At 48.0% G+C, this 137113-nt stretch overlaps 27 protein-coding genes across 27 annotated transcripts; 11 read left to right on the top strand and 16 right to left on the bottom strand.

Annotated features, from left to right (window-relative positions):
- Positions 1-9693: 9693 nt before the first annotated feature.
- BDP81DRAFT_170303 (uncharacterized protein) lies at positions 9694-10478 on the top strand. The gene has a single exon (XM_060582158.1). The coding sequence runs from the start codon at positions 9874-9876 to the stop codon at positions 10330-10332; it is 459 nt and encodes a 152-aa protein (XP_060437883.1). The 5' UTR covers positions 9694-9873; the 3' UTR covers positions 10333-10478.
- Positions 10479-10984: 506 nt separating this feature from the next.
- On the bottom strand, positions 10985-12618 carry BDP81DRAFT_442710 (nucleoside phosphorylase domain-containing protein; the record flags this gene model as incomplete). Its single annotated transcript, XM_060591689.1, has 3 exons — positions 10985-11166; positions 11212-12037; positions 12475-12618. 3 exons carry the CDS (start codon positions 12616-12618, stop codon positions 11057-11059), a joined length of 1080 nt encoding a protein of 359 aa, XP_060437882.1. The 3' UTR covers positions 10985-11056.
- A 902-nt stretch (positions 12619-13520) lies between these two features.
- Positions 13521-14308, top strand: BDP81DRAFT_170251 (uncharacterized protein). The gene has a single exon (XM_060582157.1). The coding sequence runs from the start codon at positions 13735-13737 to the stop codon at positions 14293-14295; it is 561 nt and encodes a 186-aa protein (XP_060437881.1). The 5' UTR covers positions 13521-13734; the 3' UTR covers positions 14296-14308.
- A 454-nt stretch (positions 14309-14762) lies between these two features.
- Positions 14763-15924, bottom strand: BDP81DRAFT_170249 (uncharacterized protein). Its single transcript, XM_060582156.1, has one exon. It carries the CDS (start codon positions 15634-15636, stop codon positions 14959-14961), a length of 678 nt encoding a protein of 225 aa, XP_060437880.1. The 5' UTR covers positions 15637-15924; the 3' UTR covers positions 14763-14958.
- A 1524-nt stretch (positions 15925-17448) lies between these two features.
- On the bottom strand, positions 17449-19720 carry BDP81DRAFT_442708 (uncharacterized protein). Its single transcript, XM_060591688.1, has one exon. The coding sequence runs from the start codon at positions 19652-19654 to the stop codon at positions 17684-17686; it is 1971 nt and encodes a 656-aa protein (XP_060437879.1). The 5' UTR covers positions 19655-19720; the 3' UTR covers positions 17449-17683.
- A 3297-nt stretch (positions 19721-23017) lies between these two features.
- BDP81DRAFT_455838 (uncharacterized protein) lies at positions 23018-23547 on the top strand (the record flags this gene model as incomplete). The annotated part of the gene is made up of 2 exons (XM_060593103.1): positions 23018-23411; positions 23492-23547. The coding sequence occupies 2 exons, from the start codon at positions 23018-23020 to the stop codon at positions 23545-23547; spliced, it is 450 nt and encodes a 149-aa protein (XP_060437878.1).
- A 497-nt stretch (positions 23548-24044) lies between these two features.
- Positions 24045-24849, bottom strand: BDP81DRAFT_400784 (uncharacterized protein; the record flags this gene model as incomplete). Its single annotated transcript, XM_060588737.1, has 2 exons — positions 24045-24764; positions 24799-24849. 2 exons carry the CDS (start codon positions 24847-24849, stop codon positions 24045-24047), a joined length of 771 nt encoding a protein of 256 aa, XP_060437877.1.
- A 953-nt stretch (positions 24850-25802) lies between these two features.
- BDP81DRAFT_170203 (uncharacterized protein) lies at positions 25803-26719 on the bottom strand. The gene is made up of 2 exons (XM_060582155.1): positions 26307-26719; positions 25803-26242 (listed from the first exon to the last, which is right to left on the bottom strand). Exons 1-2 carry the CDS (start codon positions 26544-26546, stop codon positions 25967-25969), a joined length of 516 nt encoding a protein of 171 aa, XP_060437876.1. The 5' UTR covers positions 26547-26719; the 3' UTR covers positions 25803-25966.
- Positions 26720-28228: 1509 nt separating this feature from the next.
- On the top strand, positions 28229-28553 carry BDP81DRAFT_400783 (uncharacterized protein; the record flags this gene model as incomplete). Its single annotated transcript, XM_060588736.1, has 2 exons — positions 28229-28345; positions 28410-28553. The coding sequence occupies 2 exons, from the start codon at positions 28229-28231 to the stop codon at positions 28551-28553; spliced, it is 261 nt and encodes an 86-aa protein (XP_060437875.1).
- Positions 28554-35271: 6718 nt separating this feature from the next.
- BDP81DRAFT_411736 (uncharacterized protein) lies at positions 35272-36684 on the bottom strand (the record flags this gene model as incomplete). Its single annotated transcript, XM_060589173.1, has 7 exons — positions 36643-36684; positions 36436-36576; positions 36161-36379; positions 35923-36094; positions 35807-35868; positions 35653-35748; positions 35272-35592 (listed from the first exon to the last, which is right to left on the bottom strand). The coding sequence occupies exons 2-7, from the start codon at positions 36442-36444 to the stop codon at positions 35272-35274; spliced, it is 879 nt and encodes a 292-aa protein (XP_060437874.1). The 5' UTR covers positions 36445-36576; positions 36643-36684.
- A 1134-nt stretch (positions 36685-37818) lies between these two features.
- BDP81DRAFT_476753 (dihydroxy-acid dehydratase) lies at positions 37819-39910 on the top strand. Its single transcript, XM_060594791.1, has 2 exons — positions 37819-38114; positions 38173-39910. The coding sequence occupies exons 1-2, from the start codon at positions 37938-37940 to the stop codon at positions 39832-39834; spliced, it is 1839 nt and encodes a 612-aa protein (XP_060437873.1). The 5' UTR covers positions 37819-37937; the 3' UTR covers positions 39835-39910.
- A 407-nt stretch (positions 39911-40317) lies between these two features.
- Positions 40318-41829, bottom strand: BDP81DRAFT_335659 (permease for cytosine/purines, uracil, thiamine, allantoin-domain-containing protein; the record flags this gene model as incomplete). The annotated part of the gene is made up of 1 exon (XM_060585866.1): positions 40318-41829. The coding sequence occupies one exon, from the start codon at positions 41827-41829 to the stop codon at positions 40318-40320; it is 1512 nt and encodes a 503-aa protein (XP_060437872.1).
- Positions 41830-42057: 228 nt separating this feature from the next.
- On the top strand, positions 42058-42670 carry BDP81DRAFT_442697 (uncharacterized protein). The gene is made up of 2 exons (XM_060591687.1): positions 42058-42446; positions 42524-42670. Exon 1 carries the CDS (start codon positions 42109-42111, stop codon positions 42325-42327), a length of 219 nt encoding a protein of 72 aa, XP_060437871.1. The 5' UTR covers positions 42058-42108; the 3' UTR covers positions 42328-42446; positions 42524-42670.
- Positions 42671-46858: 4188 nt separating this feature from the next.
- Positions 46859-50001, bottom strand: BDP81DRAFT_476751 (uncharacterized protein; the record flags this gene model as incomplete). The annotated part of the gene is made up of 4 exons (XM_060594790.1): positions 46859-48142; positions 48192-48899; positions 48962-49040; positions 49102-50001. 4 exons carry the CDS (start codon positions 49999-50001, stop codon positions 46887-46889), a joined length of 2943 nt encoding a protein of 980 aa, XP_060437870.1. The 3' UTR covers positions 46859-46886.
- Positions 50002-55364: 5363 nt separating this feature from the next.
- On the top strand, positions 55365-56699 carry BDP81DRAFT_400777 (uncharacterized protein; the record flags this gene model as incomplete). Its single annotated transcript, XM_060588735.1, has 6 exons — positions 55365-55439; positions 55531-55626; positions 55712-55748; positions 55806-55873; positions 55922-56325; positions 56399-56699. 6 exons carry the CDS (start codon positions 55365-55367, stop codon positions 56697-56699), a joined length of 981 nt encoding a protein of 326 aa, XP_060437869.1.
- Positions 56700-61201: 4502 nt separating this feature from the next.
- Positions 61202-61749, bottom strand: BDP81DRAFT_442683 (uncharacterized protein). The gene is made up of 2 exons (XM_060591686.1): positions 61363-61749; positions 61202-61266 (listed from the first exon to the last, which is right to left on the bottom strand). The coding sequence occupies exon 1, from the start codon at positions 61720-61722 to the stop codon at positions 61555-61557; it is 168 nt and encodes a 55-aa protein (XP_060437868.1). The 5' UTR covers positions 61723-61749; the 3' UTR covers positions 61202-61266; positions 61363-61554.
- Positions 61750-61925: 176 nt separating this feature from the next.
- Positions 61926-63372, top strand: BDP81DRAFT_387238 (putative short-chain dehydrogenase; the record flags this gene model as incomplete). Its single annotated transcript, XM_060587026.1, has 4 exons — positions 61926-62456; positions 62551-62749; positions 62847-62975; positions 63041-63372. 4 exons carry the CDS (start codon positions 61926-61928, stop codon positions 63181-63183), a joined length of 1002 nt encoding a protein of 333 aa, XP_060437867.1. The 3' UTR covers positions 63184-63372.
- A 508-nt stretch (positions 63373-63880) lies between these two features.
- Positions 63881-67508, bottom strand: BDP81DRAFT_411731 (uncharacterized protein; the record flags this gene model as incomplete). The annotated part of the gene is made up of 6 exons (XM_060589172.1): positions 63881-64403; positions 64493-64727; positions 64802-65126; positions 65216-65299; positions 65364-65489; positions 66473-67508. The coding sequence occupies 6 exons, from the start codon at positions 67506-67508 to the stop codon at positions 64056-64058; spliced, it is 2154 nt and encodes a 717-aa protein (XP_060437866.1). The 3' UTR covers positions 63881-64055.
- A 472-nt stretch (positions 67509-67980) lies between these two features.
- On the bottom strand, positions 67981-70023 carry BDP81DRAFT_510787 (uncharacterized protein; the record flags this gene model as incomplete). Its single annotated transcript, XM_060595750.1, has 5 exons — positions 67981-68145; positions 68238-68919; positions 68981-69699; positions 69833-69924; positions 69975-70023. The coding sequence occupies 5 exons, from the start codon at positions 70021-70023 to the stop codon at positions 67981-67983; spliced, it is 1707 nt and encodes a 568-aa protein (XP_060437865.1).
- Positions 70024-70546: 523 nt separating this feature from the next.
- Positions 70547-71967, bottom strand: BDP81DRAFT_466467 (uncharacterized protein; the record flags this gene model as incomplete). Its single annotated transcript, XM_060594396.1, has 3 exons — positions 70547-70574; positions 70838-71461; positions 71621-71967. 3 exons carry the CDS (start codon positions 71965-71967, stop codon positions 70547-70549), a joined length of 999 nt encoding a protein of 332 aa, XP_060437864.1.
- A 528-nt stretch (positions 71968-72495) lies between these two features.
- Positions 72496-74049, top strand: BDP81DRAFT_400773 (thiolase-like protein; the record flags this gene model as incomplete). Its single annotated transcript, XM_060588734.1, has 6 exons — positions 72496-72892; positions 72967-73078; positions 73165-73473; positions 73564-73726; positions 73795-73854; positions 73918-74049. The coding sequence occupies 6 exons, from the start codon at positions 72496-72498 to the stop codon at positions 74047-74049; spliced, it is 1173 nt and encodes a 390-aa protein (XP_060437863.1).
- A 4872-nt stretch (positions 74050-78921) lies between these two features.
- On the top strand, positions 78922-80977 carry BDP81DRAFT_170012 (acyl transferase domain-containing protein; the record flags this gene model as incomplete). The annotated part of the gene is made up of 2 exons (XM_060582154.1): positions 78922-79362; positions 79434-80977. Coding segments are annotated over 2 exons (1965 nt in total), but the record flags the coding sequence as incomplete, so codon positions are not given.
- Positions 80978-82853: 1876 nt separating this feature from the next.
- Positions 82854-83901, bottom strand: BDP81DRAFT_411728 (uncharacterized protein). Its single transcript, XM_060589171.1, has 3 exons — positions 83735-83901; positions 83138-83676; positions 82854-83080 (listed from the first exon to the last, which is right to left on the bottom strand). Exons 1-3 carry the CDS (start codon positions 83895-83897, stop codon positions 82970-82972), a joined length of 813 nt encoding a protein of 270 aa, XP_060437861.1. The 5' UTR covers positions 83898-83901; the 3' UTR covers positions 82854-82969.
- An 886-nt stretch (positions 83902-84787) lies between these two features.
- On the top strand, positions 84788-85258 carry BDP81DRAFT_466464 (uncharacterized protein; the record flags this gene model as incomplete). The annotated part of the gene is made up of 3 exons (XM_060594395.1): positions 84788-84831; positions 84894-85146; positions 85205-85258. 3 exons carry the CDS (start codon positions 84788-84790, stop codon positions 85256-85258), a joined length of 351 nt encoding a protein of 116 aa, XP_060437860.1.
- Positions 85259-88093: 2835 nt separating this feature from the next.
- Positions 88094-90049, bottom strand: BDP81DRAFT_361849 (uncharacterized protein; the record flags this gene model as incomplete). Its single annotated transcript, XM_060586430.1, has 2 exons — positions 88094-89741; positions 90000-90049. The coding sequence occupies 2 exons, from the start codon at positions 90047-90049 to the stop codon at positions 88157-88159; spliced, it is 1635 nt and encodes a 544-aa protein (XP_060437859.1). The 3' UTR covers positions 88094-88156.
- Positions 90050-90440: 391 nt separating this feature from the next.
- Positions 90441-90826, bottom strand: BDP81DRAFT_442671 (uncharacterized protein). Its single transcript, XM_060591685.1, has one exon. It carries the CDS (start codon positions 90760-90762, stop codon positions 90517-90519), a length of 246 nt encoding a protein of 81 aa, XP_060437858.1. The 5' UTR covers positions 90763-90826; the 3' UTR covers positions 90441-90516.
- Positions 90827-96834: 6008 nt separating this feature from the next.
- On the bottom strand, positions 96835-98153 carry BDP81DRAFT_169986 (uncharacterized protein). Its single transcript, XM_060582153.1, has 2 exons — positions 97765-98153; positions 96835-97692 (listed from the first exon to the last, which is right to left on the bottom strand). Exons 1-2 carry the CDS (start codon positions 97815-97817, stop codon positions 97266-97268), a joined length of 480 nt encoding a protein of 159 aa, XP_060437857.1. The 5' UTR covers positions 97818-98153; the 3' UTR covers positions 96835-97265.
- Between the last annotated feature and the right edge of the window lie 38960 nt (positions 98154-137113).

Here is a 137113-nt window from a genome sequence, read left to right as displayed (position 1 = left end):
GGCCAGCGTTTTTGTAAACCTGCAGTTCCCGAAGGAGAAGAGGTCTCCTCAATGTCTCCGCTGCGGCGGTTTTCACAACGAACGAACGTGCACCAGAAGGAAGAGATGCCTCAAGTGCAGCTCTCCTTCCCACACAACTGATCAACACCGGGCACCCTGCGGCGGCACTGAGGGTCACGATGGCTGCGACTGCCCCTTTAAATGCCCGTCGTGTAACGGGCCTCATGCCGCCTTCGATGCGACTTGCCCTATCCAACCCAAAGTGGTGAAGGGGGTAGTCCAGAGGAGGGATAAGGCTCAGCTACGGGCCATCCGAGCTGAGGGAGAAAGATTATGGAGAAATGCGACCCAGCAGTCGCATCGACATTCCCGTGAAGAAGAACAAGCGATGGACTGTACCCCGACGAATGAGACACAAAAGAAGAATACAGCCCTCTAAAACCCTGCAAATCATGCAAGCGAATGTGGGCAGGCGGGCATCCGCCCACGAAACAGCACTGAACCTGGCTTACGCAGCCCAGATCGATATACTCCTAATACAAGAGCCGTCTATCCGTTCGGAAGAGAGGAGGCTCACAAGACACCACCCAGGTTTTGAGACTTTCACCCCAGTAGATAACTGGACCGAAGACCGTCCCAGGGTACTTACCTACCTCCGCAGAGGAACTGGGGTACGAGGCGTACAAACACGGCCTCTACCCGATCCATCCACAGACCTGCTCTTCTTACGACTCCTCTCAGGAACGAAGGAGGTCCTCATAGTCATTAACGTATATAACGCCCCTCGTGGCTCTCTGCGATCTGGCCAGGCTCTCAGGAACATCCTAGCGGCCTGGCAACCCAAACCTGAGGATCGAGTACTGATTGCGGGGGATTTTAACTTACACCATTGGACGTGGCAGCCCGAGGCCACGAGTTCCCCGGACGCTGAAAACCTAGTAGAATGGGCAGAAGCCGCTAGCCTTGTCCTAATGTCACCTATAGGTGAACCCACGCACAAAGGCGGCAACACCCTAGATTTATGCTGGGCGTCCAGCAACCTCCATGGGGCTTCCACCAGCATAGAAACGTCACTACACACGACATCAGACCACGAATCTCTGCTTACCCGGGTCCCCTTGGCCCTGATCGATTCACCCAGCCAGACCCCGGGAAGGTTTCGGCTCGACACGATGGACGAGGAGCTTTTCCTCGGCATCATTAAACGTAACTTACAACCCATACGCCGCACTGCAAGCAACATCCAAGACCACAGTCTTTAGATCTCCTAGCATAATAGCTTACGGACTGTCTTATTAAAGCACTCACGGCTTCCACAAAGCGTACGCTCGGGAAAGGTACAGGGAGACTATACTGGAGCGAGAGCTGCACACGTAAAACCGAGCCTATGCGAGTAAGCGAGCGATGTTAGTAAGACTCCGCGCAGCCGGAGTGAACTGCCAATGGGAAGAAGAGGAGGTCGAAGCTCTAAAACAGGACTTCCTCTACGAGTTTAAACGCTCCAAGGATGCCTTTTGGAAAGATAAGATCTCCTCAGCCTCCTCAAGCAAAGACATATTTGAAATGGTGGTTGGCACAAAGCCACAGGATCCTTTCAGACCCCGCCACTCCGAGATGTAGACAACCAAGACACGCTTGTCTCATAACCAAAAGAGAAGCGCGACTTATTTACCCGCGTCCTCCTTAGAAACGCTGCAATCTCCGAGGACATACCAATAGAAAGCCCAGTCCTACAAAGGCAAGCTACGCTTCCTTTCCCGTAGGTTACGAAGGACGAGGTACGGTCTTCGGTTCTCACCGCGGGAAACACGACTCCTGGGACCGACGGAATCACTACGACTGCTTTGAAAATAGCATGGCCAGTTATTGAGGATATTGTCCTCTCACTTTATAGCGGGTGTATACGCGAGGGTTGGCATCCTACTTGTTTTAAAGAAGCAACTCTCGTGATCCTAGCAAAACCGGGAAAAAGAGACAAGACACTCCCGCGCTCCTATAGGCCAATTGCGCTCTTGGCCGTCCTCGGAAAAGGCTTGGAGAGACTCATCGCCAGACGACTTGCCTGGATCGCAGTTAAACATCGTGTTCTGCACGATCAACAGTTTGGAGCACTCCCTCTTCGCTCTTGCAGCGACCTCATCGCAGCGGCCATCCACGACATCGAGTGCGCCTGGCAAAGAGGCCTGGTTACCTCCATGCTTACGCTCGATATAAAAGGGGCTTTCGACGCCGTGCTCCCAGGACGACTGGTCCGACGCCTCTGCGAACAAGGATGGCCGGAGAACCTCGTACGCTGGGTCTTAAGTTTTGTTACCGGAAGGAGAGCAAGAATAAGGCTTGATGGGGAGGTAGGAGACGTCTTCGGTCTCGAATGCGGACTACCACAAGGCTCACCCGTGTCTCCCATTCTATTTATGCTCTATATTGAACCTCTTTTTAAGCTAGGCATAGCTCGCCTAGGAAGGAAGCGATCTCGTTTCGGCTACGCCGATGACGTTGCTATCTTGGCAAGCTTAATATTATTAGAGAACAACTGTGACATCCTAACCAAGGAATGGAAAGAAACCTTAGGATGGGGCGCGACGGAAGGAATCACTTTTGACCTCGATAAGTCCGAACTGATCCACTTCACTAAGAGACGAAAAGACGGAAACCCATCAATCACAGTAGGTTTGCCGGATGGGAGGTATCATACAGTTCAGGCTATCAAAGAAGGCTCTTCTCTACGCTGGCTCGGCGTTTACTTCGACCGTAAACTCACATTCAAGAGTCACGTAAGAAACCTCTCTGCAAAAGCATGCCAAGTAGTCAATGGACTACGGGGACTAGGGAACACTGTCTGGGGCGCGCCTGCGTACTTACTTCGTCGAGCGATCACCTCTTGTGTATTACCTACTCAATACTATGCATCTGAAGCATAGTGGCCCGGCAAGAGCCGGATAAAGAATGGACGTACTATCTCAAACGGGGTTGGTAGTCTGCTACACCAACTGGACGCGACGCAAACCAAAGCCATCAGAGCGATGGTCCCCGTATACAGAACTACGCCTGTACCGATCCTACAGCGCGAGGCGGCTCTACCCCCAGCAGAGGTGATACTGGACGCGAAGCTCCACACAGCGTCCACCAGAATCCATCGTCTGGACGAGCGACACCCTCTCCGAACGAGACTCAGGGACAAATCAGGACCAGACTCACGGCTACGACGAATGGCAAGCCTCGTAAGCAAAAATACCGAATACATCGATCCGTTAGAACTCCCCCCTTGGGAGCAACTAGCGGACTGGCAGACAGCCCTCGCCAGGGTCGGCTACGAATCTAATAAGACCAAAGAAGAACAGGCCCTCTCCTTTGCAGGCAGGATGGCAACTTTCTCCAAGCGGGACATTGTTGTCTACACTGACGGGTCCCAGATGTCGGACGGCAGCAGCACCTCCGCCGGAGCAGGCTGGGTAGGGTACCAAGCTACACGGCAGATCTTCCGCGGATCCGAACCACTCGGCTCCCAAACTGAGGTGTATGACGCGGAGGCACATGCTGCGTATCACGGCCTGATGGAAGCCACCCGGGCTCCTACGGCTCGTATGGCAGATAACGTCCACATCTGCCTCGACAACCTCGCAGTCGCGGCTAGACTATACTCCCAAAGCACAGGAAGCAGCCAGGCTAGATTTAGGGCCTTCAATAGGCTCTCTTCCTCCTGGACTCGGAGACAAAGAGAGAGCTGGACAACCCCCGGCAGGGTTTATGTTTGGTGGTGCCCTGGGCACACGGGAGTACCAGGAAATGAAGAAGCGGATGCTCTAGCCAAGGAAGCCTGCAAACTAATCCCAAAATCACAACCACAGCCCTCATTAGCGCACCTAGAAAGGCAAGCTAAAGCAGCTGCCTTCCAAGCCTTTGCCAGAAAATGGCTGTCCCAATGCCCTCGGCAATATGCCGACCTCGAGATAATTCTTCACCCCAAGCCGCCCGAACTCCGCCTCCCTCGGCACTTACTAGGAAGGCTATACGCAGCAAGATCCCATCATGGAGACTTTGCAGCATACCACGAGAGATTCGCTCATCAAGATGCGTTGCTCAACTGCAGCTGTGGGAAACCCAAGACACCAGTCCATTTCTACTTCTGCAAGCGTGGACGCAAGGCTACACCGCGCTACCTCCGCCAACGTATGGCCAAAGCAAGTATTGATTTCTTGTTAGGTTCTGCTAAGGGAGCCTCTCTTCTATGCGAATGGATAGGGGAGACCAATTTCTTTTCCGAAATTTGCCCGAGTCATTGAACAGGAACGTTAGGTGAAGACGGTAGCCTGTAATATAGTTTAGATTAGTATAGACCATGTCGGCATAGCGCCCGGCACGTCCTTCTGTTACCAGACGTTAAATACATCATCATCATCATCATCATGAGGCTATGGTCCGATCTGAAGGTCGATCTCCAGAGACAACAACGAGTCCAACGAAACCTATCCCAACTGGCTATAAGATCTGGATCCTTGCCCAGTCTGGCTACTGTATACGGTGGCTATGGCACGTACATGGAAAGGGCCCATACGCATTAGTCCCCCAGGCGCAGCCCGCCCAGCCCAGCCTAACCCGGTCGGCTAGGCCAGCTGCTAGAAAGCTAGCTCTGTTGACACCAACGCAACAAGTAGTAATTACGCTTGTTTCCCTACTTCCAGCTTCAACCTACCACGTATTTCTTGACAACCTCTTCGCCTCTATACGTCTCTTCCGTACCCTACGGAATCAACAGGTTGGAGCTTCTGGTACCTGCCGGAAGGATAGTGGGATAGACGAGATCCTAGTCGCTGAGAAAGAGACTGAAGGACGGGGTATCCCCTGGGGTAAAGTACACTGTATCCCTACTTTAGATGGGGAGGTAAGCTGCCAGCCTGCTCTTCTCAGCCTGCCCACCCCAGCTGACTAGTAAGCAGGTCAACCAATTCACCTGGAAGGATAATGCCCTCGTACTCTTCCTATCAACTGTCTTCCAGAATGGCCAGGAAGTTATTCGCAGCCGCCGCCGCCCAGCTGGGGATTCCGCTGCCAAGAGAGCTTCCCGGCAAGTCTTTGGCCCGGATGTACGTAAGGACCTACCAGTTCCTAGGGCAATCGATGAATACAACCACAAGATGAATGGGGTTGATGTGAGTGACCAGATGAGGTCATATTATCAATACGGCCACCCTATTCGCCGAGGGGGCTGGCAGTCAATTGCCTGGAATTTCCTACTGGAAGTGGTAGTTGTGAATAGCTTCCTGCTACAGCTCTGGGGTAGCCCTAGGTGGCAGAAGATCAAAACCCACTACCAATGGCGGCAGCTGCTTGCAGCCCAGCTTATCCAGCAGTTTGGCCCATTAGCAGGCGGGCGGAGACTATCACGGCCTAGACGGGCTACAGACAAAAGGAATACCTCTATTCTATGGAAACAGCATCGCAAGGGATCACGAAAGGTATCTTCACCTTGTAGCTATTGTGGTAGTAGGAAGGTTCTAAACCAGATATCTGGGAATACCCTCACTCAGCGACGACGGCAGACAACTCGAAAGGGTTGCTTAGACTGTAATGTACCATTATGTATTAGTAAAGATTGCTGGTACCTCTGGCACACCCAAAATCTATAGGAAATATAGGTACTACAACCCTACTGGTTAGTTTAATGAATTTGCAAGCCCTTATTGGCTCTACCCCGCCCTTGGCGAAAGTGCTGTCCATTGGCACCCGATGGGATATAGCGCAGGGAGTACACGTCGAGGGAGGAGCAGATTTCAGTAATTCATCATTTTACCCCTAACTGCATTTGGCCTCTGAGAGCTTCCACCCTGCGTCAGCACCCCAACTTGACAGGGGGCTGGCCAGTGCGAACTTCTGCCGTTAATGCCCTAGGCAAGCAGTCGATGTTATCAGACACAACCATGGCCGCCCTTGTGAGACTCCTCAAGAACGAGGACAGCGATGTACGAAGATCCGCCGCTAAAGCCCTAGGCAAGCAGTCGAAGTTATCAGACAAGATATTGGATACGTTAGGAATATATGTTCAGCCGGAGGAACAAACTCCCTCTTGCTCTGAAGATTTAGAGTATTTTTATGAAAGCTTTCTACAGCGCAGCTTCCTAGAGCATTTTAGTTTTTCTGTTGATGAAGATATTTGCGTAATCAATCAAGCGTCTGGACTTAGAAAAGCGAAATTGAAAGATGAAAGTCGATTTCAAGTAGAAATCAGGAGGGCGCAATGCCAGTTAGAGGAGACCTATACCTGAGGTCTCTGGTCTGCTCTTGGCAGGCAGAATGAAGATACGATGTACCATGGATAATCTCCTAATGAGATAATTATGCGGCCGGCCATCAGGGCGACACGTATCAAACTATAGAAACAAGACATTAAAACAGGCGTTCACTAATTTCTCGACCTAGCAGTAATTTGCTAGAGATTGCTGTTCGTTACTAGTAAAGCATCTACTCCTTATAATCAACCAATCTTCAAACTTCTAGAGCTCTTCTTGGGCCGAGGGTAATCGCATTGGCTAGGAGTGGAAGTTGATATGCTGATAATGACACCGGTGTAAAAGCCTTGGACGGGGATCGTCGGAGAGGCGGCAGACGGGATGACCAACATAGAGCCAATTGAAAGCCAGGGCAACTAAAAGACCAACGAGCCAATCACCAAGCGACTGACCTACTGGACAACAAAACGACCATACCAAATTTGATAACAATGCGGTCAGTATATGTGACGACCAACGAGGAGGCAAGCAAGTTGGCAGATGTGACGGCTAAATAGGCGGCAGACGGGATGACTAACATGGAGCCATGCAACGGACAGGGCTACCATAAGGCCAACAACCAGTCAACAAGGCGACTGGCCGACAAAACGACCACACCAAATTTGTCAATAATGCGGTTGGCAGATGTGACGACCAACATGAAGGCTAAGGGACGACCAACACGAAGGCCAACTAGAAGTGGAAAAATGTGACGACCAATGAGGAGGTGAGCAAGATGGCAGATGTGACGGCTAAAAAGGCGGCTGTCGTGACGACCAACAAGATGACCAACAAGGTGATCAACAAGGTGGCAAGTAGGACGGCCACTACAATCAGCAAGAAGGCGGCAGACATGACACAAGATAGAGCAGTTAGGCCCCAGGACTAGTCAACCATCACTGGATAGGCCAACAACACAGGCCACCCAAGCGAGAGATAACCAACACATCTACTCAGCATACTGTTGGATCTCTGAGCAGTCGGCAGAAAAGGTGGATCTGGAAGGCGGTATGGGCACTTACAAACGGCCCTTTCACTTACATACCACTTCTGAGAGATCATGGGCTCTGCCCACAACCTCCTCCTTCCACCTCCATACGCAGCAATAATAGACCATTATTGACCCTTCGTTCCAACCGTACGGTTGCCCTGCTGACGTGTATACCAACAATACCTTATTCAAGCGACCAGCTAGCTAGCTTGCTTGCCATAGCTACGAAGAATAAATAAGTCACAAATCAAAGCTCTCTGAACAATTAACCAGAAGTCAAAACTAGCAAATGACTATAGCTTCTAACCACTTATTACAGCCCGACATACATGAACAAGCCAGTGCCCACCCCGTAGGTCTATATCGGCTACTTAATCAGATATATGCAGGACGGACGGGAACTCAGATGATCTCTTGCGGGACGGAAAACTATACACAAGTCACGTATAAACAAGATAAGACAATATGTCGTAGGGTATATATGGCGTTAATTGCTGCCCGTAATTAACGGCGTCGTTTTTGCGACACTATAAGCATACCGAGTATAGCTATAAGCGCTTACTAGTCCATTTATAGTAGTCACTAATGTTACGCCCGCTGCAATTAGTCACTATGAGCGCGTACCTATATAGTGCAGAACAGGGGACAATAACGCCGGAGTCATCTTTATCGAAGCTTTTCTTTGTGCCACAGTTGGTTGCCCTGAACTGCTCGATAAGGCTTCGGCGATCAATCGTGGTCTTGTCAGAGGGTTGTAAGTCAAGATAGCCGAAAGTGATCGTGAGATCGAATACAGAGTTCATTGCTGAAGAGGCTATGGAAGGTCTGTCCTTGAGTCCAGCTCAAGTCTATACTATATGCGAGTCCTGGCCGTGAACATGTCCTTTGTCTGTGATCATCGTGAGTGATCAGCGAGCGCTAATATTTCCACCTGGCCTGCTTATTCTTTATCTTATGAGCACGTAACTTACTCTATAGTTCTTCCGTCCCGTGGAATGACTCCTATATGTCCTACTCCTATATATATGATCCGCTAGATATATTATCAAAGGCGCGAAGCAGGCTGAGAAGGAACATCAACGATGTCTGGAAAAGAACACCGACGTAGTAGACATCTACACGGAGGGCAGCCAACACGTTTTTTCCACAGATATAGGGGAACCCTAGCTGGCCCCGAGTTGAGACCCTGTTCGAATGGCGTAGACTGCTCTCTACCCAGCTAATTCAGAGGTTTGGACCATTCGCTACTGTTCGTCGTCGAGCACGCCCGGGGAGGGCGACAGACCGAAGGAACGAAGAGATTCCATGGCAACTACACATATGAGGCAGCAGAAATGTTTGCTCGCCCTGCGTGGCTTGCAGCCGGCAGTCGCAAATGAAAGATAGGGGTGTGTTGGGGCCTAAGTGGGAATAGTCGCACCCAACGTACGCAGCGGTAGTATTCGAGGAAGGGCTGCCTTGAATCTAACGTGGCAATATTTACTAGTGAAGGTTACTAGTACCAATTCTATACGCAGAATCTATAACTAGTTAAAATAAGTAGTTACCAATTATCGATTAATATCGTTGGTTGGCAAAGCGGGCCCGAATGGCCCCGATTGGCTACCTCACCGTATCTCTATGTACCGACGTCATGCCGCGACAGATAGGATAGCCAGAGAACAGGTCTTATCACCAAGGAGCCCAGGTATGCCAGTCTCACCCAGAAGGGTCGCTTACATCTCACCCTCTTTGGAGGGCTGGACTAGTAGTTGGGTCGGTGACGACTAGCGAATACCTGGTGTTGTATGTTTTGGGTTTTTGTTTTAAATGTCCTCAAGTCCATAGAGGATTAAGATCACATGTGGTGTATTAAGACTTGATGTCTGCTCTCTTGTCAAGGAGTATCTGGACAACCTCCATATTTCCTTTTAATGAAGCAGCTTGAAGCGCGTTGCCAAACTGGCCGCCCTGGGCGTTGACATCTGCTCCCTTGTCGAGGAGTATCTGGATGACCTCCTTATGTCCATGGAATGAAGCAGCTTGAAGAGCGTTTCCGTACCTGCCTCCCTGGGCTTGGATGTCTGCCCCATGTTTCAATAATTCCTCCACCGCACACACAATCCCTCCACGTGCTATATGGTACAATACAGGAGTCTTCTCAATTTCAAATCTTTCTGGTTCCACTTCCTCTGGCCTATCTACGTTATAGAGTCCGTAACACACCTTAGGAGAATCTTTATGCAGGCAAAACTCTTTGATGAGCTTACGGGCCATGCTGGTCTCAAATCCGACAGCATAGTCTATCTAATAACGTGTAGAATACTACGCAAGCGGGTACGACTATCTAACCTCTAAAAGAGAAAGGTTGTGGTCTAAATCTAATAGGTACGCAAGGCATACTTCCACAATAGAAGCTCTGGCCAGTGGCTCTGCGAAGGCTTCAAATATGTTCTGTTCTAGTCGGTCGGATACCAGGTATTCCTTTACCGAGAAATGCGCGAGCTATAGCTCTCTCACCTCGTGTTGTTCATCGTTACCGCCCCGAGTAACAACAACTACTAAACTAGAACAGTAGATGATATCTCGTCTGGTTGTGGCATTCGGTTCTTGGCATCAAACCTGGGCTTGTTTTTAATGACCACAGTAATTACATCAACAGCTTCTTCGATGCGTAAAGGTCGTTCAGAAAAGGTTAGAAATTGCAGTATCCGCTTGGCGTTCTGTTCAAACTCAGGCGGAATTCTACGTAGGACTTGGGCGTATGTCTCGTCTAGCGTCCTTGGCAAAGATTATAGCGTTTGGCGAAGACTGTTAGGATCAGGGCATTTTTCAAGAGCATCAAGTTGGCATGAGACCCAGCGAAACCTATTTCCTGACTTAGCAGCAGTATTCAAGAGGGTTAATCTTTTCTCACATTCCGTTAGCTTTCTCCATCAGATGGCCTTCGATCTCATCCAGAATTTCTTCTCGTGTTCGCTACCTCTTAAATCCCTCGTGTTGTCTTACTGTTTCATGAACATACGCACGTATGTCTTCAGTGACAAGCTCGCTCTGGAGAGGGATCTGGTTGTCGATATGTCTTTCCAATGCTGACTTGATGTCGTGTTCAGGGCGACTCGTGACAAGAAGGTGGATATTTACTTGCGGTAAGTTTAGAATACCCTCAATCCAGTCTAGCAACCCCTCGTTGCTTAGACCTGTTCTCTTCTGGCATTCGTCGAGTGCATCCAAGACGATCCATACTTCGCCGATCTGCTGAGCCATAGCCTCGAACGTTGAGATTAGCAAGTCAATACTCGGCTGGCGTGAAGCATTTTTGCAAGAGTAGTAGAGTGAATCTAGATGCGTATGGACGTCCTGGCTTTTGGAGTACAGCTGAGTAATTAGCGACCGAATGGCTTTCTCGAGCGATTGTTTATTAGTATCGGTGAAGTCGAAGTAAAAATAGAGGAGACTTTTGGCATAAGATTCGGTGTTCCTGAGGTCCTTAATAACCGTTGAACTCAGGATTGTCTTTCCGCAGCCCTGGATGCCGTGGAGCCATAACGAGGACTTTGGCGATTTTTTCTACTTGGAGTATTCCTTGCTTTCGAGAAACCACTGCTCTGTACGTTTATGACGTTGCCGGGAGGCCTTGTTGTAATTTGTTGATGGATCCGGCGGAGAGAGCCACTTCATGAGTTCCTGAAAATGCTGGCTCTGTTGCAGGCTTTTCGTGGCCCAGCGGATTTGAGACACGCCTTCATGTACTGCAAAGTTTTTAATTAGTATAATTTTGTAGTCGCAAAGCTATAAAATAATTGAAATAAATAAAACACTAACTAGATCCCAGGACTTCTACGACCCTCCTTTTAGCCTCGATCTTGTTAGGTGGAATCTGGCGAAGAACGTCTTTAGCGTACGCTATAGCTACCATAGCTGCAAAACCTTGCTAGTCCTTGTTCTTGTGTGAGTCGGAATAGTCGTATATACCCCGGATGACCAGATACGGGAAGTGGTTTATTAGGCCGGCCGCCTCTATCTTAAAGCATAATACGTCCTTCTCGGCCGCTAGTCGATCCCGGATGAGTGCGTCTTTTATTAGCTGATTTGCGGAGGCGATTAGTCCGTAGTGAATAGTAGGGCTGTCTTCGTCTTCGTCTCGTTCGCGGCGCGGTACGAGGTGGGTTGAGTCGTATCTGCATGGTTCGATGCAGCCTTCCTCCGAGTCCGGCGTAAGTACGATGTCTGATTTGTATAGCCTGTTGCTGCTCGGATGTGGCCGCGAGTACTTTTTTCGGAGTCGAGGCTTCTTCTCGATAACCATCTTAACATAGTCGTCAAGCTGGTGGCCATCCGCCTCGTACATAGCCTTGAGTCCACTTACGGCCGCTCGCAGTACTTTCGGCGATTGGTTCAGAAACCCCGTTTCCAGAAACGTCTGATTCTGTATCGTCTTGCCAAAGTTATACTGGAAAACCCCGCCTTTGCCGTTACGGGGACTGCTTACCACGATGTCGCCGAGGCGGATGTCGTGCTTCTGACTCGGCGCGCCGCCCCCGATGCCGACCATTAATCCGAGCCGGATGTTGGGAAAGCTGTGTAGCATGTCCCCGGCGACGACCGCGGCCGAGGCTATGCCGTACTCTCCATTGGGTAAGACGGCGATAACGACGTTGTGATCGCCAAGCTTGCCTAATGCGTAGTTGTTGCTATCATTCTGCGAAACTTCCCTAGGTCTTTCGTGTCTCTCGTTAAGAAAGGCCTGTGTAGCGACAAATTCGGTGGTGATGGCGCAAATCCAGCTAATAGTATAGTTCTGAGGGTCCGATATGCTTGTGAGGTGAATAAGGTGGCTGCTAGTGGGAGCCTTGTTGCGTAGAAAGTGCACTGCTCGAGGGATTGTTGCAAAGGATGTGTATCGCGCGGAAGAGGCAACCGTTTGACATATGCGGTAGTTCGGAATAGATGCCGCCGCAAAAGCCGCCCTGCGGATAGCTACTGGTCGCAGAGGCGTCGAGGCAGCAAGGCAGATTCGCTCTGGGCTTGCATGACTTGCCGGGCGATATAGATGGGTCTTTTCGTCCTTCGGTGAGCGAGCTACCAATGAGCGTATATCAAGTTGTGGAGTACCCTCTGCACAAGCATTATAAAGCGAATAATTCAACTACTGCTTATTGGTTATTCTTGGTCTTAATTGGCTTGGCCGGGATGCGCGATTTGACGATGCTTCGAGTGGTGTGGAGGTAATACTACTGTATTGGATCTGATGATGAAGATGGGAAAAGCTGACGGCTGGCTGGGCTGGATATCTGGGCAAGGTGTAGGTGGGGCAGCTCTGAGATGTGAAGGAACTGCCTCACGTTTTCCACTCGCACCTGCCACAAATGGTGCCTGCATCTTGTCAAATGGGTTGTATAGGCACTATTGGCCTTGTTGTATTGCGCTGCTATGCTGCTCTAGGAGAGGGAGCCCCTAACAGTTCCCTAACAGGCTGATATGGCAGGTGCCTCCTGATAGTGCCTAGAGCATTTTAGTAGTTGGGGGGACCTGGAATTGTTTACGACAATTTACCGAGAGCCTAGAAACACACATCTTGTTGGTAAACGCCGCCGGGCATCGGAATCTTCAGGATAAGTTGAGTCCGAAAACTTAGCCAATCATGCTTGTATTACAGAGGGTTGGCGGCTCGCTTAGGGTGTCTAGGTGTTCAATTAGTGCTGACCGTCGGACGACGGAGCTGCTCAGGCTAAAACGGTGCCTGACCGTTTAGGAACGCACAATCCTTGTTCCGTATTCTGGGCTATTCTTCGTCACCCTGTGACGGAAACCTACACCAACTTCATGATGCCGAGTGCCCATAGATAAGCCCTATGAGGGCCGGATTAGTAGCTGGGTCGGTGACGACCAGCGAATACCTGGTGTTATTTGTTTTTGCCCAGTGTGAGCTTTTGCTTTGCGTTATTCATCACCCAGGAACATATTCTAAATTCCTTCTTTCCCAGCCTGACCACCGATTTCGACCTTGGCGCGAGCCGCAGGCCCACTCTGAAATCCTGTTCACTTCAGTGCTCACTGCCGAGCAATGAATGTGATGTAGTCCCCTGGTCGCGTTCCAATTCAATCACACAGTCGAGTCGACACAACGTCAAGTCTCTGCTCATCGCATTTCCTATGGAGGGTTTAGCAGGCAACCACAAGCATTCGTCGCACGCCTCTGCATTTCGTTCCCGAATATCATTTCAGACGCGGAAACACCATACGCCTGAAGTGATGTCGCAAAACGAAATTGTTTCTGCCGGATGACTGACTGTGCCGCTGCATGTCTCGGCCGCGTCCAATTGCACCGGAGAAGAAATGTTTGCTTGGAACCCTTGGCTTCCGAAGCTGATGTGATGAGGTCTAGAGCCCCCTTATCTGGTGCACTCTCTGTGCCATGTGTGCTGTCTGCTAAGGTCAATCTTGTTGACATTTCTTCGAACGCATCAATCGAGAGTTGCTGAGTGCACCACTGCAATGCCTCTTCAGACGAGGCAGATGTCTCAAATCAAGCCATCCGCGCCCGCGCCCGGCGATCATCAACGCTACCGAAACCGATCCGACGGCGCCCGTGGCGCGCCCAGGTCCTCCGTACGATCGCCGTCTCTCGATACTTCCCTTGACTCGCCGCGCTTCGACCTTTCCAAACTCCCAGAATACATCCATGAGCAAGATGTTGACGAGCTCGACTGCTCCATATGCTCCCTCGAAGAACACATGGACGAACCTTTCAGCCGACACAGCCCCGGTGCCCCAGATTTTGGTGCCCAGTCAATGATTGGCTTGGTCCTAAAGTGTCTTTCCGAACGACAGCGCGATTCATACGACTGGCCTGATATTGATCGAAGGATATGCAAGCTCGTCAGGGAATGGTGCAGGCAGCGTGATACACCGCGAAACATCCAGACCGTGACGCCTTGTCGTTTCTGCTACAGGATGCACGTTGAGGGTGACCGGTATACTGTGGTTCAGGTCGACTATGCCGTCGGAGTTCACCCTACCTCAGAAGCGCGTACGCGCGTAGCCGGCGACGAATGATAATGATAAAGCGGCCAACCCATTGTTTATGAAAGTCGAAGACCGTGGGATCCCGCGCGAATTCGAGGAGTCGTCTCGGGTATTACGTGCCCGATTGACTGGTGTCGAGATTCCTTCTCCGCTTGTCCTTTGTTTTTAGAGGTGGATGCGTGTCTGCAAAGCTTGCGAGATCCTCGAGCTTCGTGGACCAGACATACACAAAAAGGAATACGAGAAAGTACCTTATTCAAAGCTTCTATACGTGCCTGGATGTTAGTAAACTCTGAGAGCATATCATCACTTTTGGAGTTGACGAGAGAATGCTCTTTTGATTGTTTCAAGACTGCTCCAAGACTGGAAGATCGATCGAAACTGAGAAATGGCGTTGGGCGTCTCTCACTCACGGCCACTAGTTGGAGTGAGTCTTCGCTCCGACGAGGAGGACATGGATCCTTGTATCATTTTCTTATTTCCTGGCAGCTACTAGCACTGCTCACTTTAGACTAGAGTTCGACTGAGTCTTTTCAGATATAAGGGAGGATACTCGTGCATATTGGAACGCCACATCGACATGGAGAGTTTTTGGGGGTGACTGCTGGATCACCGCAGTACTACGCCGCCGGATAGGTCTGCCCGCTCTCAAGCCATATCTAGAATCAACGAAGCTACAGACCGAACGGTCTACTAATAGGGTTCACTCCCAAGCTTGCCGTCGCGGTCACCGCCGTGAACACTCCCACTCGCACTATCGCGTTCATTGCTGTTGTTTTGCTCGAGATTGTCAGAGTCTCCTTCTTCTTCACCCTCACCTGGATGTCGATCCCCGCTCAGCTTTTCTCCTTCTCCTGACTGCCCGAGCTCGCCTAGCTGCTCAATTCCGCTTAGCTGCTGAAATTCACCTGGCGACTCAAGCCCGTCTAGGTGAACTTCCCCTCCCAGTTGTTCTTCAACTCTCAATTGCTCTTCACCTGCCAATTGCTCTTCTGGCCTCGCCTCTTCTTTGCGAGGCGATGCTTCGCGGCTTGTGGGCACCACTCTATCAGTAGAAGAAGCAGGCTCCTGCACATCAAGACTGGTTGGCTCGGCAGGCCCGGTAGAGAACCTTGCCCGGCGCGGTGGTCGACGCGGAGGTGTCGCCAATGGTCGAACAGAACCTGGCACACCCTCTTCTAAATCCTCTCCAGCGTTATCCTCAGGCTCTACGGCATTGATTGAGCGCTTTAGATGCCGCGAAAATCTTCGTGGTGGGGTCTGCAGCAGGCCAAGACGGGTAGGTGTGCTCGAGACAATATCAACCGCGTCGTCGAGGGCGAGAGACGATGGCCGCTGGGGAGTAGACGGACCAATAGCGACACCGCTCATCTTGTAAAGATGGAATCTTCGTGCGCAATTGTACTCCGTAGGGTCTACACAGCTTAGTTTCTCCGTCGTTGGCAGTGCGTGATCAACTTCGTTGGGAGCCGCACCAACTTTCTTTTTTCCGTCTCCGCAAGTCCAACGTCAGTGGTGGCCCATATATCATGGTGACGTAAGACGGTGCACGGTCTCGGCTCCTCAACTTGGGGCTGTCGTGACGTGACTAAGCAGCTGGATTGACTTTGGTCCATTTCACAGATAGAAAAATCGACCGGACAATTGGAAAAGTTGGTATGCCGGCTGAATCGGATACAAATGATCTGTCTTCATTCGCGACTGACAACTAGACTCCGGGCTGGAATGCGCAGCAGCTACCGGGAGGATGGCCATTGGGGTAAATTGTAATTGGCCCTGTGTGTCCACTTATCCTAATAAGCTCCGTCTCCAAGCGTCGGGCCGTGCTCATGCTCAGTGTACTCCGTAGACGGCGACACCTGTTTGTTCACACAGGCACACAGGGAACAGCAGCAAAAGGGGGAAAGAGGAATCTTGGCAGCTGCTTTGGAAGCGGAGGAGCAACAAATCTAGATCTTAACCCACGAATCACGGGCCGCCCCGCTTGCAGAAGCGCCGATGCCAGGCCGCCCAGACGCTCACACCGGTCTCGTTTACGTGTAGGCGACTTTTATTCAAACGACATCTATTGGCTAAACATGCACGTTGCCGGCTTCTCTGAACCCCCTACCATGGCCAAACATTCAATAGAACTGTCTCTCCCCGGTAGATAGCAGATTATCACTTGTATTAATCTTCAAATTCAACTTGTGTGAACACGAGTGGGCTGCCGTGTGCGCACACCATGTGCATGCAGCGTCAATGTCACACCGGGAGCTGTAGTAAGAATGTCATGTTCTTCCGGTGAGAAAACAAAGTCCCTTTTCGCTTGCTCTCTTTACGTAGGCGGTCGCTAGGCACCGCTGGGGTGCTACTTGAGGGTTTGGGGGCGTTCTGATACATTCTGATTTAGTGACCCTTCGTCGTTTTTTCTTCGATTGGAGGGGATCTGACAGAATCCATGCATGCCTATATGCGAGTCATGGACATAACCCATTCGGAATGGTCTGACCATCACGAAACAGGCCAGACTGTCATTTCCACCTGGTCCTAGCTCTGCAAGACTTATTAGGATAGCATTAGGCCCACAAGCCTGTGGTGATCCTTTTCTCTCCTTAGTACGAATAAGACACTCTTTTCTGCTCACCCATACATGCATATTCCGCTGGCCATACTGCCAAACCGTCAGGATCCTTGCGTCCATTTTAGCACCTTGTAAGAATTAGGGATCCCCTCGCTTAGGTGAAACTCACCGGTTACAGTCATTACTCAGTCAACTACATATTCAGGCCAGGATTGCCTTACAAGGGATAAACGCCAATCGTTTATATAGATCTACTGCAGGACCAGCAGATTACGCTAACCAAGACAACCAACTTTTGTTAGATTGACGCCTGTGTCCATATAAAAGGCAGCTGAAACTTGGTTATCCGCATAACTATAATATGCAAGAACCGGTGAGAACGGGTAGATACAAGACAGAACCCCGCTTCGACCGGGATGGGAAGAATCCCTCAATCAAGCACAACAATCACTCTTTGATCAATGAACCCCAGGTGTATTGCATCTAATAGACATCGATTATCTAACAACTTTATCCCACATTCGTTATGCTGCTAGTAGCCATACTGATGATCTGTCACACCTCGTCTCACGAAGGAATACGGGTCTTCGAAATTGTGCAATCCGATTGGTACGGAGTGGGCTTTACATTTTTCCGAAAGAGTCCAAATATCTTCAGATAAACTCGATATTTTTCTGGCAATAACTGATTGACGGTGTAGCTAAATAGGGCGTATCTGACTGTTTGACCAAGATATTTGGGGCAGATATCTGATTGGGTTGCAGCGCTGCAGATCGCATAACCTTCGTCTTCCGTCAAAGCTGCTCAGTTCCCGCTCCTCCCGGCCTTTCCTCTCCTTCACCCGCGACTCACATATCAATCTTCTTCATGGCCCATGCCAAACGTGTGACGTAAATACGACCAGCACGAATCCCGTGTCTTAGCCAGTGGCCACGCAACCTTACGCCTCGTCTGCCGGTCCCACAACCCATCCTCATAGAGCGGCCCACCAACGAACTTCATCGGCCATTCGCCGCAGTAGACCCATTCCAGCGTCGGAATCACCTCGGCGTACTTCTCGGCTTGCTTGAACATTCTGTAGCGGTGTGCGTACTCCCAAATTTCATCCGCCTTATCCACGGTCTCGCTGTCAGAATCCTCAATCGGCTCAAGCTCATTTATCCAGTTTCGCTTCTTGGCAAGCTTGCGGTCCTCCGGATCGGCGACTTTGATCTCGTAGTAGTACTCCGGCTCTTCCAGGTCGAATGGAACCGGGTACGTATCCCGGGATATGGCGAGTCTTTTCAATCGCGTGAGGCCTTTGAGAGACTCTCGAACAGCATCGTGGTCAATCAGCCATTGGCGACGCCAGCCACAAATTACTCCTGCGGTCAAACTGAGCTGCTCGAGGCTATCCAAGGACCCAATTGCGGCTAGTGCAGATTCGGACACCCGGGCAATGTGCGGCCGAGTTGATTCCTCCATGCCTGGCCCCTCCCATGTCAACGATAGTGAGTTCAAATTGGCCCAATTACCGTTGGACAAGCAGGGCAGGAGGTGATCGTCAATGAGGGCGTCTGTGCCTAGGTCCAGACACAATTTCTTGATGTGCGGGTGGCGATTGAGGAACTTCATCAACGGGCTAACAGTAGAGGGCTTCCCCGGGGTTTCCCTTAGGAATGGAATAACTAAGGTGTCGAGGTTTCGAAGTGTATCGCAAGACAAGAAGGACTCATCCCATTTCCATGGTATGGAGAGATGGCGAAGCGATGGGCAGAGCATGACACGCGAAGCTGTCAGGTCCACCTCGCAGTACGACAAGTTGAGAGTTCGTAGACTGCGGAGGTTGGTATCTTGGCTTGACAATGATAGTCTCTCTTCAGTCTTGTCCATCGGGAACATTCTGTACACAACTAGTGTCTCAAGACTCTGCTCGCAACGCTTGATAAGCGCTGCGATGACATCGCAATCGCTTTGAGGCTTCCGCTTTGCGAATGAATCTCCGTTGTCGGGTGCTTTGGCGGTGTCTATATCGCAATCTGTAATTGTGACCTCCTCAACCTTGTGTTGACTATCTCGACAAAGGTTAAATTTGAGGTCCAAACACCGAACTTGTTGAAATGAATGTGCAGGAAGCTGGTCTAGTATCCCTAGAAGTCCCTCGCTTACTGTGCCATGAAATTTGATATGTTGAACGGAAGATCCAGCGAGAGTCGTAAATAAATAGGGACTCTGGCACAGTCCGTCGAGCCAGGAAATGGCCTCCAAATTTGGCATCGCTCCGATGCCAAGAAGAATGGGCATCTGGTGATAGGCCATGTACTCCAACTCTGCCTTTCTTTCCAGTGAACCAATGTACTCTCTTATAGCATCGGTTGTTTCGCCTCTGTCGGCTCCCCAAATCGAGTCATAGAGCTCTTCATGGAAAGCCATGAGCCAGCCAGGGTCTGACGCCACTTTCACACGTCGGATACATGGTCCAATTCGACCGCGCGACTGAGGACCTCTAGAGACGACCTCTGTTGAGAGGAGTTGGGCAAGTTGACGAGATGCTGGGCTGTAGTCGAAGGTGACCACCGCGAATTGGCTGGATCGAGCGAGCTGCCTGCAGTCACTATTGACAAGAGCGAGAGACGCCAGAGAGGGCTTTTCATCTGCAATCAAGTCCATTATGTCGCCGAGGATCTCTGGTGGAAGACGGAAGAGCAAACTCTGTGACGCAGCTGGCCGAGCCTCCATCACCTTGGTAAAGAGGAGGGGGAGGCGCGCTCCAGTCTCCTTGCCAAAGAGGTCCGGGCCGCCGCTCAACTTCCCCAGCATCATAGACGAGATATCATGGGACAACATGTTGCCAACAGCAAAAATGGATGGCGAAGTGTCCTGGTAGACTAAGGGTAAAGTTGGGTGTTTTGCCTGGGAGTCTGTGGTGTCATAATCCCGCACAGCCCCGACCGCCCGAATTACTGCTGACTATGAGGACCAGTAAGGACCAGGTAGGGGCGTGCGCATGTGGGGCTGACTCAGATTGGGCCGGAAGGATGAAGTTACGCGATCCTATGGGCTATTTGCATGAGGATGGCTTACAACATACCCGGCTTACTGAGCAACAGCAATATTCCTATGTAAACTAGTCTAGTGTTACGACCCATTAGGCATACCATAGGGCACCAGGCGGTAGCAGGATATTTGTATTGATTGATTGATTGATTCCTACTCGGTTTCCGCCGCTCTTTAGTCAGCAGCTAAGCCCGGAAAGCAAGGTTTGGCCAATAGCCGACGCGTCCACGACAAGTCGCGACGCCCCACTTCGCCCTACGACTAGCTGGCCATAACAATTACGTTAACTATTTATAAACTAAATAATAATTATAAAGACGTCCTTTTAGGCTTTATAGTACTTATCCTCTTTATTAAGAGCTATAAGGATAGCTCTAGTAGCTATCTGACGGTTAGTCAGGGTGGCCAGCGGAATATGCATATGTGAGTGAGCAGAAAAGAGCGTCTATTCGTACTAAAGAGTGGATGGAATCACCACAGGCTTGTGGGCCTAATGCTATCCTAATAAGTCTTGCAGAGCTAGGACCAGGTGGAAATGACAGTCTGGCCTGTTTTGTGATGGTCAGACCATTCCGAATGGGTTATGTCCATGACTCGCGTAGAAGCATGCATGGATTCTGTCACTATCCTAATCATAGTTGAGGGCCACTTAGCTGTTAAGGGGGTTATTATTAGGGCGTCGGGCTAGCTTCTTACGAGGCTAGGCCGGAGTAGCTAGGCCTCGGTTTCGCGGCGGCGTTTAGCCCTTAAGGATAAGGGCGGCTCTAAAGAGGGTTGTTACGGCCAGCTAGTCGTAGGGGTAGTTTGCAGAAGTTGAGGCTGCGGAACTGGTAACAGTAATCGTAGTCGGGGATAGCTTCAGGGAAGCTATGTCTGTCAATCGTAAGGGTAGGTAAGGCTTCGGTGATCAATCGTAGTCTTGTCAAGGTAGTAGCTGAAAGCGGATGTTAATCCTGATACGAAGTTAATTGCTGAAGAGCTATGGAAAGTCTGTCCTAGAGTCCAGCTCAAGTCCATCCTTATATACAAGTCCTGATCCTGAACATGTCCCTTGTCCCTTGGGTCGTCTTAGGTCATTCTGATTCAGAATGATCGTTTAGCCCCCAAGTCGTGTTGGATCATATTGATCCCAAATGATCCTTATCTTATCATCACGTGACTTGTACCATAGTTCTTCCGTTCCGTGAGAGGGTGCCTTGTGTCCCCTTGTCCTGTGCATGTATGGCGTATCGTAACCGTCGTAAGCCTGCGGGGCAGGCCCTGTTCTTGGTCGTGCATGTTGGGTCGTAACAAGGGTCTAGAGCCCGCCGGAGGCTACGAGGCCATCGCGGGAGGGCGCCGGAGGAAAGGTAAAGGGTTTTCGGCTATTAAGGATTTTGGTGGTAACCTACTTATTATACTAACAGTAGATGCCAAGAAAAATTAGGCGAGAGGGAAGTTGCGGGGCTAACACAAATTTAGAACTATGTCTTTGTTCGTTTGTGAGTAGTCAGTGTGATGGTGTGTGGTCATAGGTCATTGGATCCTGGATGTTTGTTCGTCGACTGTCCATCTGTTTGTAACTGACCTCTTCACGGCGGCTCAGTGCACCTGTCACCAAGGTAAGGAGGATGCCCACCCTGCCGCCGGTACCCGGGCACAGTCATGCTACAAGCACTGGTCCAGATACGCTGCACGCATCCATCGCTGGAAGTCTCTCAACGCCAACCCAGTAACATCAGGCCGTGATCCTCAGACATTCAATTTACGAGAGCACACCCAGAACTGGAACCGGGTAGTTACCCTTAGAGACGTAAGTCCGGGCGTGGTTAACGCGATCTAAAACATGTCTATGACTGGGAAGCATTTCTTGTTCCCGCAATCTGCACCATCTGGCCTAGACTATCCCTAGGTGCCATGCAAAGTCATGCATATTGTTCCTCGCTTAGAAGAGAAAATGTACATATGAGTACTCATTGCTAGTGATCATTGCGCGCCGATATCCAGCTGAGGTGTCTCTGCCGAGAACTTATCTATGGTGATTGAAACGGTGATTGAATCAAGAACCGGGGCATCTTATTTCAATCACATACCAGCTGCAATGTGAACTACCTTACCTAGGCGAGGCAGGTCTGCTCTCCAAGCTTTATTGTCCTAATGTTCCATCAATGCGGTACGGATAAGGTCTTCAGGTATCTGCCGGAGCGTACGGGGGTCTTAGGCTCTTAGCAAAGCACGGCAAGAATGGGCATCATATGAATTCTGACTGGGACCAGCAGTAGGAAGGTCACTTATCTGGTCAGTAAGAACAGCTTTAAAGCCACGGCAGGGCAGTAATTCCTTCAAAAGTCTACAGGAAGTCCAGTTATAAGATCACAAATTCTTGATCTGGGGCGAAATGTGACACTATAGAGGTCATGGTAGCCTGAGAAAGGGACAGTCCAGACTGATGAAAAGACTAAATGAAGGGAGGGGCCAATGAAGAGGCATTTCTGTTCTTGACTGAGCAGTGGCACTAAGATGTAAAGCCAATGTGGCAGGATCATCAGCTCATCCATGATTGACCGCCCTCTTTCCCAAAAAGGCATTGCCGTAAGGCCGCACCTTCCCTCCGATTTGGACGCCTGCTCTTGATTCTTCCTTGGGGACTGCGTGTGCAACAGAGTCACTTGAGCCTTCTCCGCCCTTATCACCATCTTCCGGACTTCTCCTCTCTGAGCAATTCCAACGGCTTGACATAAGGGAAGCGCTGAGCCAACCCACGCTGATGAGTTACATGATCCGGATCTCTTTTTCTCCAAGCGACCTTCCATTTTAACGACAAGTCAAGCCATCACTTCTCGGTGAGTGGATCAAGACTCGCCGTACAGCGCCAAAAACCATTAGCAAACCATTGACCTCAGCCTAACCAATATGAGTCGTGCTCCCATCACCGTTCCCGTCTGGGAGACCTCTGCGACGCCTATGAGTCTTCAGAGAGCCCCCATCACAGTTCCCCTCTGGACTTTACCAACCGTTCCGTCCAACGCACCACATTAGCATCGTCAGCTGGACGTGACACGCACTGTAGACATCATCGAAGAGCTCTGCCGAGCTGTGCGGTTGCCTATAATGACAGGCCTTGCCTACTACGTGGGTCTATGGGAGGAGCTGCACGATAGCCATTGGAACAACATGCGTGGACAAGGCACAATAGAGCTGGCTCCATGCTGGCCGGAATTCGTCAAAGCAAAGTTCGGCGACAGCACTGACGACGTCTTGAAAATGATTTACCAAGATCATGTCGACGTAGTTAGATCAAGTTCGGATTGGAAGCTCCTGATAAGGTTCGACCGAGTCCGTGACTGTCCCGGCCTCAGTAGACCTGCCATGTTTCTTTACCTTGGCCTCGAAGTCGCAACCTCCACAGAAGCCCTCAAGGTAGTTCTGAAGCTGGTCGACAACCCTATTCCACCGAATTTCTCGGGTACCGAAATCCTGGCTGCAATCTACCAGCTCATGATGCACCGCAACAAAAGATCAGAGACCCCAATCCATCCGGCACTTCGAGACGTACAAGGCACTAAAGGTATGTGATGGAATGATTCATTGATTCTCTTTCAGAAGGTTTTCAATCTGTCACTATGCAAAAGACTGATATATCTCTAGCAGTACTTCTCCAACACCACAGCTTGGTATCGCAGGGAGTTACTAAAGACAAGTAGGGTGAGTTGGGACTCTCACGCAAGAACATAGAGAGCATGTAGAGTTTCTGGTTAGACGAAAAGACGAAGCGGCAATTGGGTTCAGAAAGAGAGCTAAAAAAGGAAATCAATTAAGAACCACTGGGACTATATAGACCATGATTGGTTTATAGGTATACGATGACGTTTTCAAGATACAATAGTGTTTCAGAGTGCCGCTGTTATTCATATGACATTGATCGATGTAACGAGCTGCTTGCTTTACATTCAGCTACCCGACTCCGATAATTTCTTTTAGTATAGTTTCTCGGAATGTGAAGATGTAACAGCATCGTCATCATCATCGGATCATTCAAAACATAACTTCTTAAGCCCGAGACTTGTACAGACACACATGAAATGGCGGGAATACACAGAATCCAGTGGAACAAGAAACTAACCACAGCATAGTGAGACTCAATGTCCCGCATGTAGCATCATATCTCACCTGGCCCAGATAAGGCCTCCTAGCGTCTCCGTCAGCCCCAAATCACGTCCTCTCCCTGCGCGATCACTGCTGCCATTCTCTGGGCTTCATCCCTCTGAGCGGCTTGTACGCGTAGAAACTTTCTGTGAATCTCCCAGGCCGTGGCTTTCCGACCTCCCAGTGTTTGCTTGTCTCCAGGAATGACTGGCGAGCGAGAAAGGCTGCTCATCTGGGCCGCGAATGTGTGAGATGAGTCTGGGAGTGTGCCAGCGTGATAATCGGGCATCTGCTCTGGCGGCGGAGTAGCCTCTTCGGCCAAGAAGAAGACAGCGCCATCCTCGGCCGATATATTTTCGAAAGCCTTAGTCTCTGCTGTGTTCGCCTTCCGCTCGGCCTTTCTTGTGGCTATTACTTCTTCGATATCGAATGGAGTCTTTGCTTTCTTGTAGCGGTATGCGTGGGGATGGCCGACGACGGACTTAAGAGTGTGAGTAGACACCCACTCGCCATCTTCAGATCTGGGCGGCTCTTCAGATATGTTGCTGGAGGAGTCGTTAAAATCGGACTCAGCCGTTGCACCATCGGGCGAGTCGATTTCCTCTGCCTTGACAAGGGCGCGTTTGGGGCGTCGGAGGATCGCAGGCGGGGTGACGGCGGAGACTGAGAGGGGGTCTGGGGACTGGTTTCGATCGGCAGCCAAGCGAGAGGCGAGGTAGGCGACGCGGACGGTCTTCTTCTTTGAAATTGGAGACTCGGGGACTCTGTTGAATGACTTCAACACTATTAGCATAAGATCATGGGTCAACCGTGAAGGTCGCCAGATGCGGGACAAGCTTTGTAATGAGATCGCCAACCATTGTGAGTAAGTTTGAGGAGGAAGACACCCTAGGAGCAGGGAAGAATATCGTAAAATTCGATACACTGAGTGAGAAGGTAACCAGAATCGCGTTGTTGGTTAATGACTTGATGATAGCGTTGTGTGCGGAAGCATGATACCCTAGCGAGGTTGAACAGGATGCAAAGAAAGAAAGAATTTCGCCTTGCAAAATGTTCATTTCCTGGTGCTGGCTTCCTGCTGTCATCGTGTTCGAAGTAGCGAGGACCAACGCGTTGTCACATCATTGGGACGCGTCGCGATGGGGAGCAAACCGAACGGGAAGGAGAGATCTTTGCACCTGCTCTTAATGTTAGGACACGCAAGAGCTCACATCGACATCTTTGAACACGTCATCCCAGAACCGAGATCATTTTCCATGATACCAAATCAATAATATCAAAATTTTCAACAAATTTAGGTCAGATGAGCTCATAAAGCCGTCGATAGTAGTTTTGCGTACTAAGATCTTGTACTCGCCCTGATTCTGAAATATGTCTGCCGTACTCCTGCTACATCTTTAGCGCAGCAGCTATAGCTGCTCTAATCGGAACACCTCGTTGAAACAACTTTACATGAATACACTCGCAATGAACATATAAAACTGATCTGCTTCTCATCGTTGCCGCTTCGGAGTCAAAACAAGGCGTCGCTTATCTTGAGCTCCCCAGAGATTTCCCGGGACTTCCTAATATTTGATTTCCACAAGAATTGAGCAGCGTTAAGTAGAAGTAATATGTTACTGTTGGAATAGGCCTACATTAGGCAGCAGGAGGTTGCTGCCGCGGTCCGTTCCAGCCACGGTGGTCCGTGTGGCTCAGCCACACGAGGGTGGTATACCCCAGACTTCCTGCCGCCGCTGGCACCTGGTTAGACTTCCACTGAAGAACAACAAGAACAAGCAATATCACCACTACAGTCGGTGATCGTTGCTACCCACGATACTCGAGTATTTTCCTTTTCCACCTGTGAATCCAACAGTTACTTTTGCCGCTGATTTCAAGCTATGTAAACCCAAAGACTCAGAGTGTGTTGGAAATCGCGCGGATCTTTCACAACATGCATCTGACCCTACCGTTTTCTTGCCCGATACCACGCAACTAATAATTAAAACGCGACAGATACTCCAACACCGTCTCCAAAGCAGAAACTGCCGTCGAAAATAGTCTGGAAATATTACACGTTACCAAACATTTGGCATCTTCCTTCATGCCACCGATAGAAATCGTGAATAGTCCATGACAAAGAGGACATGGACTTCTCAGAGACCATGCCAGGAGAAATCTAAAGACCATGGCTATAATGATCATAAAGACCGTACGCAGGACCGCGCCACAGAATCCGCCAGTCTGCTTGACATGAGGACGTTGAAAGTGCTAGATATACGGTTAGAAATACGGATCAACGGGTAAAAGATTTTATGAGAGGGACTCTAATCACCTCGGCTTGAAGCTTTGTCTGCTTAGGAAAATCCTGTTGGCTAACGCAAGTGGTCGCGCAAAGCCTTGACACGGAAGGAAGCGAAGCATCCTGCGCTTGAGTCTCCGTGGTGGGAGGAGGCGCAAACTGGATCGGCGATCCGGGTGTCCAGGTCCGAGAGAGGACAGAGTATCTAAGTGACCGGGGAGTCATTGGAAGATTGGAAGTCGTCGAGTCTCCGGGTGTAATACTGATGAGCATGGTTGATTCTTGAATGACTTGCTGATTTATACGATTGGATGTCGACAGATTTGCGGACTATCTGTGTGTTTAGAGGAAAGATTGGAAGTCGATATCGGAGATGAGATGTCTGCTCATGCCTGGCATGGAAACTTTGAATGTCAGGCATGAAAATTTCCGACGATGGTAGAAGTGAGGAGTCACAACCTGTCAAACGTTGGAGGTTGTTGATTTCTAGAGGATTCGCAGACACAGCGTCGTCTAGAAAGAGCAGCAAGAGACATGACTTAAGGGTGCTAATGAATAAATGTTACTGCAAAGTTTCAGGCTCAAAGCTGTTCCAAAACTAAAAGGCAGGTCTCTTAAAATCAACGTCAGAGGTTTAACTAAGTTCAAAGAGGGATGAAACAAAGACAGGTGCCTGAAATGGCGGGATATTTGTGTTTCAGTGCATGGTGGGGATAGAAGGAGCTCACTATGCCTCAGACCGTTTGTCTCTCTGTCTTTAGTTCAAAGACAAGACTGAATGAATTATGGAACAATCGAGGAAAATGCCAGATCATTCTCCCCATCACCAAAGCCAGCCCTGTAGTCAAGCATGATATTGCCAGTACCTGCTTCCACTCCAAGTGCCAGTCTGGCTTATGGTAAGTGCAGCGTTCGACTTGTCTATGTCTAGTGGTGTAAAAGAGTAGCATCATGGGGCTATCAATAATAGCAAGCTCAACACGATTGACATCAAATCATGTTTGGCCGGTCGGCCAATAAGACTTCCCTTGAATATGTCTTCCATTTCATCATCGACTTTCTTTGAACCGTTTCTGAAAGGCAACGCAGCCACTCGTGACGCCTATATCACTGTTTTAGAGGTTGTCTAGGTTGAGAAGTTATCGAGAAGGAAACAAGAATGCTTCCCTTCTATTGTAACAAGGCATGCCGTTTCATCGTTGGGAAGTAATGCGCCCTAACATCGGCGCACGTGATGGAATTCATTGCCCTTCATCAGAATGTCGAACTGATCGATATTGGGAAATGTCAACAAGGCAATGCGAATGGTGGAGCTGATCTTATATCATGAACGCACCGTCCTCTTCCTCGTTCTTGGGTAAATGAAGTAGTGGAAGACTCATTCTGTTGGATTCACAGGTGGAAAAGGAAAATACTCGAGTATCGTGGGTAGCAACGATCACCGACTGTAGTGGTGATATTGCTTGTTCTTGTTGTTCTTTAGTGGAAGTCTAACCAGGTGCCAGCGGCGGCAGGAAGTCTGGGGTATACCACCCTCGTGTGGCTGAGCCACACGGACCACCGTGGCTGGAACGGACCGCGGCAGCAACCTCCTGCTGCCTAATGTAGGCCTATTCCAACAAATTCAATTACATGACAAGACGTTAATTAAATCGTGTGAAAAGGTGTTGAGCTTAGTCTCGTGCCATGTGTAAATTCTTCTTACGGTCGTGTCTTCTATGGCAGGTGCGACATGGTGGAAAATGGACCTCTGTCGACGGCCGCTGCAGTCCGCGCGGATAGAGCTGCTTTCCTCACTGTGCCCATTGCTGGGCACCTCTTCTTTTCCTCTTCCCATCCCACACCCCCCCTCCTCCTCTCAACGACTTCTAGATCAAGCCTGCCCCAGCAAAACCATCATCAAAAATTACCGACTGATACCGCCTGCAGTCGCAAATTTACCATCAATCACCAACATGCCATCCTCGCAGCGAACCTTCTCCCATCATCACCCTCAAGCGGGTTCCACGTCCAAGACCTTCGAGCGGCGACGCGCCGAGCTCATCGCCAACATTGCGAACAGTTTGAAGCAGGTCAACGCCAATTTAAATCAGCTTAACCGATCAAATTGAAACTGTGATCACTGTTGGGGAAAAGTTTTCCTCCGTTGAGGCTCTGTGGTCCAACTTTGAGAACGTCATTGCCAAGGAGCACGAGGAGAATATGAAGGAAAACACGGAGAAGGAAGAAGGGGTTGAGAAGCAGGAAAACAGCGAGAAAAAGGATGGAAATACCAAGTGAATGCCCCCTAGAAGGAAGTCGTCTCGAGCATTATGGCAATGATGCCAGATTGTCGGGGACAGGAACCAGTGGCGTGTCCGACAGTTCAGGGCGACGATGGATGGGGACTAATTTGAACGATGATAACAGCTCTCAAGAATTCAAAGTCATGGGTGTGAAGTACGTAGTGCGACTTTAAGCTGTCGTACTCGTGCTCGGATTTCAATTTTAGAACCGACTGCAAGTCCAGTGATGCGAAAGGTTCCTCGAAGAATAGAAGTTGTGACGCAGAGTGGCTCGCCTAGCTCAGACTGATTTCGGGGACAGCATAATGTTAACTCTGTCTTGAGTCATAGGAACCCTCCATCCGCCGCGGGCAACCTCGACGTTATCGCCACTGACAACCCACGAGATCTCTGTCGACTCCGTCCAGACAGTAGCTTTCATCGCCTTTGGGGCGTCCACAAGCTGCGACAATGTCATGGAAATGGACCTCGAGTTGACATCATAGGTAAACTGCTCAATGACGCCCACATCAACCGTGATCAAAACAGCCAGCGGACCAATGAAACCCCTTTTTCTGACAGGGTCGCGAGGTTCAACCGTCACCTTGGATCCATCGATCGAAAGCTCTCCACCGTAAGCAACGAGACCGACTTGCTCATCTTCGGCAACCAGCGCTTCCGCAAGTACAAGGCACCTTGCCAAGTTACCCAAATCAACTAGTCAAAGTGATGCCATCGCCGCCGTCAATTAGTCAATCCTACATCCCTCGATTGACTTGAAATACCTGATTGTTTCACTTCTGGCCAATGAGAGGCCGTAGATCAGCTTAGGCCCCAGTTATTCGGGCATCCCCAGCCACTGAAACATGACGCTATTACCAACCTCACGATAATTTACACATATTTTGATGTGATTTTACTAATTGCCCTCATAATACCAGTTAAAATCTAATCCCTTTGAAACTTTCTGAAAAAGTAGACGTGATTGCGGCGGTTCGAATGGTGTATATAAGCCTGTGATCGGACGCCGTTAGCAGGAGTTATTCATCATCCCATCTTCTACTCATCATTTTCAGCCATTTTCATCTAGTTATAAGTTATCAACTTCACACTTATAATGTCGACTGCTGCCACTACCGCTACTGCTGCCGCTGCCAACGCGTATGAGATATTAGGCGGTCCGCGCCTCCGGATCTCGACGCAGATCGCGGAGGCTCTGTTTACTGACCCGCCTCTGAATCCCACGATCAACGACCTCCGTCCCATCGTCGTTGGTAGTCGGAAGTTTGTTCTTAAAGAGCAATTATCGCGAAGGCGTGGCCGTGGCCGCTCTAGCTGGATCCGAGAGCATGGCGAGTTTCTCGTCGAGATTATTCAGGGTCGTGCCGGTACGTCCTTTTGGAGTTGTCGACGATGCGACGCGAAGGGGTCTCCCTGTCTGTTCGGCGCCGCCGCCACCTCCGCGCCCCAAGAGCACTTACTTCGGTATGTTATCCCCAGCTTCCCTCCTATATAAATCACATACTGATGAAGCTGGAGTGGCTACAACGTCTGCAGGATCTCTGCGTAGTCAGATGAGGAGTCTGACGGTAGTACCCTCGTCGTATCATCCCCTCCGTATAAACGACCCCGCCCTAATAGCAACATCCCGAAGTCCAAGATCATGACGATGAGAGACCTCTGCGTTGCCTCTATCGTCTCTACTAATCTCCCATTCGTCCACTTCGAGAACACCTACGTACAGCAAATATTTCGGTACCATAGTACGGAGGTCGCCGGAGAGATCCCGTGGGGCCGGACAGCGATTCGGGACTGTCTTGATGACTTCTGCCGGCGCGGAGAGGCTCTCGTTAAGTCCGAACTTCACTCTGCGGCCTTAAAGATACATCTTTCATTCGATCTATGGTCACCGAATATCTACGCCTTTATGGCAGTTACTGGTCATTTCATCCATGCTGACGGCACCACGCAGTCCCGTCTTCTAGCCTTCCCGCAGCACCACGGCAACCACTCCGGCCGCAGCCTCTCGCAGACCCTCATCGACGTCGTCGACCGGTATGACCTCCGGGCCCGGCTTGGCGTAACGGTCTCCGATAACGCTACGAATAACGACACCTGACTCCAAGCCTTCTACCGGACCATCTGGCCCGAGATGACGTTGGACGACGTTAAGGCCCGGCGTATGCGTTGCTACGGCCATATGCTGAAACTCGCCGCCCGGGCCTTCCTGTTCGGCGCCGACAAGGAGACTCTGGAGGCCAAGTCGGACTTCTTCCGGCTTTGCGATCGGTATGATGACGATCTGGAGCTCTGGCGGAGGCTTGGGCCCGTGGGTCGGCTCCGGAACATCGTCAAGTTCGTCCGGTCCTCTCCGCAACGAACGGAGCGGTACCGGAAGGCTGTAGCGGAGGTTGACGGAGACGCCGACTTCCGGATCTTCTCGAAGTTACGCCGGGAGGCCCAACTTATACTGAATAACGACACTCGATGGAACAGTACGTATCTTATGATCGAGAGGGCTGTGAAGAAGAAGGTAGAGATTCAGGCGTTTTTATTGGCTAATAACGACGACGACGACGTTGCCCAGCATATCCCAAAGAAGGATCTACTCTCTGGTGAGGATTGGAAGGTTCTTGCAGAGATTGGGATGATCCTTGAACCCTTCTATCGCCAGACGAAGCGGTGTGAGGGCTGGGGTATTAATGATGGGCACGGTCGACTCTGGGAGGTTACGCTGGGTATAGAGTACCTTCTCTCGTATCTCGTCGATTGTAAGATCTATTATAACGCTAGCATATCTCCCAGTATTAGTAATGACGATGAGGGTGACTCTTAGCAGTCGCAGCAATCTCAGAGGCGTGCCAGCCGGGCATAACGCCGTTAGTACAACCTCTAAGCCCTACCTGATCATGTACGTAAGGACTGGGCATCGCTAGCCTCTCGATCTGACTCCCGATTCGAGTCTCTCGACGAGGAGTGGCAGACCTTCCTACGCAGCAGCGTTGAGCAGGCGTGGCAGAAGCTCTTTACCTATTATGAGAAGCTCGGAGACTCCCCACTGTTCTCTGGTGCGATTATACTGTACCTATTATATGGCATCTTATACTTACGAGATATATGGAGTGAGGAACACTAGAAGGGATGGGTTGAGAAGGCTCTGAAGTCCCTCACAGAGTACTTCGATTAGTGGTATTGTGAGCCCGGCGAGATCTTCCCGTCTAGCTGGCAGGCCGGTATACTTCCCGTTGATCCCGGGGCCGGGGACGGAGAGGATGTGTATTACCGGCAATGGGTTAATAGCCGGCGCCGGTAGACGCCGCCTAGGACGGATGAGCTCGATCTCTACCTCCGGTAGCCTCCGGAGGCTACGTCCGATCCCGTCTAATGGTGGAGGGACCATGCGGAGATGTTCCCGGTACTCTCCCGGCTTGCCCTCGACGTCTTCGCCGTGCCAGCGATGGCGGCTGACTGTGAGAGGGCTTTTAGTACTGCCAAATTAACCCTTACCTCTCAGAGGCTCTCGATGCTGCCGGGCACTATAGAGACCCTCCAGCTCAGCAAAAACTGGCTGAGGAGGAGCGTCCTCTCACCTGTAAACTTCGGGTTATTGTCATCATGAGGAATAGCCTCACTTTTTTCCGATTAGTCAGGATTTTGCACGTGTTTTTATATGGTGATTGAATTGTATTAATTGCAAGTTCACCAAGTAGTCAAATCCTCAAAAAAAAAAAAAAAGATCCAATTTAGCAAATATGGGGGTCGAAATTGACTTGATTGTACTTGCGGAAGCGCTGTCGGCAACATATGTTCCCGTGTTGAGGGCCATGCCGAGGAATCCCGGGCCATAGTCGGCAGTGAAGCCGTCCCATTGTAAGGTGTCAGGGAATGAATGGAATCCGGCGCTTGGACAACCGGCTTCATTGATGCTCGAAAGGGGTGCAAAGCTTCCACCATGACCGGTGCGTAAAAGATAGGAGTCAGAAGGGTCGTCACGGAACGCCGAGAGTAAGACTTGAGAGTTCAAAGCGGAACCGTAGTGATGGATCTGGCACTCAAGCCTGCGCAGCTTTCCGACAAGACTAAAGTCGTAGTATTAGCTCTGAGTCTGTCCAGATGTCAGAGCCCTCCCGGATAGGGGCTAGTTAGAGGTAATAAGGAGTCCAAGCAACAAAGGAGCAGCTCAGATATATATACAGCGCAGGGAGTACACGTCGAGGGAGGAGCAGATTTCAATAATTTATTATTCTACCCCTAACTGCAGTTAGCCTCTAAGAGCTTCTACCCTATATTAAAACCCTAACTTAACAATCTAAAATCTCTACTTACAAAGGGGACCAGTGTTACGGCCAGCTAGTCGTAGGGGTAGTTTGCAGAAGTTGAGGCTGCGGAACTGGTAACAGTAATCGTAGTCGGGGATAGCTTCAGGGAAGCTATGTCTGTCAATCGTAAGGGTAGGTAAGGCTTCGGTGATCAATCGTAGTCTTGTCAAGGTAGTAGCTGAAAGCGGATGTTAATCCTGATACGAAGTTAATTGCTGAAGAGCTATGGAAAGTCTGTCCTAGAGTCCGGCTCGAGTCCATCCTATATACAAGTCTTGATTCTGAACATATCCTTTATCCGTATGTTTACCATACGGATTCCGTATTCTGAACATACGGGGTCCGTATTCTGAACATACGGGGTCCGTATTCTGAACATACGGGGTCCGTACCTCAAATGATGATGATGATGATGATGATGTATTTAACGTCTGATAACAAAAGGACGTGCCGGGCGCAATGCCGACATGGTCTATACTAATCTAAACTATATTACAGGCTACCGTCTTCACCTAACGTTCCTGTTCAATGACTCGGGCAAATTTCGGAAAAGAAATTGGTCTCCTCTATCCATTCGCATAGAAGAGAAGCTCCCTTAGCAGAACCTAACAAGAAATCAATACTTGCTTTGGCCATACGTTGGCGGAGGTAGCGCGGTGTAGCCTTGCGTCCACGCTTGCAGAAGTAGAAATGGACTGGTGTCTTGGGTTTCCCACAGCTGCAGTTGAGCAACGCATCTTGGTGAGCGAATCTCTCGTGGTATGCTGCAAAGTCTCCATGATGGGATCTTGCTGCGTATAGCCTTCCTAGTAAGTGCCGAGGGAGGCGGAGTTCGGGCGGCTTGGGGTGAAGAATTATCTCCAGGTCGGCATATTGCCGAGGGCATTGGGACAGCCATTTTCTGGCAAAGGCTTGGAAGGTAGCTACTTTAGCTTGCCTTTCTAGGTGCGCTAATGAGGGCTGTGGTTGTGATTTTGGGATTAGTTGGGTGAGCGCTCATTGTTTGGCATGAGCGCTCATGGCCCCACCATGGCCGCTCATGTCTTATCTTATCATCACGTGACTTGTACCTTAGTTCTTCCGTTCCGTGAGAGGTTGCCTAGTGTCCCTTGTCTCCTGCATATGTGGTGTGTTGTAACTGCCGCGAGCCTGCGGGGCAGGCCCTGTTCTTGGTCATGCATGTTGGGTCGTAACACCCTACCGCCTAGGCTAGGAAGGTTAGCCGAACCTTGGTCTACGGACCTTGAACGGCCCTTTCTTATACCTATGGCTTTATCGTTAGTTTATATATTACATCTTACGGGGCTAAATAGTTTCCCGACCTATAGGCCTTAACTTAGTTATTTTTTACCTCTTAACTAACCTCCGTTCTCCCTCTATTTGTTACGACCCGACATGCACGACCAAGTCCAGGGCCTGCCCCGCAGGACCACGGCGACTAGGGCACACCATAAGTGCACGAACTATGGGAACACATGCGTCACCCTACGGAACGGAAGAACTATGGAGCAAGTCACGTGATGATAAGATAAGGAAAGCCGTATGCCAAGAATACGGAGTCCGTCCCTTTGAGGTACGGATAAAGCAAGCATTGATTTCTTGTTAGGTTCTGCTAAGGGAGCCTCTCTTCTATGCGAATGGATAGAGGAGACCAATTTCTTTTCCGAAATTTGCCCGAGTCATTGAACAGGAACGTTAGGTGAAGACGGTAGCCTGTAATATAGTTTAGATTAGTATAGACCATGTCGGCATTGCGCCCGGCACGTCCTTTTGTTATCAGACGTTAAATACATCATCATCATCATCATCATCATTTGAGGTACGGACCCCGTATGTTCAGAATACGGACCCCGTATGTTCAGAATACGGACCCCGTATGTTCAGAATACGGAATCCGTATGGTAAACATACGGATAAAGGATATGTTCAGAATCAAGACTTGTATATAGGATGGACTCGAGCCGGACTCTAGGACAGACTTTCCATAGCTCTTCAGCAATTAACTTCGTATCAGATCTTATTGTTGGGCAGCGATTATCAGGTAGGGGGTCAATGGGATGTATTGATGAGTATGAAGAACGAGTGGCTATGGGAATATCCCGACTATCTATATAGTGAGTGGAAGACCCTTTATACTGGCATATCCTTGGCAAACTTAGTCATGCTTGTGTAAGACCATATTGTTTCATAGGCATAGTGTGACAATCGTTGTAACGAGTGTACTGGGATGGGCCTGACACTTATGATCGCTTTCAGCTATCTTCCCTGAGAACCTCTTTGATAAGACTACGATTGATCACCGCAGCCTTCCCTTACCTTACGACTTACAGACATAGCTTCCCTGAAGCTATCCCCGACTACGAATACTGTTACCAGTTCCGCAGCCTCAACTTCTGCAAACATACCTCACTACGACTAGCTGGCCGTAACATAGGGGAGTAGCGGGCCGTAATTCAAGAATATATTAATCGTTGTAAAAGAAAGTATTAAAGAAGTATCTACGGCGGCGTTGAGGGAAGCGAGAGCCTGGTAGTGCTCGCTAAGGGAGCGAGCCTCCTCCGGAAGGAAGGAGGCGCAGCGGGCAGCGCGCGGGGGGCGGGGGGCGGGCGACTTGGCGGCGGGCGAGGCGGTGGCGGCGCGGGCGTCTCGGCGGGCCCTGTCCTTCTCGTTCTCGGCCTTGGTCTGGGCCGCTGCAAGAGTGCGGACGCGCCCAAAGGCACCATTGACGTCCTCGAGCTGAAGCAGAGACGGCGCGGACTAAGCGGCGTACGGAAAACAGATAAGAAGCGGACTTACGAAGAGGGGACGGAAACCGCCTTCGGCGGGCTCGCGGTGGTAGTCGCGGGCGAGGGTTGAGTACTCAACCCATGCGGCCGTGACCACGGCGTTCAGCTGCGAACAATGGATTAGCGTTTGCGGGGCAAACACGGAACAATAGCGGTATACATACGGGGTCGCAACGGCGATTAGCCTTGCCATCGGCGCAGGCGGCGCAGCGGGTGGTACCTCCAGCTTCACGACGAATCAGCAACCAGAAAACGGACAAACAACGACGGCTTGGCGTACCGAGGCAGTCGTAGCAGCCGACGCTGGCCAGGGTATCGCCACCCTTGACCAGCGCTTGCACGCAAGGGAGGCAGGGCTCCTCGCGGAGGGCGCCCGGGACGACGGGCTCCTTGGGCTTGCGCTCCTTCTTCTCCTCCTTCTTCTTACCCTTCTTGCCCTTCCTGGTGGGGGTCTTTTGATCGTGAAGTTAGCCATGTCCGCGGTACAAGAACGGAATCCCCGCGCAGAAAGAACGTACGAAGTCGATTTCCGACTGGTCGTCGGAGGGAGGATCGGACAACTCGGAGCCAGAGCTATGCTCCAGCTCCTCATCGCCGTCACCTCCCTCCTGCCCAGTGAGCGCGGCGGGCTTGGCGGTCGTGGCGGGGGCGGCGGGGGGAGATTCAGCAGCAGCAGCAGCAGCCGGGGTAACGGCGGCGACCTGCTCCGCGGAGGCGAAGCCGTAGTAGTTGTTGGACTAGTAGAGCGTCAGCAACGGATATTCAGCTTAAGAGAAACGGAGAAGCAGCGTACGGAATCCATAGCGGCGGTGGCGAGTGACGTTGATTTGACTATTTCCCGGGTCAGAAAGAGGCTGCGAGAGAGCGCGCGCGCGGAAGGGGTTTTTATATAAAAAAACGATGGCGAGGACGGTGGACTGTCTAAAAATAATTTCTGTGATGGATTAGCGAAAGTAACGCGAGGGAAAGGCGTAAAAGTCGGGTAGGTAAGGGCACTTACGAATCGTCGCGAGGTCGTGTAGGAGGAAGAAATTCGACGAAGAAAGGGGGGGGGGGGCAGAAGTTAGTAAAAGAGCCACGGGCGGCCTGACCGGCGGGTTAAAGTGGGTCAATCGCCCCGGGCTCCTGCGGTTAAAAAACGGGCGAGCAGCGGAATCGCCCCGAGGGAGCAGGTGGGGGGCACGTGTTACGGGCTGGACCCGATTAGTGGATCCGGGCTAAGGCCCGGATTCTGCCACGACTTACCGCACTAATTCCGCGTGTGTCCCACTTGAACGTTTTTCCTCTGCGGAATCCCCGCCCCAAATCTCTCCTCTTCAGCTTAGATTCATATACTGAAATCACCCCTACGTGGCCTCACGAGGGCTGGGCTCTTAACATAGAAAATGAGATCTAGTAGGCAGCCGAAATCATGTTGAGCTCTACGCCTAATCCTACCTCATGAGTCATTTCTTGCAATCCCACGAAGCTTGACCAGCCCGGCCGAAAAGGAAGCTTGAGTTGTCAATCCTCTGAAAGAACCCTGTTGGAACAGCAAAGGCTGATAAGGAGTAATAGGCAGGTACCATGGGCTGGCTGGCACCTGCCCTGGGCGAAGTGGGACAACTGGCTTAGTCATCACGGCCGGATAAAGGTGGGGCAACCACCCAGGCCGTCACTACCTACTTCGACCGACTCCTGCCTACAATGTAAGATAGAACAACAACAAGAAGAACAAGCAATAGGATCACCAACAGACGAGTGATAATTGCTACCACTATTTGTCGTATACGACACCGTGAACCAACAAACCCGCATTTTTTGGTGGCGTCGCGATCTCGTGATGCCTTCAAACGTTCGGTAGAAGTCCGTTGCTCGGAATCTAGAACCCCCAAAGTACGCCGGACTTATGCCCGAGTCAGTGCGGGGTTCCCCCCAACACTTACTTTTGTGGCTTGCTCCATCGCACCGCTTCCTTGCGTTCCAACAAATCGTATCCGGCCTATTTCGATTAGTCGTCGCTTTTCTGTGGAGAGGCTCCATCGAAATTTCAGCTTTCTCCTCGTAAACCAACATTCCGTATTCTTTGATTGGGGGCAGACTGGTATCGTGAGGAGCTTGGTCGGGTTCAACCCAGACTACCCCGCACCCCACGTTGTGGATGTTTGTGAGTAGCCGGACTGACCAGAAAAGGTTGATCATGTTCGTGCTTGTGTTTCTCCTTTCGAAAACTTGATCATTCTTCACTGGCAATATCATTTTGGAATCAGCTGTCCTGGCCTCTGACCATTGCCGAGTCTCTGCAGATCATTCGAGATGACTTCAAATTTCGATGTAGTTCATCCTGCTGCCGGGCAAGACCAGGGACACCATGAGCCACGGTACGTCGAATTCCCCATTGCGTCGAATGACGCCACCTGGGAAGATGGACAACCGGCCCTTAACAAGTATTCGACATTTCTCACTCGAGAGCATGACTTCCCTGGGGCTAAGGAAAGACATCGCCGAAAATGGTATCTTCTGTGAAGCAGGCTAACAGTGTTGAATCCAGGCTATGCTTTATGCTGCAGGTGTTCCCAACGAGGAAATGATGCAGCGGAGTCCTCAGGTCGGTGTCGCATCAGTATGGTGGGAAGGAAACCCGTGCAATATGTATCTGCTAGACTTGGGAAAGACCATCAAGGAAGCCATCAAGAAGAAGGGGTATATCGCCTGGCAGTACAGCACTTTGGGCGTGTCAGACGGTATTGCCCAAGGCAACGAAGGCATGAGATTCTCTCTGCAGTCACGCGAGCTCATCGCAGACAACATCGAGACCATCACCTGTGCGCAGGCTCACGATGCCACTGTAGCCATACCCGGGTGCGACAAGAACATGCCAGGCTGTGTCATGGCAGTTGCAAGGCACAATCGTCCATCAGTCCTTGTCTATGGAGGCACTGTTGCTGGTGGGTACTGCGAGGTATTGAAAAAGCCCATCGACATTGTCACTTGCTACGAAGCTCAGGGCGCCTACCTGTTCGGTACGCTAGGCTCTTGGTCCGACGACAAGTCTATCACGCCCGAGGAGATTCTGTCATCCATCGAAAAGGGAGCTGTTCCAGGTCCAGGTGCGTGCGGCGGCATGTACACTGCGAACAGCTTGGCTACAATCATCGAAACTCTCGGATTATCTGTCACTGGCTCATCGAGTACCCCGGCAGCTTCTCCAATCAAGATGAGGGAAGCAGTCAAGGTTGCCGACGCCATTGAAGTCTGCTTGCGTCGCAACATCCGACCCAGGGACATCCTCACCAAGGAGTCATTTGAGAATGCCCTCGTCATCACCATGGCCCTGGGGGGGTCCACAAACTCTGTTTTGCATACTCTAGCGATGGCCAGAGCAGCTGAAGTGCCTCTCGACCTTGAAGACTTCCAACGAGTCTCTCGCAAGACGCCATTCATCGCGAACCTGAAGCCGAGCGGTAAATACGTCATCGAGGACCTCTTCCACGTCGGCGGAGTACCATCGGTCACCAAGCTTCTCATTGCAGGAGGTCTCCTTAATGGAAAGACTCTAACGGTCACTGGGAAAACTCTCGAGGAGAACGTTGCCTCTTGGCCATCCTTGCCCCTTGAACAGGACATCATTCGGCCGCTTTCCAACCCCATCAAGCCCGCCGGACATCTCGTTGTACTACATGGAAATATCGCGCCTGGCGGTGCAGTGGCCAAGATTACAGGGAAAGAGGGACTTCGCTTCGAGGGCGAGGCACGGTGCTTCAATAAGGAGTCTGAGCTTGTCACCGAGCTCAATGCTGGTAACATTCCACGGGACAGGAACATTGTCCTCGTCGTCCGCTACGAAGGCCCAAAGGGTGGTCCTGGCATGCCTGAGCAGCTCAAGGCATCTGCGACTCTGATCGGTGCCAACCTTAAGAACGTGGCGCTCATCACCGACGGAAGATATTCTGGCGCCAGTCACGGGTTCATCGTGGGCCACATTGTCCCCGAGGCAGCTGTCGGCGGGCCCATCGCCGCCATCAACGACGGGGATGTAATCTCCATCGATGCTGAGACGTGTACGATTAGTATGAATGTGGGCGACAAGGAGATCAAGGAGAGACTGCGTCTGTGGAAGCCCCCTAGGCCTCCTGTGACCAGAGGCACGTTGGCCAAGTATGCTCATTTGGTATCGAGCGCCTCAGATGGTGCCGTGACCGACTTGTTCTAGAGGGATTTGTAACATACAAGCTGTCGTATGCACTTAGTTTTATTGTTGACTTTGTCTGATCGAACTTACTGCTGCTCTTCCCAACTTGTGTTTCAATCCGTCTCCGTCTTGCCCATTCTAGGTCCTGCTTATTTCCAGAGCCGTCACGGACTTCTTGCCGACCTGACCCCCACGATGGCCTCCACGTAGCGGGGTGGTACCAGGACGCGGGGGCGGACATCCACTAGAGGCTAGTTACCCCAACCAGCAGATCCTTTGAGTCGTTGATTGAGCTCAGTTAGTAGTTGGTCGGTGGGACTGTCTCATGGTACTTGCATATTTGACTCCATTGATGTCCCATCCTGGACTATCGAAACCATGAGATCTCAGATCATTTTTTATCACGGGAAGATTGCGGTCGCCAGTAGTACAGGTAAAATGGTTAGGGTTCTGAAAGTACATCGATCTATGCTTCCCCTGAGATGCGTGTTGCCCGATCTTCTATTATCGCCCAATAAACTTCAACTCCAGATAGCGAGCAGGTAGATAAACCACAGCAGTCACGACAAGCGTCATTTCGTTGGCAATATCACCCCCAGATTCGCCAATCAAGCCACCAAGAGGTCCCACAAACCAAGTCTCAACCATGCCCATGCACCATGCAACTACCCCGACCAAAAAGGCGACGCTAGCTCCGATGCCAAGAGGCAAGCGGCTCGGGTCGTTCCAACCATCGAGATCGTAATTAGCAAAGTCTCCACGTCGAAAGATGGAGTGTTCCATCAGCAAGATGACGAAGTAGCTTGTGCACCAATAGCCCAGCAAGCTGAGAAAGTTTTGCAAATAAGTGTTCAGCTGGCTACGGCCACCGAGAGCCAGGCCAATCACAACAGCAAAGCAGAGGAAAGTCCAAAGGAACCGGGGTATTCTGGCGAAAGGGCGGGCCATTTGTTGGAATGAAATGGCCGCAGAGTAGAGGGAGATGATGTTGGTGTTGATACCGCTAAAGGAAAAGATAACGAGGAGAAACTTGGCAAACCCGCGCGGGTGCAACATGTCTCGGATCAGGAATCCAAGACCCTGGTTCTCGTATGCGTCTTTCCAGGCCGTCTGGTTGTTTAGGGAACTGGCCACCACAGCGCCAGCAGTCATGCCGATGGAGGTTGGAATGGCGATGCCGAGAGTCGTGAGTATAAAGACCTTTAGCCTAGAAACATTGGTCGGGTACTGGACGTAGTAATCAGATACCATGGTGGCCCATGATGCAGAGCTTCCATAAACGACAGCAAGAAGTGAGAGAGCGCTGGCAGAGAGGTCGGCGCCCGTAACCTGGGCCGGCGTGACGTCGTCGGCATACGGGCCAACCATGCCAAAGATGATCATGAAGATAATGAAGTAGATGAGCCATGCGTAGCGTTCATAGATCAAGATGTAGCGCAGACCGAGGAAGCTGATCAAAAGAGATACTACGGCGATGATGATGACACCGACGACCAGCGAAATGCGACCGTCGGCCACAGCAGTCAGAGCCATTCCACCGGCGATGGAGCCAACAGAGGCCCATCCAAGTTGTTCCAGGCCGTTCAGAAAGGCGATGAGTTTGTTGGGCCACCAGCCAAAGCTAAATCGCGAGACGGAGATTTGACGCAGACCGGTCGCAGCACCAAACGTGGCACAGTACCCAGACACGGCGCCGCCAAGGATGGAACCAAAGATGAAGATGGGAATGGCTCGCTTCAAATCAAGACCGAACTCCCAGCCGAGGAATCCAGTGGCAAAGCAACTGATGCCCATGGTACCGCTTGCCCATAGAAGAGCCATGGTCAGCTCCTCGTGCCACTTGACGGGCTTCTTATCGGCGTCCGTTTTGCGGTCGATGGCATGCGACTCGACACCCAGAGCTTTATCCATTCTACCCTCAAAGCGTCGCAAAGCGGCCAGGATACCAGTCTCCCTCGGAGGGTCGTCGCTGCCCGCCTCAAGGAAACCTTGAGGCGACGTCTCTTCTTCGCCCATGCTTTTTTCTTCGTAGCGTTCCATGGCAGCGGCCGTCGTCGCGAGGGGATGTTCGTTCTCGGTATCGACTTGGTGTAAGCCGCGGAAGGACTAGAGGTTGACAAAGGCACCGACGGTGAACAATACCCGGTCAATGAGGACGCAACTCTCTTGGCATGAGAAGCTTGCCAAGGCGGGGATCTGACATTATATTAAGTGCCCTGGCCGTCGCCTAGCCGAAGCGCTCGTACCGTGTACGCATACGATTTTTTCACCACTATCTTGGTGGGCTCATCTTCAATGCTACTCAACTTCCCGGGCGGAGGCCCTAACGCGGAAGTGATTTGCGGGCTTCCAGATTGTCGCGTGCGAACCCCACACCACCTCTCACATCACGCATTCTCCGCAACGTTTGCTTGGAGTACGGTATCGATATACACCAGTGATTCGATCTCCATTCTCGGGTTTCTTCTTTGTCTCTTTTTGCAAAGCTTCAATACCGTTGATCTGGCCTGCTAGGTGTTGGGACTCGAATCCCAGGCCAGAAAGTCGGAAACATGGATTGCACGATCTTCAACTGACAATCTTCGGGTTATCCGAAGCCGGCCCATTGTTGGATAATTGAGAATCGAGCGCCGCTAATTCTCCAGAGACGGAGGTCAGTCGAGTTGCAAGGGCACCGGCGAAGGCCCAGCTGGGCAATCCGGAATCTTACCCTGTAAACTTCCAGGGGAGAATCGAAGGGGTTCCGGGATATCGCTATCTTCACCGACCGATGGCCGACATGAATAGTTGGACGGCACGCTAGCCCGTGAGTGAAACTATTCGGTGTGCGGGACTTTAGGTAGGACGTTAGGACTGCGCTTATCTGTGAGGTGCCGCGCGGACAACGCCGATTGTGGGGGCATTGCGGTTCTTATCTCGGCTATTACGGCAGGCGTCAGTTCCACAACACCGAACTTTTGCAGCGTGTCCTACCAACCATGATGCACGGCTGAGGTAGTGGGGTCTGCCGGGCTCCGGTCTGTTGAACGATTCACCTACAGATAGTGTGTGCTGGTGTACTCCGTAGATTGCAGAACTGTGGTTTCTTGTTGTGGGGTAAAGAACATGATGGCGGTTGATCATCAGAAAATTACATACGACCATACCCATTGGAAAACTCGGGATCCCGTCCGCTCTCCCATAGATAACTCAATGAGGGCCGGATTAGTAGTTGGGTCGGTGACGACCAGCGAATACCTGGTGTTGTATGTTTTTTGGCAAAAGCTTCGGCCTCTGTTGAATTCTCATCACCAAGCCTGTTTAACTTAAAGGGAATTGATATACCGGCGTCGCAAATTGATACACCGGCGTCGCTGTTCGACCTTTTGATTGGCTCAAAAAAATATTGTTAGTGCAATCAAATTCTGCCAGATACCCACAAAGTATCTTAACCCTTTTTGTTCCTTTGCTCCCTTTCCTCTAAGGTTACATCATCAAGCCTCTAAGTCTGACTTATGCTATTTGCTTACAATGGCTTCTCTAACTGGAGTTAGAGATGTTCCACAAGGCCAATCTCAAAGCAATCCCCCTACTAATAAACCTCCCCCTATACGAGAGCGACCATTGTTTGAGTACGGCCTCCCACCATCATCTGGCCAACCACCATCATCTCCCTCCTCAGAAAGCAGCCGCCCTAGCGTTAGCCAATTCTATGGAGTTGGTGATCCTTAAGGGCAGCGCGACCTTATTACCGAGCTCCTAGCCGACATACTACAAGACACGCGACCTCTTGTATACGATTACCCTAGTATAGAGCCTACGCTATATCTTACTCGTCATTTCCCTAAAGGAACAATAAAAACCCAGCGGATTACTCTCCCACGACTTTCTCCAGAGCATAGCCCCTCTCCTCCCAACGAACAGTCCCAGCAACCTTCCTATCCTACAACAGAGTAGTTCAATAGTGCTCTTCAGCTTGTTCTACAGGTTGTTGGGACTAATCAACAGCTAACAACGGCACTCCTCCGACAACAAGAGTATGTCCGTCAATGGCAAGAAACATGGGGTCCCCAAGTCAACCCACCACCCTATTCACCCCCACGGCAATCCTCCCCTCAAAGCGAAGCGTCTTTCCGAACTGCAGCCTCCTACCACACTCTAAGCAACCGATCCTCCTCTCCTCCTATAACCGAAATCCCAAACCCACCGATTCCTGGCGATCCAGAGCAAACCTATGATGCCCTCTTCGACCGAGTTAATACCTTTGCAAGAGCTAATGGATTTGGCATTTTAAAGCGGAATAGGCATAAAGCTCGAGGCCGAATCATTCGATACACCTTCCAGTGTGATCGGTTTGGCGAGCCTGGGCCTACACAAGGTGCTGGTATTCGACAGCGCAAGTCTCGTAAATGCGGTTGTAAATGGTAAGTTATTGCCGAGGCTTAAGAGGAGGGTAAGTGGCTTTTACGTTATCACCTAGACCCCTAGTATAGTTAGTATAATCATGGCCCTAGCCTTGAAGCTACTGCACACCCTTCACATCGCAGGCTTACCCAGCCACTTCAGGATGCCATTGAAACTACAAGCCGACGAGTTGGGATTCGGGCTCGCGATGTGCGTGCTGTTGTCCAGGAGCAGTTCCCAGAGTCCTTATTTACCCAGCGAGATATCTATAACGCTAGGGCTCGTATAAACCGAGAGAAACTAGCGGGATATTCGCTAACTGCAGTATTAATCAAGCTGTTTGATGAGCGAGATATCCTATACGTGGTGAAATGGGCAGACGCCGAGCCAAACCGCCTTATTGGCCTTGTCTGGACCTTTCCCTACTGTCTCCAAATGTGGAAGTGATTCCCTGAGGTGATTAGCTTTGACAACACCTACAATACCAATCGCTTTAAGCTCCCTCTCTTCCAAGCTACTGGGCAGACCTGCCTTGGATCTGTTTACAACGCTGCGTTTGGCCTTATCGACAACGAGAGACTAGAGTGTTTCCAGTTTCTCTCAGCAGGGATCCGCCAACTCATGGACCAACACTCAGTCCGTTACCCCACTGTTATTATTACAGACTACGACAAGCAGATGAAGGCTGCACTGAATGAGCAGTTCCCAGACGTTCAGCAACAACTCTGCATCCACCACATCAATTCTAACGTTATGCTCAGGGCTAAGCAGAAGTGGGTTAAGGACCGCAGCTGTAGCAGTAACAGCAGTGGGTCTAATGACGAGGGATATCAGCTACCAATACAAGCAATGGCCACGCTAAGTGATGAGGATGAGGCCTATATCAACACATCTATTGATAAGCCCCCCCCCTCATACGTATCGTGGGGTCCTTATGATGTGGAAGCTTGTTGTTTTTGCTGAGACTGAGCACGCTTTTGAGAAAGCCTGGACCAAGCTCTGTAAAGAGTTTAACGACCAACGCCCAATCCTCCAGTACCTCCACATAACATACCTACCTTTAAGAGCACAGTGGGCCCGCTGCTCTATCCGAAAATATTAGAACTTTGGTGTTCGCGTCACCTCTGGCACTGAGTCAAGTAATAACAACATTAAGAGTTATCTCTTAAATGATCTTAGTCACCTATATCGACTTGTTGATGTTATGTAGGACATGATTGGTGACCAGGAGATACGCTTCAGGCAAGCTTGTGCTGAGGATGAAGTGCTTACAGGCCGGGAGTATATAGGTACTCGCTTTGAGTACCTAGGCGAACTTCGAACGATGCTTTCCTCGAAGTGTCTTGCATTAATTGGGAAGCAATACCGGCTGGTAAAGAAGGCAATGCCGTCTGGCACGAGGCCATTCCTAGCCCCCCTTGGAGACTGTGGTCTAGACTGCACTGTTTTAATTGAGCTGGGTATCCCATGCTGCCATAAGATCTACTCCTAAAAGTTAGATTTAGCTACTTTTAGTAAATGGGAGGTATACCCTCGGTGGCGTCTTCGAGAGACGTCTTCCTCAGATCCATACCGCCGGATCCTTGACCCTAAGATTGCTGCATCCCTCCGCGGTAGGCTAAAGAACATAGTGCAGCCTGTCCTATCATAACTAGCCTTACCTGCAGAGGGCCAGTCAGCCAGACAAGCCCGCACTACCTATAGCAGCCAAGGCGTAAGTAGTAAGAAGCGAGGCCGCCCACCTGGGAGCAAGAATAAGTCGACGCTAGCTGGGCTTACACAAGAGACAAGTTAGCCAAGTCAAAGCCAGATATCAAGCTCATCCTAGCGACAAACAAGGAGCCAGTCTAGTGTTCTTGGTAAGGGGAGGACAAAAGGGAATTATGCAAGTGGACGGCCGATGTAGCCTAGTGTTCGGAGGAAACGGAGTTAGTGGGAAATGGTCTGTAGTGACGATGAATCTTTGCAACCACGTCGCAAAAGGTAGTTAGGTAATAGGCCTTTTGAGGGGTTATATAGTCCCTATTTGAGATTTACAAACCTGGGGTATAAGTAGGCTGTAATACGTACTTTTAGAAATCTCAAATTAGAGCTTAGGTTAGAGAAGAGGGCAGGAATAGCCATGTTAGTGCAGTCACCCTCACCGCCTTTATGGGGAGGTATTGTTTTTTTGAGCCAATCAAAAGGTCGAACAGCGACGCCGGTGTAAGTTCGACGCCGGTGTATCAATTTGCGACGCCGGTATATCAATTCCCAACTTAAAACTAGGTGAGGACAACCAGAGCGCGTCACCAAGATGAGACTCTCCTCATCTTTGTTACAGTAGTCAGCGAAAAGGGCTTCATCCTTTTTACAACTCTCTGATCTCTTTCCGCACGGACATGCAAAGTTCTTGGCGCTTATACAGTACGATTTGTTATCATATCATTTGAAGTACATCCAACAGTCCAAATAGGCTGACCCCACTCGCAGTTCTGTTTGGCTTCTATTCGCAGAAAATCCACTTGTGCAGAGGTCCCGCTGTAATGCACGTATTGCACCGGATTACGATTAATAGATGCTGGTCTGGGGGAAGGGCGTGTATTGGCTCAGTAATGATTATTATGGCTCTACTGTAAGTAGTATGTAAGATAGTCTTAAGCGTGTCTAGCGCCTCTTCAGATGTCCCTTCAATGTCTTCTATTTGGCTTTCAGCCCTCGTCCTGGCTTCTGTACGCGAAGCGAAACATCCATCTCTTGTATAACAAGCTGCAATAGCCTATTTTCTCAGACAAATATGTACACCGTTCGTTCTGTGACCCTAGTACGGATAAGAAGCCGTTCTGTGCTTTTGAGTAGTATGAGATAGCTTTGCTATTCTCGCCAAGCATCTCAAACAAAGAGCCGAGATTTTGAAGTGCGTTCAAGGCAGGAATATAGGTCTTTATGGCGTCTGCTCCAAGTGCCTTCTCGTAGCCTTGAAGAGCCCGCTCGTACATCGCCTCGGCCTCTTTGAGTCGGCCCTGGTTCTTGTAGAGGAGGCCTAGATTGTTGACCGTGTCGAGTGTTGACGTGTGGTCTGGTCCCCATGCCTTCTCCTTGCCTTGAAGAGCCCGCTCGTACATCGCCTCGGCCTCTTTGAGTCGGCCCTGGTCCGAGTAGAGGTTGCCTAGATTGTTGACCGTGTCGAGTGTTGACGTGTGGTCTGGTCCCCATGCCTTCTCCTTGCCTTGAAGAGCCCGCTCGTACATCGCCTCGGCCTCCTTAAGTCGGCCCTGGTCCGAGTAGAGGTTGCCTAGTTCGTGAAACATCCATGCATCTTTTTCCTCCGCCGCATCTGTCGGTATCTTTGTGATGCATCGGTCTGAATGTTGTAAAAGTCGTCTTTGTATTATCCAATACTCTTGCTGCTCCTTGCTTGGGACATGTGATGCTATACACCTTAATGCTGTCCAAGCCATCTCCTCGTCGACTCCCGTGTTCAGCACGTGTATCATCCACGCATGGACATATCTATGCACACTGTATCCTCGGGACTCTCCCTTAGTCTCTTTTATAGTAAGGTCCGCCTCTACTAGTCCATGTTCGTAAAGAAGTCTCATTGTTGTGTTGAAGATTAAGTTGTCTTTCGTTATGTCTTGTAGCCAAACCGGCCCCTCTGAACCCATATCCTGCAGCAGTTCGTACCATAGGTCCTCGTTATCGAAGTATGCCCAAAGTCGAAGGAGGGTAGCTGCACCTCTGCTTTGCTGCTGAATGAGGTTGAAGGAGATACCCCACGTCGAGTACAACGCTTGATCGTAATCCAGAAGCTGTGGACTCTCTCTCTGTAATCGCAGCCATGATTCGTCGTACAGCCGGAGATACTCAGCGCAGCTCGTCGACACTTGGTTGAGGTACGCTCCAGCCGTCGACAGGGCAAGCGGAAGGCCGTCAAGTCGCCGCGCAAGCGTATAAGCATCAGGATCTATTTCGATGAATCAGCCCCACCTACGCTGCTCGCTCGAAACACTTACTCTGGCTCAGATGGGCACGATTGGATGTTGACTCCAGTATAGCCAAGCTGTCATTGACGTCGCCTAGCTTACTCAGCCGGATCAACTGCCCGAGTTTCACTGTTGAGGATCGGGTTGTGATGATGATGGCGCCGTGGTCGGTTTCAGGAAAGTACGGACGGATATCGTACGCCTTTGAATATGCTGCCTCCGGTTGGCTTGTGTTGCCAGATGCAGTCCCACCCTGCTCCGCAACAGATTGGGCACTTTGACCCGCATCGCCGCGGCGGTCAAATCTGACATCGTCGTAGTTATCGTAGACAACGAGCCAGCGGTCGTTCCTCGCTTCACTCAGCCATCGCTTAACTGCTTCCGTCGTCTCGTCAAGGTCCTGATTGACCATGGCATTTTGTACATACGCCATAGTCGGGTGTTCCCGCAAGATTCGCTGCGCCGCTTGTTGTAAGCTTTGCTTCAGTGATGTCTCATCCCTTGCGTTCAGCCAAAGCATGGCCGAGTAGTCGCTGCGATGCCGCTTCGTATACTCTATCGATAACTGAGTTTTTCCCATGCCACCTAGACCCTGCAGCACGGCGTTGCGGCGCTCACCCGTCCATTTCAGCGCCTCATGCAGACATCCAAGTTCGTCGTCTCTACCAACGAAGCGACTCACCCCTACAACGCCTGACAAAACAGGGGCAAGCGTATACATGGTAGGAGTAGGTTCGGCTGAATTGACATCAGCCATCGTTCATTAGCAGCAGCTGAGGGCTTAGGATTTGGTCACGTACAGTTTGTCCTGGGAGTCCTGCACACGTAGCGCTCCATCAGAGCCTTTGTTGCTGAGGCCGCCATTGCAGCGGCGAAGTCCTGCCATGACTTGTTTTTGTGACTGTCGGCGTAGTCACATACCCCCTTAACAATAACACACGGGGATCTCCTCCCAAACGCCCGCCCCCTCCATCTCAAAGGCAATAATGTTATGCTCTTGAGCAACCCTGTCCCGGTGTTCGCCTGATTTTATCACCGTATCACCTGAGCCGATGCGCCCAATATATATTCGCGACTCGAACATCGTAGACTCCAGTCGTGTTCTTACTATTTGATGTGCGACATCGCATCTAAGCTCGTCGTACGACGCTTTAATCGCTTCGTTACACGTAGTAGATTCGCTATAGCCATAGCCTAGCTGATCTCGGTGTCTGTGAAGATAATCCGGCTTGAAAAGTGAGTCCTCTTCGGCTGCAGGACGGTCGTAGTAGATTTGGTCTTGTGCGTTAATGGCCATCTGTTGGACTTGCGTGAGGACTTTGGTGATCCGGCGCTGTAAGTCGTTCCGGCCATGTTGCGTCTCGTAGGTGGCGAGAAAAGAACGCACGTCTTTGTTGAGTCGGCTCAGGTTGTCTTTAATACCGTCTTTCCTGCGAAACTTGCTAGGGTACTGTCGGCCTAGGTCATACTGCACGATGCTTTTGCCGATCACCACATCCCCAAGCAGCATTTCATGATCGGTGCCCGGGTTAGGCACTCCCCCACAAATCCTAGTCAAGAAGGCTATCTCCAACCCAACATATATAGATCGGAGCCGGACTACCTCGTTGGCTGCGCTGACTTTTCCCATGTTGGGGAGAAGAACCAAAACAACATAATGAACTCCAATCAACCCCAGCGTGTGATTGTTGTATTGCCTGGGCGCGGGCCCGCGCCCATCTCTATCATCGTTCCATATCTCGTCGAAAGCCAGGATGACGGCATCGTATTCGCGGGGCAGTGCGCATATCACGGCGATACGGAAGTCCTCGAAACGGCGTGGTTGAGGGTAGCTCGTCATCGCAAGTTGTCGAATGCAAGTGAATGTCGGGCCTCGTCGGGGTCGGGGTGTATCATATCATGTCGTCGTCAAAACTTGTTTTTCCTTGTGACAACGTGTTCATGCTCTGCTGTCGAGAACTGGGAGTTATGAGGCCGGAGATCGTCGTTCTCCTTGCTGACGGAGAGGAGGAGTTGGCATCCTAATCGACAGCCTTGTGCGGCGTAGCAGTATCGCTGACAAATCAACCTCATGACTTGTGACTGCCAAGTGTGCAGAAGACTTCATCGCGTGTAATGAGCTTAAACAACAACAATTCTCGGGAAGTGACGGTAAACAGTAGCTATTACCCGCCTAATTCCACTTCCGCACTTCAACAAAACTACCTTTATTAAGAAACTAGATAATTATAACGGAACTAAGTTACTAGTAAGAACTAAGGATAGATAGAACATATAATAGCTCACGAGCAAGACTTGGAGGACGTCAGGATACGGCATATACTATATAGTATATAGCTAGAGCCTACGACCCTCTACGCCACATACCCTCCGGGAGGCCTGCCGCCATGGCGTTAAATATAAAACAAACAAACAAACATGTTAGCCCCGTATGAAGCACGCATACGTATCTTGGTGTCTGTTTGCTACCTCTGGAAGCATTGCGTGGCTGCACACTCGCCCTCTGCGTGCTAATCGCTCGTATATGAATGGAAGGCAGCACCGCACTGCCTTCCTCTCTCTAAGCAGCCAATGATCAGCTGCATTGTATGACCCAAGCCCTGCAGCACCATTTAGGTTGTTCGTTAGAGGACCAAGACCATCCCACCCGCTAGTCGCTGCGCGGTGCCAACTGGCAAGGTTCGGAATTCGGTCTGCATCATGGGATGCGTCTCTTGTCCTTAGCTTTGTCAACACTTAGGGTCAATGACAAGTTGAAACGTCTGAGTCAATATTGAAGTCAGGAAAGCACGTCCGTCCAAGTGACAACATGCAGGCTGTGGTCAAAGGCGAAAATAGCGCCGTAGCGGGGCTGTCCACTCTCTCTTGCTTTTGGAGGGCATGCGTAGGGCGACAAGTAGTGGCGCTTGAAGCTCACCATTGGCACATTTACCGTTGAGAAGTAGGAATGGACGAGGCAATGATCGCGGCATTTGGCTATATGTATCGTAGTAGCCTTGCTTTACTCTTGTCTCTAGGAGGGCGATGGAAACACTGCCAGTCCACGTTGGCTGTCGCAGATAGGTTTGATTAGGACCGGCCTCTTGTTCAAGGTTCCGGTGCTTGAGACACGCAAATGCCGTCGGATTTTGCTCTCTTTCCCACCAAGCTCGAACTGATAGGTAATTCAGGCGCCACGTCTTGGCGGTTGATGATGATGATGGTTGTGGGGGACGGGGTCAAAGTGTTGTTCGCTCCTACCCTTGCAATATAATTAGTCAGGCAGAGTGGTGGCACCCATCTGTGCCGGCCGTTGAAGATCAATCCGTTCACGCTGGCAGCATTGACGCAGGTCTGAATGTTCCGCGCTGCTGGATATGGCCTGGTCCCTACCGTCACGAAGTGCCTCAACGTCGCCATGGCTCCACCGCTGTTGGTGTGGGTGCTTCTTTCCTACGTTGGCCGTGCAGGTGCTCCTGGAAGCCAGAGTGAAGAAGATCGTTGCTGCAAGGAGCCGCAACGCCGTTCTGCTTGCTCTGTTTGCAAGAGTGTTCGGGGATTTCATCCGCTGAGAATAGGCCGTCGGGGATGCTGCCATGCTGCATAACCCCCGGGCGCCTTTCCCCTGACTATTACTCGCAAACGGCTCCCTGGTTATCCTCGTACTCTATAGGTGTGGATGTCTCCGTGTCTGATTGTCAGGCGATGTTGTTTTGAACTGGTCAAAACCATCAGACTCTTCGTTTGCGCCTGCATGACCTGTACTAGTCCTTGTGGGCTAGCTGCTTGGTATCAAGTACCTCTTTTGGGCATATCATCGCCTCGTCCTAAGTGTGAGCCAGCCCAAATTTTCAAACTCCAGAAGTCAGTTCATGTCTGGGATCCAGCATTTGATTTGTCCAAGTGTTCCAATTTCTCGCAGGTGCTTCAATCTGCTACATAGCGTCTCCGACCGCCATGCCGCTCCGGGAACGGGCACGGGCGGTTCAACAGGTGTCCGCGGCGACGGCCACGGGTTTAAAAGCTCCACCTCCTTCAGGGATGTGACTGGCAAACATGCAGAACGCGTCGAATACATCAGCGGTCGTGCCGCATGCGCGGGGAAGATGAGGTATCGCGGGTGTGTCTTCGAGATGGCCAAGTGACGGCGGGTGTTCCTTGCCCTGTATGGGACTGCTTCGGCAGGATTTCTAGTCTCAAATCGACAAACGGTAACAGTGGAGGGATGGCGTCATAGCTCAGCCGTTGGTGGCTCCTGAATTGTCCAGAAAATTGCGGCTTGTTGCGTCGGCAGAGACGGTTCCGAGGAGTGCTCTTCACTATGCTGCTCAATGTCTTCCATGGCGCAGGTGAGCGATGGGGCAAAGGCCTCGCGATGCAATAAGTGGGGTTGTGATGGAAAGATGTGGAATTTGCACTGTGAGGTCAGATGACAGGAGAGATGGCGAGGAGCAAAGTAGGTATCCGTATCTACGGATACCCACTCCGATGTGAGCACTGAGGTCATAAGAAGTTAACATGCTCCATGCAGGGTCCAGGCAAGAGACCTAGAAGGGGCCAAGGAGTGGTACCTGATAGGGCTGCATGGCTTGGAAGTTGGCAATGTGGGGAGGTGTTGGGGCCAAGACCTGCCAGCCCAAGGACAAGCCCAAGACCTGGGCAGCCCAAGCCAGACCCAAATTCGGGCACTTATTAGGTAAGCCCTCGACACGATGGCGCACTGGCCTGCTGAACTGTTCCAGCCACGGAAAGCACGGCACAGCTCAATTCAAAAAGAGTTCGTCGGGGAGGTCTGGTTAGGGAAATAATGAAACACAAGGAATTGTGTTCGAATTGCTACGAAGAAGCATCTCGGAAGGCAATTTAACCCAGATAGTTCGCTATCCTAGCACAGTAGTTGATTCTACTCAAGCAAGGCCTGGAAAGTCCGATGGGAACCATCGCTTGCACAATGAACCACGTCCCTTGGAGTTTTGCTATCCGGGATTCCGGGAAGGACTCATCGAAGCTCTTAAGCAGCACATTAGCACCAAGTACCAACAACGCAGCATTGACCTCAAACATCGTTGATTTAACTCTCAGTGATTACTCCCTAGCTGATAATCTCATCATTGAGACAGAACATTGACCAGCCATCTCTCAATGGTATCGCAATCGGGAAGCAGGCTGCACAGCACATCCATACAGTTTCCGGGGACCAGATGGTTCAAATAATGAAACATACAAGTTATGCTTATTTCGAAGTTTTTAAGATTTGCGCATTTGACTTCAAAAGACCGTGGCCATCAAGCGTGGTTTGTGGCCTTCGAATGTGCATAAACACCCTCCTCAACTCACTGTGCACGTGTTTTCCTTGCGAAGCTGCCTTTGGTTAACACATCGCACAATCTGACGCCACTCCTGACCAACACACGTTTAAAGGATCTAAGAATATCTGTCTTCTGTCAATTTCTTGTGATGATTATGTAGTGGAATTGACTAAGTGCGCTTTTCCCTTCCTTTCTTTCTTTCTTTCCTTTTGGCACATCCGGATGTTCGCGCGGCGATCCACCCCTCGGAGGTTCGGAGCGAGGGGCTCAAGGCACGCTCAAGCCGCCTTCCGGCTCCGCCTCCACCAAGTCGCTTCCGTTCCGCCCCCGGGTCCCCCAGCCAAAGTTTTCGACCTGTTTTGTCTACCTACATTATCTCACTTCGCCGCCGATTACGACGTCCAACCCAGAGGCCTGCGAACCACCATCTCTGAGGGCTCAGGGCACATTCACACACTCATTGTTTGTAGATTGTAGGACAGTCAGTCAGCGCCTGGGGACATTCGAGCCTAGATTCCAGGTCTAAGAAAGGAAAGAAACCCAGCTTACAGTCATAAAGAATAAGCGTGCGTTGGTCAATGTCACAACTGTCATTATGCGGATGCTCGAACGAGAATCGACATAATCTCCACCACGCCCATTTCTGCGGGGCACGTTAGGCTGCCGCATGGTTTCCGCAGGGGCCAAGAGCTGTAGCACCCTAGCTCATCCCTTGACCTGAACACAGAGCCGTGGCATTGCCACGCAGAACCGGACCGCGACGGGTAAGAGATGTCAATCGAAGCAACCAAAGACCGAGCGTTACAACATGAACTTCGGCAAATTCTTTGTGGGCACTACCTAGCCGAGGGATTCCATCGACAAAAACGTACTTATCACAGCTCACAATGATCAGGTCTCCTCTCGGCAACATTGTGGCAAAGACGAAATTGACCTCATGTTTTCGATTTCTCATCACACCAAGCCGGAGAACTTTGGTGGAATTAGGCTCCCAAGTGCTTCTCATCTCTGTCGGATGAGACTGTTAGGCGACGGCTATTGATGAGGACATACACCATTTTCTTCAATCACGATGGGCATCCTGAAGCAGGCGGATTGGCCGGAATCGTGGAGACATTACCGTCACAACGTAAGAGAGACTATCGCTACGATGTAACCGTGATGTTGAAATTAGTCCAGCCTTGACCAGAACTCAAGACCATCACCTTCAGAATGTCTCATAGAACGTATGAGCCAATCTTTTAGCATGTCGGAGACCGACCCTTTTGTATGCCGATGCAACGTCCGAATGCCCAATAGTTCGGCTGGACATAGTTCAGGGGCCGTGTTGCACGCACAAGGCTGGTATGCCAAAGCTAATTGTGAAACGACGCGAATCCCAAAATGGGCTAATGCCTACATTGGTATAAACTTTGTGTGGAACTCCTCAAAACAAATACTGGAGTTTAAATCATCGGCGGATTGTCATTTTGGCAAGGATCATCAAGAGCCTTAACCCCAATTCTTGTCATTTAGATAAATGGGTTCCTGTCGGATTGGAAGTCCAATTCGGCCGCGAGTAGGGGCAGAGCATGGGCCACCTCGAGGGGGTACACTTAGACCTTGACTACCCACCCAACCTCCGGTTGGAATCTCCCTTCTACTCCTTACGCAGAATCAATCAATACAGAGATATTGATACTTCGTCACCCCCAGGACCCTACGGTTCGAACCAAATTCCCTGTGAAAGGAATACCAACAGTTCCTTCTCGCCTGGCTTACACACCGCTTCCGTAGCCGCTTCCAGGGAAGATGTCTGTTTCTTGGAAGGGCTAGACTCCACGCGCTGACAACACACTTTACTTGGTCATCTTGTGGACCAATCTCTTCAGAACATTGTTTTGTTTCTACAAGCTGTATCAGAGTGTCTACGACAATGGACAACGCCCACGACGAAACTCCTTTGCTAAATCGACAGCCAGCTGCGTTGGGCATCATCATTGTGTTCCTGGTAAGCGACCAATTCTACTGTCCTTGTCGGATATTTCTTGCAGTAGAAGACTGCTTGCAGGTTGACACGAGAATCTGACGCTTGCCTACAGATTCTCGCGTACGTGTGTGGGTTAGGCCGCCTGTATATCCGGTTCTGCGTGGTTCATCGACCTGGCTGGGACGATGGATTCCTTATAATAGTGTTGGTAAGTTGTGATTATGAACTTCAGACAGCCTGATCCCTCTAGCTCCGGCATGCTGACTTGTCTGTCTCGTCTCTCTCTTACTCAGATGACAACCACTTTGTTGTCTCTGGCAACGTGCATAGGTAATTCCCATTGCCCCCAAACGGAGGTGACGGATGTGATCTAACACGACTTTCAAGCTCTGTTCAATGGCCTGGGTAAACAATTTGCAGGCCTTGGCCTGATTGGTATGGAGGCATTCATAAAGGTTGGTCTTGAGCAAGAAAGATGAAGCGCGGCTACTAACATGCGGTAGTCATTCTACATTTGCAACGCTGCGTACTGCATGGCCACGACTTTCATCAAATTAGCCTTGCTATCTCAATATCTCACGATGTTTGAGTTTGGATCACTGTCTTTTAGACTGACCATGATTGTCGACGTCATAACGGCAATGTGGGGCTTGGCGTACTCAACCATCGCCTGGTTTCCTTGCGATCCTGTCTCTTCCCAATGGATTCTCACGCAGCCGGCCACAGCGCGTTGGGGATTCGGTTCATCAGCCCTGGGGATCTACCGGAGAACTTACGTTAGCCACATTGCGACGAACATGGTCCTCGACGTGTTGGTGTGCGTTCTACCGCTTTCTTGGGCTTGGCGGCACGCGGCTCAAAAGAGGTCTATTTACGGAATCGTTTTCCTGTTCGTCCTCGGCGACATGTAAGTCCTCCAAGACGAGAAGACACCATGGATTCAGCTTGCGTCGCGTGGATGTGGCTAATCATCTCGATAGTGTTGTCGCCATTGGCGTCAGTCGCCTCGTCTCCATCGCAAATACGGCTGCAGGCACATACCCTACGCTCGACCCGTCCTGGTATGGCTGTGTGCCTGCTGTGTTTGCAACGGTTGAAGTGAACTTGGCAACAGTTTGCGCCTCTATCCCGATTGTCTGGCTAGTCACACAGAGGGCCTTGAGCAAAATCTGGGTCACGAGAGAGTTCGAGGTTATTTCAGAACCTCTGGATTTCCGTCTGAAGTCCACCGCGTCATCTTACGACGGCGACTTTCAGACAGAATGCCAACTGCATCAATAAGCAGCGGGCCGACACGTTCGACGGCAGTCCGAGCAACGCCAAGCGGCTGACGAAAAGAGTTGTTTTGAAAGTGTACAATGTTGGACGGATAGTGATACCCAAGGTCTGGAATTCAAGCATAGGAGAAGTGGTACATTCAGGCGTTCAGAGCAGATAAAATCCGATGGGCAGACGATACTTGTCCATGCGTGTGCCAAAGCCATAATACATGGATTATCCTCACCGGTGAGACCATGATCGAGTGCGTGCCACCCGAGCCTGCAGAGGATTATTACTCGATTGTCTGCGATGTGATTCAAGTGAATCTCGGAACTAATTGCGTTGATGAGCTCAGTTCAGGTGACTGAGGCACCTTGTGAACATAGTCGACAACTCGGTGTACGAGGAGTGGTCTTGGCCATTATAATGTGTGGAGATGAATGGATTCAAGAGACGCCGCCCGAGGCTGTATACCACTCAAATGGTCCATGGTTCCTGGTGAAAAATCCCGATCCGAATCTGGATCCGGTCCTCGAAAGTTACTGGCCCTTGGTTCCGGTGGCATCAACCCGGCTTCCGGTCGGGAACTCACTAGGCATGCGGCGTGTGCCAGAGACAGTGACTTTCACTTATTTGGTCCGCCAGACTTTCCAAGACTGGAAAATTCGGGAAAGGGAGCCTTCCAGCTGATAAGTGATGACCACTCATGCAGCTGCTCTGTTTGCGCGAGGGCGTTGCTACGCCCATTTTCCGCCGCAACTATTAGCACCTCCTTGGTGAGAGTTCTCAGTTCTTTCCTCGTCATTCAACTCTGGGTCATTCTCTAAAGTTGGTTCTAGGATTGGGGTCATGTTCTTCTGTATCCTGAGCAGCTTCCAGAGGGGTTAGGCCGATGGGTCATGCATGACGCGTAAAAGAACAAATCATCTATAGAATAGGCTGGTTAACTATCGCAAAACATTCAATCCAGTATGAGCGCTTGTTTGGTGATGTCAGGTTTGGAATGAGCCCGGTACCAGTACTGGCTGGGATGAAGGGTAACACGAAATCGAGTGGTTCTGCCGTAGACGCTAACGTTCACCGTCCCCACGTCCGTAATGACCCAGATCTGCCGAGCTAACCCCCCTGCCTCCCCATGCTTTTAGGCCTCCCCTCGCTAACCCATCGCTTGAATTACTGGGCCGTTGTTGCGCTGGCAGGTTGATCCGGTGCTACAAGACTGGGACACGGTGACACTCATCGCGGCCACAGCAGGTACAGCGCACTGAAATGGAGGTTCCCTAGTTCTACCTCCTACTGCGGCAAAATTATGCAATCTGCGAGCATCTGAGAGGCCGGATTCCGCCAGCCGCACGGTATAAAATCCATATTCATCCCGTTCTCGACGCGAAGTCGCTACTTTCTTAGTGACTTTGAAGTAAAGTCGCTACTTTTTTGGTAAGTCGCTATTATTTTAGTGACTTTATAAGGTACCACTTTCTTGGTGACTTTGAAAATGAAGTCACTACTTTTGTAGCGACTTGCGGAAAGTCACCACTTTTCTTTTGGGAGCGGGATCTGGTCGGCAGGAGGATGTGGCGGGAGATGTGTGGCGCGGTGGCTAAGGCCGAGTCAGCAAGGGGTCCGTAAGCCCCGGCGTGCTCAACTTGACGCGTCGAGACGTGACGGCGCGTCAAGTGATTCTCCTCTCTACAACAACTCACCCAACATCTCCCATTTATCCTCGTAACACAGCAATCTTCAAAATGTCCGGTACCGCAGCCGATATTCAGCAGGCAAAGATAGCCCGAGCCGCGCACGCGCGTGCTGTTAGAGTCGCCAACAAGGAGAAGAGGGAGAAGCTTAAAGCAGCCAGAGTCGCACGCATGGCGCGTGCTCGCGCCGCGAAGAAAGCTTGAGTGAGGTTGGTTTCAATGATAAAAAGCTGGGAATAAATACTAAGCTGACTTCACTCGCAGTGCATGGTACGATACCACGATTACGTTGACGGCCGGGGATGGTGGGTCGTCGCGCCAATCGGATGGATTTGTGATGGAAACCACCACAGCGCAAGTGGACTGTTTGGTGGATGATCGTCCTTGTATTTCTAGGGGGTGTACTGGGACTTGGAAGGGGGCGGAAGCGACTGAAATTCGGTTTGCAAGATCATAGCAAACAATCCTGCGGGAAATCCATGATCTAAATTTCGTGCAATTCATCGACAAACCGTGCCCAGTGCCACGACAGTCTCCAACTTTCGGATCAGAGACGTTTGACGATGGCCTGGCGCAAGCGCATCATATCCATCGTACATGTGCTCGCAATTGAAACGTAGCAAATGCGGTTGAGTAGGAAGGCATGGCAAATACTCCCCGCGCGGGCTCCCACCCTTTCAAAGGGCCGTGACTTGAGGTAGATGGCGATGCACCTCTCGTCGAAACGTCAGCGGGCTACGGTTAGGCAATTGCTGATCTTGGCTTCAGGATGCGACGCCACTTCCGCTCCGTGAAAGCGCCACCACGATTGAGCATTTGTGTTGGCCGCGCTTTTGAATTCTTCGCCAGGAGACGGGCTGTCACAGCCATTTTACGTGCCGCCACCATTCATTTGATGGTCTTTCTGGGAGTTGTGGATGTTCGTGTTGCTGCTTATTTCGCTTGTGGATATTCTTCTCCCAGCTCGAATGACTCCCCAGATTAGATGCAGGGCAAAGTCGCTTAGGTCCTGGACACAAGTCGACACTTCGTTGTTTCGAAAACTATTATGATTCAAACCTCTGATTGAGAAATGTTGCAACTTTTTCCGATTGCAAATGTGCTCGCAAATTGGCAAATTTGTGTAAGCGATCAGAGACAAAAGTAAGTTGTGCGGTCCTATGGCCTTGGACAGCGAAGACCACACGCATGCAGCTAACCGGACAGGTTTGGATAATTAGTGGAGTGGCTAAAGCACCCACTTCGGATTGCCAATCAGGTGCTTGCGGTGACACTAATTGAAATTTTATTTTTTTCAATCTGGGCCTCACGCACCGCTTCAGGCTTCACCACGCACGCCATGGCGAAGATCCGGGAACAGAACAACAAGAGGAAGAGCGAAGCACATACAACCGATTGATATACTTGCTGATAAATGACTGGTTACATTAGCGGTGATGGGCATTCAGCGGAATGCATTTCGGTTTCAGATTCTCATTCCTGCTTACAGAGAACAACCACATCATGCTAAGGTAGATAAGTCGAACAGTATTGTCATTGAAAATTTAAATCATCTACCAGTCAAGCTGCTTCACCTTCCCTCACTGAACAGGAAAGCTACGGGAGTATGGAAGCGCTAGTTCCCATCTCCCAGGGACCTCTCAGAATCATAATCTTCATCGCCATGGAAGATCAACTCTGTTGAGAGTACAACCATCTTCATCATCATGAAAGTGGCCTGACAAAATTTGCAGCTCCTTGGGACTCGAGTTCCATTTTCACGTTAATGGACGCCTTAATATGACCATGGATACCAAACGGCGAAGGGAGTCGTTCCTCAGCGTGAGCACCCTATCTCGTTTAGAAGAAACCCCGTCAACTAAGCGCTAGCTACATTATCGCTTGTCGTGGACACAAGGGATCTCATAAACACTTATTACAAGCAATTCATCGAAGAAGAGTTCCACATCCTTTTTTTTCTTTTTGAAAGCGGCAGCATGTGACTTTCTCGACTCCAAGCTGCCCATCATCCTTCGAGTTGCAGCGAGTGAGGTTATAAATCGATGCGATATTCCTCGAGCTCCTCGCCGGCCCCAGGAGCTATAGAACAGCTCTGAACGAAGGGTAAAAACGGTCTTAGTCATATCGTGAATGAAGCGGTCGGACTTCCCTCTCGCCTAATTTTTCTTAGCATCTACTATTAGTATAATAAGTAGGCTACTACCAAAATCCTTAATAGCTGAAAACCCTTCACCTCTCCTCCGGCGCCCTCCCGCGATGGCCTCGTAGCCTCCAGCGGGCTCTAGATCGTTACCGGCCTCCTCGGCCGGCCCTAATCGAGGCTCTAGACCCTCTTCAGAGCCGCCCCTATCCTCAAGGGCTAAACGCCGCTACGAAACCGAGACCCAGCTACTCCGGCCTAGCCTTGCGGGAAGCTAGCCCGACGCCCTAATAATAACCCCCTTAACAGCTAAGGGGCCCTTAACTATAACTAGGATAGCTACTAGAGCTATCCTTATAGTGTTACGACCCAACATGCACGACCAAGTCCAGGGCCTGCCCCGCAGGACCACGGCGGCTACGGCACACCATAAGTGCACGAACTATGGTGATGATGATGTATTTAACGTCTGGTAACAAAAGGACGTGCCGGGCGCTATTGTCAGAGCCCTCCCGGATAGGGGCTAGTTAGAGGTACTAAGGAGTCCAAGCAACAAAGGAGCAGCTCAGATACATATACAGCGCAGGGAGTACACGTCGAGGGAGGAACAGATTTCAGTAATTCATCATTCTACCCCTAACTGCAGTTGGCCTCTGAGAGCTTCCACCCTGCGTCAACAATCCCAACTTGACAGTGGGGGAGAGAAAATATCCGGCTACGCCCGCCATAGGCTGCACCATCTGGTTCGCCCAATGTAAGTCACAAGATTAGCGCAGCCCCGGCCTCCCGGCTCGGGCCGAATGCAACGATGACAAGACTCGGACTTAGAGCAGCTAATTGGTTCACGCAGTCCGCGGAGGAGTTTCCTTGGGGGATCGACTGAGGCTCGCTTCGACAACAGCCTCATCTGGGAGAGAACGTGCCGCAAGGCTGCAGATGGCGCTGGGGCTACTGACCGAAAGAAGATAGAACAGCGACATGGGTCCTACACAGACAGCCTGCAGGGTGACACAGGGACGGAGGAAAATGCGTCCATGATTTATCAGCAGCTTAGATCGGGCGGTTGTTTGTTCCACCGACGTTTAGGGGCCGGGGGGTTGGTTTCCAACTTGGCGCTGGGCAAACGTCTCGGTTTGCCGTATATAAGTTCCCTGTGAGTATACACACACACACATGTGGAAGAAGTGTTACCCAACAAGAAGCACCCCATGTCAGCTTATACCAACCACATTCGCGTTAATTTGTACCGAATCGCCGTCCCAAAGCCTTAGTCTATCTACTCGCTTGTATCAGAACGCCCGTGACAATGAACACCGATAATTGTTGTTGTTCTATTTAACGCCATGGCGGCAAGGGCGCAGCCGCCCTTGCGGCAGACCTCCCGGGGGGTATGTGGCGTGAAGGGTCGCAGGCATGAACACCGATAAGAGAACCGTTGGTGAGCTTGCCACGCTCTACGCCACCCAGATCAAGGGCAAGGTGATCCTCACTACAGGCGTGTCGCCGGGTGGCGTCGGCGCCGGCTTCGTGACGGGGATCGCCAAGGCGCAGCCCGCGCTCCTTATCCTTGCCGGCCGCAACCGGACCAAGGTCGACCAGACGGCGCAGACCGTCTCGTCGGAGAACCCGGGTGTCGAGGTCCGAGTCCTGGACCTGGATCTCGCGTCGCTCGACAGCGTCAAGGCCGCCTCCGCCGCAGTCAACGGCTGGGACGACGTCCCGCGCATCGATGTGCTGGTGAACAACGCCGCCGTCATGGCCGTTGACTGGAAGGCAACGCCCGAGGGCCTCGACAGCCAGCTCGTGACCAACTACCTCGGCCCCTTCCTCTTCACTAACCTCATCATGGGAAAGATCCTACAGTCTCCTGCCCCGCCCGTCGTCAACGTCACCAGCGACGGTCACCGCCTGGGGCCGGTCAGATTTGATGACTATAACTTCCAGGTGGGGATTCTCCCCTGCCGTCATTCTTGTTTTTATTTTTGTTCCTCTTTCTTTGTCTCTTATCTTAGCAAGCCTCGTCTTACCTCGAGTCTAGGACGGAGAGAACTACAATAAGTGGCAGAGCTACGGTCAGTCCAAGACGGCTGTCATGCTGAACGCCATTTCGTTGGCCGAGAAGCTGGGGTCAAGCCACAACCTGGCCGCCTTCAGCGCGCACCCGGGTCTTGTCATGAGTAACCTCGGCAGCCACCTAAAGATGTTTGGAGAATCCACCGAGGATTTCGTGTCCATGAGTACGTCACACTGTTGAGAAGCCCGCAAGAGCCACGGAGTCGACCGTCGTCTCTTTCCCCTCTCTGTCAACGAATGCAAGCTGACGTGAGTGAACAGTCGCCCTTGACCGGCTGCTGGGCAACATGCCTGGCTTTGTAGACTGGTCCAAGATGAACATCGTGCCCGACCCGCCTGAGGTCGGCGCAAACATCCTCGCCTACCGCGCGTTCGATCCCGAGCTGTCCAGTGAGTCTAACCACGTCCTTTTCCACTTCTGCCGAGGCCGGCTAACTGATGTTATTTCTTTGCAGAGCGTAATGGGCAGTACATACTGAGCGGCCGCGTCGCAGACCCGTTCACGGACACTGTCAAGCCTTGGGCCACCAGCTCGGTCGAGGCCGAGAAGCTGTGGAAGCTGAGCGAGAAGCTCGTTGGCCAGGAGTTTTCTTATTAGGGGTGTTTCGGGAGGTCATCCGCGGGGATTATTCATAGAGAGAGTGAGAAAATGAGCCAGCTTCCCCAACCTAGAGTATGTTAGTCTTACGGAGCGTGATGGACATTCAGTTGCAATCAAGGCCATGGCTGTTGTTTGGAGAGGTCTAGAATGGGACTTTGACTAGAATGCTATGGGAAGTAAATACATTCCAATCAAATGAACCGGATGCCTCTCTTACAGCTGTATCAGAAAATGCCACTTGTGACTTCGGTGCCAGATTAGGTGCAAAGGACGAGCAAACCCCCGTCTCTGAAGCCTATCTGCTCACAGACTGGTTCTGAAGTTTCCTAGAGGTGGTAACAGAAGCAGCTGGCGGTTGTTTTGGTCATTGAATACAATTCTGCTTTCAGTAAAGGTCCAGATTACAATGAGCCAAGACGATTGTTGTATTCCGGGCTCTTACAATTATAATCTTTCGCTCATGAGAAAAGAACAAAAGCTGGAGATTATGATTTGACCTTGAAATTCTTTTCGTTTTGGCATGAGTTTTAATTGGTCATCTCCCTCCGAGAAAAAAAAAGACAAGTCAAGAAAGATTCAATGCTAGTACGGTTGGTGTCGTACAAAGACGGACTTGTAACTGCCGGCTAGCAATTACGCCTTATTTACCACAGTTGATGAAATAGCTGACAAGGATCGAATGAGAAAAGAAATTCCAAGATCTGGGTTGCATAGTATTGTCTACTGGCCGGTAAAATTTAAACTATCTAGAACTGTTGATATGATGTCCAGCACGACGCTTGATCCCACCATGTATTTGAGACCGAGTTATACGAGAAACCACCTCTCTAGCATGTTGTATATCTAGTCGCTGCGGCACCTGTGTTATTCTACGCTTGGCCGGGGCAGCCGGAACGGGTGTACATCCCACCGTCTTGCTCATGCAATGGGCTCGAGACGTTGTACTCGTTCTTGAAGAAGTTGGAAATGGCGGCCAGCTGGCTCTGCAGCTCGTCCTCGTGGGCCCTGAGCTCGACGTCGGCCGGTTCCATGCCCTCGAGGCCGCTTCGTAGGCGCTTCCACGCCTCGCTGTGACCCGTCTCAGCCAGCTCCTGCAGCTCCCGCACCCGTGTCTCCAGCGTGGCCAGCGTTTCGCGCACCATTTGACCGCCGTAGTTCGCGTTGGTGAAGCCGCCGGACGAGACAAGGGGCGTGACGGAAACTATATGTACCCACAACTACCTAAATGCAGTAGAGGGATCTCTCTTTTGTATATGGCGCAACGGTACAATTCCGAATTCTGTCAGGGCGCCTGGCGCAGCCAGACCATCAGGTTAGCGGTGGCTGCGGCGACGGCGGCGATCTGCGCCTGCGTGGTGAACACCTCGGTCGAGAAGCTCTTCAACTCGCACAGGACCCGCCCGCGCTCTTCCACGGCCTCTGTGCCGGGAGGCGACGGGGAAAGAAGCGCTTGCGCAGGCGAGGGAGCAAGGTTTGGTGAGGCGTTGGCGTGGTCCGGCTGGGATGCTGCGCTTGTGGCTGCTGACTTCACATTGCCGCGGCTGGGGGTAGAGGGCATCTTGCCACGGCTGGAACGGGCGCCGCCACCGCCGCCTCGCTTTGGGGCCTAGAGAACACGGCGGGCACGGTCTCACGCGGCTGGCCGGACATGAGGTCGTACATCTGGAACTGATACGCGTCGCTGCGTGACCCCGTTCTCGGCGTCGGCAGGTTACTAAACAGGTCACCCTCGGCATTCTCCGGGGACTCATAACGGGGGAAGGTCGTGCCGCGATGCTTGGCTCCGGGGTCTCCCGCTGTGACCTGCGTTGTTGCCGGGAAATAAAAGTCCGGGTGGTCGATGCCTTGGAGATCCGGGTGGGGCTCGGAGTACGGCCGGTAAGGGGCCATGTTGCGTCGCAACGCTTGCGTCTGGATTTCGATAAAGGCCTCGGCTCTCTCTACGAGCAAAATCGTATGGTCAGCATTTCGCCAAAGAGGGGGGGGGAGGGGCGGTTTGGCACGGGCTTTGGACCTGGCAGGGACTCACCTAGCCGGTCTTGTATTGCCTCGAGGGATTGTGAAATATCCGCCTTTGTGGACTTGTTGGTCGGGAGATAGACACAGGGGTCGCCTGAACGACGGCAGTTCCCGCACTCGGGCTCGCCATCGCAACGGACCTTGCGCTCGCGGCATACCTTTCTCGTCGCCTCTATTGGCGTGTGCTTGAATCATGGAGCTTGTTGGGTTCTTACCTTGCATGCCATCCGGCGCGACATATTGTTCATGTTCCTCTAACTCGCCTTCTGTGAAAGCCCCTACTGCTTGGTAATAAGTCAGAAAGGTTTCAGAACGACAGTTAGGTGGTTTTGTCTAATACATCGTTCTAAGTGGACGATATTTTAGTTAAGTAGTATCTTCTTCAACGGACGCCACGGTCAGCCGTCGAATGATCGCATAGCTTCGAGCATCGGGTAAATTGCAGGTTATTGGCGCGGGGGTCTGCATTTTGCTGCTGCGCTGTTTTTTGGTAGCTCGGATTCCGTACAAGTGGCAACACCACCCTAGGGAACCAAGGTAGGTTTCAGCCAAAGTACACATGCACGTTGTAGTGCAGTTGCTTGGCCTCTACAGTGCTTTTCCTGCTGTTGAGTTCTCGAGACCCCCAGGGGTATCGCTGAGCACGAGCATCTGAGTGCATTTGCTAGCGATTGACGTGGACATGTTCACGGCAAGTCAGCTTACATGCATAAGGGGGGACGGCAGAGGCGTGCGGGAAGCGGGAACTCTCGGAGAGCCACCCTTCATCCCGCGCCCGACCCTCATGGAGCCACAACCCTCCATCCACTGCTTGTTGGACGGCAAGATACAGTAAAAGTTGAAATGGGTTTCGCTAAATTTTATAGTTAACACCTTTAATATTGGTGGTGTGGAGCCGTGGCTTATGGGGCCTCGCAGCTTATGCTCGTAGCCAGCAAGTACTCACGGCGCAGGAGTTAACAGAGCCAGAAATAGCCATATTTAGTCAGAATTGGAAAGAGTAAATAATAAATACAGCCAGAAACGGCTTGTAGGCCGTATGGACCTGGCCTGACCAACAATCGCTGGCCTCCCATCTCCTCTACCCAGGCCGGGTTGCCATCGGTCTTCCTTCTTGTCAATCGGAAACGGCGCCGTGATGCCAGCTATCATCATGGCGCCGCAACTGGATGCCGCACGGCGTTCCCTAGTCACGGCTCTACGAACGCAAGGATTTGGCAACAAGGTGATTGCGTCAAGAGCCTTACAGTATGCTGCTCGCAATCACCTATGTGGCTGTCGATCCCGCTGAAGCCCGTCTCCTTGAGGGCTCTATCCCAAACCTGCAGGGAGACATTTGGACTCATGTTGCGCTCTGGTTCTTCGCTCAGCCACCATCCAGGCACAGTGCCAAAGATGAGTTGTATGTCGAGACGATCTTGGGTCGTCTCGATCATGAGAAGGGTTCCGCCTGGTTTTAGAAGCTTGCGGACGTTGGCCATGGTGTTTCGTAGGTTCTTCGTGGCATGGAGCACCATAAACGCGACAACGAGATCGTACGTCCCGACGGCGAAACGCTGCTCCGAGGGGTCTCGCTCAATGTCCAGCGTCTGCAAAGTCATCATAGATGTCCACGGCGCCAGCTTTTTCCTCGCCGCCTCAAAGAACCCGGAAGAGATGTCGGTAAAGGTATAATGATCGAGGAGGGAAGCCGAACCGTTGCCCCTCGCGCCGAACGACTGCAGGACAATCTCAGTAGCGCCTCCCGTACCGCCGCCGATCTCGAGGACTTTGGCTCCGGGGTTCTTGACGGCGTAGAGTTCAACAATTTTCCTGAGGTGTACGTATGTGCGGTCTTTCAGCCTCGGGATGTTCATGTAATATTGGTTGAGAAGATTGTCCTCCATCATCAGCTCCAGCGGTGTCACGCTCCCGCGGACGATGTTCGTTAGCTGCCGGCCCACCCGTACCAGCAGACGTCCGCACGCGTTGCTGTCGCTCAACTCGTCATAAAGGAGATTTTTGATGCCTCGTCCAGACTTTGGCCAGGACGGGCTTCGTGGGTGGATGGCTCCGCTTTTGCCGAGATCTACCACGGCCTTCATCCAGCGGTAGAAGATCCAGTGGTGCCAGGCCCAGTTGTTGCCGTGCTCTTCACGCTCAAGCTCCGCGACGGCATCGTGTACAAGATGATACGAAGCTTGCAGCAGCTTCCTCTCAAAAGCAGCCTCCTTTTCGCCAATCAATATTCTCCATGGGTCCAAGAGCCGATCTGGGATGTTATGCAATACGTCGAGCTCCCAGTGCGCTTTGTAGCATCCCATGGTGACCCAGATCTACGAGGCCATGGGACCCGGCGACTTTCCCGGGTTTGGGGAAGGCGACCCGGGTGCACTTGGTCGTAAGGGAAGTGCCCAAGAGGTCGCAGAAGTGGTTGCCTTTCTCCTTAGTCCAGAAAGTGGTTTCGTCAACGGCGTGGTAGTCCCAGTAGATGGTGGATGGATCTGTTAGCATGCGAATAATGAAACGAGAACTCATCCATGACTCGTGGATAATGGCAACGTAATTGATTGCAAGGCGTTCCCGGTGTTTGACTTTGAGGCTCTCACAATAGGTTCCTTGAACTTTATGCCATTGTCGAGAGGTTTATATAAGTGTCTGGTGTACAATGCACTATTAAAGGTCACGGATTCTTGATTCCATCTATCGAAACTTGTTTTGCTATTTCTCAGGTATCATAGTGTACCCTTGGCTCCAGATCTTGGCTGAATGATCGGCCCAGGATGGCGCCATATTTCATCCTCGCTCCCCAGACCTCACCCGCTTCCGCTGAATTTGATCCATGTACTTGTTAACGAAGCCTCTAAAGTCGTTCGGCCGGTAAGAAACCAGCATCTCAGACACCGGGTTGGTTTTGCGACGGCTGTTCAGTCCCAAGTCTTTGAACAAGCTATCAACGTACTATTTATGACTAGCTGTCAGTTGAAGAAAGACAATACATAGCACAGAATATTAGAGGTTGTCATTGATCCCTTTGCAAAGCCGCGACTTACCGGAAGGAAATCGTACAAGGAGTACGGAAACTTTTGGCCTTGATTTAAATACCGCTTCCGTGTCCAGGCGTTCCACAAAGCCACCTCAGTAGCCATCGTGTCGAGGTCGGGAACTGGCAACTCCCCTTGAAGATAATGAATGGCCCAGAGTGACTGGACTTCCGACACGAGCGGCGTCTGGATTGTGTGTATTTGGCCGAGAATAACGAGCGAGCGGTCGCCTTTCAGCGCCATCTCCACCGGAATCGCGCGCTTGTATAATCGCCACTTCTTCTGGGTCCGAGGGTCAAGTCTCGAAGCAAATTTCAGTTTTGGCCTGTTAATGATGAATGGCAGCCTCGCATCGACTTCTCGATCGGCAGCCATGTCGTAGCTCTCCCAGTTGATGGCCGATGGGTTGCGTTGACCCTCGGCGTCCGACTTCGACGAGTAGGTATCGACTCCGTACTCGGGCAGGCCTATCATCGCTTTCTGGTCTGTGTTGAACATCGTAAAGTGGTCTGCCCAGCCCGTACACATTACGACGAGATCCGCGCTATGAGAGAGACCCGACTTCAGAACGACGCCGTTACTTTCCAAACTTTTGATCTCGTCGCGACGGATGTTGAGGCTTTTTGCGTGTAATGTTTCCCAAAAGTTCGGTAGCGTGACAACCCCGAGGCCAGAGTGAGCCCAGAAGACGCTGTGCCGGTGGTCAGCATGTGTAGCTAAGTTCATCCTCTCTTGGTCTTCAAACTACTCGCCTTTGACGATCTATCTCGGGGGTGAGCATCTGAACATGATCCCCAGCTCCGTATCCGGCATGTAATCCGCTGATATAGTCCAAAAAGCTCCAGAATACCGAGACAAACCAGAGTCCAATGAACGTCCGTTGAAAGAACCAGTACGCGACACCCTGCGTGTTGAGGATCGAAGGGGAAAGATGCGTCATGAGCCGGGTTGAAGCGAATGCAATCGAGTTCACCAGATTGAGTATCTTGAATGGCAGGATTGCAAGGGGCCCCCCGCCTTGACTCCTGATTAGCCATGTTACCTTTTTGCCCATGGTTAAGAGGAGATAGACAGCGTCGTAGGCCGACTTGGCTGCGCCTACCACGACGACATTCTGGACTCCGGGGTCGGACACCTTTTCATAAAGGGACCCCAAGTCTTTGGAATGAATGAGCGGAATCGGCTCCGCCGAAGCGATAGACAGATTCGGCATGAACGGAATGGATGTAACGCCGGTGGCCACCAACAGCTTTTGTGTTTCCACCACGTCATCGAACGACTGCAATGCAAGCCGCCAGCCTCTGTCGCACTTGGTAGCCGTCTCGACAAATGTGTTGAATCGGATTCGCCGAATGAGGTCGTGGTCTTCGGCATACTCCTGGAGATAACCATGAATCATCTCCCCTGTGACTCGGGGATCATTGGGGTTACCACCGTGTGGCCGCATAGGCTTGTCGGAATAGTTGAACAGCTGGAATATTTTTCCTTACTGTGAGATGGTGGTCTCTTGAAAAGCGTTGGACTTTGGCCTGGAACCGACGAGCAACTTACCCCGATCTTCACTTGAGCTACCAGGTTTGATACAGTCTCGCTTTGCTCCAAACCCCTCCTACGGTACTGTCTGAATCAATGATGAGAAGATTCACAGTTGGTTGTAACTTCAAATACGTTCTGGCTGCCGCGAGGCCGTACCATCCTGTCCCCCTTGTCAACTTTGATGTCCGAAGGACGGAAGCGCTTCCTTACCTGCCCCGATGATTGCCACATCAACTTTCAGAATTTTCTCTTGCTTCATTTCTTATTTCGTGATCGGTTATGTCTAGGCAGTTACTAGCTTGGAGGGAAAAGATGTTTTCGGACCCGTTGAGAACATTCGCTCGAAAATTCTTTCCGTAGACTCAAGTTCAACACGTCTTTGTGACTTGCAAATCTCCGGTTCGAGAGCATCCAGTACTTTGCCAAGGCTGTTCTAGTGCCGGAGAAAGATCTGATGTTGTTCGAACGCGGCGTTCCTTAGGATCGGAATCACCCGTTCTCAAATCCGACTCTCGGCCCGAGTAGGAAACCTGCTATTCTTCGACATGGAACATTTGAGTGCTCTTCGGGGTTGATGATAGCGTATCGGCCCGGACTACCCGGACTCAGGGTTGTCGTTCCCCTTGGATCAACTCACCTGAGATCAGAGCCAACCTTCTCAGGATTTCTTAGGTGTCTACATGACCGAATTCTTACAGGCTTTCTATTACACTTGGAACAGCGAGTCGCCCACATACCAATAGAAGAATAGAGAATACTCTGTAGACGGTTGAAAAGGAAGTTTACTGCGGGATTTTCTTCACGTTTCCGCTACTGAGCACATTATGTATACCGAAAATAGCTAATTTCTCGCCCTCAAAACTGTGTTCAAAAGTCCTCACGAGCTAAACCAGGTTACGAAGAGTTGTATAGAAAAAGAAAACACCGCCGCCACTTCGCGTGAATCATTTCGTCCGTGTAAAGATAATAATACTGTTACGAAATCCTGCTGAAATGATTTCTTCCATCGTTCACTTTAACCAGACTATCGGACACACTTCGTGGACCCTTCTGCGTTTCCATATACTCCATACTTCCGCTCTCTTGTGTACAAGATGAAGGAAACCGTCGCTCCGGGGCCAACCGCAAACGCTCCAAAAAGGAGAGCCAGGATCTTAGGCGGTTCGGACGTGCTTTTGTGCGCTGACAAAATGCTGTAAGCCCACAAGAGGCTAGACAGGCTGATGATAATGAGGTCGTACTGTAGGAATAGCCACGGGCCCCGCTTCAAGACGTTGGCGGCGGGTCCGTCCGGGCCATGAAGGAATCCGGGCAGAGGCACGTACATCCGCCAGAGGTTGGTAGACTCTTCCTCTCTGCTCATCACGCACACAAGAGTGTAGAGGTGACCCGAGGCAGACACCGCGGCGGAAAGAAGGTAAGCCGCGAGGACCCACCGCCTGACTGCGGACTTGGCATCGGTGGTACGGCGGGGAGGCCACCAATACGACACGATCTTGCTTCCAGCCATCTGCAAAACAGAGACCCAGACCAGATCGGGTTGCCACGCTGCGAGAACGACTTGGTGTTGCCTCGCGGAGCGAGCGTCCGGGCCTAGCCATACGGGAGCCATACCGACAAGAGCTGGAACAATCGCGCCGAGAAGGAAGCTAAAAGGTAGTGCTCGGGCCTGGCCGAGCTGATGTGCCTGGATAACTCTGCCCTTGTCCGAAAACCGCGAGACATGCAGGGAATAATACAACGGCAGAGAGATGGCTCCTCCGAAGCATTGCCAAGGATGCCGAAAATGATGGGCCTGGGATCATTGACTTGGGTTAACTCGGGGCATCGTATTTCGTTTGAACATATCAGCTTACTGGTTAAGGAGTGAAAGTGACTGATAATCGTCACGGAAACTCTCAACGTAGATCCACACAAAGGCTGACTGTAATGTGGAATAAGCATCGAGGAGGAACAGTTGATAAGCCTCGTCCGAACCATTCGTGCCATGGAAGAAGAAAGCGACAAGAAGAGCAACAGGATAGTCGATCAAGGGAAGTCCAGTGTAATCGTTGGCGAGCGGCACGAGAGGACTAAGCTGTGCCGCCCAAACGGCCTTGAACAAGGCAGTGACGGTTCCATTCAGGAGGCTGATACCCCACAGAAGGATGACAGCTAGGGCGGAGAGGCCCAGGAAGACGTGCTTGTAGTGGCGAGGAGACATGTTTGGTGAGCGTCCAGTTGGAAGACCGCCTTGGTTCCGCTACAGAGAGCACACCAACATCCGTCTTTAGGCATTCCTCACGGCTGGGCCCTCCTTTCCAAATGAATCAAGCTCGGCCCGAAACTGGATATGGTTGAAGTGACGAAATCGAGACTCAGATTAGCGCGGTGCAAAGGATGCGTCAAGATTGTTGTAACATTAGGTCTGGGGAGAGTTAAAGAAGCATGGAGCTGTGAAGACATCTACGACAAGGATATGACTTGACACCCACGTTGTTCACCAATGAAGTCAAGAGTCGCCTCCAGCTTTTTACTTTCCCCCGACCCCAAGATCATCAAAGACAAATAACATACTTTTAAGAATCACTTACTAACAGACATCCCTAATCACAAAAAAATGGCTCCTGGTGCTACTGGAGTAGGTTATGGGGGTGAGGCCAGCGAGAACTCACCCCTAGAACCCATAGCTATCTGTGGAATGGGTATGTCGTCTTGACCACAGTCACGCTTTTCCAAAAGCAGCGCCACCATGGTTTCCAACCCGCTGATGCCTCACCACATAGGATGCCGTCTACCCGGACAGGTCGACTCGGAATCACCCTTCTGGCAAATGCTGGTCGACAAACGCACGGGGCAAACCCCCAAGGTACCCGAGAGCCGCTTCAACATCGACGCCCACTACCACGAGAGACTCGACAGGCCGGGTTCCTTCAACGTCCCCGGGGGCTACTTCCTGGACGGGCGTCCCGAGGACTTCGACCCGACCTTCTTCAACATCACCCCGGTGGAGGCACAGTGGCTGGACCCCCAACAGCGCAAGATACTCGAGGTGTGCTACGAGTCCCTGGTCTCGGCCGGTATCACGTTGGAGTGCATCTCGGGGTCGAATACGGCCGTGTTCGTGGGCTCGTTCACGGCCGACTATCGTACGTGTACTAGCCTCGACCAAAACCAGAATATTCTTTGCGCTACGTCAAACTGACAAAAAGCCCAAACATAGAGCAAATGTCGACGCGGGACACTGATTTCCGTCACAACTATGCTGCGACAGGCGTAGACCCCGGGATCATCAGTAACAGAATCGGACACATGTTCAACTTGAGAGGACCCAGGTTCGAGACTTGCTACCCTTCTCCCTCTCTGTCAGACGGTAGATGTGGACGAAGAGCCATAGACCTGACGCCTGCGTTGCGAACAGTTTCACAATCAACACAGCCTGCTCCTCTTCCGTGTACGCGATTCACAATGGCTGCCATGCCCTTCGCATGCGGGACTGTGACGCTGCAATCACGGCGGGCGTCAACCTGATCATGACGGTCGACCAACACATGAACACGGCCAAGCTGGGTATCCTGTCCCCGACGTCGACGTGCCATACATTCGATGCTTCTGCCGATGGCTACGGCAGGGCCGAAGGCGCTGGGGCGCTGTTCTTGAAGCGCCTTTCAGACGCTATCAGGGACGGCGACCCGATCAGAGGGGTCATCCGCTCCTCGGCTGTGAACACGTAGGTGTACTCACAAGTTTTACCGGAGTCTATCCATCCTCGGACGAACTCAGGAGTGGTCGGTGAAGAAGTAATCTGACAACCAGATAGCAACGGAAGAGTCGATGGCATGGGAATCACCCACCCGAGCATCGACGGACAAGAACGAGTCATCCGCATGGCCTACAGTAAGGCCAAGCTCGATCCCAGGCTCACTGTCTATGCAGAGTTACACGGCACGGGAACCCCCGTGGGGGATCCCATAGAGGTCGAGGTGTGCATCTGGAACAAGTCGCTCCTTTCGTGACTTTTTGTCGTCTTGACTGATTGTTTTGTGCCAAGGCTGTCTCCCGAGCGATGAATGACACTAGACCGAGGTCGAAGCCGCTGCTCATCGGCGCGGTAAGCAAACTTATGCGAGCCTGACAAAGAGCATAGATGGGTCATATACTGACGATAGAGTAGCTCAAGCCGAATATCGGCCATAGCGAAGCTGCCAGTGGTATTTTTGCTGTGATGAAGGCGGCGCTGATGACGGAGGCGGCCTTGATTCCCGGCGTTGCCCTTTTGCAACGTCTCAACCCTGACAGTGAGTAATGTGCCCCGTAGATAGGACTCCGTGCCCGAGGAGAAGGGAGAGAAGAGACCTTGGCAAAAGAAAGAAAGAAAAAAGCTAATGTGGGACCTTTTTTCTTTTTTCCCCCGCAAAGTCAAGGAAGAAGACTGGAATGTACGAGTCAATGCCAACACACTCCCCTGGCCCGAGGACAGCTACGGCAGCCTGCAGGGACAACTCCGCCAAAACCCAGAAGGTGCTGCACATACCCCTCCTGCCGCAAAGGTAACTCCCGTATTAATACATACTACATCATAAATATTACTTAGACCTACTATTTTGATTCGCTGCAAATGGGGCAGGTGCCCCCGGTTATCTAGCCGGCCAGATCCCTGCGATATAATTGGCCCAATTCCTCCTTCACGTGATGTGACGTTGCACACCGCCTGACTAGTTCCGCTGCATCTAACGAAGGCTTCTGCTGGGCATTGCAATAGCCTTCTTTTCCCTACGCCTACTCAACTTTTTGTAAGTAACCCCAACTTTTGCCCAATAGATAATATAATCCATTCTATATGCCCTAAATCTAATACATTACATCTAATCCCCAGGCTAAGGCGATTCAGATGCTGCTCTTTTCCACGCGGGCGGTTGCATAGGCAGTTGCGCTGCTGCGCCTGCTAAGCTACTGCATCTTTTTTTTTTTCCAGACCTCAGCTGACTTCTGTGAATTTCAGGACACATCCATACGTATCCAGCAGTACGTAAACATAAGCGACAATTTCTTCACAAAAACATTCACTTTTTTCTACACATACGCACGCTCTCGTACACCCGCACACAGCCCTGCACGTCACCATGAGCCTCATCCCCGAAGAGATCGGTAATGTACAATTGCCTAAGGGCAAGAAACTTCCTACTACGCTTCCAGCGTACCCTGCTGAGCCAAAGCAGGTCACTGCGTTCGCTCTTGCCAGTATGTAATAACATTCACGTATTACAGAACTGTACTCATATATACGACTAGTTGCAGTTAAGAACGCTGGTTCAGCTACCCTCACGCACCTAACCAAGAGCCAGTCCAAGGTACGTGATCCATATAACCCGTTCCAGGAGCTACACACTTTCTTACATAATATCTAGGCCAACAACATGGTCGAGCTTCGCTCCCAGATCAGCGACGGGGTCATGCGCTTCCGCAAGCTTGATCCCAAGCGTTCGCAGAACGCTGAGGCTATCCTCATTCATGTGTACGGAGACGTGAAGGAGGGTGCGGCTGTCTGCGCTGGCTGTATGAAGGGTAACGGTCCCTTTACGAAGTGTATCCAGCTTGTACAGGGCGGTGCTTGCAGCAACTGCCACTACAACAGTGGTGCGAGCAAGTGCACCTTCTGTAAGTTTACGCAACTATAAGTACACTTCTCGAATGTGTAGCTAACTATACAAGATAAGGAGGGTAAGCGCACCAGCACCCCAAGCCTTACGACTCCTCGCAAAGTCAAGATGTCTCGTGCAGAAGCCGACTTTCTCGTAATGATTCGTGGCATTCGACCCAACCAGCTCAAGCTTCTGGGCAATGCCTTGCTGAATGTCGCGGAGAAGCTCGACGATGTCTCTTATGGTACGCCCCCATATACTCCTGTGCACCTTCTGCACCTTCTGCATATATACTTACAAACTCATACAGATCCCGCTAAGAGTGTCGAGATCGTTGAGGTGGATTCTGACTACGAGTAAGCTCGTCTGATTCCATAATTGTACGTCTCTATAAGGTTGATTTTCTTCTCAATTAAGGAGTTTAGCGACCGCACGGAAGCGATCGGAAGTTCAAGTACCCAACGGAACTATGCAACTAGGCGTTTTAGAACAGGTGGTTTCAAGCATGGGCACCATCTTATAACTACATATAGTGGTTTATAGACCCACACTACTTTTGAGTTTTTTCAGGTTTCAGATACCCCAATCTTATCTTTTTGCATACTTTTGTACCGTTCTGTAATTGTCTGTAGAACAATGCCTCGTCCATCAATTAATCTTGAGCCTTTTCGCCAGCTAATCACAGAAAAGTTTGAAGCTGGTTGGAAATATTCTGCAATTATTACTTTCTTATATAAATCTGAATCTATTGAAGTATCCCTTCGAACCTTAGAGCGCCAACTTCAAAGATGGGAACTTCGCCGAGAGATCCGAACCACCTTTTCAGATTCCCTACTCCGCCGCATCTTCGAGTTATTTTTCAACCAACGACTTACCGATAGTAACATACTCAGCGCCTTACAGAACGAGGGGTACCAAATCTCACGAAGTGGCCTGATTGATATCAGAAGATGCCACAAACTATGGCGACGACAATCACAAGAGCAGCTTGCTGTAGCCCATGGGAAAGCAGTTGAGCACTTCCGTACAGCCGAGGACAGCGCCCGCACAGTCCGCAACTTTGGTCGCGAGTTCCTCTATACCTACATGCGACAACAAGGCCACGTAATCAGCCGCGATGCTGTATATGAAGCCTACCGCGAAGTTTTCCCCAACGAAGTACAGAACCGTCTCCGCGAGCTACGATACCGTCGAAAAGGCTACACAACACCTGGGCCTAATTACATTTGGTCAATTGATGCGTACGATAAGCTCCTCCCATGGGGCTTCGAGATATATGCAGGCATTGATGCCTATTCTCGGTATATTGTGTGGTTTTATGTAGGGGTTGAAGCGCATACTGCGCGAGCTATACTAGCCCAATACCTCTATGTAGTGTCGAAACGGGATATTATGCCCTTAAAGGTACGGTCAGACCGCGGCGTTGAGACTGTACTGGCTGCTGGAGGTCATTACTTTCTTTCACAAGACCGTACCAAGAAGAAACCCGAAGCACCAGACCAAAACATACCTATTCAGTTTCATGACTGTTGGATCTTTGGCAAGAGCATCCATAACGTCAAGATTGAAAGCTGGTGGGGACAGTTGTGCCAGGCATCATCAGCACAATGGCGTGTATGTACTTACTTCTTTTTATCTACTTTTACGGATCTATACTAACTTAATAGGAATACTTTGGCCGACTACAACAGCTTGGGTTGTTTAGTCCCAATTCTCTCGCTGATAGGGTTGCAATATTATTCATATTTATGCCCTTAATCCGCGAGGACTTCAAGAGCTTTGTTGAAGTGTGGAATAACCACAGAATTCGCATACAGAAGAGCCGGCCAAATGTTGTTCCTGGGCAACCTTGGCAATTATACCATAACTTTGATAAGGAGACTGCACAGGATTTTGCTTGTGCAGTTGATTCTTTAAAGGTCCAGACTATACTTGACGTATTGGAGTATGACGAGGCAGCTCTGCATAGTTATTTACCGCAAGAGACGTCCCAGCTTTGCAAGCAGCTCCTTGACGGTGTAAATACTTTCACACCAGTTACTCAGTTTGAAGGAGATCAATATCCCCAGGTTGAAGCCTATAACTACTTACGGCACCGCTTGAATCAGCATCAGAGGTCAGGTATTCAGCCAGAAATCTCACTGCTTGAGAGGCAGACAGGTGGGGTTAATTGGGTTAAGCAACGACTACAAGCAAATGGCATTAATGTTGATGAACTTTTACATATGGAGACAGGTAGTTTAGAAGGTAAAGAATGGAATAGCAGTCCATATATCACTTCTTATCATCTTCACCTGTACTCAGGTCCTCAGTTATACCCTTCCCCTTCTTTGTAGCTACATAAATCTCCTCCTTTACTACACTCTCCTTCTTGACTTCATACTCCCTATTAATAACTTGTGAATACCCTCGCTTATGGGAAGCTCCTTGCTTTTTAGTACTCTCTGCTGCTTCCTTTGCCTTAGGGGTAAGCTTTTGCTCAACTCCTGTCTGCGAGCGTGTAGATATAAGGTTACTAGCCTGCTCCTGGAGGAACTGATCTGCAATTGTTGTTGTTGACTTCTTTATAGCACGTTGCTTCTTTGAAACCTCTGGGCTGGTCTCTGGCGCCTCAATACGTGAGAGAGACACAAGAGATAGCATATATATATCCCTTTCAGGAAGAAGTGAGGCTTCGTGAAAGAATAAGCTGAGGGTGTTGGCATCGTACGCAGCGCTTCGGTATTCGTGGATATCGGTGAGATTCTTCGGGTTAACAGGCATAGCCTTCCAGTTGCGACTGAGAAAGTGGCGTTCTGTTGTAAACTTTGACAGTACTGAACGCATCATGTCGGAGTGTGATGTGTACGACGTGGTCAAGAAGAACGAGCAGCTCCCAGAGAATTTCTTTGGCGATACTACGCGGACGTATGTTGTAACAGGAATCCCGTCAACATCCGTCTCATAGTATGTCGCAACCCACGGATGGATACCGATCAGGACAGTTGGGGAGGTTTTCGTTGGCTTCTTTGTTTTCTGGATACTCGACTCGCGCTGTTTTGAGCCTTCCTGGGCGGCTTGGAGGAAGTTCATAGCCGTTGGTACGTAAAGTGACTCTTGCTTAACGGCTGAAAGCAATGTGGAGGGTTGGGTGTTAGAGTCGTCATCCGCAGTAAGGTCAATGACTAAATCTTCAATAGTAGAAAGGTTTTGGGAACAGAATGCACAAGTTGTCCATTGTAGGACTGTCTTGGCAATAAGATGATTAGTTTTGTTGCTCTTGGGACACTGATATGCCATTTCTGAATGTTGCGAAATGGAGATGGAAAAAGGTGAGGAAAAAGATGAGGAAAAAGGTGAAGAAACAGGTGGAGGTATAATTACTTACCTCCGTACGTTTCCGTGCGACATTCTGCAGTTGTGTGCGGACTTTCGCTTAGCCGACCCTAATAATTACATGTTGTGCTCAATGCTGCTAATGAAAAAGGTATCTGTATGGTGGCGTGGTTGTATCAACGAATTGTGGCTCCCTTGGCTATTTTTACTCCAAACCTTGGGTTTTGGCGGAGTTGTCCCTGCAGGCTGCCGTAACAGCCTCGTTAGAAGAGCAAGCGTGTCCTTTTGGATATGGCGGAACGAATGGCCACATCATCATAGAGTCTGTCGACGCGTTGTACCCCTGGTATCAGCATGGACAACCCAAGAGGGTGGCGACGTACGACCATCGCTGCGCCGTCCCTCTGTTGCTGTGTCTATCCGCGCACGACAACGCAACTCTGTGGAAGAATGTCGAGGCGGTATCGGCCGTGGCCTCCGACTACTATGTCGCTGACCTTGCCCACACCCTGAATCTGCATCGCACCATGTTCTCCAACAGGGCGTTCACCATTGCGAGAGAGAATCAGGTTAGCGAAGCATTCGCCCGGGATGCTCTGCAGCAGGGGACAGTTCCCAAGCGACCGGCCACGAATGTAGGGTTCTTGTTCACCGGCCAAGGGGTAAGTAATAGTCGGCCAAGTTTCTTGGTGCCCGCCCCCAACGGATGTGACTGACGAGTCTGGGCATGTAGGCTCAATGGACAGGCATGTTCAAACATGCCTTAGTGGACTATCCCTTCATCATGGACATCATTGACAGGCTTGATCTCGTTCTCCAGAGACTCGATCCGCCGCCGACGTTCCGCATCGCCGAAATGCTCACGGGCGGAGAGGACGCGGATGCAGCCTCGTGTATCAACGATCCCGACGTCGCCCAACCGCTGTGCACCGCCGTTCAGATCGCCATCATCGACCTCCTTGCCCGCTGGGGAGTCGCTCCCACCGTGTCAGTAGGACACTCCTCTGGCGAGATAGGCGCCGCCTACGCGGCTGGTCTAATCAGTGCGCCCGAAGCCATCATCGCCGCCTTTTGCCGCGGTCGTGCGGTGAGCGAAGCCTCTTCCCCAGGATCCATGCTGGCCGTCGGCCTGGGAGCAGGTCAAGTCGCCGAGTTTCTCCCCGACGACGCAGGCAGGGTCTGTATAGCCTGCGAGAACTCCCCCAGCAGCGTCACGCTCAGCGGCCAGGTCGAGGAGATCTCCCGTCTTGGCGCAGATCTGACGACCCGCGGCATCTTTGTTCGCGAGGTGAAGACGGGGAGGGCGTACCACTCCCCGCACATGGGCCCTGTCGGCGCCGTATACGATGACATCCTCGCCACGGAACTCCGTACCCTCACGACGGCCGACTCGCAATGGCGCCGGCCAAGGTCGGACATGGTATCTTCTGTCTCGGGCAGCCTCATCACCTCTGAGACTTTGCCGCAGGGATACTGGAGCGCCAATCTCCGCCAGAGAGTCCGCTTCAATGACGCCGTCCAGGTCGTGTGCGAAGACGAGAGGTTCAGACCGGTAACGTTGATGCTTGAAATTGGGCCGCACGCCGCTCTATCGGGTCCCTTTAAGCAGATCTGCTTGGCCAACCAAGCGGAGCGGTTGAAGTACGTGCCGTCCCTCATCCGAAACAAGAACGATACGGAGCAGCTCCTCTCGTTGGCCGGAGCACTCTTCCTCGCTGGCTACCCCGTCAGCCTGCAAGACGTCAATGCCGAAAGCTATCGCAATACCCACGGCTCCGCCGTCACGAAAGGGTCGATGAGGAAGCCCAAAACGCAGTACCTGCTTGTCGGCCTGCCCCCGTACCAATGGAACTACGCGAAGAGGTACTGGGCAGAACCCCGAGCCATCATCGAACAACGCGCCCCAAGCCACGCTCGGCACGACCTCCTGGGCCGCAGGGTACCCGGACTCTCAGAGAGGGCCAAAGTGTGGCGCAACGTTCTCCGGCACCGAGACATACCTTGGCTCAAGGACCACAGCCTAGGCGGCACAGCCATCTTCCCGGCGGCGGGATACCTTTCGATGGCCACCGAGGCCTTGTGGCAGGTTCGCGAGAGCGCCGGCTTGCCCATAAGCGCCGTCCAGCTTCATCGCGTCGACATTATGAAGGCGCCTGCGCTCCCAGACGGCGACAGCGGCGATAGCGGCGTTGACCATTACGATCTTATGACTGACGTACAACGTCTTGAAAAGAATTTGCCCGACATCATTCTTTGACGCAAGGTAGTGCTCCTATTCATCGCCATCACTCTTGCCGTTACAAACCGAAATGATAGACCCCATCTTCCGGCATTCTTACACTACCTTTCAGTATCAAATTCCAAAACCCCGTAGTTTGACTCGTGAGCCATGCAAGTTTTCCGGATGAAGCTAAGGTACAAGACGAAGTGCTGGCGAAAGGGTTTCCGCACAAGTTTCCCGCACGACTTACACGGTATTCGGCGAACTTTCCCGCGGAAAAGATAGCTCCCCAGTGATTGCACCGCATCCAAAATTCCTGTTCCACTCTATTGGTACGCAGCCTCAAGAAAATTGGAACTCACGCTACCTTGATTCCCAAATGATTTCCTAAGACAAGCTTTTGGCGGTTGACATCGGCATAAGGGCCTGTCGGTGTAAGCATAACGCTACGGAGTAAGATCTCTGCGTCGATCTATTTACATCCGCAAGGGTGCAGCTTTAAGTAACTACGACGGAAACCAGATGTTTCGTTATTTATGCCGCGATACTGCGATCACTTGAAGAAGACTCCTGTCTGGCTAGAACGAAAGTAATTGGGCAAAGCTGGGGCTACAGAAGCTCAAAGACTGTCGGACCGCATGTGGAGCAAAGGATGGATTCTGCAATAGAGCTTGGACCAACATCCCCTATACGTATATAAATCCACGGATCTGGCCCATCTGGCTAGACCCTCATTTTCCCTTCGTTACGCCGAATAGTAGACCACAAACACTGGTTTTCTTCGTCACCAGCAATGGCCCAAACGGACCACGCCCATACTGCCCCTGTACAACCAACAAAGATAGTCAAGGATGACGAAGAGATTCTACCTTGAATTCTTAGAATATGACACCTCAATTCGAGTGTGTGATATAATACATATCTCATATTGACGGTTGTAGTTATTTTTAGACCATTGGGCCATATCGTCATCGTCAGATTCTCAATAAAGGAAGACTTGTTGCTCTGAGAAGCGGCGGAGGGGACGGATGACAACACCGGTTGAGTCGGATTATTCGAGAAGGGAATATGAGATGATGAGGGCTGTGAGATTTGAGTAATAAATTGATGTCTCTTTCCAGGGTGGCGGCCTGCGCTATGTGACATAAATCAAGATTGGGGATTCGATGGCGGCCGGGCTATTGATACCAAGTAACCGCGAGGGTCCTGCGGGGAAAGATTGATGGCATTTTTCTTAGTCACTGGTTGAAACCAAAACTACTCAAACTAGAAACAAAAAATTCAAGGATACGTATATTATATTCTTCGTCCTTGCGGCTGCTGCTGAGGTATCTATTCCTCTAAGCGCGAGATAGCAAAAGCACAACAAAAAGGGAAGTTTGCTATTCTGGGATAATAGCCAGTTGTAAATCAGTCCAATCTTATTTCCCTTATATCCTCAAATCAAAAGTTCTAACAGTTAGAGATATTCGGAGATATATAATTTGACATTATCTAGCACTTGAAGGGATGCGTACGCCGGTCTCAATTATAGGAGCACAAAAGTAGGCCCATAGATAAGTAGACTCACGTTGTACCACACTTCGTTCTGTAAACTGCTTGGAGCAACTGCGAGCACCGGGTTACCTGGATAGTACTACACAGAAGTTTTCCGCGAAAGTCAATATTCATCACGCGATATTGACTCCGGCAACGAGCAGAAAGAAGTCCTCGAGCACAGTTGAGTCATGGAAGAGCTCCATAGACGGCATCTGAGCGAACCCAAAAGACAACATTGTTTATCACGGCTGATTACTCGAGCACGACTAACTGATATAGAGTTTGTTATATTAGAACCATGAACAGATCAAGCCTTGCTCGCAAAGCATGTAAAGGTACGGTAGGTAATACCCGCTCAATCAATGCAGTCGTCTCACTTCCAATACCTTACTTCCAAGTTATATCATGCGAACTACAATAGAGAAAATAGTTGCAAATGTGCTCTGGATAACCATGAGTCGAAACTATCTTAATAAAGGTGACCCCTTCGAAAGACCGCTGAAGGCTGATTATCTGAAGTTACCACTGCCATTGCACCGTGACAGCGGGATAGAACTCTGTCTCTTAATGCAAGCGGTGATTGCACCACCGACCCAGGTAACACCCTCGTAGGAGCCGTCCTATGATGTGAACAATTAGCCTCAGTTGGCTCGATCACAACGCAGGGGTTTACATACTTCGTGGCTGTCAGCCATAAATGTTCCAGTCTGTCGAAGACTTCCAACGCAGCCCTGGAAGGTGCGGCCGTATTTGCGGTTAGTCCAGGGACGAGTGATAACGACGCCCGTATAGCCATTGTCGATAGTGCCGCGAATGAGGTAGCCCTGGGTTGTAGTCCAAGTACGCGAGTAGTTGATCCCAAAGCTAGTCGAGAGCCGGTCCGTGATGAGACCAAGATCAATGCCTGCAGAAACCTGGACGCTGTTCGCAATAGAGTATGACTTGGAGATGGTGATGTCAATACCCTGACTGCCAGCACCGATAACAACAGGGGACATCTGGACATCCCAGTCAACAAAGCGCTGAGTCCGGTCAATAACGGTTTGGTAGTTGCTGTTGCAGTCACGTTTTCCAAGAGCCAGATCTGTGTGGTTCACTGATATCTCCGAGAACTCATCACCAGCCCGAAGGAAGTCATGATCAATCTCTGGAGTCTCAGCCTCGACGCCCTCGACCTTCAAAAGAAGCTTCCAGGTGTCCTGTGTGATGATGGCAGCTACACATCGGGTTGTAGCGTCAGCATGAGACAATAAGACAGATTGAGGCACACGTACTTCGACCACCCGTTCCAAAAACGACGATTTCTCCATTGCGGAGGTTGCGATCCAAGGTGTCGGTAATGTTGAGGGCAGCATCGTTGCTGTCGGCAATGACAGTGGGGGCAGCGCTGACGGCAGCAGCGAATGCAGAGAGAAAGGCAATCCAGACAGGAACCATTTTGAGAGAAAAGACCAAGAACTATTGACACAGGTGAGAATTTGATGTAAGAGGATGGGATGAGGATGAGAGTCAGGGTAGCAATCGTACTTGGTGGGATTATTCTGAGGCTTTATAGAGATTCTTGGAGCGGAATGTCTTCTTATTCTCGATTCATGTAATCATGTAATGACATCTAATCATCTAAGGTAGTGAAAGATCAGTGTTATTCTGATGATCGTTGGATTTATGGGGGCTCACGATTATGCTCGTCCCAATGTCTGTCACTAGTCAGGCATGGTCCCTGTAGGCATGCTCCAACAAATGGTTGCTGAGGTCGTGAGGGGCACGGTCCGATGGAGGTTGACCTACCCACATGGATTCAATATCCAATACCTCGTGTAATTGCTGCCGGAGTGCAGTTCTCATACCAGAACAAACTACTTGCTTAATCGAGGTTAGCAATACGTGGTCCAACACGACTCAGTAGTCGTCACGAGAAAGAAATGGCGATCGCTAAGCTTCTTTCTGTTGGAAACAATACTTCTCTGTGCATCAATTCGTCTACGGATCTAAAAATGTGGAACCCGACGGTGTGATGAGCGAGTAATGCTTTCAGTAGACAGCATCTAATAGATTGCGAACTCCTCCATGCGGAAAGGCCAAGGGATCATGATATTACGAGATTCCAACCTCATAATCTCAGGAAGACCGCCATCACTCACTTCCATGCATTCCAGGATATCAGGCTGAAGGAGTATTTCAACCTGTGGTTTCGCTGTTCTGTTGGGGAAAAGCCAGCCCGCTCTCAGTTTCAAATATCTACATCAACCTCATCTTTTCCGCTCGACCGAGCATTCTTCGTGCCCATCACTAACTATCTTACTGTATTTCTCGATCCCAACATCAAGATGCAAATCTCTACACTTGCCTTTTTTGCCGTCTTCGCCACGGTGTATGTGCACACTAGCTTTGTGCGGATGTATTAATTATGTCGATATGCTGACTCGACTCTAGGGCTTTTGCCAAGCTGCATAACGCAGCTCTCTGCGTCAAGAATAGACAGCGTGGCAGCACTGGTAACGGTACACCCTACGGGATAACCTACGGTTCCTGGACAGACTACGAGATCGACACTGCTGGAACCCAGTGTGCCTGCAACTACTACAAGAATCGCAACACTGGCAACAACCAATGGGACAGTTGCCCTGACTGTCACTTCGATGGTCTCCAGTGCGTCTCAGACGCCTCGCACATTGGTGGAGACGAGGTCTGACAAACCAACTGCTGAAATTGAGTGAACAGTGCTGACAATTGTGCTCGTTCAGATTACCTACTACTGCGAGAAGAAGTGCGGTACCGAGGGCGCTGAGGCGAGCTGAAGACGTGACAGGAGTTCTTGTTTCGACAGTGCAAGCCTAATCTTGTATTAGTTGGATTATGTTCTGGACGTCAGGATCTGCTCTTATTTGACTGTAATTAGCCTGAAACCAGCATAGTAAAATTCGATTGCAACATTGAATATCCCATTATGTGACTTGTGACCTTGATACTCGTTTACGTCCTAACGAGTCGGCGTATTAAAGTTCACACCAGCGCACAAGCCAACTTTTACTGGGCATCACCGGGAGTTTAGAGAGATGGCCAAAGGCAAATTCGTGGCCATTGCCACGCCATGCATTCTTGCCACATAGAGTTTCATTCCTTATCTTATCGTTATCTACTCCCTATACTATGCTCACGACTTTAGTAGAACCCGTAGCTCTGTAATCAATAGATATGGGACGTGGGAAATCTGGGCCTCAAGAGGGATAAGAGTAGGCGTAGATGTCCATGTGTCTTCTGATTGCTAAGCTTTTGATTTCCCCCGTAGGTGCGCTGGCATGCCTGCAGTCCTCACGTAGCTTACGTAGCAATACAACTTAACTTCAGAGCCGTTGTGCCGGCCCTGCATGCCAAGCTTTGCTGTCAACTCTGGCCAGATCCAGTTTTGCGGGGTGTAGGGTCTGTGACGAGGTGAGACCAGGCGATTGAAGACCTCTGTCCGACAAGCTCGGGTCCCACCCGACCAGGGTATGTTCTTGCCCACGTGCTCCAAGGGGCCAATCTCCTGTGCCGTCAGAATTGCCAACATGGGCTTTGACTGTGAGCAATACGGCAAATCCAATTAAGCAAGGGCTTTGCTCTTTGCTGCTCATTCGTCCGATCTTGTAGATTGCAGGGTCCAGGAAGACACACTAAGCACGAGTCAAGGAGCTGTTCATTCGGGAAAGAAACATTTGTGCTGCCACTGATAGATAATCATGAGCACGAGGAGCCAGCTAGCTTAGATTAGGCTTGCGCTCGGGTCGCCCCAGAATATGCGATTTTTTGAGCGCCGTCCGATGCTACGCGGACGGTGGACTTCACACTCGCACTCGGCGAGGCTACGGTTTGCCTGCAACCAACATATGCAAAGCTGCCGATCACGGGGCCTCGGGCCTAAGAGCATTGTTCTCGACTCATCTATTGATTCCATCAACTGCGGGATGGTGCCAAGACAAAAAAATATACGTATCTATATATCCCCGTTACATCTCCGAATCTTTTTCTCCTTTTCCGTTACGGACTGAAGGGATTTGAAGAAGATATGGAGATGTTTGTACTAACGCCATTCCGCAGTTAATGGGATAGCCGCATCTGGTGGAAATGGTTGACTAAAAGGAAGGGGTTGAGAAACCCGCACGAGCTAATTGACTCAAGTAAGGAAATGTCCCCCTTCGACCAGAGTATGAATACGGATACCCCCAGTTTCCCAATAGAAGAGATATGATTGACTACAGCGTTTTGAACTGAAATAATTAGCCTAGAACTGCTTCGGGGCACGCAAAGGCTGATAGGGGAATTTTTGATCTTCCACCAATCAGGGTTATCTTGAAAGAAAACCTCCCGACAGTCCTGAAGTGGGATTAGCCCTGTTCCTAGCGACACAGGGCTTTTGCTCCAGTTCACGACTCGGATGCCGGTCATGTGGAACCAACGGCCATTGCCCTTCCGGTGGGATCTACACCCGCAACATCTTTGGGTATTTCGTGACGCCGTGAATTGGTGGAAAGAGCATGCTTATCCGTGTATTATTTCGGCACGTGTCACCTTTGATGTGCAGAATAAGTTCGAAAGATGCTGTGAGATTCGAATTGTAATGACTCGTGTACTAATTTACCACACCGAGATATCTTTCTCCTGTGATAAGCAAAACAGTCTCAGTCTAGATGAGGCTGGGCCTTTGACATGCGGGCGCGCGAGGGAGCGGGGGGAGAGGGTGTATTTCTTTGGAACCGCGGAGTATCAGTACAGATTATCGTCGTCAGGTAGGTCCCCAAAGACATTGCCATCTGACAAGGTCCTTGTATTACCTTATGCAAGTCAGTACAAGTGACTTGGGAGAGCGAAAAGTGGCAGTCCAATCCCAACGAGCGCGCAGTTAGTGTTTTAAGACTCATTCGCGGTAAGACATTGGAATAAGTGAGGCGTGTGATGGAGTCTACCCCCAATGCTAGCTTACTCTGCACGGCTGAAGGTCGATTTTCAGGCTTAAAGTTAGCAACAGCCTCTGCGTCTGCGTTAACTCCAAGGCTAAGCTACTTTAGAGTTCCTCATTAGCCGGTACTCAAGGGTTGGCAGATATTCATGTCAAGATATACTACGGCGAGCAGTGAAGAATTGCCGCTGGCCGTTCTTGCTGTGGAGAGGTCAGTAGCCTCGGTCTGTTACCTCGATTGACTGTGCTAGAGGCTGCTCAGTACCATACCCATTGATCGATGTGAAGTGGGGGTAATATAGTGGATTGCTAAGCTCTGCTACCAATATGAACCTTTCATAATGTTTTTAAAGGTAAGGAGCTGGTGGGATAAATTATTCATATTGTTTTGTCTCCTGGCCGAGCTCAATAGACGCCATTTTGAAGCTATTGCCGTGTTATGGTGCCTGGTAATATGGCATGGTGTTACTCTGATAGGTTCTTACAATCGGTTGCTGCTGTCCACCTAGCTGGCTAAGAAGCTGTCCCGTGGCCTCGATTTTCCTCTTTACCGCTAGCCTCTTTATAGTTCAGCAGTCTTAGATTTTGGGCTTAGCCACAAGCTGTGGTAAACCCAGCTCTAGACAATCCTCCTCGAAGTGTGACATATTACATGCACAAAGACCTTTCAAGATGAATGTTGTGATTTCTTGAAACCATCAATTCATAGGCACTTTAGATGATGAGCCTCAACATCTCCTATCTAATGGAGCACTTGTGTTTATTGATCCACACTTTCTCGTGAACCTATCTCAATGCTCCAAGGCATAGAACACCAGGGATGTGACTGTAGTGTCTTATTGAAGACAAAGGAAGCGGAATCATCAATGAGAGAGTCAGAACCCGCTGGCGGCAATAAGAAAGGCCGTGAAGATTTTGATGAACCCTCTACCATAACATTTTTGAGGGAGCCCGGGTCTGAGAGCAGCGTGAACGGCCACTCAGAGCCTTCCAGCTTAATGCCGTTCTCATCTTCGATAATCTTCCTCTCCGCTGCCATTAAAACGTCTCGATCCCAGAGGTTCTCTTTCGGAAGTCCGAAGAGTTGCATTAACCTTAAGAAGTCGAGCCTCATTTCGGGGTAAGGAAATACGGACACAAAGTAGAAGATGATGGCGGTGAAACCCATTTCGAACATAAACTGCGGTGACTGCTGACTGGTGGCAGCCTGGACAACCTGTGGCATCTGGGACTGGAGCCATTGAAGTTGCTTAAGCACCCTCTGAAAGTTAGGAAGGAACTTGTCCCTGGTTCTGGGCGTTTCTCCCTCAAATGCCATCTCTATCCAGATTCGAGCGGCCTCGTAGCGAGTCAGCATGAACACTTGCATCTTCTTCTTTTGGTATTGCTCGTGGGAGCTCAGGCGTTTCCCACTCGCATCAACATGATGTATTCTGGCGATGAGCTGAGCAAATAGATACAGCAATTTCTCGAAAAGATTCTTGACGATAGCTTGTTCAGCCCGATGCTCGTCAGAATCAGAGGCTTGTGTTCTGGTTCCCTCTTGGTCTGCATCTGTTTTCTGTCCTGACTGGGCAATGACGAGCGTTAGGTGCGATATCCGGGCGATGATGACATCAAACATGCGCTGTGCATCGTACACCGTCGTAAAGGAGCGGGGCGCAGGCTCCCACAAATCGGGCATGTCGAGAAATATGCCGTCGTTATCGCTGAAGTAAAAGGCTGACACGCTTAAGCGGCGGAAAATGGGCAGCAAGTGATCTTTGATCCACCCGCTGTTAGGCAAGGCGGCTTTTAAGATTTCGATCCCGTGTCGACCGTGCCGTACAGCCGACTGCACATCTGACCGCAAGGCCTCGATGCATATGAATAGAAGGCAGACCACAAGCACAACACTCTGCTTCTCCTTCAAGTCCTTAGTCTTGAGTTCCCGGATCGCTGCATTGTAATGGTGCAAACCCTGTCTCTGGTGGGCGAGTCGCTGGCCCGCAGTGATGTCTTCCTGCGAACCGTCGGCTTGCTCGAAGAGAACACTTATCGCGACAAGAGCGTGCTTGACCGCGGGCTCATTGGCACCGAGCTGCATGACAAGGTGCGTCCAGAAGTAGGGGTCCAAAGTACCTGACATGGCGGGCCCGGCAGTCTCGCAGAAGTACTGTAAAGCGCGTCCCTCCTTGGCCGTTGTACCTGGGAAGACAATATGTGGCTGATGCAGGGAAGCCACTCCTTCAAGAGTGGACTGGCGTGGACGGTCGACTCGTGGACCGTGACCGTCACAAACGCGACCAGTGGTTGTACAGCGAGAGCAGCTTGGTTTGGTTTCATCGCACTTGACTTTCCGGACTCTCGTATATTATCAGCTCAGCTTATGTGTCACGAATCAGCATATAGAGTAGCTCATGGAAATCGGGATCTCAACTGTGGTCTAATCAACTATGGAAAGGGGAAAAGGGAAGCCCTCGAGGGAGCCCCTTTTGTATGCCCATACCCCTGTCTACCCCTTATCTCTACCCCTGAGATATCCACTGCTATACCTCTTTCGTGACATTATGCGAGTCGCAAGGCGCAAACGCGGGCTCAACGCGGGCTCAACGCGGACTTACTTGCAAGTAATGCATCCTGTCCTGACCTTTTGACTCCCTTTGCGAGGCATGGTTTCTGGATGGTGCACTTTGGCCACGTTATAAATGTTGTGGTGAAGTTGAGGTTGTAGATCTCTAAGGTAGCGATAGAGGCGCCTGAAGAATGACGGGCCTGTTCACCGTCTTTTTCGTAATAGCGGGACTGGCAGGGATCAGGGCGGGTAACGCGTCTTACTAAGCCTGGCAATTTCACGTTTGTCCCAATGCCAGTATCCCCGGATAACTAACCGAAACTTGCCTTTTTTAATTCCCCCGCCTTTTCCCACATGACGATGTAGCGCCCCCCCCCCCCCCCCCCCCTTCCCTCCTGTTGTTGTTGTGGAGGCAATACTACTGTATTGGATCTGATGATGATGATGGGAAAAGCTGAGCGCTGGCTGGGCTGGATATCTGGGCAAGGTGTAGGTGGGGCAGCTCCGAGATGTGAAGGAGCTGCCTCACGTGACCCACCTGCACCTGCCACAGGAAGGCATACCGATCAAAAGGCATCGGCATCAATCAGAAATACATCGCAGCTAAGTTTGCTGGCATCGATGAGTATAATGGGCCCTGCAAATGCACCAGCGTTCAGTTCCTCGACTGGTGGAGGAAGTGAAAAGTTGCCGAAGCTAAGAAGCTGACGAATCTGGATAATGATATTGTCCAGCTCAATACTTGCCTGGTGACGGTCATTTATCCTTGGTGTCGCTCTCAAAGAGTCGCCCTCGGCTTCCATTTGAGACATATTGTCAGAGCCCTCCCGGATGGGGGCTAGTTAGAGGTAGTAAGGAGTCCAAGCAACAAAGGAGCAGCTTAGATATATATACAGCGCAGGGAGTATACGTCGAGGGAGGAGTAGATTTCAATAATTTATCATTCTACCCTTAACGATAGTTGCCGGCGGGCCCAGGCTCTATCCCAACCGAAGGAGGACCTCCGGGTCTTTACCCGTATCCCAGAAGAGGGCCTAGCGGCTGCTAGGAAGCACGCCCCCTTCGCCCTACGCCGGACAGTCTGTCAGGCCCTTAGGCTCCAGCTGGCAGATATCCCACACATCTACCATATTGCAACTGGCTACTCACTGAGACCCCTGAATAAGCAGGTCCAGCAAGCCCTCCTTGCAAACAAACAGAAACTAGCAGAGTGTCTCGGAGCCTATAAGGTTGAGACCCCTACTAAGTGGTTTACCTACGTCGTCCCACGTTGCCCTGCTAAGATGTGGACTCTTGATGGCGACGCCCTTGACCCAGCTACTCTGGTAGAAGATGAGGTCCTTGCCCAAACAGGACGTAAGCCTACCCGGGCCCAGCAGTCCCGGCTAGGTGTAAACCCTATTACAAACGAAGTCTCCTGGGTCATCTCCTTCTCTGTGGAAGTACCACCCTTCAGACTGTTTAACCAAAGCAGCAGGTCTCAGCTTATCCAAAAGAAGAAGACCCTAATCAGACACGACCCTGGATGCCAGGGATATCATTCGAACCGATACTGTAACCGACAGCCGCTCTGTAGCAACTGTAGCAGGCCCTCGGGATCCCACGAGACTGGGCCCTGCATAGCTAGACCGAAGTGCGCCAACTGCTCCGGCCCCTTCCAAGCTAACCATAAGGACTGTCCAGCAAGGCCCCTAGTGGTTAATGGCTCCCCTACCCTCCCAGACCGGAAGGAACTCTCCCGGATCCGTAAGGCTGGTCAGAAGGCCTATGAGGCCCTCTATCAGAGCAGCCAGGCTGGCACCCAAGCCAGCAACACCCAGCAACCTAGCAACAGCCTAACGAGCCATCAGCCCGGCTCAAAGCGCCCACGCGCCCCTACCCCTATCCAGGACTCAATTGTTGTAGCGGACGTTAGTGATGCGGCTAGCTGTAGCAGCATGGATGAAGATGAGAACGGGGCTGAAGAAGAAGGGCTGCAAGCCCCTGACGACCCAGCCCTACCCCCCTACCCAGCCAACCTACCCTAGCTACCTCAAGCAGCAGGGCTCAGCGGGTGGCGCAGAAGCCTGATTACAACGTTATTAATGCCTACACCCACCTCGACCTCGACTCAGAGCAGTAGGCTCAGGCCAGCCTCCCCACGGGTACTACGAGTCGCCCAGTGTAACGTGGGGAAGAGAAGCCCAGCTCATACAGCTCTCCTAGAGCTCTGCTGGGCGGATCAGATCGATATAGTACTGATCCAGGAGCCCTGGATAGGCTATAGAGATAAGATGCAAATCAACACACACCCAGGCTATAACTCCTGTATCCCAGTTGACTTCTGGAACAACAGAGATACAAGACCTAGGGTTATGACCTATATACGCAAGAGTCTAAGACTACAAATACAGCAACAAAGGCCTACCCAAACGAGAGATATCTTATGGGTTAAGGCTGGCAACTTCACTATTATCAACGTATATAGGCCGCCAGGTGAGCCGACAAACCACACGACTACTGCTCTCCTAGGATACTATCCGCCAGAAAGAGCCCTTATAGCAGGGGACTTTAACGCCCGCCACCCTACCTGGGAACCAGGCTCCCCTAGCCGGAATCGGGGGGACGATATTGCAGAGTGGGCTGAAGGCTACGATCTTTCGTTTATTGGGGAGGTTGGGGTCCCTACCCATACTCATAGGCATACCCTCGACCTAACATTCTCAAATATCCCCTTTGCTGAGGCTTATATTAGCTCACACCTGCACCCAGGGGCTGACCACCAAGCTATCACAACAACTATCCCTATAGGCAAGGCCCAGAAACAGAAACGCCAGACTGGCCACCTCTCAGTCCCAGAGTCAGCCCTACCCCGACTTATCGACCTAGTAAGAGCTGGATCCTCAGCCTTACCTACCCTAGGGGAAGTACCTAGTCCAGCAGAGCTGGACACTCTAGCTACCCAACTAGTCAGCCTCTTCTATACAGCTATTCAAGCTGTAGGTAAGAGACGGACAAATCAGGGTAGGGGAGCCCCCTGGTGGACAGAAGAGTGTGCAGAAGCCCACCGAGCTGCTATCGAGGCTAGGCGCCAGCAGGCCCAGGAACCTGGGCTAGTTATACCTCCCCCCATCCTAGAGGAGCAAAAGATCTTCTTAACAACTGTTAGAAGGGCAAAACGCGCTTACTGGACTACTAAGATCGAAGGGCTAAGACAGACCAAGACCTATATAAGATAGTAGGCTGGCGGAAGGCTGGCTTAGCTATTAAAGGCCCGCCTCTTATAGTGGAAGGTCAGACAATCGACAACAGCTACGATAAAGCCCAGGCCCTACGAAAGGCCTTACTAGAGAGATTTAACGCTACAGACGACTTACCTGGGGACCCTTTCGCTATCCCAGTAGTTGCACGGCGTCTAATGCCCTGGCAGGATGTGGTCAGCATGGAAGAAGTACGCCAGGCTACTCTAACAAAGACTACAACCCCTGGGATTGACGGGATTACTACAAAGTTACTACAACACACCTGGGAATCAGTAGCTAGGCCTATACAGCAGCTCTTCCAGGCCTGTATTCAAGTAGGCCACTTCCCTCGACCGTTCCGCAAAGCAGAAGTTGTCATGATCCAGAAGCCAGGGAAAACAGACTTCTCGAAGACTGGGTCTTGGCGTCCGATATCCCTTTTATCCTGCTTAGGTAAAGGCCTAGAGCGGCTAATAGCAAAAAGGATGGCCTACCTTACTATCCTAGAAGGGGTTGCTAGCCCACAGCAGGTTGGAGCACTACCAGGCAGGGCTGCAGTCGACCTAACAGCCTGTCTGACCCACGAGATCGAGAGGGCTCTAGACTCAGGGCTCACTGCAACTCTTGTGACAATGGACGTTAAAGGGGCTTTTGACTCTGTCCTAAGAAACCGACTTATTATCAGGCTACGACAGCAGGGTTGGCCTAGTCATCTGATTAGGCTGATCTTCACCTTTACCTCTAGCCGAGCAGCCCGGGTCAGGCTAGAGGATACAACTACAGAGGATTTCCCTCTATCCTGTGGGCTACCACAAGGCTCCCCACTATCCCCTATTCTCTTTTTACTATATATAGCGGATATCCTAGCCGACGATCAAGAGCTACGGTTTGGCTATGCGGATGATATAGGCTTAGTAGCTACTAGCCCGTCGCTAGAAGGAAATGCTATAGCCCTAGGCCAAAAGATCACTCATATCCTTAACTGGGGCACTGATAACAAGGTTGCTTTTGACCCAGCTAAGTGTGAGGCAGTCCACTTCAGCAGGAAATATAACCAGACAAAAGACCTACCAGATATACAGGCGACGGGCCTAACTATTAAGGCCTCAACTAAGCCTGTACGATGGCTAGGAGTCTGGTTCGACAAGAGACTCACCTTCCGTCACCATGTCGAAACTAAGGTGGCAGCGGCAAAGAAGGTAGCCCAGTTCCTACGGCACCTAACAAATACCAAAGGGGGACTCCCAGCAGCCGCAGTACGAAAAGCGGTTATTGCCTGTGTCCTTCCAACAGCCTTGTATGGAGTTGAGACCTGGTATGCGGGCCTAACCAAACCAGCCCTAAACAGCGGCACCAATACTAGCAGTAGCACTGCTTTACAGATACCTACAGTTGGTACAGGACAGAAGGGCCTGGCCCGTAGACTTAGCAAAGTTATTACAGCAGCAGCAAGGGCTATCCTGCCTGTCTGGAGAACCACACCGACCAGTAGCCTCATCCGAGACGCTGGCCTTCCCACAGCAGAGGTAGCCCTCGAAGCAGCGCGACTACGCTTCGCTATACGCCTGCAGAAGGTTGACCAACAGCATCCCTTGGTCCCAAGGCTGCTGCAGTCAGGGCGGCAACAGACCAGGCTTCAAAGAACAGCTGGCCTTTTACCTAAGTGTCCAAGGCCAGCGCTCCTACAGCCGCAATACCTCCCAGGGTCCTATGACCCTATAGTTACACAGACGAAGGAAGTAGCAGCTAGGATCTTCCAGGCCTGGCTCAAGACTGTGCCAGGTCAGCATACGGTCGTATACTCAGACGGCTCCAAAGCTCCTGACGGAGCTACAGGGTACGGCTTTGTTATCTACCGCAACAATAAACGTATAGCCCAGGGCTGCGGCCGTCTCGGCTTAGCAGAAGTGTTTGATGGTGAGGCGGAGGGGGCGAGGGCTGGGCTCCGACGGGCCCTTCAGACCTCCCAAGGCCAGCCTATACACATCTGCATCGACAATACCAGCGTTATTCAGGGGATTCGCGGTAAGATCCCAGACTCCTCACAAGCGGCCTTCCTTGAGATCCAGGAGGTAGCTAGGATACACGATATACAAACCCATTGGTCTCCTGGGCACCAAGGTATTAAAGGAAACAAAGAAGCAGACAGCCTAGCTAAGGAGGGAACAACTCTACCAGTCCCTAGGGGCCAACTAGCTACTCTATCAGGTATTAAGTGGCTTGCTAAAGAGCGGCCAAGACGCCAATATAGACGATGGTGGAAACAAGAGGCAACTCCCTGCTATACCCAACTAGGGCTCAAGGCTACCCTTGCTTGCCCTCCTGAACTTGGCCTCCCTAGGGCTGCCCTTCATCACCTCCTCGCGGCACGGTCAGGCCACGGGGACTTTAAACAATATCACCAACGCTTTAACCACACAGAAGCACTACTCACCTGCTCCTGTGGATGGGTTAAGGAGGCAGACCACCTAGTCTACTGCCGAAAGACCCTACTGAGGAGGCAACAGTGGCCCACCCTCTACCCCTACAGCCGCCAGGAGCCCGTAGGACCTATAGGGTCCCTCGATCGCTACTTCAAGGGGCTAATCACTGACTCTCAAGGCTTCCAGGCCTTCCTCTGCGTGACAGACTTCTTCCAGAAGATCTGCCCGCGGTACTAGGAGATAGGTCATAACCTATCCTCCAAACGACAAACTACCTCTATTAAGAAACCAGATGGTTATAACGGAACTAGGGCACCAGTGGGAACTAGGGATGGATAGAACACATAGTAGCTCACGAGCAAGATTTGGAGGACGTCAGGATACGGCGTGTACTATATAGTATATAGCTAGAGCCTGCGACCCTTCACGCCACATACCCCCCGGGAGGTCTGCCGCAAGGGCGGCTGCGCCCTTGCCGCCATGGCGTTAAATAGAACAACAACAACAACAACGAGGCCCTGTTCAACAACACTCACGATCCCACAGAAAAAAGACGAGGTCAGGGTGCCTGCAGTGTGGAGTAGCGCTTTGTAACTCGGATGATTGCTGGTACCTCTTTCATAGTCAGAGTATATAGACAACAGAAGTATCCATAATCTAGGCTTTTTGGTTGGCTAGAAGAAGTCTTGGCTGTCTCCTGAGTGGTCAGTTCCCCTCAAGGGCATGTACCTGTTGCCAATTGGCACTCGATGGGATAGCACCTTTCCTTGCTCGATTCTAGTTGGGTTAATACAAGCCACTTTTACCACACTTCATATGCCCATTGCTGCGTGCCATAACTCGTGACAATAGTCACACTGAGCGTACTAGAAACGCAGCCTACTTAACGACGCCGTTCTACAAACCTGACGCCGCATGAGCTATCAAAGTCACTGGAGACCTCTAGCTTCCCCGAGCTTCAGGAGTTAGTTAACAACTTTTCGCCAGTATTGTTGAAACCTTGGTTTTACCATGCGGCGGAGTCTCTCGTAGACTGCGACGTTCTTGAGATTTTCGGTTAATACTAAGTAAGGCTGAACTAAGCAAGGTCTTGGAAGAACAAGTAATTGGGCCGGCCGGATGGTTACTTAAATATTAGGTTCAAGTGTAAATATTCACCAAGTTGACTAGCCCCATACGAATGTGCAGTATTATAGGCAGGAACGGGCATTGCATGAGTCAGCAGAAAGCCAGCGGAAAGTTTTTGTGATTTTGTAACTTTTGATCTTCAATCCTGTTGAGAAAGGTGTCGCAGCGCCACACGTGGCGCTGCCGGTTACTGCCGTATGATACCGCTTTTCACAAGCCGATTACCCGTCTTGTACGGTATATAGATATGACCATCATACGGATCTTCCACTTAGAGGAATCAAGCCACTTTCTACTATACATGTCTTCCACTTGCTACCTCGCTTAGTGATAAAAGGGTTACAAGATTTCGAAACCTCTTTTTTTTTTCGTGAGCGCCATGCTACCATGTGGCCTCCTGTCCGGTTGCAAGCCATTCTCCTTAGATGATGCCGGGGATTTCCTCGCAAGCCTTCCAGAAACGCCGTGATTCTTCCAGTATGCCGGCTTCCACATATGCAAATGAACAATTTCGTTGTTTCTAGCAACCAGATCATCCTTCAGCTAGTCCATGCGAGGAGGGCCAGCGTGTCCGTTTTGCCCGTTCGGCTCAGGACTGTCAAGCCGCTTGGTTATGTTGCGCGCTAAGTGAATAAGCTGCCTTAGCTGGAAGTCGGAATCATTTGTCCCATTGTTGAGCTGCGCGCCGACAAGACCAATGGTCTTACACATGCTAATCAGGGTCTCACGCGCTAACTTGGAGGCTGTCTCCGGAGATTGTTGGCGGTACTGTTGCCCTCGTCTATCATCGATAGTCGAGAAGGACTCGGGCTCGCGAAGGACTGTTAGGATGGATGGAATTCCCGTGATAGTTGGACTACCAGGATCCCTTTGATTGCGTGAAGCAGTGGTAGGGCTTTCTGACATCTTGCAGTGCGAGTTCGAACGAACGTGATAATCGTCTCGTAATTGGCTTTCGTATAGGTGGCTTCTAGGAGGTGAGTCAGCAGTCTATGCGGCGTACAGAAAACAATCAAAACTTCTTACCAGGATTATTGCCTACTTATGATGGTATTTCGAGGTACGGGGAAGTTTGAAGAGCGAAGGGGACAACATTTGCCACTCCACTTGGGATGGAGATGGAAGAAATAGAACAGCAGGTGGCGGGACACTTGGTCACAAGATCAAGCCCCGTTCAGAGTTTCGCATCTGTCTCCTCATCAAACATCGTCTGATGTTGACAGACGTTCATTCCGCGTGTAGCCGCCATGGCGACGCTTCTCTAGTTCCATTTAAGGTCCCGAGCGTAAAAGGAAAGCATTTATGTCCGTTATTAGAAACATAGACAAGCAGCCTAAAAGTTTGATGCGGTACATGATTCGCTGGTAGATGTCAACTCATGGAGGCTGATAGGTGACCGCTTCATGGTTCATCTGGCAAGATTTGGTCACATTGTCAGGGTCAAGAAATGCCCACCCTGTCTTTGCGTGGCACAGTGAGGCACGAATTGGGCTGGCCACTCATTATCATGCTAGCCCAAGCCCATAAGCTAGCGAGGCACTCGCGGGGAAAGGAGACTTTCTGCTCCACGGCGGTCGGACTGCGGGGAGACGACGGACGGGTGAGGATCCCGGCTTGCGGGCGTCCACAATTACCGGCGTCAGGTGGAGTCAGAGAGCGGTGCTCGAATCTTGAGTCAGTGCAAAGACTGAGAATTGACAAGCTCTTGTTCGGCCTACGTGAGCACCCGTCATGTACGAATATCGAGTCTACTCCGTAGAGGACCACAGGCAACGAAGCGAACACGTGGGTATGTGATGCGTCGTGCACGGGCTGTGCTCATGACTTTGGGCTCAGCAATGATGAACCTGTGATGATTGCAGAGCATTCCAGTGAGAAGTCAGCTGCAAATCTGCGATGCAGATCGCGACTAGTACGATCTTGGGTCTATCCCATCGACTGCGAGATGACGTCGGTACATAGCTACGTACCGTTCATGAGAGGAAGCAGCAAATCACACATTATTCCATGATATTCCGATTAGAATCCGTTTTAATTCCGGCCGATGCACCCAATCGAATAATTCGGCTATTGGAGAAAACTGGAGGCTTATGTACCGACGTCATCTCGCAGTCGATGGGATACTAAAAGCGTAGGCAGGTGGTCTTATACCACTCTTTGCGCAAGAAAGGCCGAAAACTAACTGTATTTGTTGTTCCTTTCCCCATGATAGTTCATCTAAAAGCGACGGAGGGATCAAATCGAAGGAGCTGTGTCACGCGTGTCGAAACATGCCTCAATTACTTTAGCTTGCTTGAACCGATAACAACACTTCCCCCTCGCCTAATTTTTCTTGGCATCTACTGTTAGTGTAATAAGTGGGCTACCACCAAAATCCTTAACAGCTGAAAACCCTTCACCTCTCCTCCGGCGCCTTCCCGCGATGGCCTCGCAGCATCCGGCGGGCTCTGGACCGTTGCCGGCCTCCTCGGCCGGCCCTGATCGAGGCTCTGGACCCTCTTCAGAGCCGCCCCCATCCTCAAGGGCTAAATGCCGCCGCGAAACCGAGGCCCAGCCACTCCGGCCCAGCCTCGTGGGAAGCCAGCCCGACGCCCCAACAACAACCCCCTTAACGGCTAAGGGGCCCTCGACTATGACTGGGACAGCTACTGGAGCTGTCCTTACAGCTCTTAATGAAGAGGCTAAGCACTATGAAGCCCGAAAGGACGTCTTTATGGCTATTACTCAGTCTGTGGACAACGTGATCTCTTGCTTTGAGGGGCCTAGGAAGCAGATTGCAAAAAAAGCTACAACCTATGTAATCCAAGCCTTAAAGAGGATTATGGGTAACGAGACTACGGCTCCGGCTCCGAGCCGGAAATAGACTGACGTAGTAGCCTCGGCTTCAACTACAGCCGTAGCCGTAGCCCCGACCCGTACCCGAATCCCCACCCGGCCCGAAGTCCAGACACAGAGTCTGACGGAGACCCGGGCCCAGGCTCTATCCCAACCGAAGGAGGACCTCCGGGTCTTTACCCGTATCCCAGAAGAGGGCCTAGCGGCTGCTAGGAAGCACGCCCCCTTCGCCCTACGCCGGACAGTCTGTCAGGCCCTTAGGCTCCAGCTGGCAGATATCCCACACATCTACCATATTACAACTGGCTACTCACTAAGACCCCTAAATAAGCGGGTCCAGCAAGCCCTCCTTACAAACAAACAGAAACTAGCAGAGTGTCTTAGAGCCTATAAGGTTGAGACCCCTACTAAGTGGTTTACCTACGTCGTCCCACGTTACCCTACTAAGATGTGGACTCTTGATGGCGACGCCCTTAACCCAGCTACTTGTTACGGCCAACTAGTCGTGGGGGTAATTTGCAGAAGTTGAGGCTGCGGAACTGGTAACAGTATTCGTAGTCGTGGATAGCTTCAGGGAAGCTATGTCTGTAAGTCGTAAGGTAAGGGAAGGCTGCGGTGATCAATCGTAGTCTTATCAAAGAGGTTCTCAGGAAAGATAGCTGAAAGCGATCATAAGATCTGATACGAAGTTAATTGCTGAAGAGCTATGGAAAGTCTGTCCTAGAGTCCGGCTCGAGTCCATCCTATATACAAGTCCTGGTCCTGAACATATCCCTTGTCAATGATCAGTCCCTCTGATCGGGTGAGCGCTCATTACTTGGCATGAGCGCTCATGGCCCCACCATGGCCGCTCATGTCTTATCTTATCATCACGTGACTTGTACCATAGTTCTTCCGTTCCGTGAGAGGGTGCCTAGTGTCCCTTATCTCCTGCATATGTGGTGTATTATAACCGCCGCGAGCCCGCGGGGCAGGCCCTGTTCTTGGTCATGCATGTTGGGTTGTAACACAGAGCCGTCTTTTTATAGCAGCCTGCCCGTCTATTATTACTTCATTAATAGCTATAGTTATAGGGTTATATATTGTCACGGGCTGGAGCCCGGTTGAGATCTCCGGCTTTACCGGAGCCACTATTCTGCCGTAGTATACCGCCGAATCTAGGTATAATATACCATAGCTATACATAAACCCTTATAATTCCTCCTTTTCCTCCTTGGCTTAGAATAGTTAATCGACGGTACCTCTATATTGAACAAGCCTAGGGGCTAGCCCTTTATATATTCTAAGCTTAATAATTAATAAAAACACGCTATATAAAACCTTATAATAAGAACGGTACAATAGATCCGCCCGAGGGTAGCATAAATAATATATTAAATATAAAGATTAACCGCCGAATTAATAAAGCGGTTAATATAAACGTCCGTCCTCTTTAGGACTAGATAGCCTAGCAAACGGCCTAGATAACGCAGCTCTTAACAACTCTAAATAGGCTTATATTACCGAACAGAGCAACCCCTACGCCGCTCCTAAACAGCATACTGACCGCATCCCCCGCCAATACGACTATATAAGCAATAAATAACAGGATACCAATAGTACCAGAAGGACAAAAAAGCGCCCCTACCAAAGCCCCTAAAGTTCATAAAAAGACGCAAAGACTACGTAGTATAGTTAGTCCTAATAAATACATAATAAAATAGAGCTAGACGTAGGGTATATCGGTAATAATACTAATATCTAGTACCTTATTAACTCCTACCTTATTAACTCCTACCTTAATAACGGGCCATAATAAGTTATAATTATGTTTTATATAATAAAAAGACTAGGTAAGTAAAAGGACTAACGTGGTTCACCAGTCAGCCGGCCGGACCAGTCAGCCGGACGTTTTTTTCTAAATACACTTATGTCCAAACCACTTAAACCTTTAACGCGTAAAATCTCATTAACCATAATACCAATCTACACGCAAGAAGATAAAGTCGTTCTTACGATTGAAGCGATCCGATCGATATGCGCTATAGGTAGTAACTTAAGAATTTCGCGTGCCGTAAAGACCTACGGTATCCCAAAGAGCACCTTAGCTAATAAAATAAACAACCGACCGCAACGCGAACAAACTCAACCCTAACAACATAAACTCAATCCGATCGAAGAGAAAACACTTCTCCAATACGTTATTGAACAGGATTCCAGAGGATTTCCTTTACGCCTTGGCGGTATAGAAGATATAGCCAATCTCCTACTGCGAGCGCGTAATACCGAGCCTGTTGGCAAGCGATGGGCCAGGCGGTTTGTGGACTCACAGCCTGCTCTGAAAACAAAGTTTAATCGTCCATACGATTATTAAAGGGCTCTTCAAGAAGATCCTGAGGTTATATCAAAGTGGTTTGCGCTGTTACGCAATATGATGGCTAAGTATGGCATCCAAGAGGGGGGGGGACCTATATAATTTCGACGAGACTGGCTTCATGATGGGCATGATCACCGCATCAATAGTGGTAATACGCGCTAATCGACGCGGTAAAGCAAAGTCTGTCCAGCCGGGTAACCGTGAGTAGGCTATAGTTATTAAATATATCAATTCGGGCGGGTGGTGTATCCCTCCGTTCGTGATCGTTAAGGGCGCATATCATCTTACCAGTTGGACCACGGAATCAGGTTTTCCGGGCAACTAGGTCATCAAGCCCACTGCTAATGGATGGATGGATAATCAGACGGGTCTCGACTGGATTAAATACTTCGACAAACATACTAAGAACCGAACTAAGGGCGTCTACCGGATGCTCATTATCGACGGCCATGAGAGCCATTTATCGGCCGAATTCGACGATTACTGCAAGCAGAACAATATTATAACCGTCAGTATGCCTACAAATTCGTCGTATCTATTACAGCCATTGGATATTGCGCTTTATTCGCCTTTAAAACGCGCATACGGTAATGAAATCAACCGATTTATTAGAGCCTCCATAAATCACATTACCAAGTCTAAGTTCTTTATTACCTTCCACCAGGCCCACAACAAGGTTTTTAATAAGGAAAACATCAGGTCTGCTTTCCAAGGCGCTGGAATTTCACCATGGGACCCAGTCTATATTATTAAAAAGCTTAATGTGTATTTACGGACGCCTACACCTCCTATAGCCAACCCTTCAACACCACCACCTTAGCAATCGCAAACGCCCTCTAACCTACAACAAGCCGTCTCGCAGTCTAACTTTATTAAAAGCCGGATCTCTACTCATAAAGAAAGCTCACCGACACCAATTATTGCTATAGTTAAGCAATTGTTAAAGGGTGTGCAGGTAATGGCGCACTTAATTACTATTTTAACTAATCGGCTTCGTACACTTAAGGATGCGAATATAGCACTTACTAAGCGTCGGAGGGCTAAAAGTTCGCGTATGCAGCTTGGAGGGGTACTTAGTATAGAGGAATCTCAGGGTTTGCTGGAAGAGAAACAAAAAGGTAAACATCCAGCACCTCGAGAGGATGAGGAGGGGGGTCTATCAAAGAGAGCCCAGCCGACTCGGAGATGCTGTGGTGCGTGTAGTAAGACTGGGCATAATGCACGAACCTGTTCTAAAGATGTCGAATCATCAGGAGATTCTGATAGCGACAACCAATAATTGATTTAATGCGTTGTGGTTGAGAAATACTAGATGTTGTTGCGGACGTAGGAAAAAACGTCCGGCTGACTGGTCCGGCCAGCTGACTGATGAACCACGTTAGCTATATTCAATAGATAGATTTAGTTACTAAACGACCTAAAAAATAGGGTTTAAACGAGTCTTATATAATACTTAATAAAAAGAGGAAATTTGTTATTTACATTAGATACATAGAGCTTACTAGGTCGTTAGTACCCGGTATAGACGATTAAAGATCCAACCTACCCTAAATTATACCCAAGGAGTACCGGAAATATAGTAGACTATTCGTTTCTAAAGAAGGATCAGGACTAACTACTAGAATATAGTAATTAGTATATAGAAATCGAACTCAAAGAAGGAATATAGTCTAAGTTTTATCTATTATACCCTATGAACTAATAAGAGTAAGAAGAGCTTAATAAATACATCGACGAAAAGCTCGTACAAGGACAGATGAAACCCTTATTATTACCTAATAAAGCACTACTCTTCTTTATCCCGAAGAAGGGGAAGAAGGAATTAAGACCTATAATCGACTATAGCGGACTTAACGTAATTATTAGAAAGAATTACTACCCCCTGCCCCTCATTATAGAGCTTAGAGATCTATTATACGGAGCCCAATAGTTTACTTAGATCTTAAAGAAGTATTCAATCATATATGAATCAAGGAAGGAGATAAATGGAAAACGGTATTCCGAACCCGTAGAGGACTCTTCGAGTACCTTATTATACCCTTTGGACTCACTAACGTACCCGCCACGTTCTTGATAATAGTAAACCATATCCTTAGAGAATATATAGATATCTTCGTCGTTATTTATATCAACGATATCCTTATCTTCTCCCCTAATATAAAAATAAATATGGAATACGTCTATAAAGTATTTTAAAAACTTTAGGATGCGAAACTCTTTACTAAACTTAATAAATGCGAATTATATATGTAAAGAGTTGACTTCCTCAGATATAGGATTATACCTAGAGAAATCTATATATAGGAATTAAAGATAGAAGTAATCAAGGACTAGCCTACACCTTATAACAATAAGAATGTTTAAGAATTCTTAGGATTCGTCAATTTCTATTAACAATTCCTTAAGGGCTATGCTAATATAATCAGACCTCTTAATAACCTAACACGAAAGGACACGCTATTTGTATAGGACAACAAATACGAAGAAATATTCGTTAAAGTTAAGAACATAGTGGTTTTAGAACCAACTACTATAATCCCCGATCTAAGGACACCATTCGAAGTTAAGACCGATACCTTAGACTTCACTATAGGAACAGTTTTAGGATAACGAAACGAGTAAGGAAAACTTCACCCTTATACATTCTACTCCAAAATATTCCATAGAGAAGAATTAAATTAATAAATCTATAATAAGGAACTAATAGCTATAATAGAAGCCTTTTAAGAATAGAAGCTATAGTTATTAAGAACTAAGTATAAAGTCACTGTCTATGCGGACTATAAAAGTCTTACGAACTTTATAATAAATAAGAATTTAAATAAACGGCAAGTTAGATAGAGTGAATTCCTCTCTAAATTCAATTTCCAAATCATTTATAAAAAGGGTTTAGAAAACAGCAGAGCCGACGCTCTTAGCAAAAGACCTGACCACGAAGTCAAGGTCCCTGAGGAAACACAGGTTATCCTCAAACACGATGACAATGGTAACCTCGTACCTACTACGAAGCTCCTTATAATAGCTAGGAAGGCTAATACCAGCCCGACTAGAAGAATGACCCCTGAGCTCATCATGGAAATTTATAGTACTAAGGCATACGGTCACCAAGGCGTTACAAAGACATGGAAACGATTACTAAGGCAATTAAGGATTACAATAACTATCTATAAGAAAAGCAAGAATAGCCCTTATAAGCCCTATAGAGAGTTATAATTACTTCCAGTACTACCCGAAGTATAGCATTCGATCTTATAAGAATTTATTATTAAACTACGTTACTAAAGTCTAGAGAGCCACTTACGAACGTATTATATAACAGCATTTTAGTTATTATCGACCGACTTACTGAATTTGCCTACTTCGTACTATATAAGGAAATAAGTAATATAAAGGAACTAGTATATACCTTCCTCAAGATTATCATTACTAACTACGGCCTACCTAAGGAAATTATCTCTAATAAAGATAAGCTATTCACTACTAGGTTTTAGCGATCCCTAATTTCGTAACTCGGTATAGACTATAAACTATTGACCTTTTTCCACCTATAGACTAATAAATAGATAGAAAGGATTAATCAAATCCTTAAGATATCCCTTCGTTATTATATAAACTACGACCAGGACAACTAGGTATCGCTACTATTAATAGCCTAGTTTATATATAATAATGTAATTAGCGAAAGTATTAAAGAATCCCCGTTCTATCCAAATTATATATTCCAATTAATAGCGTATAAAGAAGTATAATAGGGACTATAGCCCGTGAAAGCCGTAGCTAACATTATAAAACTTAGAAAACTCTAAAAAAAAAAGCATCTTAGGACCTCGAGTTTATATAATAATATAAAAAAAACAATTCATAGATTAAGGATTAGAGGACTAACCTTAGAAAAAGAAGATAGTGGCTATCTCCTTCGACGCAATATCAAGATGAAAAAACCAAGTGATAAATTAAACTATAAAAAACTTGGACCTTTCGAGATCATTAAGAAAGTCTCACTAGTCAATTACGAACTAAGACTCCTAGACATAATAGAGTATCACCCGGTATTCCATATCTCACTCCTCGAGCTAGCACAACGAGGCTCGTATATAAATAATTAGATTATTATAGAACTAAATCAACTAGAATATAAAGTCGAACGAATTATCGACCACAGAGTCAGGAACGAGATACGAGAATTGCTAATCAAATGAAAAAACTATAGATATAAGGAAAATATATAAGAACCTATTATAAACCTCTAGAACTCTCGGGAACTACTCTAGAAGTACCGAAATTAAAGTTAAATACGGAATTCCCTAATAACACCGTATCCTAATTAATTATACTAAATATACTACTAGACTAAGCCTCCCTAGCCGCAATAGATTTCTTAGATGGACTATTATCTTTAAGCAGATCAAGGATCGCCTTATCTTTCTTAAAAACCATTCTTTTCGCATTATAAAGGCGATCTAACTTTAATAAAGATTTATCTATCTTAGCTTATACTCGGTACAAAACTTCAGCTCGCCTATAAAGAAGAAGCTCTTCTACTTCCTCTTTATACTCCAACAGATCGGCCTCTATAAAGAGACGATCTACTATATACGATTAGCCAAAGACAGGTTAAAGGGAAAACAAGAAACCCACAATCGCAAATAGCACTAGCTATCGTATCGCAAGAACGACCACGACGAGTACACTCATAACACTTTAATTTTCCCTCTAGCATCTTATACCTTCGGCCCGACGACCGATAGTATAAATAAGGCATTTCTATTTCAAATCCACGCTCCTTTATTTCGAGAGCAAGTTTTAAACAACGATAAGTTAAGGAACTAGCGTATATTTTAGCAACATATTCTAAGAACGACGGATCAACGATCCCAAGACGAGAAATAACGACCTACTTATAGGCCTAGGGGACTAGACTATTAAGAGGAGGAGCTAATATTACGACCTAATATATATAATAAGGCCAGGAGGCCGGCCACGCAGGCCTACGGTAAGTATTTATAAAATATATATAGAGAACCTAGGAACTCAGATAACTCCTCACGGAACGGAAGGACTATAGAATAAGTCACGTAATAATAAGGAAAGTAAGTATACGATAAGGTGATTACAATGATTACCCAAAGTGAGCGCTCACTAGTATCCACTTAGTAATCACTAACGAACATAGTGATTAGGCAAACAAAGGATATGTTCAGGATCAGGACTTGTATATAGGATAGACCCGAGCCGGGCTCTAGGACAGACTTCCCATAGCTTCTTCAGCAATTAACTTCGTATTAGATCTTACGATCGCTTTCAGCTATCTTCCCTGAGAACCTCTTTGATAAGATTACGATTAATCACTAAAGCCTTACCTACCATATAGATACAATGAACCTGAGATTACCTAACTACATGTAATAGTCATCTGATTATGACATGCTGATTATTACATTCGATTATCACTGTTACCAGTCCCGCAGCCTCGACTTCTGCAAACATACCTCATTACGACTAGCTGGCCGTAACACTCAGTTTACGACCACTAGTACGATACGTTTCCTCCTAAAAACCTACGTAGTTATATCTTTTTATAATTATATACCTAACTTACTACTTTAGCTATAATAAGACTTCCTCCGTATTATAGGCGTATTTTCCTAGTTCTCCGTCGTCAACTAAGTTGGTTATTCTCGTCTTTAAGAATCTATACCTCAGAACTAAATAAGGCTACTTGATATATAAATGCTTTTATATTTTTAGAAAGTCGTTTAATAGCCTCGTAAATAGAGGTTAGGGAGCTACTTTAGTGACGAGTGATCCGACTCTTAATAAAGTTGGATTAAGAGCTTGCCTTTACTAGGTTACTTAGTATCCTTAAATCCCAAAGCGGAGGTATTTATAATAGTAATATTAGAGGCGTTAGAGTATATAGCTGGATATCTAGCTTGAATAAGACGCTTTCTATACTTAGAGGAATAAGCCCAGTTCCTTAAAAACCCCAAGGATAATACGAGTATGTATTTAAATTAGATAATTTATGTTAGTTAAGTACTATTTTATAAATAATAAAATAGAGAAAATAATAAATAGTAAAGTCGAGTTTTTAAATTTTGAAATAACCTTCTAAAATTAACGTTAACCTTATAAATTAATAAAGTATTTTAATATTACTAGCGACTTTGATTTTAATAAAAATGAAGCAAAATATAATATATAATATATAGTATATAATATATACAAGAGAAAGTCAATATTGATATATAGTAATTAACGTGGTTGATAAGCGAGTGGATCAGACAAGCGAGTGGATCAGCCGACCGCGACCAACATATCTTCCACCCTTCATAGGCGTTACGCCACAACCAAGCATGTCATCACAAAGTAATGAAGGCCAGCTAACCTTAGCGGTTCAGGCTATCAAAACGACACCAAATCTTAGTATCCGAGCGGCATCCCGGATCTACTCAGTACCCTTCTCAACCTTACGCCATCGTCTAAGGGGAAAGTTATCACGACGCGACACTATGCCTAGATCGCGGAATTTGACTACGCTTGAAGAAGAGAAGCTAGTTGAGTATATTCTCGACCTAGATTCCCGATCATTCCCTCCCCGCATTAGAGGTGTGGAAGAAATGGCTAATCGACTGCTCGCCGACCGCAACGCGCCCCCAGTTGGGAAGCGCTGGGCTTCGAACTTCGTCAAGCGACAACCACAGCTCCAGACGCGCTTTTTTCGCAAGTACGACTACAAGAGGGCCCAATGCGAAGATCCAAACGCCATAAACGCGTGGTTTCGCCTTGTGGCGAACACAATCGCGAAATATGGTATTGTGGACTCTGATATCTATAACTTTGATGAGACTGGGTTTATGATGGGCCAGATTGCATCTGGCATGGTCGTCACGAGCGCCGAAAGGCGTTCAAACACGAAAATGATGCAGCCTGGTGACCGTGAATGGGTTACAGTCATTCAGGCCATTAGTTCGTCGGGCTACAGCGTCCCGCCGTATATCATCGTTGCAGGCCAATATCACCTCTCCACCTGGTACACGGAAACCAATCTCCCACGCGACTGGGTCATTGCAACGTCTGACAACGGATGGAAAACAAACGAAAGAGGCCTAGATTGGCTCCAGCACTTTGATCGGCATACAAAACTGCGTGCAACTGGCAGTTATCGCCTCCTCGTCGTCGATGGGCATGAAAGTCACCACGCTGCCGACTTCGAGATATATTGCAAGGAAAACAATATCGTCACACTCTGTATGCCGGCCCATTCGTCTCATCTGCTTCAGCCCTTAGACTTTGGGTGCTTTGGGCCACTAAAGACGGCTTATGGTCGACAAATTGAGGATAAGATGCGCCGGGGTAATACGCATATTACAAAGGAAGACTTCTTCCCTGCGTTTCGCGAGGCTTTTGCCCAAGCTATTACGGAAAAGAACATTCAGGGAGGTTTCAGAGGGGCTGGGCTTGTCCCTTTGAGTGCCGAAAGTGTGCTTTCAAAGCTTGATATCAGGTTACACACTCCAACACCTCCAGGATCCCTCCCAACAACACCCCCTGCGTGGACTTCTCAGACGCCAAACAACCCAACAGAAGCATCTTCTCAGTCTGAACTCATCAAAAGGAGGATCTCCCGCCATCAGAATAGCTCACTAACTTCAATTATTGAAGCTGTTGAGCATCTATTAAAGGGGGCGCGTGGATTTATGCACCAGATTGCGTTATTAAGGTCTGAGAACAAAATCCTTCGTGAGGAAAACAACCTACTAAGCCGGCGCCGGAGGGCTAAGAAAACACGTCTCAGACAAGGAGGAAGTCTTACTATAGCTGAGGCTGAGGACCTTCAGTCGCAGAGAGAAGCAACAGCTCAGATCGAGGAGGAAACACGCCGGAGTAGTGGTCGCCGACCGAGGACCGAGACGGGCCAACGGCGATGTGGCGTCTGTGGGAACACTGGTCATAATGCACGAACATGTCAATTTGCTGAAGAAATGTCTGAAGAAGAGGATCTTAAATAGTTTCAATTGAATTACTTTTCTTAGTGCTGCGTATCGGTCGCAAATGTGCTGTGGTCGCGGTCGGCTGATCCACTCGCTTGTCTGATCCACTCGCTTATCAACCACGTTACATTATTTTTAATAAATAGAAAAAGAAATTTGTATTGTTATTTTTAGTTCTCTTCTTAAATCGGCTGGAAAATTAATTAAATATATGGTGTAACGTACTTGATAAGCGAGCTGCCCAGACAAGCGAGCTGCCCACCTAACCATGATCACATTATAAATCTGTCTAAGGAGCAACACTAAAAACATAAAATCAATTGAAACTACTCTGAATCCTATTCCTCAGATATTTCTTCATTAAACTGACATGTTCGCGCATTGTGGCCAGTGTTTCCGCAGACGCCACATCGCCGTCGACCTGTTTCTGTCCTCGGCCGACGACCACTACTCTGGCGCGTTTCCTCCTCAATCTGGGCCGTAGCCTCTCTCTGCGACTGAATGTCCTCTGCCTCAGCTACAGTAAGACTTCCTCCTTGTCTGAGACGTGTTTTCTTAGCCCTCCTGCGTCGGCTAAGTAGGTTATTTTCCTCCCGGAGGATCTGGACCTCCGACCTTAATAAGGCAATCTGGTGCATAAATCCCCGCGCTCCCTTTGATAAATGCTCTACAGCTTCAATAATTGAAGTTGGGGAGCTATTTTGATGGCGGGAGATCCTCCTTTTGATGAGTTCGGACTGAGAAGAGGCCTCTATTAGGTTATTTGGCGTCTGAGAAGTCCATGCGGGGGGTGTTGTTAGTAGGGACCCTGGGGGTGTTGGAGTATGTAACTTGATATCAAGCTTCGAAAGCACACTTTCGGTACACAAAGGAACAAGCCCGGCCCCTCTGAAGCCTCCCTGGATGTTTTTTACCGTTAGGGCTTGCGTGAAAGCGTTGTGAAATGCGGGGAAGAAGTCCTCCTTCGTAATATGGATATTACCCCGGCGTATCTTATCCTCAATTTATCGACCATAAGCCGTCTTTAGTGGTCCAAAACACCCAACGTCTAAGGGCTGAAGCAGATGAGACGAATGGGCCGGCATGCAGAGTGTGACGATATTGTTTTCCTTGCAATATATCTCAAAGTCCGCAGAGTGGTGACTTTCGTGCCCATCGACGACGAGGAGGCGATAACTGCTAGTTGTACGCGGTTTTGTATGCCGATCAAAGTACTGGAGCCAGTCTAGGCCTCTTTCATTTGTTGTCCATCCGTTTTCAGAGGTTGCGGTGACCCAGTCGCGTGGGAGATCTGTTTCTATATACCAGGTAGAGAGGTGATATTGGCCTGCAACGATGATGTACGGCGGAACGCTGTAGCCTGACGAACTGATGGCCTGAATGACTATAACCTATTCACGATTGCCAGGCTGCATCATTTTTGTATTTGAACGCCTTTCGGCACTCGTGACGACCATCCTGGATATAATCTGGCCCATCATAAACCCAGTCTCGTCGAAGTTGTAGAATAGTAGTAGTAGTAGTAGTAGTAGTAGTGGTGTTTTACATCATCAGGGACAGGTGCCCAGCTATCTATGTAACTAAGCTCCGATCAACCAGAGCGCCCTTTGGGCATATGATGTGCCGTGCCGCCATTATAGCGTACGACAAGTCAGGCAGTCTATAATGTACACTTTTCTTCTCGTGCCTAGAGCAGTGGAGTTTAGTATCTAATCCCCAGGGTCCGTTCAGTTCCAAAAAGCACGCCAGCAGGGGGTCCCTGACTCGGCAGAAGCGAATGGGTCTCTAGCAGCCCTACGCCGTCCACAGACGGCGTTGCCGCAACAAGTAACCGGCCCTCGGAGGCATATTTGCCTACGCGAGCATTTTTCTGTTTTCTTATATTTTCTTATATAGAAGATAAAGGAGGAAGGGAGAGAGAGGGGTGTGGTAAGGCCGGGGCCTCAAGGCGTCGGTGGGTGTGTGAGAGAGTTGTGAGGCGCGGGATCTCGGGCTCGCTATCTTTGCAGAGAGTGAGCGTCGAAGTTGTAGATATCGGAGTCTATAATGCCGTATTTCGCGATTATGTTCGCTACAAGCCGAAACCACGCGGTTATCGCGTCTGGATCTTCGCATTGGGCCCTCTTATAGTCGTACTTGCCAAAAAAGCGCATCCGGAGCTGTGGTTGTCGTTTAACGAAGTTTGAAGCCCAGCGCTTCCCAACTGGGGGCGCGTCGCGGTCGGCGAGCAATCGATTGGCCATTTCTTCCACACCACTGATCCGGGGAGGAAACGATCGGGAATCCAGGTCGAGGATATACTTAACTAGCTTCTCCTCTTCAAGCTCCGTTAGTTTGCGTGAGTTAGGTATAGTATCTTGTCGTGTAGGTGTGCCTTTTAATCGGGTGCCTAGGGTCCTAGGGGGGACTGAATAGATTCTTGCTGCGGCTCGAATGCTGAGTTTAGGTTTTTTTTGGATAGCCTCGACTGCTAAGTTCAATTGGGCCTCTTTGCTTTGTGACGATATGATTATTTGTGGCGTGATACGCATTAGAAGTGAGGAGGAAGAATGAACGCGGTTGGGTGGGCAGCTCGCTTGTATAGGCCGCTCGCTTATCAAGTACGTTATAAGATTTTAACATTAGGGCGCTTAATATTACTATCGTCAAAATTAATCCGGAATCCTAAAGAATTAATTTAAAAGACATTTAAAAATCTAAAAGAGTTTATATTATTAAAATAATATAAATATCAATTTAGAAATAACTACATTTATATACCCTCAATAAATGTATCTACTATATTACTGATATAGTTATATAAAACACGATTATAAAGTACAGAATATATAATAATAATATCTATATTTTTGATAAAACGGGCTTCTTAATAGGAATACTATCGCATATAGAGGTTATTATAACCTCTAATAATTATAGGAGGCCTTATATAAAGCAGCCTAGTAACCGTAGATAGGTTTCTATTATTCAGGATATATATAGATGGTTAGGCACTGCCTCCGTACGTCATTATTAAGGGCAAATATCACCTCCTCTTATAATGTATTAATACCTAATTCCCCCCTAAATAGCGCGTCCACCCTAGCAAGAATAAAAAGACTACAAATAAGATTAAGGTAGATTAGCTAGAGCATTTTAAAATATATACAAAGTCTCGTACAAAGGGTATTGAGCGGCTCCTAATCATTTATAGCCATAATAACCACAAATCGACTAAATTTAACAGTTATTATAAAGAAAACAGCATTATTACTCTTTATATACCTCCCTATTTATCACACGAGCTTCAGCCTCTTGAAATTGGCTATTTTAGTCCGTTAAAAGCTTCGTACGGCAAAGAAATCGAGAAGATAATACGGATATAGATTACGTATATTACTAAAGACGACTTCTTTCCTACCTTCTAACAGCCTTTTTTACTTTGATAAGTAAAGAAAAGGTACGAGCTAGTTTTAGATAGGCTGGACTTATACCTTTTAACCCAGAAGTAGTCATTTGCCGCCTGGATTTTAAACTAAAAACGCCAACACTATCTAACTCACGCCCAAGCAGCCAGGGCTCCTAGGACCCAAAGATACCAACTATAGCATATAATGCCGTACAAAGCTCTAATTTTCTTAAACAAAAAGGATTCAGAGCCATCAACATAGCTTACTAACATATTTGTACGAAGTTATTAACTTATAACGTACATGATAAGCGAGTGGGCCACCCAACCGCCATCGTGCCACCTACATCACAACACGCATTTCTCCATCGAAAACAATGACAGTACATAACAAAGATACCCAATTAAACTTAGCGGTTCAGGCTACCTAGAAAGACCGAAATCTCAGTATTCGGGCCGCGGCAAAGATCTATAATATCAGTCGAGTTACCTTAGGCCGCAGATTAGAGGGAACGTTATCACGACGTGATAGCACACCCAACTCACGGAATTTGACGCTACTAGAAGAGAAGAAGCTGATTGAGTACATCCTCGACCTGGACGCCAGATGTTTTCCTCCCCGTCTTCGCGGTGTTGAAGAAATGGCGAATCGATTGCTCGCTGATCGTGATGCGCCCCCTGTTGGGAAGCGATGGGCTTCGAACTTCGTAAAGCGACAACCAGAGTTGCGAACGCGTCGTTTTCGCAAGTACGACTATAAGAGGGCCCAATGCGAAGATCCGGGCGTAATTAAAGCATGGTTCTTGCTTGTGGCGAACACAATCGCGAAGTACGGCATCATAGACTCAGACATCTATAATTTTAACGAGACTGGCTTTATAAAAGGCCAGATCTCAACCGGCATGGTCGTGACCAGTGCCGAAAGGCGTTCAAACACGAAAATGATATAGCCTGGCAATCGTGAATAGGTTACGGTCATTCAGGCTATCAGCCCGTCGGGCTATAGCGTTCCGCCGTATATTATCGTTGCGGGCTAATATCACCTCTCTACCTAGTATACGGAATCCGGTCTCCTACACGACTGGGTTATTGCAACGTCTGAAAATGGATAGATAACAAATGAAAGAGGTCTAGACTTGGCTCGGTACTTCGAACGGCATACAAGACCGCGTACAAAGGGTCAATACCGCCTCCTCGTCGTCGACGGACACGAAAGTCACCACTCCGCGGATTTCGAGATTTTTTGTAAGAAGAACAACATCCTCACCCTGTGTATGCCGGCTCATTCGTCTTATCTACTCCAGCCCTTGGATATTAGATGTTTTAGGTCTTTAAAAACGGTATACGGTCGAGAAATCGAGGACAAGATGCGTCGGGGCAATATACATATTACTAAGGAGGACTTCTTCCCGGCGTTTCATAGGGCTTTCACGCAAGCGATCACGGAGAAAAATATCTAGGGAGGATTCAGAGGGGCAGGAATTATGCCTTTAAGTGCAGAGAGTGTACTCTCAAAGCTTAATATGAAGTTACGCACTCCGACGCCTCCAGGATCCCTCCCGACAATACTACCGGTATAGACTTCTCAGACACCAAACAACCCAACGGAAGCATCTTCTTAGTCAGAACTTATTAAGAATCGAATCTCCCGTCATCAAAACAGCTCACTAACTTCAATTATCGAAGCTATAGAGCATCTATCTAAGGGGGCTCGTAGATTCATATACCAGATCGCTTTATTAAGATCCGAGAACCAGATCCTTCGAGAGGAGAACAACCTACTTAGTCGACGCCGGAGAGCTAAGAAAAACCGTCTCTGACGAGGAGGAAGCCTCACTATAGCTAAGGGAGAGGACCTTCAGTCGCAGAGAGAGGCTACAGCCCAGGTAGAGGAGGAAACACGCCGGAGTAGTGGTCGCCGACCGAGGACTGAGACGGGCCAACGACGATATAGCGTCTACGGGAACACTAGTCACAATACGCAAACATATCGATTCAATAAGGAAATGTCTGAGGAACAGGACTCTGAATAGTTTGGATTGAATCCATGAGGTGAGTGTTGATATTTGCTCCTTCATGTCATGTGGTCGTGGTTGGGTGGCCCACTTGCTTGTCTGGCCCACTCGCTTATCATGTACGTTAAGCTAAAGGTATTAATAAGTTAATATATAAACTAGCTCTTATCGAAGCTGAGTACCACGGGCTTTATATGGCAAATAAGATACTAAGTGAGCGCCGGAGGGCTAAAAAACCCTAACTACGTTTTGGAGGGTCACTCAATATAGCTAAGGCTAAGGTAATCCGGGCAGAGAAGGGAGATATTAATACTGGAGGCGAAAATATACGTTAAGAGGGTATTTGTATAGAGGGGGGTAAATTGCGCGGGCGGCGATATGATAACTACGGAAAAACCAGATATGACGTACGAATATATTAGGTAGTTTATAAGACCTCTAAAAAAGAGGCTAATGAGTAGTTCTAATCAATTTCGTACGATATGGCTTAATTGACTTATATAAATGGCTGGAGGGTATTTGAAAGTGGGCCACTCGCTATGCATGTACGTTAGAGAAATCTATATGTAAGAGTTAAAGGTAAAGGTAGTTAGGGACTGGCCTATATTTTAGAACGTTAAGGACATTTAGGGATTCCTAGGATTTATTAAATTTTATTAGTAATTCCTTAAGGATTAGATTAATATGGTCAGACCTCTTAATAACTTAATATAAAAAGATATATTACTCATCTAGGGCGACAAATATAAAGAAGTATTCGTTATAGATAAAAACATAGTTTCCGAACTAACTACTATAATCCTACACCCGAAAACACTATTCGAAGTCGACACCGATACCTTAAACTTCGCTATAGGAGTAGTTTTAAGATAACGAGAGAAATAAGGAAAGCTTTAATTTTATATATTCTATTTTAAAGTAAGTTATTCTACAGAGTATAATTAAATTAGTAAATCTATAATAAGGAACTAATAATTATAATCGAAGTATTTTGAGAATAGAAAATGGAGTTATTAAGAACTAAATACGAAGTTACGGTTTATATAAACTATAAGAGCTTTATAGACTTTATAATAAATAGAAACCTAAATAAACGATAAGTTAAATAGAGTAAATTCCTCTTTAAATTTAATTTCCGAATTATTTCTAAAAAAAGGGTTAGAAACTAATAGAGCCGATGCTCTTAGTACAAGACGTAATTACGAAGTTACGGTCCTTAAAGAAAGATAGGTTATCTTTAAATACAATGATAATAATAACCTCGTGCTTACTATAAAGCTCTCTATAATAGCTAGAGTAATTAATACTAGCCCGACTACAAAGATAACTCCTAAGCTTATTATGGGAAATTTATAATGTTAAGGTATATTAACTAGTTACTAAGGCATTATAAAGATATAGAAACGGATTCGATCATATTATAACAAATCCGCTATACGAGTAGAAGTCGCTAAAATAATTAAGAATTATGATATTTATAAAAAAGGCAAAAATAGTCGCTAAAGGCCTTATAGAGAGCTATAACCACTACTAGTATTACAAGAAACATAAGAATTAATCTTAGTAGACTTTATTATTAAATTACTAAAGTTGAAGGAACTACTTATAAATATATAGTATAATAATATCTAATTATTGTCGACCAATATTCTAAGTTTATATATTTTATACCCTATAAAGAAGTAATTAACGTTAAAGAATTAGTATATACCTTTTTAAAAACCATCCTTAATAACTACGGCTTACCTAAGGAGCTAGTAACTAATAGAGATAAGCTATTCACCTCTAATCTTTTGGAGATCCCTGATCTTGTAACTAAGTATAGACTATAAACTAGTAACCGCCTTTTACTTATAAACCGATGAGTAGACGGAAAGGATCAACCAGATTCTTAAAATATACCTCCATTCTTATATAAATTACGATTAGAATAACTAGGTACTATTACTATTAATGGCCTAATTTGCATATAATAGCGTAGTTAGTAAAAGCACTAAATAATTACCGTTCTTCCTAAATTACGGATTTAACCTAACCGCATATGGAGAACTTTGTATAGGACTATACGCTATAAATGCTATAGCCGATATAACTAAATCTAAGGAAATTAAAAGTAAAACCATATTAGACTTTATACATAGCAGCGTATTAAGAAAAACGCCGATAAAATGAGAATTAAAGGACTAACTTTGATAAAGAGGGATAGCGTATATCTCCTTTACCGAAATATTGAAATAAAATAACGTGAATGATAAGCGAGAGAGACAGACAAGCGAGTGAGACAGAAAACTACGCCGATGAGATAAACTGGCTTCTATATCAATATCGATAGCATCAATTCAATTCAAACTACTCATAATCACCATCTTCAAATATCTCTTTAACGAGTTAACATGTTCGTAAATAATATCCTGGGTAATTATAAACGTTAAACTGTCGTTAATCTGTCTCGGCCATCAGTTTATGACCACTAATACGACGCATTTCTTCTTAAACCTACGTATTTATATCTTTCTATAACTACATATCTATTCTTTTAGCTATAATAAGACTTCCTTCGTATTATAGGCGTATTTTCTTAGTTCTCCGTCGTTAACTAAGTTAGTTATTCTCGTCTCTAAGAATCTATACCTCAGACCTAGGTAAGGCTATTTAATATATAATGCCTCTTATACCTTTAGAAAGTCGTTTAATAGCCTTATAAATAGAGGTTAGGGAGCTATTTTAACGACGAGTGATCCGACTCTTAATAAAGTTAGATTGAGAGCTTGCCCCTATTAGGTTATTTAGTATCCTTAAAACCTAAGGCGGAGGTATTTATAGTAGTAATAATAGAGGCGTTAGAGTATATAGCCGGATATCTAGCTTTAATAAGACGCTTTCTATACTTAGAGTAATAAGCCCAGTTCCTTTAAAACCCCCTTAGAAGTTTTTTTTAGTTATTACTTAACTAAATACGCTATAATATATAGGAAGGAAGTCCTTTCTTAAACTATAGGTCATGCCCCGCCGTATTTTATCTTCAATTTATTACCTATATGCTGTCTTTAGCAGGCTAAAGTACCTAACGTTAAAGGGCTAGAATAGATAAGACGAATGAGGCGGCATATAAAGTATAACGATCTTATTTACCTTATAATATAGCTTAAAGTCTATTAAGTAGTAATTTGTATACCCGTCGACAATAAGGAGCCGATATTGGCCTCTCAAACGTAGTTTTATATAATGATCAAAGTGCTAAATCCAATCTAGGCCTCTTTTATTCATTATCCATCCGTTTTTAGACATCGTAATAACCTAGTCGTCCGGAAAACCTAACTCTATATATTATGTTAAGAGGTAATGTAATATTGGCCTATAAGGATAATATACGGTAGGACGTTACAGCCTTGCGAGTTAATAGCTTAAATTATTATAACCTATTCTTAATTACTAGGCTATGCCATTTTGATATTTAAACGCCTTTTAGCATTTATTATAACCATTCCAGATGCAATCTCGCCCATTATAAAGCCAGTCTTATTAAAGTTATAAATATCAGACATTCTTTATAAGAGCGAAATAGCAGCGAACAGCCTCTAGATCCTCGCATTAGGCTCTCTTATAGTCGTATTTCCGAAAAACCGTATCCGAAGCTGCGGTTATCGTTTTATAAAGTTTAAGGCCTATTGCTTCTTAACCGGAGGTATATTGCGGTTAATAAGTAATTAATTAGCCATTTCTTCTATACTACGGATCCGGGGAGGGAAAGATCGGGTATCTAGGTCGAGAATATAATTAAGTAACGTCCGCTTTTCTAGCAACATAAGATTCCTCAAGTTCGGCATCCTATTACTTCGAGATATAGAGCCCTTTAATTCTCGACTTAACATTGTATAGCTCACCAGGTAAATTATAGCTGCAGCCCGTGCACTAGGCTCTAGGTTAATTTTGATAATTTGAAGGGCCAACTATATACTAGACTCGTTAATTCTAGATACCATAATATATTGTGGAAGAAACGTGTCCATTTGTATTAAAATATCATCGACGCAGTTTTCTATCTTACTCGCTTATCATTCACGTTAACTAAGTTATAAGTTAAATTATAAAAGATTAGACCTTTCGAACCTATTTAGAAAGTCTTGAACGGTAATTATAAACTAAAAACTCCTAAATATAATAAAGAAGTATCCGGTATTCTATATTTTACTTCTTAAACTAGTACCTCGAGGATTACATATAAGTAATTATATTATTATAGAACTAAACTAATTACAATATAAAGTCGAACAGATTATTAAGTATAAGATTAAGAACAAATGAGGAGAAATCCTAATTAAATACCAAAACCTATAAATATAAAGAAAATATATAAGAACCTATTACGAACCTCTAGAACTCTCGGGAACTACTTTATTTTGAAATTAAAAGTAAATATAGAATTACTTAATAAAATCGTATCCTAATCAAATCATATGGAATATAGTATGAAACAAAGCCTCCCTAGCTATACTAGACTCCTTAAATAAACTATTATTGTTGAATAGATTAAGGATCGCTTTATTCCTAAGATTCGTCTATGTTAGCTTACGTTCCGTATAAAGCTTTAGCTTATTTATAAAAAAGAAGATCCTTTATTTTCTCTTTATACTTTAAATGATCGGCCTCAACAAAAAGACAATTTATTATATATAATTAAAAACTAAATTAAAAGGAAAAATAAGAAACCTACGATCGCAAATCAAATTAATTATTATATTTGTAACGGTGTGGGCCCCACAAGGGCAAATGTGGCGGCAGACACAACGAACCATTGCGCTAAATGCGCACCCGGGCTTATTCAGCCAAAAGGTACGTAATGAACAGATCCCTCTCTGTTCATTCTGCTGCACTTAAGTACGTGTGCACGGCTCATAAGGCTTACGGCGTAGCCTAAGATCACACAGGGCTCCAGCCCGTGACAATATTGTAAGAGCGATTATGATAAATATATTTATAATACTTTGAATTTCCCTTTAATATCTTATATCTTTAGCCTAATAACTAATAGTGTAATATAAATAAGGTATTTTTATTTTAAATCTACGCTCCTTTATTTTAAGAGTAAGTTTTAAACGACGATAAATCAACGAACTAGGGTATATTTTTTAATAATATATTATAAGGACGACGAAGTCATAAATCCTTGTTAGAACATAATAACTTATTTATAAGTCTACGGGACTAGACCTTCAAGAAAGAGACCTAAGATTACGACCTAATATATACAATTGAGATTAGGGCCTACCACGTAGGCTTATAGCGGCTACGACGTACTAGATATACAAAGAATTAGGAAATATAAATACTACCCTACGGAATAAAAGAACTATAATATAGGTTATGTAACAATAAGGAAATTAAGTATATAATAAGGTAATTATAATAACTACTTAAAGTGAGCCCTTACCGGTATGTAATTACTACTGTAGTTATTAATAAATATAGTAAGTAAGTAGATAAAGGATATATTTAACATTAGGACTTATATATAAGATAGACTCGAGCCGGGCTCTAGGATAGACTTCCTATAGCTTCTTTAGTAATTAACTTCGTATTAGATCTTATAATCGCTTTTAGCTATCTTCCTTAAGAACCTCTTTAATAAGACTATATAATTGATCACCGAAGCCTTACCTACTTTACGACGTATAAATATAACCTGTTTAAGACTATTTAACGAAGTATAATACTTATCCGATTATTACATCCGATTATTACTGTTATTAGTTCCGCAGCCTCAACTTCTATAAACAAAGCTCACTACGACTAGCTGGCCGTAACACGCACGTCCTCCTAATTCAACCTTCTTCATCCTTAAGACACCTTTTCTCCACGTACGAACATGCAATCCTTCTCAATTAAAAGTCGAATTATCCTTGCCCTCTAAGTTATTAAAAAAGACCCGAAAATGCCTATATAAATAACTACCTTAACCTTTAAGGTCCCCAAATCGACCCTCCGCTACTAATATGCTAAATATATCGTATAAGGCGAAAAACGGCTAAATTTAATAAAGATAATTATATTAAAAGAGGAGGTAATTCTTGTGGGACTGTGAATACCTGAGGCAGTGGCTGGTGCCCCAGGCACCAGCTGCCTGGTCCACCTCCTGGTTGATCCAGCCCACCGCAGCCACCTTCACCACAACTTCACCAACCAACCGTCAATACCAGTCGTATTGCCTCATTGCTTGCCTCGTTGGTCCAGATGAGCAGTGTGTACTGCCTAAAATTCTTAAACGAGTTATTAACCTAATCGATCGAGGGTTCCCTCTATAATAAGAAGACGTATAAGAAATAGCCGACTAACTCTATAAAGTAGCTTAGTAATCAGGAATAGGTTTTTATTATTTAGGGTATATATATAAATGGCTAGGCGATGCCTTTATATATTATTATAAAGGGCAAATATCACCTCTCCTAATATACTAATGGCTAATTCCTAGCTATATAGCGTATCTATCTAAGCGAAAATAGATAGATAATAAATAATATTGGCCTAGATTAGCTAAAGTACTTTGATTAGTATATAAGGACTCATATAAAGGGCTCTTATTGCTTATTAATTCTTAATAGCTATAATAGCTATAAATCGACTAAGTTTAACGAGTATTATAAGGAATAAAATATTGTTACTCTTTATATGCCTCCCTATTCATTATGCGAGCTTTAGCCTCTTAATATTAGGTGTTTCAGCCCGTTAAAGTACTCGTACAGTAAGGAAATTAAGAAGATAATACGAATATAGATTTTATATATTATAAGGATAACTTCTTTCCTACTTTTAAAACAGCTTTCTTTACCTTGATAGGTAAAAATAACATATAAGCTGGTTTTAAGTAGGCAGGCCTTATACCTTTTAAGCTAAAAAGGCCAATACTATTAAACTCACGGCCAAGCAGCCGAAGCACCTTAGCCGATAGAATGAACAACCGTCCGCGACGCGAACAAGCTCAACCCCAACGACGTAAACTCGATCCGATCGAAGAGAAAACACTTCTCCAATACGTTATTGAACAGGATTCCAGAGGATTTCCTTTGCGCCTTAGCGTTGTGGAAGATATGGCCAATCTCCTGCTGCGAGCCCGTAATGGCAAGCCTGTTGGCAAGCGATGGGCCAGGCGGTTTGTGGACTCGCAGCCTGCTCTGAAAACCAAGTTTAATCGTCCATACGATTATCAAAGGGCTCTTCAAGAAGATCCTCAGGTTATATCAAAGTGGTTTGCGCTATTACGCAACATGATGGCCAAGTATGGCATCCAAGAGGGGGACCTATACAATTTTGACGAAACTGGCTTCATGATGGGCATGATCACCGCGTCAATGGTGGTAACACGCGCCGATCGACGCGGCAAAGCAAAGTCTGTCCAGCCTGGCAATCGTGAATGGGCTACAGTCATTGAATGTATCAATTCGGGCGGGTGGTGCATCCCTCCGTTCGTGATCATCAAGGGCGCATATCACCTTGCCAGTTGGACCACGGAATCAGGTTTTCCGGGCAACTGGGTCATCAAACCCACGGCTAATGGATGGACGGATAATCAGACGGGTCTTGACTGGATTAAATACTTCGACAAACATACTAAGAACCGAACTAAGGGCGTCTACCGGATGCTCATTATCGACGGCCATGAGAGCCATTTATCGGCCGAATTCGACGATTACTGCAAGCAGAACAATATTATAACGGCCAGTATGCCTGCACATTTATCGCATCTACTACAGCCATTGGATATTGCCCTTTATTCGCCTTTGAAACGCGCATACGGTGATGAAATCAACCTATTCATCAGAGCCTCCATAAATCACATCACCAAGTCTGAGTTCTTTATTGCCTTCCACCAGGCCCATAATAAGGTTTTTAATGAGGAAAACATCAGGTCTGCTTTCCAAGGCGCTGGAATTTCACCATGGGACCCAGAGCATGTCATCAAAAAGCTTGATGTGCATTTACGGACGCCTACACCTCCTATAGCCAACCCTTCAACACCACCACCTTGGCAGTCGCAAACGCCCTCTAACCCACAACAAACCGTCTCGCAGTCCAACACTATCAAAAGTCGCATCTCTGCTCATCAAGGAAGCTCACCGACACCAATTATTGCTGCAGTTGAGCAATTGTCAAAGGGTGCGCAGGCAATGGCGCACTCAATCACTATTTTGACTGATCGGCTTCGTACCCTTGAGGATGCGAATGTAGCACTTGCTAAGCGTCGGAGGGCCAAAAGGTCACGTGTGCAGCTTGGAGGGGCACTTAGTATAGAGGAATCTCAGGATTTGCTGGAAGAGAAACAAAAAGGTAAACGTCCAGCGCCTCAAGAGGACGACGAGGGGGGTCCATCAAAGAGAGCCCAGCCAGCTCGGAGACGCTGTGGTATGTGTGGTGAGACTGGGCATAACGCGCGAACCTGTTCCAAAGATGTCGAACCCTCAGGAGATTCTGATAGCGACAACTAATAGTTGATTTAATGCGTTGTGGTTGAGAAATACTAGATGTTGTTGTGTACGTGGGAAAAAACGTCCGGCTGACTGATGAACCACGTTATAGTTTGTTTAATACTAATTATAATATAATATATTAATTAAATCTTTAATAGCCGAAAATCACCCTTTATGTTTCCTTTTTTTTAATAACTCTAAAATATTATTTTTCGTCTTTCTTAACCTTCTTTTCCTCGTTATAATATTAAAGTGTTAATTATACATTTTAAATTATTAAGTTTATTAAGGCCGTATTATACATATTAAGTATCAATAACGTTAATTACAATACTAACATTATTATAATTACTTTAGATCTTGATGTTAATATGTTATAATTTATATTATTTAAAACGACCCTTTTATAGCTCTAGATCGTTAAATATAATATTAATAAAATCGAACTTTTAGGCTCTAAAATATCCTTATAGATTAACTTAATAAATTAAGATCTTAGTATTTCAATAATCTACCCAAATAATAGTTTTCGATTTTAATATAAATATGAAAATAAAAGTAATATATATTGCATAATACGTAATATATACGTAGAAACTTTAATATTAATATAAGATAGCTATATTATTCTTAACGGTAATAACGAGGGTTTTTCTAATATGTTATTATTGTTTTGAATTGTTATTATTTAAAAGGGCTACGAGCTTAGCTATGTATATATAGGCTTATAAGATAGTAATATTATGGTACCTAATACTACTATTATTAATATTAATCTATAATTATAAAGCTAACTTAAAAAAGTATTTAAAAATCATAAAATAAACTATTTTATTGAGATAATAGTAACGTGCTTGATAAGCGAGTGTCGCAACCAATTGCAGCTACAGCATAATAACGTAATCGATGACTTTTCTTCTATAATAAACCATGGCGCTAAGTAATAAAGAATCCTAAATATAACTAGCCCTTTAAGCTATTATAAATGACCTAAATCTTAGCGCTCGGGCTGCAGCTAAGATATACTTAGTCTGCTTTAGGACGCTATATCGGCGAATAAAGGGCATTCTATTACGACGCGATACGATACCTAACTTACGGAACTTGACAGTGCTTAAAGAAGAGAAGCTGGTTGAGTATGTTCTTGATCTGGATTCCTGATCATTTCCTCCCCGGATTAATGGTGTGGAAGATATGGCTAATCGTTTATTTACCGACCGCGATGCGCCCCCGATTGGCAAGCGCTGGGCTTCGGACTTTGTTAAGAGATAATTAAGGCTCTAAACGGGTTCTTTTTGGAAGTATGATTATAAGAGGGCCTAATGCGAAGATCTAGATGCGATAAACGCGTGGTTTCGCCTTGTAGTAAATATAATTGCGAAGTACGGTATCGTGGACTCCGATATCTATAACTTTAATGAGACTGGGTTTATGATGGGCTAGACTGTATCCGGAGTGGTTGTTGTAAGTGCCGAAAGGCGTTCAAACACGAAGATAATGCAGCCTGGTGACCGCGAATGGGTTATAATTATCCAGGCCATCAGTTCGTTAGGCTATAGCGTCCCGCCGTACATCATCGTTATAGGGCAATATTACCTCTCTACCTAGTATATAGAAACAGGTCTCCTACGCAACTGGGTCATCGCAACGTCTAAAAACGGGTGGACAACAAACGAAAGAGGCCTAGATTGGCTCTAGCACTTTGATCGGCATACAAAACCGCATATAACTAGTAGTCATCGCCTCCTCGTCGTCGATAGGCACGAAAATCACCATGCCGCCGACTTTAAGTTATATTATAAGGAAAACAATATCGTCACGCTCTGTATGCCAGCCTATTCGTCTCATCTGCTTCAGCCCTTAGACGTTGGGTGTTTTGGGCCACTAAAGAAGGCTTATGGTCGACAAACTGAGGATATGATGCGACGGGGTAATACCCATATTACGAAGGAGGACTTCTTCCCTATATTCCATAAGGCTTTCACGAAAGCACTTATAGAGCAAAACATCTGGAGAGGCTTCAGACGAGCAGGGCTTGTCCCCTTAAGTGCAGAGAGTGTGCTATTAAAGCTTGACGTGAAGTTACACACTCCAATACCTCCAGGATCACTCCCTGGGACACTAGCTCCTTGGGTTTCTAAGACACTAAATAACCTAACTAAGGCTACTTCTTAGTCTACCTTAATTAAGGATCGAATCTCCCGTCATTATAGTAGCTCCCTAACGCCTATTAACGACGCTGTTAACCAGTTTATAAAGGGGGTAGTAGGGATTATGCATCGGTTTGCCTTTATGGAATCTGAGATTAGAGTCCTTCAGGAGGAAAATAACCTACTTAGCCGGCGCCGGAGAGCTAAGAAAACCCGTCTCAGACAAGGAGGAAGCCTCACTATAGCTAAGGGAGAGGATATTCAGTCCCAGATGGAGGTAACAGCCCAGCTTGGGGAGGAAACTCGTCGGAGTAGTGGTCGCCGGCCGAGGACGGAAACAGCTCAACGGCGATATGGCGTCTACGGAAACACTGGCCATAATGCGCGAATATGTCAGTTTAATAAAGAAATGTCTGAGGAACAGGATTCGGAGAAGTCTTGATTGTTTTTATGTTTTTAATGTTGCTCCTTGGTTGCATTTATCTTACGGCTGCAATCAGTTGCGACACTCGCTTGTCTGCGACACTCGCTTATTAAGCACGTTAGTATTTGTTTATACTCTATATTTATACTATATACCATATATCAAGCACCGTTCTATAAGTAATAGGGTAGATAAAAATAGTAAATTAGATTTTATATTATACATAACGTGGTTCATCAGTCAGCGACGAATATCAGTCAGCGACGAACTTTTTCCCATGCACGTAATGGTATTTACTATTGCACAACCACAACACATTGAATTAACTATTCCTCATTACTACTCGAATCATTTGACAATTCCGTATCCTTAAAACAGCTTCGCGCATTATGACCGGTCTCGCCACACACACCACAGCGTCTCCGAGCTGGCTGGGCTCTCTTTGATGGACCCCCCTCCTCATCCTCTTGAGGTGCTGGACGTTTCCCTTTTTGTTTCCCTTCAAGCAAAACCTGAGATTCCTCTATACTAAGCGCCCCTCCAAGCTGGACCCGCGTCCTTTTAGCCCTCCGACGCTTACCAAGTGCAATATTCGCATCCTTAAGGGTACGAAGCCGATCAGTCAAAATAGTGATTGAGTGCGCCATTGCCTACGCACCCTTTTAATAATTGCTTAACTATAGCAATAATTGGCGTTAGTGAGCTTCCTTAATGAGCAGTGATCCGACTTTTGATAAAATTAGACTGCGAGACGGTTTGTTGCAGGTTAGAGGGCGTTTGCGACTGCCAAGGTGGTGGTGTTGAAGGGTTGGCCACAGGAGGTGTAGGCGTCCGTACACGTACATCAAGCTTTTCAATGACATGCTCTGGGTTCCATGGTGAAATTCCAGCGCCTCGAAAAGCAGCCCTAATGTTTTCTTCATTAAAAACTTTGTTATGGGCCTGGTAGAAGGCAATAAAGAACTCCGACTTGGTGATGTGGTTTATGGAGGCTTTGATGAATAGGTTGATTTCATCACCATATGCGCGTTTTAAAGGCGAATAAAGGGCAATATCTAATGGCTGTAGTAGATGTGACGAATGTGCAGGCATACTGACGGTTATAATATTGTTCTGCTTGCAGTAATTGTCGAATTCGGCCGATAAATGGCTCTCGTGGCCGTCGATAATAAGCATCCGGTAGACGCCCTTCGTTTGGTTCTTAGTATGTTTGTCGAAGTGTTTAATCTAGTCAAGACCCGTCTGATTATCCGTCTATCTATTATTGGTAGGTTTGATAACCTAGTCGCTAGGAAAACCTGATTCCGTGGTCTAACTAGCAAGGTGATATACGCCTTTGATAATCACGAACGGAGGGATGCACCACCCGCCCGAATTGATGTATTCAATGAATATAGCCTATTTACGGTTGCCAGGCTGGACAGACTTTGCTTTGCCGCGTCGATCAGCGCGTATTATTACTATTGACGCGGTGATCATGCCCATCATAAAGCCAGTTTCGTCGAAATTATATAGGACCCCCTCTTGGATGCTATACTTGGCCATTATATATTGCGTAATAGCGCAAACCACTTTGATATAACCTTAGGATCTTTTTGAAGAGCCCTTTGATAATCGTATGGACGATTAAACTTGGTTTTCAGAGCAGGCTGCGAGTCCACAAACCGCCTGGCCTATCGCTTGCCAATAGGCTTGCCATTATGCGCTCGTAGCAGGAGATTGGCCATATCTTCCACACCAGCGAGACGCAAGGGAAACCCTCTTTGATCCTGCTTAATAACGTATTGGAGAAGCGCTTTCTCTTCGATCGTATTAAGTTTATGTTGTTGGGGTTGGGCATGTTCGCGTCGGGGTCGATCGTTCATTCTATAGCGTACGGAACTTTCGGGGACACCGTAAGTCTTCGCAGCACGTATCACACTTAGTTTTCGGCCGGCGGTGCGGGCTGATCGGATAGTCTCGATGGCTAGAAGTATCTTGTCTTTTTGTGTGTAAATTGGCATAATGGTTGTGGAGTTATTATGCGTCAAAGGTTGGAGTGGTTTAATGCAAACCCCATTTGGGAAAAAGTTCGTCGCTGACTGATGAACTACGTTAGTTATATATTATTATATATATATAACTTACATGCATAGCGAGTCGCGCACTTTTCACCAACTACCAACCATTTATAGAAGTCAATCAAGCCACATCATACGAAACCAATTGGAACTACTCATCAGCCTCTTCTCTAGAGGTCTCCTAAACTACCTAATATATTCGTACGTTATATCTAATCTTTCCGTAGTTACTACATCGCCACCCGTATAATTTACCCCCCTCCGTACGAGCACCCTCCTAATGTATATCTTCGCCTCTAGCATTAATAACCCCTTCTCTACCCGGATTACCTTAGCCTTAGCTATATTAAGCGACCCTCTAAGACGTAGTTAGGTTTTACTAGCCCTCCGGCGCTTATTTAGTATCTTATTTACTATATAAAGTCCGCGGTACTTAGCTTTAATAAGAGCTAGTTTATATACTAACTTACTAATATCTTTAGCTTATAAGTTAAAAACTTCGTATAAATGTGTTGGTGAGCTATGTTGATGGCTATAAATCCTTAAATGAATTAGAGCTTCGTATGGCGTCATATGCTATGATTGGTGTCTTTGGGTCCTAGGAGCCCTGGCTGCTTAGGCGTGAGTTGGATGGTGTTGGCGTCTTTGGCTTAAAATCAAGGCGGGAAATAACTACTTCTGAGTCAAAGGGTACAAGGCCAGCCTGTCTAAAACCAGCTCGTACGTTTTCTTTACCTATTGAAGTAAAAAACGTTGCTTTGAAAGTAGGAAAGAAGTCGTCCTTGATAATATGCGTAATCTGTATTTATATTATCTTCTTAATTTGCTTGCCGTACGAAGCCTTTAGCGGACTAAAATATCCAATATTAAGAGGCTGGAGCTTGTGCGATGAATGGAGAGGCATATAAAGAGTAATAATGCCGTGCTCCTTATAGTAATCGTCGAATTCGGTCGATTTATAGTTATTATAGCTACCAAGGATTAGGAGCCGCTTAATACCCTTCGTACGAGACTTTATATATTTTTTAAAATGCTCAAGCTAATATAGGCCAATCTTATTTGTATTCTATTCATTTTCGCTAGGGTAGATACGCCATTTGGGGGGGAATTGGCCATTAGTATACTACGAGAGGTGATATTTGCCCTTAATAATAATGTACGGAGGTAGCGCCTAGCTATCCGTATATATACCCTAAATGATAGAAACCTATTTGCGGTTGCTAGGCTGCTTCGTACGAGGCCTTTTACGATGATTAGAGGTTGTGGTAATCTTTGTGTGCTATAGTATTCCTATTAAGAAGCCCGTCTCGTTAAAAATATAGATATCGTTATTATGTATTCTATACTTTATCATCGTCTTTTATACGAGGATAAACTAGGCTTATATAATTGTAGGCTCCTTAGCTAAGGCCCTCTGATAGTCGATTCTACGTAAAGAATGTATCTTCAGTTGTGGTTAGCGTCGTACGAAGTTCTCTGCTTATTGCGGTCCGATATGCGTCGCGTTGCGGTCGTTAAGGAGGTAATCGGCTATATCTTATACCTCGTTAAATCGCGGTAGAAATCCTTAATCGATTTCTAAAGAAGTCATCTTCATTAAATTCGCATGCGTTTTTTGTCGTAGTAGTCGTCCGGCGCGTCGGTCGCGGAGTATAGCTTCGGGGATACTATAGATAGAGGCTACTTTTCGTATGGATAGTTTTGGGTCTTTTTTAATAGCTTTAAGTGTAAGGATAATGCGACTTTTATTTGAAAAAGAACTCATTGTGGGACGTGGAGGAAAGTTATTGCAAAGGTAAAGGGTATAGAAAAAGGTAAAAGTGCGCGACTCGCTATGCATGTACGTTATATATATATATATCTATAATTTAATTAAATAATAAATCCTTTAACTTTTATAAAGCTTTTATTAAAAAAGGTACCCCTTTAAGCCGTTCAGCTATATTATTAGCTATGTCTTAAGATTTATAAAGTATAATATTTAAATAAAGATTAATAAATCGTTTACGTAACGTACATGATAAGTGAGTGGGCCAGACAAGCGAGTGGGCCACCCAACCGCCATCATGCCACCTACATCATCACAACACGCATTTCTCCATCGAAAACAATGACAGTACATAACAAAGATACCCAATTAAACTTAGCGGTTCAGGCTACCTAGAAAGACCGAAATCTCAGTATTCGGGCCGCGGCAAAGATCTATAATATCAGTCGCGTTACCTTAGGCCGCAGATTAGAGGGAACGTTATCACGACGTGATAGCACACCCAACTCACGGAATTTGACGCTACTAGAAGAGAAGAAGCTGATTGAGTACATCCTCGACCTGGACGCCAGATGTTTTCCTCCCCGTCTTCGCGGTGTTGAAGAAATGGCGAATCGATTGCTCGCTGATCGTAATGCGCCCCCTGTTGGGAAGCGATGGGCTTCGAACTTTGTAAAGCGATAACCAGAGTCGTTTTCGCAAGTACGACTACAAGAGGGCCCAATGCGAAGATCCGGGCGTAATTAACGCATGGTTCTTGCTTGTGGCGAACACAATTGCGAAGTACGGCATCGTAGACTCAGACATCTATAACTTTGACGAGACTGGCTTTATAATGGGCCAGATCTCAACCGGCATGGTCGTGACCAGTGCCGAAAGGCGTTCAAACATGAAAATGATGCAGCCTAGTAATCGTGAATAGGTTACGGTTATTCAGGCTATTAGCCCGTCGGGCTACAACGTTCCGCCGTACATTATCGTTACGGGCCAATATCACCTCTCCACCTGGTACACGGAATCCAGTCTCCTATACGACTAGGTCATCGTAACGTCTGAAAATGGATGGATAATAAATGAAAGAGGTCTAGACTGGGCTTGGCACTTCAAACGGTATATAAGACAGCGTATAAAGGGTTAATACCGCCTCCTCGTCGTTGATGGATATGAAAGTCACCACTCCGCGGATTTCGAGATTTTTTATAAGAAGAACAACATTGTCACCCTGTGTATGCCGGCTCATTTGTTTTATCTCCTCCAGCCCTTAGATATTGGATGTTTTGGGCCTCTAAAAACGGCATATGGTCGAGAAATCGAGGACAAGATGCGTCGGGGTAATATATATATTACTAAGGAGGACTTCTTCCCGGCGTTTCACAGGGCTTTCACGCAAGCGATCACAGAGAAAAACATCCAGGGAGGATTCAGAGGGGCAGGAATTATGCCTTTGAGTACAGAGAGTGTACTCTCAAAGCTTGATGTGAAGTTACGTACTGCGACGCCTCCAGGATCCCTCCCGACAACACTACCGGCATAGACTTCTCAGACACCAAACAACCTAACGGAAGCATCTTCTTAGTCAGAACTTATTAAGAATCGAATCTCCCGTTATCAAAATAGCTCACCAACTTCAATTGTCAAAGCTATAGAGCATCTATCTAAGGGGGCTCGTGGATTCATGCACTAGATCGCCTTATTAAGATCCGAGAACCAGATCCTTCGAGAGGAGAATAACCTACTTAGTCGACGCCAGAGAGCTAAGAAAAACCGTCTCTGACGAGGAGGAAGCCTCACTATAGCTAAGGGAGAGGACCTTTAGTCGTAGAGAGAGGCTATAGCCCAGGTAGAGGAGGAAACGCGCCGGAGTAGTAGTCGCCGACCGAGGACTGAGACGGGCCAATGACGATGTGGCGTCTGCGGGAACACTGGTCACAATGCGCGAACATGTCGATTTAATGAGGAAATGTCTGAGGAAGAGGACTCTGAATAGTTTGGATTGAATCCATGAGGTGGGTGTTGATATTTGCTCCTTCATGTCATGTGGTCGTGGTTGAGTGGCCCACTCGCTTGTCTGGCCCACTCGCTTATCATGTACGTTAACTATGATAATAATACTATTAAAGTTAGAGCCATTTAAAGTTATACCGCCGTACTTTCTAAACCTTCTAACATACCGATCTAGACCTTTATTATATCCTTAAATACAAGCCTTTAATGCTATATTGCTCTTTATTATACCCTTTGAAAAAAAGAGTTTCATTATTTACCTTGATTAACGTTAACGTGCATGATAAGCGAGCGGATCGGACAAGCGAGCGGATCGCTCGACAGCAACCACTCCACGTATGTAAATCTTGATCAACATCAACAAAGTTTAATTAATTGAAACTACCCATAATCCTCTTCTCTAGACATTTCTCTCTGAAATGGACATGTGCGCGCATTATGTCCAGTGTTCCCGCAGACGCCACATCGCCGTTGACCTGTTTCCGTCCTCGGCCGACGGCCACTACTCCGGCGCGTTTCCTCCTCAATCTGAGCTGTAGCCTCTCTCTGTGATTGAAGGTCATCTGCCTCAGCTATAGTAAGGCTCCCTCCTTGCCTGAGACGAGTTTTCTTAGATCTCCGCCGTCGGCTACGTAGATTATTCTCCTCCCGAAGGGTTTTGTTCTCAGCCTCTAGAAGAGTATTACGATGCATCATAGCTAGTGTCCCTTTGAGGATATGGTTAACTGCGTTATTAGCTGGTGTTGGCGAGCTATTTGGATGATTTAAGATTCGATCTTTAATCAAAGTTGACTGAGAATTTGCCTCTGTTGGGTTGTTTGGTGTCTGAGAAGTCCACGCGGGGGGTGTTGCTGGAAGAGACCCTGGGGGCGTTGGAGTGTGTAACTTCACATCCAGCTTCGAAAGCACACTTTCAGCACTTAACGGAACAAGCCCAGCCCCTCTGAAGCCTCCCTGGATGTTTTTTACCGTTAGGGCTTGCGTGAAAGCGTTGCGAAATGCAGGGAAGAAGTCCTCCTTCGTGATATGGGTATTACCCCGGCGCATCTTATCCTCAATTTGTCGACCATAAGCCGTCTTTAGTGGCCCAAAACACCCAAAGTCTAAGGGCTGAAGTATATGAGACGAATGGGCCGGCATGTAGAGTATGACGATATTGTTTTCCTTGTAATATATCTCAAAGTCCGCAGAGTGGTGACTTTCATGCCCATCAACGACGAGGAGGCGATATCTACTAGTTGTACGCGGTTTTGTATGCCGATCAAAGTACTAGAGCTAGTCTAGGCCTCTTTTATTTGTTTTCTATCCGTTTTCAGACGTTGCAATGACCTAGTCGCGTGGGAGACCTGTTTCTGTGTACCAGGTGGAGAGGTGATATTGGCCTGCGACGATGATGTACGGCGGAACGCTATAGCCTGACGAACTGATGGCTTGAATGACTGTAACCTATTCACGATTGCCAGGCTACATCATTTTCGTGTTTGAACGCCTTTCAGTACTCGTGATAACCATTCCGGATGCAATCTGGCCCATCATAAACCCAGTCTCATCAAAGTTGTAGATATCGGAGTCCACGATGCCGTACTTCGCGATTGTGTTCGCCACAAGGCGAAACCACGCGTTTATCGCATCTGGATCTTCACATTGGGTCCTCTTATAGTCATACTTGCGAAAAAAGCGCGTCCGGAGCTGTGGTTGTCGCTTGACGAAGTTCGAAGCCCAGCACTTCCCAACTGGGGGCGCGCCGCGGTCGGCGAGTAGTCGATTAGCCATTTCTTCTACACCACTGATCCGAGGAGGGAATAATCGGGAATCTAGGTCGAGAATATACTCAACTAGCGTATCCTCTTCGAGCAACGTCGAATTCCGTAAGTTTGGTACGGTTTCAAGTCGCGAAGTTCTTCTATTGATACGGGCGCGTAAGGTTGAAAATGGCACTGAGTAGATCCGAGCTGTACCATTATGCCAGCTTCTTTGTTTGATGACTGTATCATTGTGGTGGATGGATATGTGTTGGAAAGAAAAAGATGTGGCGGTCGTTGTTGAGCGATCCGCTCGCTTGTCCGATCCGCTCGCTTATCATGCACGTTATATTAAAAATAGATAATATTAATATCTCCGGTTATATTCTATATTATATTAAAAAAAAGAATTAATATTCCGCTGTAAAATAACTAAATATTAAACTACTAAACCCAATGTTAAATCTTTAAAAATATTATAATGACGGCTACCCGCTCTTTAAAGGCCTTTTATATTTAACGTTATTATGATAAGTATATAGTATATAATTAAGCTATTATAATAACGGAAGTTAAGGTTAAACGCTATTAACGGTAAGTAGTACTATAATAAGAAATGTAATTAATAAGAGGAAGATACTCGTAATGGATAAAAGTAATTAAAAATCGGGTAACGACGGCTTATCGGCCCTTATTAGAGGACGTTAATAATAATTATGATGAAAAGTTAAGTTATAAATAGTAGTCTATCTCAATAAAAATAAAAGTTAAATTAAGGATAGTAATTAATTACAATACAATCGTTATTTAAAAGGTTAAAAAGTCGTTTATTATAAATATATGTAAGGGCATGGCCCCTAGGCTTGTTCAACGTAGAGGTGCCGTCGATTGACTATTCTAAGCTAAGGAGGAAAAGGAGGAATTACAGGGGTTCGCGTATAGCTACGTCATATTATGCCCGGACTTGGCGGTATACTACGGTAGAGTAGTGGCTCTAGTAGAGCCGGATACTTCGACCGGCTTTAGCCTGCAGTATAACCGAATATAATAATTTAATATAATAATCGGTTATTATAGGTTGCGGTCGGATAGCTTCTTAGTAGAAGGGTGTATGTACGGCTCTGGTAAAGCCGGAGATCTTAACCGGGCTCTAGCCCGTAATATTACTTTTCCGTCCCCCTTTGGCGGTGCGCTCGCGGCGCCAACGCCGGGTCTTTATTCTACGTTATTATTAGGCCGTAACGGCGCTTATAAGTTTTTATTGCTTTTATATCTTGGAGTGCCTTGATAGGCTCCTAAGTTTGCTCTGCGTATTGTTTTTATTTTATTAGTATCCTTTGTTAGTGCTGTTATCCTCGATGTTTCTAGGTAGCTATATTAATATTCTTGACTACTTAAACCTCTTTGCCTTTATCATCTAGGACTGGGGGCGGCTGGCTGTCGTCTGTCGCTTGTCTGGGTAAAGGGTCATCGCTAGCACGCTTCAGTATATCGACGTAGAATCGTGGGTATATAGCACCCGGTATATCGAGCTCGACCATGTACGGCGATATAACCTTCGTAATGGTATGTTTATAATATATCCAGTCTAGCTTCTTATATAGCCTAGGGGACCTATAGTGCCTTATATATAGCTAGATCTTATCTCTTATTTCTAGTCTTTCCGTTGGTTAGTACTTAGTGTTAGTAGCTTCTTCGTAATGCTACTAAGTTATGGCGAGTATTGACTAGGCTATATTTATTACATTCAAAAGTCTCTTAACTAGCTTATATATAGCGTTCTCTCGGGGGCCCTTAGGGTCTATCGGGGCCGCCTTTTTAACTATAATAGGTTCTAAATAGTATTTATATTTGAGGAAAAAACTACTTATTCTAATAGCGCTACTTTCGCAGCTATAAAGCATTAGTTAGGCTACCGGAAGGTTCTATACCTAGTACTTTTATAAATAGGTAATAGGTAATACTTAGCCGCTATATAATCCTTAATATTAATAGCTTATAGAAGTACCGCTAGAAGCGGCTTATTTAATTACTCCCTTTATTGCTTATAATTAATATAAAGATATTATAAAAGCGGAAATAATAAATAAGAAAACGTTCGGCGCAGGCCTTGGCCTTTATACTCTTTTTTAACTTAAAGGTTATACCTTTATTTAGTTAGTCGACAATTACCTATAAGAACCTCTCGTTCTTACTTATAGGGGGTAGGTCCATAATAAAAATTATAGCGAGGTCGTTTTATAAGTGCTATAGTATTAGTAGGGGTTTTAGGAGTTCTTTTCGTCGCTCTCTCTAGATATAGCTTTGTTTATAATTATCGTAGTTACTGTAGAAGCGTCGTACTAGTCGTGACTAATTAGGCTAGTAGAAGCGTCTACTGACTAGCGCTAAGGTATTGTCTCTTCCTGGGTGGCCGCTAAGTACTGAGTCGTAAATACTCTAGATAATACGGGTATATAGCGTATTTATTTCAATATTAAGATTTTCGTTACCCAGTACCTAGATCCGGTCTCTAAATAATAATCGGTTACTACTAGTTATCGATCTTATATTTAATAATCTAAACCCTTAGCTTAAGGCTCGGAGGGAAGCTTCTTTCTTATTATTTTATAATAATGTAGGCTTATTAACAGACCTTATCCTACTCTTAAGTCTAATTCCAGAGTTACTAAAGTTCCTTATCGTTGGTAAATACTAGTATTGCTAGTGCTATCTTTATATATGATATATATACTAGGGGTAGGGATGCTTCTAGGAGGAGCTAGAGGATCCGGCCCTGCTCATGCTCGTCTTCTAGAGACGTAAGCATATCCTATTCGCGTCTAGAGAGTGTATCTGGAACTACTACCTCGCTTCCTGGGCGGTATTATATTTTAAAGTTATATTAAGATAACTTTTCAATTTTTTAGCTTTGTTGTTCCGTAAGCTTCTATATTATTATGAAGTACTTAAGGTTCTTATGGTCTAAAAGGATCTTAAAGTGGTCGATGCTCTATAGCTCGGCTCTCTATTTTTATAAGTAGCTTATAATAGCTAGTATCTGCTTATTATGGACTGGGTAGTTGAACTAGGTAGCGTTTAATTATTATAAATAATATATTATTATATAGCGCTAGCTATGTTTATCCTTTTGTAAGAGAATTTCTTTGAGGTTGTCACAGACCCGCTGTCCTAGCCCCCAACCTTGAGGTTG

The sequence above is a fragment of the Colletotrichum phormii genome (assembly GCF_030913505.1).
Source record: "Colletotrichum phormii strain CBS 102054 chromosome Unknown BDP81scaffold_42, whole genome shotgun sequence".
Classification (NCBI taxonomy): Eukaryota; Fungi; Ascomycota; class Sordariomycetes; order Glomerellales; family Glomerellaceae; genus Colletotrichum; species Colletotrichum phormii.
The sequence above is the reverse complement of the archived record's forward strand: the minus strand, read 5'-3'. Positions and strand labels throughout refer to the sequence as shown.

Excerpts from the sequence above, each read along its gene's own strand:
- BDP81DRAFT_442697 (XM_060591687.1), top strand. The coding sequence starts at position 42,109 with ATGCTACTCAACTTCCCGGGCGGAGGCCCTAACGCGGAAGTGATTTGC.
- BDP81DRAFT_169986 (XM_060582153.1), bottom strand. The coding sequence starts at position 97,817 with ATGTTGTCCCCTTCGCTCTTCAAACTTCCCCGTACCTCGAAATACCAT. Across the intron at positions 97,693-97,764 it reads ACCTCGAAATACCATCATAA|AAGCCACCTATACGAAAGCC; the intron begins GTAGGCAATAAT and ends CTCACCTCCTAG.
- BDP81DRAFT_170249 (XM_060582156.1), bottom strand. The coding sequence starts at position 15,636 with ATGAGCGGTGTCGCTATTGGTCCGTCTACTCCCCAGCGGCCATCGTCT.
- BDP81DRAFT_442671 (XM_060591685.1), bottom strand. The coding sequence starts at position 90,762 with ATGTCTCAAATGGAAGCCGAGGGCGACTCTTTGAGAGCGACACCAAGG.
- BDP81DRAFT_170303 (XM_060582158.1), top strand. The coding sequence starts at position 9,874 with ATGACCACAGTAATTACATCAACAGCTTCTTCGATGCGTAAAGGTCGT.
- BDP81DRAFT_170203 (XM_060582155.1), bottom strand. The coding sequence starts at position 26,546 with ATGCTCATCAGTATTACACCCGGAGACTCGACGACTTCCAATCTTCCA. Across the intron at positions 26,243-26,306 it reads AGACAAAGCTTCAAGCCGAG|CACTTTCAACGTCCTCATGT; the intron begins GTGATTAGAGTC and ends CCGTATATCTAG.
- BDP81DRAFT_442708 (XM_060591688.1), bottom strand. The coding sequence starts at position 19,654 with ATGTTGTCCCATGATATCTCGTCTATGATGCTGGGGAAGTTGAGCGGC.
- BDP81DRAFT_442683 (XM_060591686.1), bottom strand. The coding sequence starts at position 61,722 with ATGGGGTGCTTCTTGTTGGGTAACACTTCTTCCACATGTGTGTGTGTG.
- BDP81DRAFT_170251 (XM_060582157.1), top strand. The coding sequence starts at position 13,735 with ATGCCTCTTCAGACGAGGCAGATGTCTCAAATCAAGCCATCCGCGCCC.
- BDP81DRAFT_411728 (XM_060589171.1), bottom strand. The coding sequence starts at position 83,897 with ATGGTTCCTGTCTGGATTGCCTTTCTCTCTGCATTCGCTGCTGCCGTC. Across the intron at positions 83,677-83,734 it reads TTTTGGAACGGGTGGTCGAA|CTGCCATCATCACACAGGAC; the intron begins GTACGTGTGCCT and ends CCCGATGTGTAG. Across the intron at positions 83,081-83,137 it reads TTATGGCTGACAGCCACGAA|GACGGCTCCTACGAGGGTGT; the intron begins GTATGTAAACCC and ends TTCACATCATAG.
- BDP81DRAFT_476753 (XM_060594791.1), top strand. The coding sequence starts at position 37,938 with ATGACTTCAAATTTCGATGTAGTTCATCCTGCTGCCGGGCAAGACCAG. Across the intron at positions 38,115-38,172 it reads ATGACTTCCCTGGGGCTAAG|GCTATGCTTTATGCTGCAGG; the intron begins GAAAGACATCGC and ends TGTTGAATCCAG.